Source organism: Calypte anna, chromosome 1 (assembly GCF_003957555.1).
Source record: "Calypte anna isolate BGI_N300 chromosome 1, bCalAnn1_v1.p, whole genome shotgun sequence".
Taxonomy (NCBI): Eukaryota; Metazoa; Chordata; class Aves; order Apodiformes; family Trochilidae; genus Calypte; species Calypte anna.
In genome coordinates, this window is record NC_044244.1 from 68,249,552 (window position 1) to 68,377,119 (window position 127,568).

Genomic DNA, 127,568 nt, shown 5'->3' on the forward strand with positions numbered 1-127,568 from the left:
CTAATTCTATGATTCTATGATTATCTTCATTTTTGTATCATTTGTATATGGTGATATTTACAACCTGATTATCTCTTACCATGTTACAGCCTAATTTCTGTGGTAGGTAAGTCTCTAAATACCTTTTACCTTCTATTCCCATTTTTATGCTAGAAAACAAAGGAAACAAGCAGCACAGAGCTTTTAGATTTTTTTTTCCAGGCAACACTATTAACATATGTTGCTTATCTTCTTGTTCTGACGTCAGAAAACAGGAAGATACAAATATGTTGCCCTATCACTGGTTTTGTACACAAGCTCGTCTAGGCTGAATGTTTCCAGTTCCAGCAAAAGCGTGCAGCAAATGAACCCACAAATGACCATGAATCTTGCAGAACCTAAGAAAGCATGCTCCCCAAATGTTAGCTTTATACAAGCAGACATTTGAAAATACCCTATTTAATGGAGCATTTATCATGAAAATATGGATCTTCTTTTGCAGGCCCCAGATAATGCCCACAACAGATTTAGATCTGCTTTCTTTTCCTTTAAAAGTGTCCTGATCTCCCAACAAAACTCGGTTATTAATGGCTCACCTTTGGGTTGAACCTTTTCATCTGTCTTGGTTGATGAGGTATTTTCTCTTTTTTCACCTAAATATTTTGTAATGTCTAACACTTCAGCTCTGGCAGCTGCTTTCATTATGCAAGTAAAAGATCTCTCTCATAAAAAGACACCTTTTTTTTCAAATCAGGTATGCATATGCTAAACTGGTTTTGAAATTTCCATTCTTCTGTGAGCTGGCCAACAAACTGCTGACCATTTGCCTTTCCCCCAGCAGTGGAGAAAGAGTGGTTGGTAACACACTCTTACTGTGACTGTATAAGCATTGTTCCTTAGGAAACAGCCTTAAAATAAAATAAATAATAATTTAAAAAAAAAACACTTTCTGGGTCACATGTTAAAGCTTTGCACAACTGGGGGTTTGAGATGTGTTAAATCTTACACACTGCACAGTACTATTCATTTGAATAGAACTAATCAAATTGCATAAAGCTAAGTGCTTGTTTAAATCCTCACATGACTGATCACTAATGTGCAGTATTTAAAATCTTGCCCAAAGAGAAAGGAACTGATTGTTTCATTTGAGCAGTCAACTTTCTATGATTAATTTCTACGATTAATTAATCATAGTAATTTAAATCACTGTTGTTGAAAATCTAAGCTGTATGACCTTGCTTCCTCAAGAGATTCTGCTTTTCCCCTGGAAATCTTTTGCACACTAAATGCCAAACCTTAAAATATTTTGTCTGAAAGTGACTCAAATTATATGTTTTGTGATGTACATTAAACAACGAAAACATAAATAAAAGCTCAGATTAATGATGGTTGCTGAATGATCCAAACCTAAGACCTCCTAGACTTGATCTTAAAACATATTACCCGACTATTTAAGTGGGTATAAAAGAATTGCCTCAACAGGGCTCAGTGCACAATGCTAGAATCCAAAACAGGGTTCAATGCTCTATCTTCTTCAGGAGTTTACCAAACTCTAAACCCCAAAAGCCGTGTGGTTTGTATTGCTGCATCTCATGGAAAGCCCAGGGTAACCCCTTGGGGAAAGGCACCATTTTGCTTTCTTTAAAAAGCAACGGATTATACTTGTGACGGGGATACCTAAAAGCTGCTAAGCTATGGTGTAACCATTACATGTTCCACAAGTAACCCAAGAAAAAGCCTCTCGCAGGCCGTCCACCCTCTCTGTTCTTCTCCCAAGAAGTCCTTCAAGCTGCTGTAACCCACCACAGAGCTCGGACAGCGAATGCCCTCCCTCTCCCCGCCCCCTTCTAACCATTTCCTTTCGAGCTGGGGCTGCGCTTCCTATTCCCAGGGTGCTGCCCCACTCACCAGAGGGGCGGACAGGAGGGCGGTGTCCCGGGCCCCATTCCTGGAATACGCACCCACGTTCCTCCCGCGGGGCGGCCGGGAGCCCCGTGTGGAGCTCCTGGGTAGCACCTAAGTTCCAGGTGACAGAAGGTGGCTTCTGGAGGGGGACAATGCCTACCCAGGGCTCACGGAGGCCAATTGGGCCCTATCTGGGAAGGGAAGGTGCGCATAGAATCATAGAATCAGCTGGGCTGGAAGGGACCTCAGAGATCATCAAGTCCAACCCTTGATCCACTACTGCTGCAGTTACCAGACCACAGCACTGAGTGCCACATCCAGTCTCTTTTTAAATATCTCCAGGGACGGAGATATTTAAAACCCCAGCAGTTTCCTCTCTGAAGAGTGAATCTGACAAAAAACTTGGCAGGGAACATCCTCTGCCATTGTTTTAAAGATCAGTCGTATCCAGCTGTAAGCACAGAAGCATAGAGTAGGAAAGGTGCTTCAGCAAGGCTGCTGGTTGACCAGAATTAGTTAAGAGAACGGATCCAGGAATTGTGTCATTTGAGAGGGACCAAATTTAATCATATAATCATAGAATTGGCTGGGTTGGAAGGGACCTCAGAGATCATCAAGTCCAACCTTTGATCCACTACCGCTGCAGTTCCCAGACCATGGCACTGAGTGCCACATCCAGGCTCTTTTTAAATATCTCCAGGGATGGAGAATCCACTACTTCCCTGGGCAGCCCATTCCAATGTCTGATCACCCTTTCAGTAAAGAAATTCTTTCCAATATCCAACCTAAACTTCCCCTGGCACAACTTAAGACCGTGTCCTCTTGTCTTGCTGAGAGTTGCCTGGGAAAAGAGACCAACCCCCCCCTGGCTACACCCTTCTTTCAGGGAGTTGTAGAGAGTGATGAGGTCTCCCCTGAGCCTCCTCTTCTCCAGACTGAACACCCCCAGCTCCCTCGGCCTCTCTTCATAGGATCTGTGCTTAAGTCCCCAAAACAGCTTTTACGCGAATAAAACACCGCGCAAAACGGGGATAGGGCCGGGACGGGATGAGCCTACAGCACCCTGGGGAGGTCAAGGCGCTCAGCGATCCTTAGGAGCCGGCCCAGCCCGCACCATTTCGCCTTCCCCAGCGCTTGCCAAACCTCTGCGGGCCGCCACAGAACGCGGGCCCGCACCTTTCTGCGGGCGGGAGAAGGGCAGGCGCAGCCCCGACACAAAGAGACAGAGAAACAGGGGACAGGCGAGGTGTCAGTGTGCTCTAGCCCGCCAGCAGCTCTCCCCAGCCCGGCCCCCAGGGCTCCGCTCGCCTCCCCCGAACCCAACACGGAACCGAACCCTCCCGCCTGCCGTAAAGCGCGGCCGAGGGTGGCGGTGTGGGCGGAGCGGCCCGGAGCGCTGTCGCACTGCCGGAACACGGCGTTGCGCTTTGCGGCGCCACCGCCCCTGATAAGAGGCTGGGAAACCCCGTTCGGCCTTTCCGCGGTGGCGCTGCCGAGGGGAGGGTGAGTGCCGGGCGGGCTCTGGGCTCCGTGGGGCCGCGATCGCGTTACGCGCCCATAGTCGCCCTAACGCCGCCCTCCTTTCTCTTGCAGGAGGAATCATGCCGGCCAAAGGCCCCCTGCAAAGCGTCCAGGTCTTCGGGCGAAAGGTGAGGCCGGGCGCCGCGGCCTGCTGCGGGCTCCTCCTTTGAAGCTGGGCCTCGCTTTGTGGGCCTTACGCGCTGGGCGTCCCTCGGCCCCTCCGCGGCGGCGGCAGCGGTGGTGCCGGCTTCTCGCCAGGGCTGTGAGGAGGTGCGGGGCGGCTGTGGCGAGGCCTGCGCGGCAGCTCCACGTGTTCGGCTCCTGGTCCTGGGGCCGTGCGAAGGGAGGGGAAAGGTTTGGGCTTGTGGGGAGTCGGCACAGGACATGATGTGGGGGAGAGAGAGTTCTGATCTCACGGGAGCGGCTGCTGCTGTCGTGGTCCTCGTTCATCATTTGCCAGTGTCCGAGAGCTGTGTTCTGAAGTGGTAGTAGGAAGGTAAAGTTCGCGGTGTTGGGATCCAGTGCCCAGAATAATTCTAGGTAACATTGGGAGCATACGAGCCAGAAAAACACTGTGTTGCAGGGTTGAGAGTGTTTCTTTACCTTGTAAATAAATAAATGTAAATATGTAGCGTTTATAAACTAAGTAGCTCTGTGAAGATGGTGCCTTAATGTTTTGAGTGACATACCTGGGAATGTAAGGAGTTTTGTTCAGTGTGAGGTGTTAGTATTGGGCATAAAGCTAAGATTTTTTAGATGCTGAAATTCAGTTCGTGTCGCTGCTGCAGAAGTTAAGTGCTGCACTAATAAATGTTTGGATTTTTAGAAAACAGCAACTGCTGTTGCTCACTGCAAGAGGGGAAATGGCCTCATTAAAGTGAATGGGAGACCTCTGGAAATGATTGAGCCCAGAACTCTGCAGTATAAGGTAAGCATTTATGCAGCCTCCCCTGCCACTCTTGGATATTGTACCATATCTGCTTTATGATGTTGAAGAATCGTTTGCCTTATTGACATTACTAAATTTTGTCTGTGAGTTAGCTGCTGTAATGAAAATTTAGGAAAGTCTTTATGATGATTGTGTTGGAAAGGGTAGAGTTCTTTTTCAAAATTGGTTTAATGTATCACATTAAGTTAGTGAACAGTGTTTTAAGCACCTTCCATGTTTTAAATTGAAATATGTGTCTTAAACACCTCCTTTTCTAAAGATTCTTTGGGACCATTTGAACACTGCTGAGAGAATCTAAAACTTGGATTAGCTGTCAGAGTGGTTCCAAAGAATGTTTATCAATATGGTGATAGGCACTTTATATATATATATAAATGTATTGGATATATAAAAATATATATATTAGAAGCAAAAATACATAAATATATATAAATAAATATATTGGATAGATAATATGGAAATGGCTGTATGGAAAAATAGTAGGGAAAACACACAGATTACTTCAGATATTCGTTTTGAATAACTTGATTTATTTTAGTGTAATGCGAAGTGATGTAATTGTGGAATTCTACATAAACTGTTCCATTGTTCCTAATTCTTGTGTACATATGCTTTGCTGTTAATATTATTGAAAATTAAAAAAAAAAAATACTCAAGACCTAAGCAAGTTCATTTTACAGCAGCACTAGTGTACCTGTTGCAGAGTTCTCTGACATCTGCTTAACTGGAGAGGGTGCTTTTAAGATACAGGCTTCATTTTTCAGGACATTCAATAGCTTCACTTCTTTTAAACCTGCTGCAAGCTCCAATTCTTGTTTTGTCTGATCATGAGTGATTTTTCTTTCTGCTTTTGTGTTGTTTGTCTGTTTTTCCAGCTGCTTGAACCTGTCCTCCTCCTGGGGAAGGAGCGGTTTGCTGGGGTGGACATCAGAGTCCGTGTAAAGGGTGGTGGCCACGTAGCACAGATCTATGGTATGGGCTTTTTTGGGGTCTCCAGAGTGGGCTGCAACAGGACAAGGAGCATTTAAGGGGCTTGAGTTTAGGATAATATCTTGTGCATCTCAGTGTTCTGTTTGTTTTTTCCAGTGCACAGATGTTTTCTGTAAGGCCTTGCCTTAATGTTTGTGTTGTACATGCAAAGCCTAACAGCTAGAGGAAGCTGAATGAAGTACAGGGATGAAATTTTGAGGAGATGTGAGGAAACAATCCTAATGTCTTCCAGTGTGACAGGACAGTTCTGTGTGCAGCTGAGCTCAAGGATTTTGTGAGGGGGGGGGGAAAAGGAATTTGTTATTAGAAATTATGCCTTTACTTTTAAATTTTTGTGTCGTTCAGAAGCATCTTTCAACTGACCTGCAGGACTAGGCAGTTTTTTCCTCTTTCAGAGAAGGTAGAGAGTGTACTCATATTACCTGTTTATAGAGCTACACTTGACAAATGATGGATTCTTTCTGCTCTTTCAGTTTGGATGTAGTTTACTGAAGTGGAGCTGAAGAGCAAGAGATGTATTTCAATCTAAAAGTTGATTACATTTGCTCTTCAGAAAATTCAGATTTTCATCAAAATCTTGATCATGATGTTCTGACAGATAACAGCCTAACAAACTCTTCAGTTACTCCTATACTCATGGTTTGAGTTCTGGTTACTGGGTTCCTATCCTACAGGCTGGTTTTATTGATGTATACTGGGAAAACTGTTTACACCATCTTGTCCCTTTTGCCTCCTTAGTTTTTATACTCATTGATATTCCATCTTTTTTTTTAAGAAGTGTGGGCATTTTAGAGATCAGTGTTTCTAAGGATTCAGGAAAATGGCTGCTTGTAGGTAGAAGAGGAACCTACCTTAGGAACAGGGAAGGAAGGTGATCAAGACTGTTCCTGTACAATTTCTTTGCGTGCTGGCAGCTGTCAGACCAATGCAGGAAGGGTTGGTGGCCTCTTAGCACAGATTTCTTCAGCTTTGCCAAAGTAAAAGGCACGTGGATTATGTGGGAGAGGAGATCTAAAAGGGAAAGGAGAATTTGGCAGAAAACAGGGCAGCAAGTTGCTTGCATAATTGACACTTTGTGTGTAAGTTTTAAATACATTTGTGATCTTAACTGATGCTTTATCTTTCTTTAACAGCTATACGGCAAGCTATTTCCAAAGCATTGGTGGCTTACTATCAAAAATGTAAGTTGTTTTGGTTGTTACATTAGCCTGAAGTGGCAGGTTGAAGGCAAAAGAATGTTCATGTGGATTTGGTCAATGTGAAACTTCTTAAATGAAAGAATTTTTATTTTTATTTTTTTAATAGATGTTGATGAAGCCTCAAAGAAAGAGATCAAGGATATTCTGATCCAGTATGACAGGACTCTGCTGGTTGCAGATCCTCGCCGTTGTGAGTCCAAGAAATTTGGAGGACCTGGTGCTCGTGCACGCTACCAGAAGTCTTACCGATAAAATTGTTCACAGTCATGTGACAGCAAATAAACATAAAGAGAATTTGATAAATTTCCTGTCTCTAAATGTTTTTCTGCCTGGGTAAATCGTTTTTTCAGTGTGTTAAGATTAACACGGAAAGTGGTCAGTATTAAAGTAGAATCAGAGGGCTATTGGCAGTTCTTTTTTTATCCCTTCATAGTAAGTAAATCTAGACAGGGAGGGTCTTGGGAATAAAAAGCTTCCTTCTGTGGATGATTGCCAACAGCACATTTTTTTGCTGCATTTAAATGCATCAGTGTAGCTGTTCATTAAAGCAGAGTTCAGTCTTTGCCTTTCTGGTAAATCTAAACAAACTGACCTTTTCCAGTGCCTGGCTGGCCACTTGTCCTGGTGTTAGGAATCACCATGAGTATTCCATGTTCTTCTCATGTGAAAATGTCTGTCTTGGCCTGCTCACAGTTTATGAGTGTGAATTTGAAGGCTTTAGAGAAGTGGGAAAAACCTGGAGCTGAAAATGTGACTTAATTTTCAGAGATCTGGCTAGAGTCTGTGGGTATCAAATACAAAAGTAAACATTGGAGAAGTTCCAGTTACTTCTGTTGAAAATTCCTTGTTTTTGTTCTGGAGGTGATCTCCCAGGGATGAAAAGAGTAAAGTTCAGAGTAAGATGTGGGATATGCCAGCAAGAGAAGGACTGATTCTAATAATGTTGGAAACTCTTAATTCTGTCCCTTGGAAGAGTTGCTAGTAATTGATTGAGGCCTTGGATGTGGGCTGACCCAACAGGCAATGATGCAGTCCTGGAATTTTGTTTCTGATGTTTGAAAACCAGTTTGGATAGGACTTGAAAGAAGCATTGAAGATGTAGCAATTGAGAGCCTACTTTCTGCTGGATGGCTCTCTAAGCCTGGTATTTTTGTGTCATTTATATACTTGTGTGCCCATACATGCAAGGATATACATGTATTGTTCAAGGAGCACCTCAATGCTTGACATTTTATTGGGCCTTCGGTTAACATGGTATTTCTTTCTCCTTTAAGGATCATTTCAGTGTACCTGGTCAGTGTAAAGTTAAACCATCTTCCTTTGTGAGTTGGGTTGGAGAATTGGAAGAAATAGTGTATTTTTGTTCATTTAGTCCGGTTTAGGAAAATAGGTGCTTGTGACATTTTTGTAAATGTTAATGTTTGTTCTGGTGTTTCTTTGCTTTTCAAGGCATCTTTGCTGAGGTGTTAAAATGTGCCACTTGAACAAATTCCTGGATAGGACTTCTTCATCCATCTGTCTTAGCTGTTGGTCTCTGCCACATAATGCTGCATTACATGATCTGAATAGAATACTCCCTTATTCATACCCTTCACACTCCCATTGGAGGGGACTATTGTATATTTTACCATCTATTTACGTGCCAGGATTTTTTTGGCTAATACTAAATGAATGATAAGTTCTGTTTATCACTCGCTGTCTCTTTGGCAAGATGTTGGCTTTGCTTTCCTCAGCGCCCCCTTTCTGCACCCTCACTTATGATCCATTTTTGGTCCAGAGAGTTCTTCAGATTTTATCCCTTGTAGCAGAATCCCCCACGAATTATCCTAGCTCTTGAGCTGCTGGGAACTGCTACATTCTTGCCTTCTAGCCTGGCTTTCTAAGGAAAAGATGCTATTCAGGGCTAGCTTTAAATCTGATTGCTTGAATTCCTATGAGTTTTTGTGAAAACTGGCATCTTGGTTGGTATTTATAAGCTTCAGCTGAGGAAAAGTAAGCTGTTTAGTTGTTGGGCTTGTGTGATGTCTGAAAAGCAAGGTCTGCCTTACTGATCAGGATAACGTATACTGGCACATCCCTACACTCTGCTGTGGTATGTACAACACTGACCCTTGCCCACCTGTGGGGATGGTCAAATGCAGGGAAAAAAAAAAATGACTGTGGCATGGCACTCAGGGAGGCAGGGAGAGATGCAGTACCTGATGCTAGTAACCTTAGGGGTGGATTTCAGAGTTGCAGGGAAATCTGATGTGTCAGGTTTTCTGCCCACTGAACAGCTTCTAACAACTGGGGATTTTTGGTTTGCTGTTCTTTTATGGGAAGGCTGAAAATAAAAATTGCATTGCTAGGAATATATTCAGAGATAGTATCTTGTGTGTCATTTCTTCAACCAAAAGGCTCTTAGCATAATAAAAATGCTTTCTGAACTGAAGTTTGATCCTATAAAAATGCCCCTGTAAAAATCTTCTAGAGTGATATCATTCTCACAGACTTAACTTTCTAAATGAGAAATGTTCGTGGAATCAAACTGGTGGCTTTAAGATTTTTGTTTGAAATGGCTACTTACTCATCACCCACTAGAGGGCCTAACTTCATTGGGGAAACTTAACTACCATGAAATTTGAAGGTTTACAGAGAAAACTTGTTTATAAAAATGTTTCCTGATGTCCTGGTTCTACAGGAGTGTCAGTCAAGCCCTTGTGACTGATCAGAGAAACAGAGAAATAGTTAACAGTTTGATCTTTAAGCCCCTAGTAAGCTTCCTGAGAAGCTGTGGAGGTGGTTCTTGGAAAAGAAGAAATGCCCAATATCTCATTGACCAGTTCTTTAATTAATTTCACTGATACTAATCCTTAGGAAGATAAGGAGAACACCTGCAAGTGTGGCCTGACTTGAATTCTTCATTGAAAATCCCAGTTTAATGAGGGCTGTAGTGTGAGTGCTGAGAAGTGTTGCATTTTGTTAATGGTCACAGTGAGCCCAATTCCAAACCAAGAAAAACTTTTACTTGTGGTATTGAAGGTGGTTATTTTCTCAACCATTTGTTTATAATGCTGATATACTGCATAACCCCTATATGTAATAAAGTCATCTCAGATGTTATGTGGTAAGATCTGGGGCAAACTGATTTTAAGTGTAATACGCAAATGTCAGACAATGACATTTTTACATTTTATATTAAAAAAATCTGTACCTTGAAAACAACACTACTTTTTAAGCCTGGAGCACTGTGTTTGTTTACTTTAAAAAACTTACTATTTTCTCTTGTACTTTTTCTGTTCAAATTTTTCAGAAGGTCCTGATCTGTGAGTATTCTACTTGTGTAGATAATATGTTGCTCCCTCGATATAATTTCATTCAATTTGGTATTTAAAATCTATTTCTTAATATAGTCCTCTGAGTTACAGTTCAGTGTACTTGGCTGAATAATTCTTTTTCCTTATTAGCTGACATCCTTCATGTGCTTGGGACTGTGCTGTTTCCTAGCCTGTCCTGAGCAGACCTAATGAAGCCTGCTGTTCTCAAAAGTCCCTTTGCAGCTGATGAGGCTTGTCCTGCTTTTTTTTAAACTTTAGAAGTTACCTGTTAAACACTACCATGCCCTAAATATTCCCTCAAATTTGCTATAGAAAAATTGTGAAGAAAAAACAAAAAAGAAAAAGGGTAGTTTTGATAGTTTCTCTTAAACAAAAAGCATTAATTTATATGAGTGGGTAGATTTATTTTTGAAGCTGCATATCAAACATGGAGTGAAATATGAAGGAACTGAGGAAGTGAGGAACTCCTCAAAGGAGCTTAAAAGACTTCCCAAACCAGACCTAGCTTGAAAGTACAGTAACATGGAGACCAGTGATGGAGTTTGGAAGCTCTAATGCTTGGGTTCATCTCTTGAGAGCAACATAAGGTAGAGTACTCCAAGAGTAGATTTATGAGAATATGAAAGATTGAGTAGTGTCTTCCACTTACTATAAGTTAGGTGCCTACATAATTGTTTACTGTCTGTGAGGGTGAGTACATGAGTGTGTTAATTTGGCTCAGGAGATCCCTTCTTGTGCTTCTTTTTTGCAGTCCGGAGTGGTTTTGTTCAACATGGAGCAGATGAAACTAAGCTGGGTGATGCAATCCATCTGCAGATAAGCGGCCAGTCCCTGCGGCCAGCTCGTAGCTAGTGAGAAACAAAAAGAAAGGAAAAACTCTTGTGAATGATATGAATGCCAGCTTCTGAGGTCCAACAGTCATAAAAAAGAATTCTTAAGAAATACTCTACAGGCAGGATAGTGGTGTAACAGCTTACAGTAAGTGTCCTTGGGCCACCAGTGATTTCAAACCTGCACGAATAGTGTTGGGTGCTCTGTGGACACAGGGTTTTGTTTTTGTGGCTGGAGGAGCTGTGTCTTCTCCTTTGCATTCTCTGGTTGTCCATCTGGGGAGCAAGGAAGACGAAGTGCTAGAAGAAATGGTGGTAGAACTTTTCACCTGAGAGAGGCCATCAACATCTAAATTTTATTTTGGTCCAAACCCATCTTCTGTAGTATGCTCAGAAGGTCTGACAAAGCACATCCTACAAAGAAATGGAGGGTTAGACAGAAGAGGCTTCACAAAATAAAATGACTAGGAGCAATTTCAATTAGCATCATATGTGTCTTCAAAATGTCACTTATTAATTATTCTGTTAATATTAGGGTAAAGCAGGTAAAATTTATCTATTTTAAAATATGAACACTTAATTTTTGTAAAATGATATTTTTATATTTTGCTGAAAATTAGAAACAAAACCAGTTGGCTTTGTTGAATTTTCTCCTTTTTGCTGATGCAAAAATTCCGTAACACATTTTATTAAAGATTAAATATCCTCTAGGATGTTTTCTTTTGTAATACAAGCAAATTATACACAAAAATATATCTAAAGTATTCTTGAAAATCCATCTGTTGTTTTTAATGGAAGTTCACCTCTCTCCTTTTAGAGCATATACGGAATATTAATATGTTAATCTCTAAACCCACCTGGTTATTTATTTTTGCAGTAGCATCATTGCTGGGTCTTACAAAAATATTTCCCTGTAATAAAGGGCAGCACTCATCACAAGCCTTGAAGCACACAAAGGTGTGTTGATGACTGAAGGAACTCTCAGACCATCACGATATGGCAGCATTTGTGTGTCATTGTCTGTTATGTTATAAAGGGCCAATTCAGTTCAACAGGAGAGCAGAACTTGCAGGTCTAGTGAACGTGTAACTAATACAGACTCTGCTGAGGAGTTACCTACCATGCATTGCTAATGAGAGACATGCAGCCAGAAAGTTGGATGCAGAGCTCCTGAAGCTGTATGTAGCTACCAGGCTTGATGCTTCATTTTCTTTTCCTTTTTTTTTTTTTGCATTACATTATTTCAAATAATGCTCCCAACTAACTTCTAAAGGATTTAGACACACTGGAGAACTACATAAGTCTAAGATGCCATTGTAGTCAAAGCCATTGATTTGGATACATTTCCCATCACTAAGTTATGCTGAAATGAACATTGTGGGAAAGCTAAGTTTAATGATACTGTGGAGTATATTCTTGCTTCATTCGCTGCTGTCCTCTCTGAAAGGTAAGAACTTTATTTAATTTTTGTGGTAATACTAACTTTTAAAAGGATTTTGCCAAATACTTTAATATTACAGCTCCTTGTTTATCTATCATTATAAAGTATGTTTTTGACCTGTGTTTTTTTAACACAGGTTAAGAAACTATATGTAACCACTCTCTGTCACAGGTGTAGGAGCTAAAATATAGCTCCTTTTTGAAAAAGAAACAAAACATCTACTTGGGTGTCAAATTGTTTCAAACCAAGCATTTGGGAATGGAATCTTAAGTTTCCTTCTTCTTTACCATTATTGCCAGATGAGTAAGCATCTAATGATTTTCAGTAGGGTATGATTTCAAATGAACAGAGTGCACCTGCAGTTTAATTTAGCATTTTTAGAGTGTTAGAGCAAATAATTGCTCTTCTGAAAATGATAATGTTTTCTGTCTAATGCAACTGTACCTTTTGAATTGTTTTCTTGCAGCAGCTATGAGGGTTTCTAAGGCAATATGAGAGAAAAGGATTTTGGTGTTTGTTTGTTTGTTTTTTCTTAGTTTATTTTTTTTTAAAGCATGGACTCTAGAGTGCCTGAAATTATTCCCAATTGAGTCTTTCAAGTAGCATTCAGAAAATTATTATAGGAAACCACCCTAAAATTTTGATTCTGGAAAGTGAGCACCTCTTGTATATTAACAATTTTGTTCTGAGCCTCTGAAGAACAATGAACTCTACTCTTTTTCATATATCAGAACTGAGGGTGTGGAAACTTGCAAGTGATAAGTATATTGGAGAATCAAACTCTAAGGAAGGAAAACATGTAGTGCTATATCACTTGGACTCAGAAAAAAAGTTTGTCTGAAGATGCTCTGGAAAACTTAAAATTAAAGAACATTAAAGAACAAAAATTGACAGTGTTGTTTAAACTTGACAAGCTGTTGTTTGCCAGGTGCAGAGTGAGGCTGTAGAAAAAGCATTTAACTTGATGGCTTTTTAATTTACAGGATCTTATTGCAAGATTTCTCTTTTGAGAAGAACTTCAAGGTAAGTTTTTATTCCTTATTTGTCAATTTCTACAAACAGAATGAGTAAGTCTGATGTGGTGCAAGCTAGAAGGTAAAATATAGCCTTGAATTAAGCACGTAAGATGTTATGTACATGTACGTTAGAGATAAAACACACTTTCAGAATGTTTACAACTCTTTCCAAAGAATTTATGTAAGAGGCATAAGTCTCCTGTTTGAAAAATAGACATCCTTATGAAAAATGATTCTTCCCCAGTCTCAAGAAAGTTTAGAGGAATAATGGAATGAAACCAGGATGAGATCATGATTTCATGACTGGAATAATGCATTAAAAAGGTATCCTTCTACAGTTTTAATTGCATGATAAAATCCTAAGTGTTAGTAGAAGCACATAGAAGTAAGTGCCATATGGCCTTAAAATAAACAAGTTTTAATGCAGAAGATTAAATCCAAACAACACCCAAACTAGGGAATGTTCCTGATCCCATTGAATTAAATGGGAACTATGCCATCAATTTCCATGAAAGCATCCAGTTGGACATAGCTTCTCATATCTAATGACCTCTAATACCTGTAGCAAACACATATGCAGGTCGAATGATATGCCATCTTGGACTGTTGATAAAACTAAATATGTTTTAGAGTTTGATGCCCTTGTTTCTAAATCACAAATTTAATTTTGCTACACCTGGAGAGTATTTTTTTGCTACTGAAAGGGCCATCGTAGTATTCAAGTAACACTCGGGGGAGCTTGCCACCACTCATATGCAGCATCAAGTAAATATGAAGCTGCTTTACAGTTTGTATCCTGTCCTGTAAGCTTATTTTGTATGTTGATGTCTCTCTCAAAACCTCCAGGTACCTCACTGTCCAAGCAGAGACCAGAGTGCTGCTCAGTTCTGTAAAATGAGATCATGAAAAGACAAAAAAGAAAAAAAGAAAAGTCACCTTTTTAAGCGTTAACCCAAGAAAGACTTCTTTGATAGAGTGATGGTAATCAGAGAGACTTCTCTCTGGGGAGCTGCTTATTCAGGTTGCTCTAGGGACCTTTGATAATACAAGATCCTTTTTGTTTTCTTCCAGAAATGAGTTTAATGCAAGCCGACAGAAAAGAGATCTTGTAACAGCCAAGGTAGGTTATACCTCCAAAAGTGGGTGGGAGGGAAGCCCTCCCCTTCTTTTCTGCTCCAGGCCTTTGCCATCCTTACAAAGGAGCTTTTGTGGGGAGAAGGGCCGCAGTGACAGGAGGACAGTGAGGAGGAGCAGTCATTCCTCTGACAAGTCTGTGCCCTTGTCCCCAGCTACAGCCTGTGGCCTCATTCACTCTCAGCACCGGGTGGGTGACCCAACCAGATGAGATGACTGACACACACCCTGGGATCATGATGCCCCTGTCTTTTGTGAGGGTGAGCAAAGAGCCCCAAAAAGCTGCTGGTGTTTGCTGAGAGGCCCCGTGGTGTCTCTGCCAGGCTTCCTCCCGCACCTGATGCGGTGGCTGCTCCCAGCCCACCACTGCTTCAGCACTGCATCCCAGCACTGCTGAGCTGAAATTTAATAGTGAGCAGGGGAATCTCACTCCCCTGGTGGTGCACATTGCAGTGGAAGGAGCCCATGGTTATACAGGTTATATACCTGTTTGCCTGGGGCCAAGTGGGAAGCCCAAGGTGGTCTCTCCATCCTCACGATCTTGTGAGGAGCCTGCAGCCAAACCACGCAAGCTTTTCTCCAAGTCCCTTTGGGATATGCATGGCTCCTGACCAAGTAGCAGCTGGGGTGACATCCTCTGCTAAGGTGAAAGGAGCCTCAGAGGGAAATGGGCACTTGGGACTCATAGCATCCCGTAAGGGCCTTCAGAAGGAAGGTGTTGTCTCAGCAAGGTTATCTAGCTCCTGCAAGTAACTCAAAGGTCAAAAGCTGCTTTCCTGAGGAGGATAGGTCAGGGGAGGTGGAAATGGCTGTGGTTGTGCAGGGAGGGAAAGGATCCTCCCTAGCTGCCGATGGGCAAGAGGTACCAGAAATGGATTTTATGCAGCGGCCTTCCAAGTGGTGATTTGAAGAAGTTGTTCTCAGGTTGATTTTAGAGAGATTGCGCTACTTGAATGCATTGCACAAAGTATTTCCAGCTGGAAAAGGGAAGTTGTTGTGTCACTGTACGAGGCATTAATGAGGCCTAACCTAACCTGTTCCTTGAGCAGTGCTGTTCATTTTGAGATCCACCAGTTCCAGCTCCAGATATAGGGAACTACTGGCAGCAGGAGGGAAGAAAGAAATTGAAGACTTTTTGAAAACTGAAGACTGATTGAAAACAAAGACTTAATATGTTTTGCTTAGTTGTGCAGCTGAAGGCTTGTGTATCTGTCTCTAGGGAGCTCAGAAGTGTAACTGTTTTCCCATAGAACATCAGAGAGGGAATAAATAAAAAACATAGGCAAGAACAGCTATTTCATTAAAAGAGCCAAGATTTGTAAAACAAAAAGATTTAAACTGTCCTTGACTAAATTTAAGAGAGATATATTAAACTACCCAGCACTTCACCCTGGTAAACTTTCCAATCAGACTAGTGGGGCCAAAAACCCTGGAGTGCTTTCTGTCTGGAATGGGATCAGTTCTAGGAAGGGATGATGCAACATGACAAGCTCTAGTATCAGAGTGCTGGGTCAGATCTAGGGCTTCCTCAGTGTTGTGTCCAATTCTGAAGCCCCTATTACAAGAAAAATTCTATGATACTTATAGTCTGATTCTCATAGTCTGATTCTCCCGGGTTCCTAAACAAGGCAGAAAGCAGATCAGGCAGGTCTGTCTCCTCTTTTGTGTGGCATGAACTGAAATGCAATGCTGAAGGATCTCGAGGAGGACATGAAATCTGCTGTAGCTGGAGTGGCCACAGTGGAATGATCAGGATAAGGCACAGATCATGAGTTATTGATCCCTCCTGCAGTGTCCACAACCATGCCATGTGCTGCCCAAGCCTCAGATGACTCTTCTGTATTAAAAGTCCCAATCAGCATCAGACTGTGAGGCCTCAGGCTCATATTGGCTTGTTAGTAAAGCAAAACCATCCTGATTTTCCTTTAATGTTTCTCTGACAGATTCAAACTGCCTCTTCTCAGTCACACCTTCATGGGACCTTGACACGGAGGCTGCCAGGAGGTCAGTACCATGCTCCTCATTTACAGGAGAAGAGGGGGCCCTGGAAACGCTGCCAATCCTACCAAGTCTTTTGTGTTACCCTGGCTTTGGGAAGCCCTCCTCGTTATGTCCCTACAAAACCCTCCCCTGTTTCATTTTCTCCGTGTTAAATCGGGGAAAATTCCTGTTAAAATTGTACTTTCAAAATAATGCCTTACAACCAAATCTGAAGAGCTAACTAAACCAATCCTTCATTTTTTTTTTAAAAAAAAGTTTAGTTCCATTGCAATTTTTATTTTCTGCCACGTTTTCTGACCTTGGCAGGGAATGTACATAGGCATGTAACTGGTTATGAAAAGGGGCAGACGTGCCCAGGCAATGAGCATTCACCTCCTCCTGGAGGATTTTAAGCATGGCACAAAGACCTAAAGCTGGTCCAAGTTAAAGAAGCTGTTTGGCAGAAAAGTTGATTGTGTGCAACTGAACTTTGGTAGCCTTCTTGGAAAATATGTATGCCTGGACAGGTGCTTTCTGCTGTGTTTTTCCATGTAAATGAATACATGAAATTTTACAGCTCACAATGCTAGCAACAAAGGAGTTTAACACTAGCAGAAAATAATTGCTTACTGTTCTGTATGGATTATTTTCTGCTTTGTCTACATTTTCAGAGTATCTGTGTATATTGGGAAACAATTTTTAAATGGAAGAAATTAAAAACTAAGCATGGAAAGGCATTTTCACTGTGAAGGATGATGGTTTTGATAACTGGTAATTTCTGTGTATGCTTTACTGTTAAGGTCCCATTTTGTTCCCATTTAATAACACTGTCAGCTTTTCCATGGCTTACTTGGGGGTGCAAAGCCCTTTTTATTTCATTTACTTCTTGCTTTTTGCAATGCTTTTTTGATCTCTGTCAGCAAGGTTTTAAGTGTTTGTGTTTAGTGTTTTAATCTTCCCCCCAAAAGGAAAGCAGCTATCTGCAGCCCCTCATGAAATTTTGCTTTTGGGTTACCTCTCTTCTCCACTGTTGGGAAACTATGATTTAGGCTCACCTCAACAAATGGTTTGTAGAAAGCACTAATGTCTTATCTTCCAAACAGACTATAAGACCCTTAAATGAAACTGCTTTTGTACCGATGACTAATTATAGCATAAAACAATCTATTCCCATGGAATCTGAAGTCTCTGACTCCAGTCACTCCTCAAGCAGAAATAACCTTTTAACTGACTATTTTTAGCAGGGGGGGGAGGACGGGGCGATTTATTTATAATTGGTTTTGACTATGTAAATGATGTATTCTGGTCTGTTCATAAGCTAAATGTAGGAGCTGAACACATGTATACGTTGTGCTGAATTTAGTCAATTAGAATAATCTGTGTCCTGTGTATTTTGAGATCAGCAGGACTGGGATTTGGTTTCTTTACATGGGAACTTGACCTTTTGTTTGCTGGGAGGAGGTTGACCTTTTGCTCCTTTGTTAGTTTACAAGTCTCAAACCAAATGAGAGAGAACTTTGCTGCTTTTGTAACCAAGGAACACAAAGGATAAAATTAAGTGAATGTTAAAAACTGGAGATCGAACTGGTGGTTAATTTTTTTAGCTAATATAACTATCGTTTAAAAATAAAGAGATATAATGTGGATCTCTCAGTCTGTTTGCAGAATACTGTGTCTACTAAAAGGCTGCTGTACTTGCTTACAGGTCTGTGTCCTCAGGAGTGCCTGAATGGGGCATCCTGCACAGAGGCAGGTGGCTGTGACTGCCAGTTATTTCAGGCCCAAGGAAGCAGGTGCCAAATTGGTAAGTTCTGGGCCAAAAGAGTCAACTTTCAGCATCAAGTGATCTTTAAGATGCAGGGCTTTTGGTTTTCTTTTAAACACTGTTAAAAGCATATTTGTGATTCTCCTGTAGTAGGACTGTCATTCCACTAGTGGCTAAGAGGATTCAAATGATATGTGTTAAGGGGTATAAATAGGGCAACACCAGGAATGCCTACGTTTTAGCACTTGGGCTTTGATGATACACAGATACCATAACAGATAGATTACTGTCTAGAAAGCCAGTAGCTAGCCAACATTTTCATAGTCAGCTGAACAATAGAAAATTCACTGTGATTTTCTAACAAACTTACTGCAAATAAAATTATCAACTATTTCAGTGCACTGGTTTCTGAAATCTGCTGTGTATAAGGATCAAGAAGAATAGACTTCTAGGGTCTGGAGTAGATCTAAATCATTTACCTATATTTATCATAGAATCATAGAACTGACTGGGTTGGAAGGGACCTCAGAGATCATTGAGTCCAACCCTTGATCCACTACCGCTGCAGTTACCAGACCATGGCACTGAGTGCCACATCCAGTCTCTTTTTAAATATCTCCAGGGACGGAGAATCCATTACTTCCCTGGGCAGCCCATTCCAATGCCTGATCACCCTCTCCGTAAAGAAATTCTTTCTAATATCCAACCTAAACTTCCCCTGGCACAACTTAAGACCATGCCCTCTTGTCCTGCTGAGAGTTGCCTGGGAAAAGAGACCAACCCCCCCCTGGCTACCCCCTCCTTTCAGGGAGTTGTAGAGAGTGATGAGGTCTCCTCAGAGCCTCCTCTTCTCCAGGCTGAACACCCCCAGCTCCCTCAGCCTCTCCTCATAGGGTCTGTGCTTGAGTCCCTTCACCAGCCTGGTTGCCCTCCTTTGGACCTGCTCCAGGACCTCAATCTCCTTCCTAAACTCCACTGAAGAAATAAAAAAATAACAACGATCACACACAACTACAACTGCAACTTAATGATTAAAATATATATATATACTAACTTTTTTTTTTTTAATATCTGGAGAAGTGGGGTTATCTTTGTCTTTGCTATGTATTTTCTTTATAAGCTCTTATTTCCTTTATTAGCTCCAACTTTTGTAGATGCCTGTGACACTTGCCAATTTTTGATTACCACGCTTGTTGTAAATTTGGTGTGTTCTCTCCAGTACCTAACACTGGTAAGGACCGAGATGGGATTTGCAAATCATGGGGGCAGTACCATTTTGAAACATTTGATGGCATCTACTACTACTTCCCAGGAAACTGCTCTTATATTTTTGCAAAAGACTGCAGTACTCCAGAACCCCAGTACACTGTTTGGGTAAGTATGTGAGCATACACTAGAAATAGCACATTGAGGATCCGTGTATTATTACAGGACTTACTTTTCATCATAATTAAAATAAGGGGAGAGGCAATAAATACATCAAACTGTTGTACTGCTTACTTAATTATAAAACTGTGCTGCTGGAAGATGTGTAAGCCTATGTGCAGTAACTCAAAACACTGATGAAATGATCATCAACAGAGTCAGTACATTAAAATAGGGATTCTCACTCCCCCTATCCCAAATAGGATCTCTGATCTCTCCTTTCTGAGTGCTAAAGTGGGTCTTAAAGTGGGTCAAAAGTGGAAACTTTTAACTGCCAAATTATAAAAAAAGAAAACCAAACAACAACTTGATTTGCTGTGTAAGGTGCCAATAGCTATCACCTGCCTGAGAGCTGGGCACCCAAGAGTCCCGGATGCCAATTCACAGCCATCAAGAAGCTATGGGGACCTGCCTCCGTGGCCCATGAAAAACTGTCCCCTCTGGGGATTTGTCTTCTAATTTTGGATTATCTATGTCATCTAGTGAAGAATAGCAGCTCAGAAACCTTCATCTTGACTTCTGTGTGTGGAATGAACTCTTTAGTATTTTCCTGAAATTGGTAAGTATAGTAACTTTGGGGTCAGGGAGAGTTCAAACCTATGATCTCATCATAGTTTGCTAAAAACTGAAAATGTTTACTCAGAAAAGTCATAGTTAACTTTGAAGAACTTCAGTCACTATAGGCTGCACTGTGGAGAGCCAAGAACCTTGCCAAATCCACACAATATGGACCTTCTGGCTTTAATAATTCAGGGAGAAAGAGGAGAAGAAAACACAAGAATTTGATTTTCCTTTACTGTGTTTCTGAATTGGGCCAGGTTTACATAGAAACCATTTGTCAATGCTAGTAACATTTGTATCTTTAATTATGATTACCTTTATGCATGTGAAAAACCTAATGCTTTTCCTGCTTTGTTTTTTTTTTCACTCAAAGACACTAACTAGTTTTTACTTCTGAGATTGTGTCAGTTTAGAAGTTTGAGTATGTGTTAGCACTTCATGTGTTCTCCAAGACATCTTTTCTACAAAGATGATAGCTCTAGTTGCTTTTACAGCTTCAATTACTACCCTGGCAAAATGTTTCTCTTTGACTAATCTATTAACTTCTCAGCACTGTCTGGTAATCTACAGTAAACTGGTAATGCAACTCCCATCCTCAGGGAGTGAGGGCACATACAGTCATAGGAGTCATATTTGAGCTATCTAAACTCTATTTACATTTTAATTTAGGTGATGATAGGGATCTATCATTCACCGCATGTTGCCCTGTCTCCTCAGTGGTTTCTAGAATCAGTTCATGTTTTAGAAGCACCACTGTCCAGGGCATCACACAGGTTTGGGTTGCTCAGCCTCACTGGGATTAATGAGAGCTGTTGAAGCTTTGTTAAAGCCCTTGGAGGAGGTGTATGTGCTTAAAATTCACTTAGACCACAGGAAGGTAATGAAAAACTGTAATAGTCAATTGGTCAGAGCATATACACAGAAATTTGCACACCTATATCCCCATCATCAGTCAGAGTAAATCTGATTGCATTAGATTTCAAGACTCAAGAGCACATCGTGGCCAACAAAAGCTGTGTGGTCTTTGGGGACAAGGACCTTCCTGCACCAGTTGTGCTCTGCCATGCCAAAGGCTGGGAATGCAAAGGAAGTCTGACTTCAAGGGTCGCCTCCTTTTTGCCAGACTATAAAAGAGTGCTGGCTTACCATGCCCCTTCCAAGGTTTGATTATACATTATTTTATAGCAGATCTGCTTCACTGCCATAAAAGTGTAGACGTGCTGAGGCAGAAGTTGCTTGATTTTAATTTTTTAAAACATGCACCTGAGATCTGTTTAACACCTCTATCTAACAGTGGGCAGACTTGGAAGTCACGTATTACCAGTATCTTCTGAGACACATAGTTTTGCAAATCTCTCTCTGCCTGACTGAAACTTGTATTTCCATTGCTGTGCTCAAACTAGAGAAGCTGATAAGTGATTCAAAACAAAACCCTGCTCACTGTTTTCACTGAAAAATTTCAACAGATCTTGAGTGGTTCAGGCAGGTGAGGTGTTCAGGTGGTGCCAGTTTCAGCTGGCATGGAGAACACTGGTATTATGCTGAGGTTTTGTATTGGTCTGTAGTTCCATCTTACAGATCAGTCCTCTAGAAACTGCAATAGGGGTGCTCCTCAGTGGAAATAACAAATTCTTACATTTGCAGTTACAGGCTTGCTCACTATAGTGTCTCTAAAGTTCATCTACACAAAACACCTGAGTATTTCATCCATTATTTAAACAACTGTCTTGTGATTCTTTGTCATACTAAACAGCTGCTGTATTTCTCAGTAGTATTGGGTAGCATGACCTTGTAGTTTTGCAAATCTTTGTAACTTTTTAATAGCTATATATAATATATATATCTATTATATATTTTTTATATTTATTTGTAAAGCTCTTTCAGTGCTTAGTGCATAGATATGTAAAATATCACATATGAGCTTATGAAAAATTGCATGAAACTCTTGAAAGCAAGCATTTATTCTTATTGTGTATATTTTTCTCCTGCAAGGTTCATAACAGTCCTCACTGTTATGGTTCAGTGTATACTTGTCAGAGGTCTGTGAGCTTATTTTTTGCAAGCCAAGAGGAAATAATTATTTCAGGACATGAAGTAAGAAAAAATGGAATCAGGTAAGTGTTCTAATGGTGGGTTTTAACATTTTATTGCAAAAAAGCTTGTTTGGAATTTGGGAAATTAGTGCTTTTCCTCCAGCCAGAGAAATTAGTTTTATATATTTCTTTAGTGGCCCCCTCTTCTGTATTAGGGCTGACAGAGCAGATGCAGTGGTGCTGATCTAATACCTGACTGAGGATGCAATACACTCACACTCCCTCTGTGTTACACATCTCAGCTGTAATCTAATGATTACCCATCCCTACTTTGTATAGAAAAAATCTGCACCAGACAATGTTAGCCAATCCTTGTTGCATTCTGATAACTTTGAACAAGACAATAATTCTTTATTCTTGGTAGCTATAATTAGTGTAAGATATAATATTTTTCTGGACAAGTCTGAATCAGTTTGGGGTAATAAATGTACAAAACATCTCTGAGGTACCTGAATCCCCAAATTTACCAAGTTTGGGTTTTTTTTAATAAGTAAAACAATGAGTGCAAGTCTATTGTAAGTCTATTGTTAGTATGTAAGTATGTATTTGTGAACTGCCTGATGAATTTCAAGGTGTTGTTAAGGTGTTCTTGTCATCTGTTTGGATGTTGTGCTCATAGCCATTAACATCTGAGTCTGATAGGTACAGTGATAATGTTCATTCCAGCAGAAGCCACTTGGGAAGATAAGTGTTGGATGTGTGCTGCAACAATGTTGTTCAGTGGTTTTCGGTTAAAGGAGGAAGACACACAGTGTTGTCATCAATATTATTTAATGTACTCTAAGTTCCCCCATTTGCAGATGTCTGACCCTTCTCTCTCCAGGAGGGCTGCTGGTGGTCATAGCATAACAAGCTCCCCATGCAGCACAGCAGGCTTATCAAGTCCTGTATTCCTCAACATGCCTGTGCTGGGCTTTGAAAATAAAGATTCATTGTTCTTTCAGCCTTATAATTGGTACAACTGATAGGTGTATACAGCAGGAAAGCATTCATTTTTTGATGGTTGTTATAGAGAAGTAAATAGCAGAAAAGACAAGAAAAACATGATGAAGAATTGGAGTGGCCATATATACTTAGGGAAAAGGGGTTAGTGAGTTAAAGGTGACATTTTCAGAGACTGATATTTTTCTAGCACTAAGTTCATCTCATCTGAGATTTTTTTGAAGCAGGCTGTTTATTTTTCCAGGTTATTGTTGCCTCAGACAGTTGGAAATGCTTTCCTTGAGAGACTGGCTGACTATATTCTGGTGAAGACTACCTTTGGTTTTTCTCTTGCTTGGGATGGAAACTCTGGTATTTATATTAAGCTGACAGAAGATCATAAAGGGAAACCTTGTGGCCTGTGTGGAAATTTTAATGGCAATAAATATGATGACCTAATACTGCAAAATAGTAAGTAAATAGCTTAGGAATACACCCTTACCTTGTGTGAACTGCTTCCATGTTCACTTTAGGTATAGGACTCTAAAAAGGCAGAGTCCTGTTTCAGTTTCTTCATAGAAAATAGAGTATCTGTTCTACTCTTCCTGATCATTAAGGATGCTAAGGGAAAAGGTCCTAGCTCAAGAAAATATTTGTATTTATGTTTAAGCCTTTTCTTACTCAGGAAAGCACTTGGGTTATGTTTATCTTAGTTGATGAAGGTGCCTTCAAATAGTAAATAAATAAGCAGATGCTTGTGGTTTTCTCTATGGTTACAGATGGATGGAGAAAGAGAGAAGAGCAAAAAAGATTTATGTTTGGAAAAAGGACCATCTCAAGTAATTTGATTGTATGAGCTCCATAAAAATGCTAGGTGAAATATGTACATTTCAAAGTCTTTGCCAGGGAGCTCCCTGTATCTCTTTCTTGGTATGATGTGTTTTGGGCCTACAACTACTACACTGTGGGATGAGGAGCTGCCCATTGCTGTGTCTGAGGAGGCAGAGATGAGCAGCTAAACTGGTAGAATATTCTGTTGTCAGTGTAGGGAATACTCTATAGGGACTTTCATCCTACTTGCAACTAATGTGGAAAAAAAAAAAAAAAAGAAAAAAGAGCAACCTTGTGAATACAAGGAACATTTTTCCCAGTCTCTGAGAAAGAGAGAGGACTGTGCTACTGTTACCATTAGCTGCTGAGAGAATCTGATCCCATGGCCCTGAATACTCTTAAATCACAGAAATTATCACATTGTAACTTTTTTCCCCATCTCTGTTTTTACTCAATTTTTTTTAATGGTTGATAATGGAGCTTCTTCACTTTTTAAGTGAAGTAAGACAGTCTATCTGTATTTCTATAGTTTTTAAAAATCTGCCCAAAGTAAATTTCTCATGCCTCTTCTCTCATGAGAGCAGCATGTTACGTGACTCATGCATTAGCTTCTGTAATATGTTTAATAATCAGTTGTCTGTAATAATGGAGAAAAACGGAGTTTGGGGGGGAGATAGTGAATTCACACCATTTCTAAAATATATTAATTTCAGTATATTTAAATGTATTATATTTAAATATACTATACTGTTATAAAGGACTTTTAGCTCTCGGCTTTCTTCATTTCTCCAAGTCCATTTTTTCAGTATCAGAATTTCTTCTGGCATTTTGCTTGAACAGAAATTATAGTATTACTGTAGTGTACAACTCAGAGTGCTAAGAATCATTTTAACCTTGAACCAGTTGTATAACAAGTTGCCTTGACTGTGCAAACATGAATGTCTGATATCTTCAGAAGAATAGACTGCTCATTTAAATTATTTCTAAGCTGCAACATGTTTCCAAGTCTTTCCAAATCTTATAAATGTTTGGGATAATGATTTATCTCTCACAACTAAACTGCTTCCCCCTAGAAGTGTAATGGAAACTCTCATATCTGTTCTGAGTCTTCCAGAGTCTGAATGCCCCAAATAAATGCATTGCTGAGAGGCATGTAATACTCCATTTTAAAGCACAGTTTAAAAATGAACTCTTTCTCTGTTTCTTTAACTTAATCTTTAGTATCAGCATTGTACTGCTTTAATATACAAGGTGGTATCCATGTATGGTACTATTTCAAGGACACTGATTTTATTTTCATAGAATCACAGAATCATAGAATTGGCTGAGTTGGAAGGGACCTCAGAGATCATCAAGGCCAACCCTTGAACCACCATTGTGGTTCCCAGCCCATGGCACTGAGTGCCACATCCAGTCTCTTTTTAAATATCTCCAGGGACGGAGAATCCACTACTTCCCTGGGCAGCCCATTCCAATGCCTGATCACTCTCTCTGTAAAGAAATTCTTTCTAATGTCCAACCTAAACTTCCCCTGGCACAACTTGAGACCATGCCCTCTTGTCTTGTTGAAAGTCTTCTGGGAAAAGAGACCAACCCCCCCCTGGCTACCCCCTCCTTTCAGGGAGTTGTAGAGAGTGATGAGGTCTCCCCTGAGCCTCCTCTTCTCCAGGCTGAACACCCCCAGCTCCCTCAGCCTCTCCTCATAGGGTCTGTGCTCGACTCCCTTCACCAGCCTGGTTGCCCTCCTTTGGACCTGCTCCAGGACCTCAATCTCCTTCCTAAACTGAGGGGCCCAGAACTGGACACAGTACTCGAGGTGTGGCCTCACCAGCGCTGAGTACAGGGGCAGAATCCCTTCCCTGGATCTGCTGGCGACGCTGTTCTGGATACAGGCCATTTTGTGGCATTTTTGAGGATTTTCAGAATTTTTTTCAAGCCATGTAAAATGTAAATAAAATATTTTTAATGTTTTTGCAGAGTTAAGTCATCAGGCTTACCTCTAGATCAAAACCCAGCTTTTTTGTTTGAGAAGAGTTTTCTGTATAAAGAATTACTACATCAGAGAAGGAGAAATATTTTAAGTCTCTCTGGTTTATAAGTAAAATAGACTAGTGGTTAGGATCTTATCTTTATTTGTGGACATCCAGGTACAAATATCTGATTTGTACTGCTGGGGGCTTTCCATATTGCAGAGTGTAAAACTTTGTACAGCTTGTGCTAGAAGAAGTTAAATTAAGTTTTGGATAGTACAGCTCTGTGAAAAAAAAATAGCCAATTTAATTTTAATATTCTTTTTTCTAAGCATACATAGATGCAGATAACTGTAGCCATATTGTATCAATGTGGATACAATACACCCTTTTAAACATACTTATGAATGGAAAATGTAATATTTATTTATTTATTTATTCTTGCTTTAAAAATATGTAAATTTTAGGTCTGTTTCTTTACTGCAAGCCTTCTTATAAGCTATGTAACCTTCTTAGCATGTTGCCATGACTTCCAGTCATACATCTCCTTCATTAATTCCCATACTCATGCTTTGAGGAGAGATGGGTATGTAGTGGTAAATTGTAGGGCTTTTCTGCAGCAAGGGAGAGAGATAATACTGGTAACTGACCTTTGTGAAACGTTATGGTAACCTTAAGTTGTCCTAAAGAAATGTATTTTTTTTCAAGTATTCAGTGCATTATGCTTGTCCTTATCTGTGGATTTATTGTAAAATTGTTAGTGACTGCACTTTTAAAAAACCCAACCAACACCTTATAGATATTTAATATTTTCATTTAAATGTAGCATAACATACTACCTGAAATTTAAAAAAAAAAAAAAAAAAGGCAGCTCTGCTCTGTAGATATCTATAACTTAAGTAACAACTGTGCTGAAAAGCCACCAGCAATTTCCAAGATGTCTTTTGTGTTGACATATTTTTCCTCTGGATGCTCTTCCAATGTTTTTATGCAGTAGATGAATATACAGAAGATATTGCAGAATTTGCAAATAGCTGGGCTGTGCAAACCTCAGATGATGAACCTTGTGTACCTACTGCCTCAAATTTTTCCAGTCCCTGCTCAGCTGAACCAGAATCTGCTGAGGTAAATGAATCATGTTATATATATATGAATCATGTTATATACATACAAATCACACACACACATATATATATATATATCATTCTATACACATACACATATATATTCTTAATCTTAACTTCCTAGTGACGGTAGAGAGTCTAGCAATACACACTATGGAAAGAAAACCTTAAATGCATTGAGACTTTGAGAAAGGGAAGGTTGAGATGAGAACTATTGCTAGGGAATGCATGGAGATCTTCAGTTGCTTACTTTAAAAATACAAAGGCTCAGACAGGATGTGCCAAGTGGCACAGGTTTGCTGGCAGAACTCTTTGTTGTTGTGTTAAATTTGGGTTCAGTTTCCAGTATTGGCATATCACATCTCATTATTTTGGAAATTGTGAAATGCTGCAGAAACAACACACTCAGCCCCTGCATTGACACAAAATCTTTTTTTTTGTTTGTTTTTGTCATTTCAATCTTTCATGTCTTTCATCTCAAATGGTTCAGGATGCATGCAATCAAGCCAGACTTGGCAGAGACAATAAATTTTAGGAAGAATTACGAAGGAGGCATAATAATAACTAGAAACTGTGATATTCTCAAATTGTAATGGGAATATAAAGGACCCTAGATTAGGGAAACAAAGCTAAAAGGAATTGTGCTTGTTCAGAATGGATTTGCTAATTGTTGTTTACTGATTCTCCTTAATGTGCAGGACATATTCTTCAAGTGCCAAATACTCCTACAGTTTCCTTTCCTCAGCTGTCATGAAAGCATAGATCCATATTCTTATATTTCTAGCTGTATGAATGATCTTTGCAGGTAAGACTGGAGTTCTTTTGTACTTATTTTTGATGCATGAAATAAATACTCTTTTATTTGAGACCAGAACTTAGCAGCATTGAGGGAAGTTAGAAGGAGCCAAGTTCAAAGTGAATGAGATGGAATTTCTTAGTGGGTGATTTAATGTGGAAGCAAAGGACACAAAACCCACCTAAAAAGAGATATTTTGATTGCTAAGTTTACATGAATTCAAGGAGTTACTAGATAAAAACATGGAAGAGAAATCCACTGAGAGTCACAAACAACAAAAGAGGAGCTGCTAATCACAAATGCCTGAAACCTGTATCTAGAGGTCCTAAATTAAAACTACATGGTGATGATACTAGGGGAAAATATCAATGATGCTGAAGGAGCTAGACCATTTTCTGACATAGCTGGACTGGTTTTATGAGCAACCACTATGATTCAAAATAGAATTTTTCAAATGTAGTTTTTTTTGTAAACTCAGAGTTGTCAAAAGAAATTCAGCTCTCTGTGGCTTTAGTGGAAGTTACACCTTCCCAGCTGCTGGTACTGTGTGCACCCTGCTATTTTTCCTTTAGCTCTCCAGACTCCTGTTCAGTTCTTGTTATTCAAGTTAAACTGGTGCTCCAGAGGGTAATTGAATAGATGGCTGAGTAGTATAGCACTTCATTTTTAGCAGGGTTTTAAAATGAAAAGTAATTGTCATATAAATAATATTTTTTTTACCAGATACTAGGATGGCCTTCCCAGAGTAGCATCAGTTTCATAAAAGCATACAGAAAGTATCAAAAGACTGAAAGTAAGAATCACCCAGTTCAATCCATCACAGCTTGTTAGTTAATTTCTGATGAGTTTTTAGGTTTTTACTTTACCATAAAGTCAAGATTGAGGAATTTGTGTTTGTAGGCAAATCTTCAAAGCATGCTTCCTGAAGTTTATGATCTGTACACTGATTTCCCTCAGAGATGAGATGAGTTGTCTCTGTATGGTCTCTTTGTAACTCAGGACCTTATTGTGACTTTCTCTATGCAAAAGAAGAATAATGAAAAGCAAATTTTCAGACAGGATATTGAATCAGTGTCATGGTGTTAAGACAGATCTGATTTTTTTGTCAACATGCATGTGTGTGTTGATATGAATTGCTCGAACCATAAAATCCCTGAAAGAAGTGTCTGTGCATTAGAACCTCATTAATTTAGGCTTATTTTGGTTATAAAAGAGACCTCTCTTCTTGTAGCTTAGTGTCAGTTCATGAAGTTTTTTGTGGGGTCATGGTATTTGCCAAGTATTCTTTCTATTAAGACCCATTTAATTGGATTAGATAAGGAGAGCTGGAGAGACTCTGATCACTGGAACAAAGAGTATAGTGGTGTTTGATTTGATAACAGATGCCTTGAAAGCAGAATACAAACACACTGTAATATATTCTTAAGGCCATTAGTTTTGGAAGTATGATCTTGTGTGCTGAACGACAAACTCAGCTGATCTGTCAGTCATGGTTCAAAGAGAAATCTCATGTTATGACCAGTTCATTTTGGCACTGAGTCCACATCAGTGAGTGATGGAAGTTGTTGGACTTAACCAGTAACAAAATGCTGGTGGTATTTCGCCTCATGTGACTTACATCAGCATAAAATATGACCTTACCTAAACACCAGTGAATGTCTCTTTACTTGATTTTGGCAAAAGTGTACTGTACAGCTACTGCTGTAGGGACTAAGGCAGAGATACTGTCTTTGCTCAAGGTCTCAGTGTAAATCTATAAGCCTGCCTACAGCATTCAGTGCATCATGCTTCTGAGTGCCAAGCACTTCAGCAAATGTCAGGATTCTACTCACCTAAGTTCAAGGACTGTCAGGCAATTGGAAACTTGAACTTGTTAGTTGGCCAAGAAGGTCTTTTATCAGTGTAGGTTATAGTTTCCACATCATGCAGGCGGAAGTGGGCCTGAGACCTGGATCTTGAGACTGCTGAGTTGTCCACTTGTATTCAAGACATAAGAAACGTTCATTTTTCTTTGTAATAAATTAGTGGTTTTCTTCATCGTGGTAATATTAGAATGAAATACCCTTTGGGGAGATCAAATTATTAAAGGCACAAAAAATTATTCAGAATAGCTCATTCCTTTTCATAGTATTTTTCATAATATTTTTCACCGTGTGCCATTATTACTGAGTGGTGTCAGCTCTATGTATCTTGTGTCATGTCCTGTGGCAGAGATTTGCAGATGGAATTTGAGTTTCTTGATTACTCTCTTGTTTTATCATTTCAGAGTGGATGATGATGAAACATACTGCAGGGCAGTGACAGAATATGCCAGAGCATGCTCTCACGCTGGGTCCCCTGTGCGGGACTGGAGGGATGACTTTCCTGCCTGTAGTAAGACTCTTTAATAAAGCATACAATGTGACCTTTGAGATACCCCATGTATTCATTTCAAATGATTGTATCTTGACAACATTTGTCACTAATAGGACTCAAACATGATACTGGAATAGAACAGCCAGCCCCACTGTTGCTGAGGAGCAATGACTTGCTAGAGGAATATTTTAATTCCACTGGGACCTGATCTGACTTAAATTTCTACAGATTATTTGAGACATCATGTGTGCTGATCATATTATAGGACAAAGAATGAGGATCTGTGGAGAACTGATGTTGCTCCTCTTCCCAGATGACTTTCCAGCATTAACACTGTTAATACAGCTTCTTCTAGTTCTCACTACCACCTATCAATTGCAGTTCATTTCCATGCACAAGACTTTGAACTATCTGAGATAGGAGCACATGTTCTTCTGTCACAGAAACTAGAAATTCTTTTGAAGGGCTGATGTAAGAATTTGGTAAAGAAAGACTTAAACAATGACAAGAGGTTCACCACAGTTCATCAGTTAAAACCTCTCCAGACAATATGTGGTTCCTGATCTGAATAATTATGTAGTGAAATGAGGCAACCAGGTGCCACTAATTGCCAGGTAGTGGGCATGAGCTTGTGTTAAGCCCACCTGTGCCTGATTAGGGCGGGCCCCCACTGCGCATGAGCAGGACCAGGGGGCCAATAAAAGGTAAGGCACAAACTCAGCTTACGCTGGAACTTACTATTTCGGCATGCTTGGCTTTAACTGCTTCTCTCAGCACCGCACTGCCTTCATTGCTCCACTAGAGCTCATCGCTGTCAGGGTGAGGCTTTGAGGAGTCTCAAACCCGCGGCCTACAGCGTTGCTCGGGTTTGTGTTACTGCGTGCTAGCTGGCTGTGCCACTCAAGCCTCACCTTGACGGCGAGCAGCCTGGCTAGCATGCAGTACACACAACCTGAGCAATGCCTGAGGCTGTGGGTTCGAGACTCCTACCTTTTATTGGTCCCCTAATCCTGCTCATGCACAGTTAGGGCCCACCCTAATCAGGCACAGGTGGGCTTAACACAAGCTCACGCCCACTGCCTGGCAATTAGTGGCACCTGGTTGCCTCATTTCACTACACTATTACTTGTACCAAAAGTGCTGCTCAACAGTTTGTTTGAGGGAGAGTTGTACTCCAGTGTGGAAATAGAAATTGCACTCATGCTCAATGTACGGGGTATTTTTTCTAGCTGAGAAGTGTGACGACAGCTTTGTACACCGGGACTGCATCAGCTGCTGCCCACCAACCTGCACATTTGAAAAGGATTGTCTTGGCAGCAACCTGCACTGCTTAGATGGCTGTTACTGTCCAGATGGCAAGTACTGTCAATTTCCTGTGAAAAAATATCTGTAAAGCTAATATCCAGTATCATAAAAAAGCTGTCTAAATAGACTGTGCTTCAAGTTAAAACCTGAAAATATGAATATTGTAAATTCTGCTATAGCGTTTATTATTCTCACTGTAGTTTTTCCTTCATGGTGTTCTAAATACATATCTAGAATAAAAAGATGTCTCAGAATGAAATATCAGTTAAAATCTGGAGTCATCCCTAATGCTTGCACACTATAAGATATTGCATAGGTTTAATCCACTTTATTTGAATTATTCCAAAGTTTGTTGAGGTTTTGTTTAGACAGAATTGTTCTTATGCACTGTAAAGGAAAAACTTCCCCATATCAGTCGTCGATAAAGACTGGACTATGAACAGGTCTGTTCTAGAAGGACTAATGATTACATCATCTCAAAATCTTTTTGTGTTTAAGTTGGTACAATTTTACATGCTTAAGGCAGACATTTAACATAAAAAATTATTTAGAGTGATAACTGCTTTGAGAGAGATTTGCTGTTTATCTCTCTGAGCTCTCTGCACTTGCTCAGTCCTCAGTTCAGACTGGTGGAAGCACCTTCTGGCAGATTCAGTCTAAGTCAGATAGAGGAAAAACAGTGACTTGGAGTTTGTTAATTTGTTTTTTTATCTCATTTATTAACTTCCTTCTCAATAGGTCTAATTATGGAAAATGGAACTTGTATCTCTCTGTCAAATTGTCCTTGTGGTTATCATGGAACTGCATTCCCTGTAGGCTCAAAAATTGAACAAGAATGTAGCAACTGGTATGTAAAAGCCTCACATCTGTGTTTCCTCTCTCTTTGATCGCTGCCCATACTTAGTGTAAAGAATAATTAGTGTCCATGTTCTACAGTGTAGGTCCTGTGTATCACTAAAATATGAAGGATGTTCTGTGGGAAAAGTTAATTCAAAACATATCAACTAGCTTAAAGCTGATCTTTTTGCTAAGGAGCTGAACACTAAACTTCTGTGTTTTGTTATTTTTCTTTTCAGTATTTGTACTGGTGGCATTTGGAACTGCACTGACCACGATTGCCCAGGTATCTGTATTTCATTCTTTTCCGTCCTCAGTGAACATAGGGGAGATAACCCTTTCAGAAGACAACAAACCCAAATATAATCCAAGGGGTTGGGATGCTAATTTGAGAAGAAAGATTAAGCAGATGAATATTTAGAGTAGGAGTGGGCCAACTGGGTTGAAGCTGTCAAATGCCTAACCAAATTCATCTTACCTAAGTCAATGTGTTACATCTGGCTCTCATTTTCTGTCTCCTGTTTATGGTCTATATTCTTTGGGGCAGGCTGCTTATTTCTACTGCCTGTTCCACTCACTTCTGGTTGCAATGGTAATGCAAATAAGAAAAGCATCATTCTCATTCTCTGTGTGCTGTATTTTCTCCCTTGCAAAAGCAGTTCATGTTTGGATAACAATCCTTACCTTTAAAGATTACATGTCTCTATAATGAGCTACACAGAGGAACATGCAGTAGTCAGGCAGTGAAACTGCCTTGAAAGTTCTTTATCTTTGACAAGATTATGCTGTGAAACTTGTTAGAATTATATATAAATTAAGGAGGTAATAAACAAAAAGGAGGTAATAAACAAAGCTTAACAGTTAGTAAGCAAAGCTTGACAGGGTAGATCCGTAGTGTAAAATAGCTGGAACTGAGTACCACTCCAGACATCTTATGTATGTTATGTGAGCATGTGGGTGGTTAATTGTGATTACTTTAGTCTGGTCCCAGGGACTGAATGCCTGTTAGTGGTGGGAGCAGGTTAGATGTGTTCCCACAGGGCAGTGGTTGCAGCTAAAATTAATTTAGGTTGTGGTCTGGCACTGCCCCAGGGTGTGAATGGAAGTGCAGTATGTGGGGATGTGCTGGAGACTTTCTTCAACAGTGCACTCCTGATCTGAACAGAAAACTGAATGTAGATGTATCCTGAGGACAGGTACCTGCGGCCTCATACCTGTGGTAACAGGCAGTGCCATAGTACCTACAGGTATAGGGAAAGAAGCTTGTCTTCTTTCACACTTTGCCATGCCAAAAATTTGATGAGGCACAGAAGACTCTAGAAAACTCCAGGGCTATAATAAAGAGAAAGCTCTGTTGTGTTTTAGATAACTTGTGACTCAAAGGAGTCTCGTCCTGGTAGAACCAAAAGATGCTGCACATCTGTGTGTGCAACATGAAATAGTATCTGATGGAAACAGGTGTACATAACATATTTTATTTCCAGAGTCCTCAATAGCTAGACAGATTAAAGTTAGCTTGGATTATGTACTTTGAAATGGGGAAAAAGTTTCTTTTTTTATCCATCTTCCATAATTTACAAAATAATGACGTATTCTTATGCAAGTGAACATTCTTGTTTACCCCTTTTCTCTCCAGCTGAGTGCTCCATCACAAGTAGCTCTCATTTCACAACATTTGATGGACGTCATTTTACTTTTCTTGGGATTTGCCAGTACATTTTGGTAAAAGGCACTGGGAAAAACAAATTCACAATCACTTTACAGAAAGCACCTTGTGGGCACGTAAGTCACATTTTTGTTAACATTAAATACAAATGTATCTATCCATGCTTCAGACAATCTTGTATAGGTTCTGCTGTAAACTGCCAGGTTATCTGTAACAGAAAATATGAACTTAAACCATTTGACATCTTTTGTAAGTGGTTATATTGCTACACGTTGTACTGCCCTTTGTACCTTTAGAGGGAGAAAGTCTAAAGGGTTATTAACCTATGCTCATGAAACAAGTATATACATCTTTGACTATGGTATGAACAGATGTCTTAGGCCTTAGAAAAACTCTTGCTGAGAAGACTGGAAGGGTTTAATGTGCTGTTTGAAAATATTTTGGCAGGAATTGAAAAGCAGGCTTCACAAATAGAGGTGCTTATTAAAAGTACTTATCTGTGATACTGGATTTAATGGCACTACTAGTTACCTAGGCTATCAGGAGAAGGGACTCTGAGGCTGTGACTCGGAGCTGCCAGTGTGCTGAGGGCTGGGATGTCTGAACTCATCAGTATGGAGTGATGCTGTGCTCTGAAGCTGCCCTAATATGGGGTTGTCTCCTGTGTCCCTTCCAAAGCTATGAGCTGGTGCTTCTGCTGTTTTCTGTATGCACCTCTTTCTCCTGCATGGGTGTTAAGACTCCTTCTTCTGCATATTGGGTGAGCTCAAGCATGAAATCATTGGTTAGATAGCCAAGAAAGGCAAGGATTCTATTGGAAATAACCTGTAGCACAGCTAGAGGCATCTTGTACCATTCCTAGGTGAAAACACACAGGGCCCTAGGACCATAAGATTCTTAGTTTAAACAGGTTATGTGTCACCTTATGTCAGGTATTCAGGTTCATAAATTCTACCTGGATGGCACTCCAAAATAAGGGATGTAAGTTAGTTTATAATATACCATCTTTTGATAGTCAGACATTTTTAAATTATTGTAGTGTAATTCTGGAGAGATTATATCCTTGTGTGATAGTGATCATGGCTACAGTTTAAGGTGAGAAGCACCTCTATGTGTACAGTAGTTTCTTTCTCCTGCATTGCTGCATCTGGGCTCTGATCATACCAGCTTGATATAGACTGGGTGGTACTCATTCTCACACAGTGGGTAGCCCAGCAGAGAGGAGTACCCAGGGTGGCCCTGCAAGAATGTCCTTTCAAACCCAATACAAGTATTTGGGGAGCTCTGTCCACTTATTACTAGACTTCCATAATAACTAAAATGCATTCTCCTTGTGACATGCATATGTAATGTTTTATTATGTTCTACGTACAATTTCAAGTGCTCTGTTTGATGCATTGAGGGGTAGTTTACAATGGAATTATGTGAAGACAGATGTGGTGTTTTCTTTCTATGCAACTGATTTTTCCTCTGTTTGCTTGTTTTTCCTTTGCATGGTAATACTGATGTCTTTGCCTGCTTCTAATGGTGAAACTTGTTTCTACTTAGAATTTTGACCACGCCTGCATTGAGTCTATAACACTAGTTCTTGAAGATGATATAAGCAAACAAGTAACTCTCACAAGATATGGACAGCTCCAAACTGGCTCTAACCAAATTTTTAACCTTAATGGTAAGAAGTGCATAGAGTAGAATTTTACCAGGGTTCACTGTCTTTCTTTTATATGTTCCAAGCCTTTTTAATAATATCTGTTTCTGAAAAATAAATTTCTTCAGACATGTAACTTAGATAACATACAATCATTTACTTTTCATAACCTTAATAATGGTTCTAGAAATGTGCTTTTCCAGCCTGTGAAATAGTCCTTCATTTTGCCTTTATTTCTTTGCATTTCTTGCAGAATACCTAGAAAATCTGCTCATTTTGTTTGTGTTTAGGGGGAGGAGGAAAGAAAAAGAAGGAAGGTGAAGAGAGGCTGGAAATAATCTTGATGGTGATGTTAAGGTCAAGGCTTATTAAAGATTTTTGGAATAAATGGCATGGAATAGAATCCATGTGCTCTACAGTATCTGCACTGCTTTCAGCACTGACTTAGGTTGTGATTTCAGGAAGGCTACTTCACCTTTTTATGAAAGGTAGTAAAATGAATCAGTCTTAAAAGAATTTTATAAAATTAAGCACTGAAGGTAGAAATATTGTTAAGTCTTCTATATTACAGTGACCAGTACTAAGTTGTTACTGGATTTTTAGTCTCTTTCTGAAAGACTTCCCCTTTCCCAGGCTCTGGTAAAAAAGTATTTAGGGAGTTCCATGCTGATGGTTGCAGCTATGCTTTTTTTTTTTCAGAATCTGTCCAGTCACAGTTCTGCTTTTGGAATTCACAGTTTTCTATGACAATGAGTTTTGTAAGTCAGTTATATTTGCAGTTATGCTGACAGTTCAGCTTCATAATTTCATAGATAATTTCATTATGTGCCTCTTGAATCAGCCTTGATTCCTTTTCTTGTCTCTTTCCATAGCCTGCAACAAATATAATTTATGGCAAATGTTTTGATGTCACATTCTTCGTAATTGTGTGTATCTAATTAGTCTCATCAGATAAGAGCATCTTTAAGCTCCCAAGAGCATTTTATCTACCTCTCCTCAGTTTATGCAGCTAAATGTGTATGTGTGCAGTTGTAGGGGCTGTTTGTGAGGGTAGATCTGCTTTAAACCTGCAGCTGCAAGTAGCCCAACATTGTGTAGCAAATGAATGCCGTGACTGTGAAATTTCTGTTTCCTCACATAATGGATTTGCTGGGAGAGAAAGCTGGGAATTTGATAGGGGTTTAGTTCACACACAGTCTAAGGAAGGAGTTATACTGATGTCAGATCAATAGTGGTAAGAGAGAATCTTCTATCTGAAGATTGAAGTACACTTCACAGACATCTGTTAATTAATCTTATAATGTCCTTAGAGACTAAGAAACAAGTAGTTTCTTGTCTTCTCATTGCCAGAGGAATGCTCCTTCATTTCTTTCTTATAATTAAAACCAAACCAAAACGAAAATGTGAGAGTGTTTTTTGGATAATGCCCAGGTACAGAAAGGAGAGAGTTTTTATGGTTGACAGTAGTTGTAATTGCTGATTTGTGTTGCTAATGATAAATAATAATGTAGTCTCATGAGTTCAGGTGGAGAATGGGTGAGATTATTTGACTGCAAGCAAGGTTGTGCACAGTTTCTGATTTTACTTTTGGTTTTCAGAATCTGTTTTGTTTAAGGGGTAAACCAGTGCAACCTGGAAGCTGGATTTCAGTGACTTTCTTTTCTTTTTCTTTGGCTATATGCAGGGGCTATTGAAATTCAGAATATATCTTCTCTCTTTGTTCAACTGAAAACTAGTTTTGGTTTGAAGATACTGTTTGCTAAAGATGGAGAGAGGATTTACGTGCAAGTTGATGTTGGCTGGAAGAGAAGAACATTAGGACTATGTGGAACATACAATGGGAATTTAAGAGATGATTTCCTGTAAGTTGCAGGTTGTACATTTAGATTGTGTTTAATAACAAAGGAAAAGTTCTGTTGAATGTAATTACCCCTGATTATTTCAGTTCATTAATATGCTTATACTTTATTAAACTAACAAATATAGAATATCTTCATTGAAATAGTAGTAAGTTTTCAAAATATGAAAATACAATAACAGCTTAATTTACTAAGATGTTTAGCTAAGTAGTTCTAGAAAATTACCAAATAGAATTTAGTGGATAATGTTATTGCTTGAATGCATTTTTTCCCCTTCTTCTTGCTCCCTTATCATCACAGCAAATACATGAGCCCTGACAAAAAGAATGAATGATAATATTAGTACCATCCTCACCTGATTTACTACTGCTTGGTTATTTTTTTTTTCTAATTCAAGTTTTAATGGAAAAAAATATAATTCTGTACATTCTGAAATTTAATTCTGAATTTGCTTCCTTTTTTACTTAATTTCCTCCAAAGTTTCTCAAGCTATAGTATCACAAAACTTTTCTAAGTATAAGAAGTTATTTTTAAATACTTGGGGAAAAAAGCATGAAAATGGAAACAATCCCCTCTAGAACACAGAAATTAGCTAATAAAATCTTTGATATTTCACTGACTGTACGTACTCGAATAAAGGCCAAATTCTCCTCCCATTAATGCTTCCTCCAACTGAGTCCAGAATACTTGAATTAAGTGTAAATGAGGGCAGATTTTGAGTGTAAGAATATTTCTGCATGAGTAAAATATTGAGGAAAAATCTTCATGTGTCTCTTCTTTTATAGCTCACAGATGGAAATTCTTTTGACACATTAAATATTCAAGTCTAAGGCTTTTTGACGTACTTGTATCCTCACCAATGTAGTTCATAAGGTCAGCAGGATACTTGCAGTGTCGCTATTTTCCTTTTCAGTTCTCCAGCAGGGATGATAGAAGGGACTCCCCAACTTCATGCTAATGCATGGAAGGTTTCCTCAGCTTGTTCTGTGCCTATCAATATTCCTGTGGTTGATCCCTGCAACGTTAATCAGCAAAATGGTATGTTTTCACATGGGAGTCTGAAATTAGCTGTATGTTACTTCTATGGGATTTTTTTTGCTTTCTCTGTGAAGGAGTTGCACATATTCTTATTTCAACTTAAGTTTTGCACATGTAATTTGATTTCTTTTTTTTTTTTTTGTTTTGGCACAGACCATTGTTCCCATACATTTAGCACATAAAATGAAGGAAGTCCTTCAAAAATACAAGCTAGTTGTCATTTAAAGCTGTCTTTGCTGGCCACGAGTCCTAAATTCTTCTGTCTCATATACATGGAGAGTGCTGGGCAGAACACTGCAGACCTGTAAATTGCAGCAGTTGAGGAATAGTGTGATGCACATTTGTAGAATGACAAAGAAACTACAGATGGCAGTATCTTGCTGAGACAGAGTTTGGATCAGAAGTCCTGTCTCTGTTTTTTTCCATGGATTAGAAGTTTCCTTACCTTCCATCTATGCTCTCTGTCACAAACCGATACAAACAGTCTGAGGTCTGTGGATCCATTCAGATTCCAGAGGGAAGATTCAGTTTTGACTAGCTGACGTGTCTATGTTTTGTGTTGAACTTTCACTGTCTCCTCATTTCCATGTTGCCATTCTTTTCAATTAGTGAAGACAATGGGCAGACAATAGTTGCCAATTCTGAAAGAATTTCGTCTTGTGTTTTTAATGTTTCAGACATAAGACCTCACTCAGGATGTGGGATTTGGCCATATTTAGAGTCTGTGGGAGCAAGCCTAAAATAACCATAAACCTTTAAGAATCTAGGGCATTCTAAGGCTTCTTATGCCTTCAGCATTGACTGTCTTCTAGAGCAGCACATCTCAGAGAAGTTAGTTCACTCCAAGATACTTTGTACCTCACCTTCAGTTCTGTGCTTTCTCAGTGATGGTGGAGTTGGACATAAATATAAAGTCATGACTACGTGACCTTCTGAGGTCCCTTCCAGCCTGAATTTTCTGGTGATAGTGTAATTATCACCGGAAAAAAACAGTCCCAGACTAAGTGGTCCTGCTCCACACTACCACCTGTGCTAAGCCAACACAAGTATTTTCTAGGTCTGTAATGGTCTTAATCTGATGAAACTGAAAAAGAAATGATTGTTCACTTATTTTGTGAGTTCAACTTAAGTTCACTCCTTGAACTTAGTTTGGTGAAAGATTCCAGAAATCCTGGAGTCAGTGTGTGTATCTGAGAATGAACAGGGAGGATGAAGGGACACTCTTTTGGCAGCAAAATTGGCTTAAACATGATCTACACTGGGGTATTCCCAAGATATTTTTCTATTTGTGGTGGTAGTGTGCTTCAGTAGTAGCAGGAGGATCCCTCGGTACTAGAAGGTATTTGGCCAGCCAGTTTGGGACTTTCATGCCCTCAAGCTCAATTTTGTAATGCTTCCTGAGTCCACATGCCAAGAAGTATGTGGTCATTGCCAATTTCAGAGCTAAATGAAACATGAAGTAGGAAAAACCTTATGACAAGGTTTGGAGGACTCTTCTAACTCTTTTGAAATATGTTATTTTTGCCACTGAAGTTTCCTGCCCTACTAGTGGAAGACATAACTGGTTTTATATAGTTATTTTTATCTTAAGTGGAGGTTACTGTTGAGGGAGTTGCTTCCGATATCAGTTTTAAACTACAGAACTTGACAGAAAGGCATTTTTAGAAGTTTTGGTTGCACGACTGGCGATGTTTGGTTTTAATACTCTGTGCTATTCATTTGACTGTGAGATTAAAGTGCTACCGGCTGAACCAGTGTCACTTCCTCTTAGTTGGGTATGCATCTCACTGTGATATCATCAATCAAGATGTTTTTGCTCCCTGCCATGCCTACATCAGCCCGGGATTGTACCACCAGCTGTGCCGCTTCGATGCCTGCAAATGTGGAAGCGGCTGCTTGTGCAACGCCCTGGCACACTACGCTTACGTCTGTGGCAAGCATGGGGTCCTTGTTGACTTCAGATCCCGTGTTCCTTACTGTGGTGAGTAACACTGGCAGAATGGAGTAGCTTTTAGAAATGTCTCAAAGGTGGACACATATAATTTAATCCGCAAAATACAGGGATTGGCTTTTTTTTAATTTTTTTTGGCTGAAAACTAGAACTGTGCCATGGGCGAATGGCATACTCCAAAGAGAAAGCCATTTATGTTGGGCATCTGAGCTGGGGACACTGAGCTGCCTCCCAAGGTGTGCCTGTCCCTTTCTGTTGGTTAGACAGATAATTTAAATTACTGAATTGGAGTCCGTGTCAGGGATTGGCAGAATCAGGGCTGTTCCCTAAGGAAAGGCAAGCTAGGCTGGCAGGGGCTTTCCAGGGTGGGCAGTAATTGCTAAGTAGGATATAGCAATGACTTATAACAAGGCATTTCTAAACTATAGGGTAATACCTCAACCTTGGCTGGACCATTTGTCCTCTCTTGGAAGCCTGAGTTACTAGGTTACACCACCCACATACACATGCATTTAGCATATAAAAGAATATATACCTATTGCTTATCAAATAGACAGTTCTAGCCAAGGATCTGTCTAACATACACCCACCTGAATCTGAACATTTCTAATTAAGAAATCAGTAAACAACCTTATTTTTCTCATGCATTTTAACTCAGCCCAGCACAGCAAAACTGTTTTGCTTTGCTAATTTATGCTCCCATGATATCCTACTCTGTTTTCTGTTTTTCATATTGTAACATTATGTTGTTCTCTTTTCTCTCTCCCTCCCTCTCCTCCAGCTGTGATGTGTCACAGTGGTATGCTTTATCATCAGTGCTCTTCTTTTTGTAAACACTCCTGTGCTTCACTTTCTATGGCAAATATCTGTGGTGATGACTGTGTAGAAGGATGTAATTGCCCTGATGGGAAATATTTTGAAGAGTCGGTCAACTTTTGTGTATCAATGTAAGTCATAAGAAAATAGCAAGGACAGTTTCTGATTTCCAACAAGATTTAAAGTAGTTTCTCTGCCATTTCCCTCAAGTTGCAGACTGACTAAACAGCATAAAAAGCAGTATGTGAAGGTTTTATATTCTTTTGTACTACACAATAGTGGGGCTTCATCTGCTACTGTGTGTTCAGCCATCTTCTGCTTTCTCCTCAGAGAAGAGTGGTGAAGCTTTTAACTCAGGGGAAGCATTTTCACATTAGCACCATCTTTTTAATGCTTAAGGACAAATAAGAAGGGATATACACAGTAGCAGTTCAGAAATTCAGGGATAGTATGGAGAGAGGTGGCTAGGAGTTTTTTTTCTGTCTCTCAGTGCAAATTCCTTCAGCTAAATGGAAGAAAATTGTCGCTGTAAGGAAATAGTTTTTGTACATTGCGTATCAGATTTTTACAGCTTGCCGACATGGGGAGTTACTGAGTTCAGGTTCTGAATTAAAAACTGGAAGGAATATTTATATGAATTTCAAGATTACACAGGGTTCTTGCTGTTCATTTCGTATGTTTTGGAAAGACCAGTAAAGTTCATACTGTAGGCAAAAGGCTGTTTCAGACTACTAAAGAGTGTGAGGTAATTTAGCATTCCCATAATTTTGCATGGTTTTCTGTTGCTGCTTCTATCCCATCTGGCTCTTATCACAGACAGAGTAATGGATTTAGCTATGATAATTCCTTTGTCCTATGATTTTGATAGTACTTTGAGAATTACGTGTTACCAGTCTACTCCCATAACTGGGAAGAAAACTCTCCTTTCTCTAAGACTAATAATGCACAGAAACAGCAAAAAAATAATATGGAGATTGAGGAAAATACTGGCTTTGTTGAAGATGGTAATTTTGCCACTGACTTCAATACAAAGTGACATCTTTTATGTTTTACCTTTAGAACTATATTGTAAATATAAAGATTGAGTTAATGAATTATAAGGGTTGCTTATTATAATAGCTTGATAAAGGGATTTTTTAAAATCCCATTTCATCTTGCTTTTGCATCTACATGCATAAATACTATTTTAACAGATCTGCCTGTCATTGTCATTACAAGGGCAAAGCCCTCCATCCTGGAGAAATCCTCCCTACACCAACAGGGACCTGGTAAGTTTGAGTGCCAAGAGTTTTATCTTCCATGTATCACAGTTTGGAAGCCTTGAGAATTTCTCTCTCATAGGATGAAGGTTTATTGTATCGAGAGTTTATTTTTGTTCTACACTTAGTAAAAGGGAGCCTAATATAAATTGGATTATGTATCAGCTTGTTTCAGCAACAGGTTATCTAGAAAATTCTGTAAGCCAGGGCCTAAAGAGTATCTCAAAACACAACATATAGAGATTGCAGTCCTGTCCTTAGACCTGTGGACATTACGATGGCAATATGAGGCTGGTTTTGGAAGAATAAACAATGTGCTTCTATTTTGGGAAGTGTTTCAAACAAAGGCTTGCAGGGAGCTTTATTTGTGTTATATTCTTAACTCATGATGGAATCTTGACCTCACTGGAACAAGTGAGAAAATCTCCAAAGTTTCCTAGTTAAACTTGTTCATTTTACAAGACAGGCTCTCAAACTGCTGATTCAAAATCACAATTGTGACTTGACTATCAACCTTCTTTATGAGGTCTTATGAGTCGATATAACTGGAGCCTGGTAACCATGTAGCTGAAGAGGTGCAAGTAGGGGCTTATTTTTTGTGCCATTGCTATGAATCTGCAATGCTCTGGGCTTTTTTGCATTTTTTTTTCTTAAGGAAAAGGGAAAATCACCTAGCTCTGTGTTACCACAGAGGCTGACAAGCCCAGCTTCTTTTTCATGTCAGCAAAAGTTAGGCAATTAAAGAGTACATAAGCACTTTTGTGGGTCTGGGCCCTCACTACAGATCAGCAGTTAGAAAACACCAACAAAATGTTGATCAGAACTCACATTTTTGGATTTTAAACCTCCTTCTCCTACTGATTTCTGTGGGATAAATTGAGTTAAGTTTTATTTTAAAATTTTTTTTAACATTGTGGCTATAAATAGTCTCCCCCTTGAATAAAGATGGGTTTACTTTTCTTTTCCAGTCAGTGTTTGAATGGAACAGTGAAATGTATTGAAACCACTACAGAAAATACAGGTAATTTATAGTCTTGTCCCATACTAAAGCTGTTCAGAGAAAGTTTTTGACTAGTCATTTGATTTTATCTTCTCATGTATTTTCATTATGAGATACTTAATGTCATGACACATACATAAAATAGCATTTTAGGAGCACAAGCTGTCTTGTTTTTTTCATTTACCAAGTCACTTGGGAAATTAAGTAAATAATTACATGTGAAGTGTAAGTCAATATTCTCTAATGGGAATATTTATAGTAGGCTCACTACCCCTGTTTAAGAAGCCTTAAGATCTTTATTTCTAGAAAGTAAATTTTTGATAAATTTCTAATAAAATTAGAAGATAGTACACTGAAAATCATGCCACTTTTAAAAATCCTGTCTACCTAAGGCATAATGACTCCATCTTTCAGAATGAGCAGTGTAACAGACCTAGGGTGCATAGATCTGATGCTTAATAATAGGTCTTTAGGTTTGGGGATTTTTTTTTTGGTTGGTTTGGTTTTACATTAAAACATATTAATTTTATATCTCTGTAATTCAAATGCAGCTGTAGGCTTTTATTCAGATTGCATTCTTTTGTGTACTGTAAATGTAGGCTAACCATGCATTAAAATAGATTGTGAACAAAAAAAAAACCAAAAAACAAACCAACAAGCAAAACCACAAAACCCACAAACAAACACCCCCCCCAGGAAACTTTTGGTGTAAAAGAGCAGTTATCTCATTTAACCTGCATTTTGCATTTGAAGTTCACATATGCCCTGAAGGAAAAATCTACTATGACTGCAGATCTCCTGTGCCTGGATTACCAGCAGCGGGTGCAAACTGTGGGATCTCTTGTGCCAACCTTGCCATGAACTTCTCCTGTGTCCCTTCACCACCCTGTGCAAGTGGCTGCATTTGCCCTCCTGGGTAAGCCTTAAGAGAGCAACCTGGAGCACCAGGCTTATAGATGTTTTTTACAGTTTAACTCTGCCTTTTTCTTTCTTTTTCTTGTTTAGATTCCAGTGGTATCACACCTCTAATTTTGAAGCTATTGTTCTATAAATTTCTGCAGGCATACAGAAACAATTAAAAGCTGCCACTCTTTCTTTTGTCCCTGAGAGCCCTTTTCTCCTTCCTCTGGCTGTGAGGCTCCATGCTATGATGCTTCTTCAGTTGGAGTCCCACAGTTTCTCCATCCTGAGGCCATGATTCTGCTATCCCATGAGATACCCACCTTGCTTTCAGTTCCAGTCTGATTAGCTGTTTTTTGGGACTCTCTGGATAGTAGATGATTTCCAGCACTTGCACAGTACAGCTTATTTGAGTATAGAAGGAAATGTGACAAAAATTGTAATGCAAATCAGTGTTACTGCTTTACTGCCCAAGTAATTGTCTTCCAGTATTGTTGCCCAGCCTGGGGTGTGGGGGTGGATCCTGCTCTCTTTCCCTTCATTCTCTCTGCTCTTCTGTACTCAAGCAGTTTTTGGCTTCTCAGCTCATATATTTGGATTTTTTATTCACCCAGAAGCAGTCTGCTGAGCTACTTTATTTACAGTCAAAAGTATAAAATCTAAAAGTATTTGTTGCAGTTTCTGTCAGGATCTATCACTCCCTTTGTTTTCATTCTCTCCCATGATACCTGCTGTGTGTGCTTTCACATTTGAAGAGTCAAATGTGTTGTGCAAAAGGTTGTGACCTTTTTTCTCAACATTTGATTTTATTTCATTACATGTGTATTAAATGGTCCAACAGTGCACAAATTTGAACATAAGGAGACTGCCACAATTCCTGTTCCAGCAGCTTATGATGACTGGTGAAGGACAGATTTCAGGCATAGCTATTTAAGAATTCATTGGTTGTTCATTTCCTTGTATTCTTTACTGCACTGTAACCTTTACCTTAACTGAGGACTTAGTTTTGAAGATGCTCTGGTTGGCCTAGTTTGTTCCCGAGCTGGATGCAATGGCATGAGCATTGCCTTTTTGGACCCTACTCCCAAGTTTTTCAGTTTAAAGCCTGCCTCACCAAGTTAGCCAGCCTGCTGACAAAAATTCTCCTTCCTCTTCTAGACAGGTTGATTCCATCTCTCCCTAACAGTCTATAGTCATCAAAGAAATCCCATTGTCATGTTGTTATCTGAAGATACTGTTCTTCACTTTGTTTCTCCTTTTTCACCTTGGATCTGCAGCTACTCATCGTTTCACTCAATTATCTAATGTTTTGGGTTGGAATTTTGAATTCTGCTGGAGACTGGCACCTTATTCTTGCATGCCAGGCATTTATGGTACTCACCTAGTAAAGCAGTTTGTGTGTGGTGTGGAAGTCCTTTCCATTAGAAGCTTGTGAAAGGATGGACTCTACTGTGCAAGAAATGTTCCTCTTAAAGTGTTTTACACTTTCTATGGTTAAAATTCTTGCATGACAGCTTGTAGTTCTTTTAATCAGTAATTAAAGAGGTAAAAAAGAATAAGCAACACTGAAAGTGCTTATGAAAGTTTTCTATGAAAATTAAATAGAATCACTCAAAATTTCATTAGGAAATGAGCTGAGAATGACAATAAATTCATCACCCAAAGATACTCTGAAAGTCGTCCCAGCACTGAGCTGGATATATAAGAGGATATCTTGAATTACAGAAGTACAGAAGTATAGAAAGGAACTTCATGGGGCTAAGTTGCTCTTCTGCCCTTAAGTAGCATCGCCAGGACCTATGTTACTCATGGCAGATATTTAAGATACCCAAGCCATGTGTTCTACTGCTTTCCTATCTTTAAAATTTTTTCCGAACACTTGACTCTTTTACTTAAAACCAAATAATCTTTGATGAACAACTAGTTATGCAGAGAAGAAATCTTTAATCTTTGTATTCCTTTTAACTTCAAGTAAAGTAATCTCAAGGTTGTACTTGGAAAATGCATCTCTCTACTCTCAACCCTGTGTTGCAATGACAACTGTAGGAATTCCTCCCCTAAAGAGCAGCACTGGAAGTGTCAGTTACAATTTGGTTTTTTAGATCAGTGTTGCTAAGAAGGAAATAAGGAGATAGTTTAAAAAAAAAAGAAATTAAAAAAGGGTTAACCATATCTCTGGATTACATACTCATGATGTGAGTAGATTTGCCACTTTTTGTATTAAATGCCACTCTCTTGTCTTAACCTTGTTAGCTGTTTCCACTTCCCAGAGGGAGGCAGATAACCTCCACCACCACCACTCTTCATAAACTGTGTTTCTTTTGTTTTGCTAACTCTGCAACAGGTGCTGCCATAGCCCATAGCTTAGTGTCCTGATTTCAGAGCAGAGGCTGCTTTCCTGAGACAGGGGGATCAGAGGGAAGGGCAGGCTCAGCAGTGTGTAACACATAGATAGATGCTCTGCAGTTTGCAGGGAGGAGTACCAACAATTATTTGTGCTTTTGCACAAGAGCTGCTGCCCTGCACCAACGTTCCCCATTCAAGGTAGAAGGAGAGATGCACCTGTGAGCTTTGTGAGGTCTCCATCTCTGCACAGCAGAAATCCTTTGACCCAGACAGCTTTTTTTGCCTCTGAAACGCTTATCCTTGGCTGGATGGCAGGCTGGTTGTCTTGGCAGGGTTTAGAATAATGCACTAGATATTCAGTTGCATTATAGAATCATAGAATCGACTGGGTTGGAAGGGACCTCGGATATCATCAAGTCCAACCCTTGATCCACTACCGCTGCAGTTCCCAGACCATGGCACTGAGTGCCACATCCAGTCTCTTTTTAAATATCTCCAGGGATGGAGAATCCACTACTTCCCTGGGCAGCCCATTCCAATGTCTGATCACCCTCTCCGTAAAGAAATTCTTTCTAATATACAACCTAAACCTCCCCTGGCACAACTTAAGTCCATGCCCTCTTGTCTTGTTGAAAGTCATCTGGCAAAAGAGACCAACGCCCCCCTGGCTACCTCCTCCTTTCAGGGAGTTGTAGAGAGTGATGAGGTCTCCTCTGAGCCTCCTCTTCTCCAGGCTGAACACCCCCATCTCCCTCAGCCTCTCCTCATAGGGTCTGTGCTCGAGTCCCTTCACCAGCCTGGTTGCCCTCCTTTGGACCTGCTCCAGCACCTCAATCTCCTTCCTAAACTGAGGGTCCCAGAACTGGACACAGTACTCGAGGTGTGGCCTCACCAGAGCTGAGTACAGGGGCAGAATCACTTCTTTGGACCTGCTGGCGACACTGTTCCTATCTACTTGTGAATTTATGATTTCATCTTAATAATTCTTTTTTTTTTTTTTTTTTTTGAAGGCTGGCTGAGCATAGAGGGAAATGTTACATTCCTGACAGTTGTCCGTGCACCTGGAAAGACAGAGAATTTCTGTCAGGAGAAGTGATAGCTACACCATGTTACACCTGGTGAGTGATGTGCAGTTCTATACAGAAAACACATTGAACACACTGAAAATCAAAAATGTATGTGGTTTTTTAATAGATAAGCTATGGCTTTTATTAGGCTTACTAATAGACTTGATAGAGTAGGCAGACTTCTGAGGCAGTGCTGCTTCTGATCTGGAAAGGAAATAGAAAATAATTGAAGAACCAGCCAAGAATAAGTGCTTGATTCCATAGGTATCAGTTAATGTCTGAAATAAAAGACATTTGGCATTTTGGAGAGTAGAATATCATGAAAGAAAATCAAGGAGAAAATAAAGAAACTGTAGGTATGATGGTTGTAAATAGTCTTGGGGAACTGGACTGTTTGCAATGTGAGTTGCCATTTACTACAAGCAACTGTGCAGAAAAAAGATAGGCAGTAAGAAAAAAAAACCAAAAACAACAAACCAAAATCATTAGAATTAGAAAATAAGCTAGTTCCCAGCATCTTTTTTAAGGCTTCCTACCTGAATCCTGCTAATTGAAAACTTTTTTATCCATTGTAATTTGATAGCCACAACAGCTACCTTTAGTTAAGCATATATAAAAATGGCAGTTTTTTATCAGGTTTTTATCAGGTTTTTATCAGTTAAAAACATCACTGGAACATCAACTGATCTTATACACTTACACAAGCAAAACCAGAGACTGTCAGTACTACCTTCGTACAAATTTATGTAAATAACTGAATATAGCTGATGGGGAAAATAACCCTGTAAAATATGAGCATTTATTTCTCATACTCATTGCATACTTTCTGGTGCCCTTTTGCATCCAATATGTGCAGTTTACATCTTGGAAAATCTATCAACACTACTTAAGAAAGACTGAAATATTGGTGTGCTATGACTGAGCATGTTGTGACACAGTGTCTTGACTGGAGGCAGTGATGGAAATATTTACATTAGTCATAAAAATGTTAAGATTTTGCATTTGATTATTATTAATTTGAATTTCATGTATGTACTGATGGCAAAATGCTCAGCAGTTTTCTGCCATAGAGCCACCAATTCCTTCCAAAGCAATCCAAAGAACAGCTCCCTGTTTCCAAGCGGGACTATTCTTCCTTTTGTGAATTTCTGCGTGACTTGAAATAAAGAGCCCAATAAAGTTTTTATTGAAAGTATAAAGCAAATTACCCTGCTGTGAAAAGACACTGATGGTTAATTTTCCTTACAGTGTTTGTCGAAGAGGGATATTCAATTGTACCAGTTACCCCTGTCCTGCTGTCTGCACTATTTATGGGGATCGGCATTATTACACCTTTGATGGACTGGAGTATGATTATGTCAGTGACTGCCAAGCTTACCTGCTCAAGGTAGGATTGTTCATACAGTTCCATGTGTCCTGTGAGAGGCCATGTGTTTTGAACATAAGGGGATGATCTGTACAAACATTGAGAAAGCAGGTCTGGAACAGTTGTGTGTGAAAATAAGACTGTAAATGACTTTTTGTTCTCACTCATTTGAAAATGTACATGGATGTGTCCTTGCGTATCTAGGTGGTCTAGAGAGTAATACAGACTATTTTTCCTGGCCTGTATCAGGAACAGCATGGCCAGCAGGTCCAGGGAAGGGATTCTGCCCCTGTACTCAGTGCTGGTGAGGCCACACCTCGAGTCCTGTGTCCAGTTCTGGGACCCTCAGTTTAGGAAGGAGATTGAGGTGCTGGAGCGGGTCCAAAGGAGAGCAACCAGGCTGGTGAAGGGACTCGAGCACAGACCCTATGAGGAGAGGCTGAGGGAGATGGGGCTGTTCAGCCTAAAGAAGAGGAGGCTCAGAGGAGACCTCATCGCTCTCTACAACTCCCTGAAAGGAGGAGGTAGCCAGGGAGGGGTTGGTCTCTTTTCCCAGGCAGCTCCCAGTAAGACAAGAGGGCATGGACTTAAGCTCTGCCAGGGGAGGTTTAGGTTGGATATTAGAAAGAATTTCTTTATGGAGAGAGTGATCAGGCATTGGAATGGGCTGCCCAGGGAAGTAGTGGATTCTCCATCCCTGGAGATATTTAAAAAGAGACTGGATGTGGCACTCAGTGCCATGGGCTGGGAACTGAGGCGGTAGTGGATCAAGGGTTGGACTTGATGATCTCTGAGGTCCCTTCCAACCCAGCCAATTCTATGATTCTATGATTCTGTTCTACCTTAAGCATGCTTTCATCACAATGAGCAAAAAATTACACTATAGAAACTGTTCCAGAACTAGGTATAATCTATAGATTTATTTAATAATTGTCTTGAAACTCAGCCTAAAAGAGGGTTAAGGAGGACTCTGAGGCTTCTAAGAATCCATTTTGAATGTGATCTGCATCAGATAGGGAGTGGAAGTATATAATAATATCAGACAATAGTTTCATAATTCAAACAGTGAAATCCTTCATTGAGGTCTGGCAACTACATGCTAATCTGCCACATAACACACATTTACAGTACATTGCTAGCATTTTTTGTTTAAAAATACCATTATTGACATATAGGAATATATTCTATTACTAACAACACTAATATTTGGTATCGTTGTTATTGGCTAAGAGTCTATCTTCTTGGTTACAGTAATGTGTTTAGAAGAACATTCATTTGCAGTCAACCCTAACACTAAGAAAACGCATAGTTTCTCAGCAAAGACTACTGCAAAGAGTTATTCCATGTATGCTTTAGTAATGTATTTGTAGCTGTGTTTGGTTCCAGATTTTTTTTTTAAGAGGGAATTTTGATAAAGATAGTAAAAATATCTCATAGCAAACTCATGGCATGTATCATAATGTCTCATAAAAGAGCTCTTACTCTTAGAAGTATGTGAACCTTTGCACAAACCTTCCTTCTTTAAGATACAAAAATAGGAGTTACTTTACCTGTAAAATTGTTGTACCTGCATGAGCAGGTGGAAAAGTGGGTTATCATTTCTTAATTCTTACAGCATACAGACAGAGAGGTGTGTAAGACATAAATCTGTGCTGCTTTTTCAAACTTGAAATGTTTTGCTTCTACAATCCAATGTCACCTGCCACTCTACCACATCAGAATGTACCTATTTGGAAACAAAAGCATGCGGAATATGTTTAGTCCCAGAATAAAGTTGGCAGCCACCTAGCTAAGGCATGTGGCACACTGCCAACAGACCTTTCTTCAAGTGAACGTGGTTACATAAATGATGAAAATACCTCCTATGTAAATCTGCTTTTCAGACTTGTCAGACTTCTTCAGTTTTTCCAACTATTTTTCCCCCAAACTTAGCTGATGTGAAAAAGTATGGCCCATTTTTTCTTTTCTCTTTAGTACACAGAAAATTTTCCTTACCTATATTAAAGGTCTGTTTATTACAAATTAGGCACTGCATATTTATCTCTGGAATAGAAGATTATTTGTGGATTCATTTTTGTCTGTGAAATGTTTAGATAAGTTTTAGGGGGGAAAAAAACCCACCCAAACCCCAAAAAACCAAAGGATGGGATCACATGGCAGATGCCCAAGAGCTTCAAGGGAACAAAACCACAGGAATTATGAACTATGTGATGTTGATGTGCAATTCAGGAATCAGAGAAAGGGAAGAAGATATAACAAAACTTTTTAAACAGAATTCATGGCTGATTTTGGCAGAAACAGACCAGTATGTCTGATTTCCATTTGAAGGAAATGTATAGAAATTATTATAAAGAGAAATTACATAATACAGGGGGAGAAGTTGAGGAAAGATTTTGTACTATAAATCAGTGCATGATGAATCTTCTGAGTTATTCTGTGAAGACAATAAATATGTGGATGATGGTGATCAAGCCAGCCAATTCTATGATTCTATAATATTAGATTAAAGACCTTCCAGGGACAGATTTCAGCATGTATTTTTAGATTAGTCTCTCATACAATTAGAGTGAAGATTATTTAGAAGATGAATTAGAAGTTAAGAAATAGAAGTAAATGGCCTTTTCTTAGAACGGAACAATCCCAGTGACATCCTGCAGGGATCCATGCTGAGACCTGCATTTAACATTTTCAGTAACATTCTTGAGAAGGTGGTCTTGAGCTTCAATGTGCTGATGGTAAAGACTCAGTAGACAGATGAAAAAAAAACCCAGGCCACTAAAAGGTTCAGATCTTATGGCAGAAAGCACTGCAGGATAAAATGGAGGATGAAATTCAACAATGAAATGCGCAGATCAGTGAACAGAAAAAGTAACTGTAACTATGCCACCACAAAGATAGGCACTGAATTAGCTACGACAAACAGGAATGGAATTTTATATGAGGAAATATATGAAATGTGTAACTGGCATCTTCCTAGGGACAGCCTTAGTGGTAATACAAAGTGTCATCCATTCTCCTATTCCACATATGCTTTTATTTGCATGTAAAGTTACAGTAGAGTTGAACCACATACTGATGTGGTTAAACTGCATTATAGGTGCAGTCATAGTAGCAAGATGAGGCTGCTCTTTTTTAAAATGTGTTTTATTGTTCCTAAGGCAGAGTTTCCATGGCTGTCTCTTTATAATCATTGTCCACTATGTTGCCTCCATCAGCAGTACCATTCTTAATAGTAGTATCAGAATAATACAGTCAGTTTACTTGGAGCTACTCTTTATTCAGGAGGCATATGAGAGAGCACTGCCTCTTACAGCCTTTTATCCAAGTAAACAACCCAGATGAAAAGTGGGAAAGCATATGTAGTTGCAGAAGTTTAAATACCTTGGCAGACACGGCTATGCAGGGCTGTCACCTAAACCATACTACATGTTCTGCAAACCAACCTACATGCAGTTTCATAGCTAAAATAATGGAGTCATAGACTGGGTTGGGAGGGACATTTAAAGATCAACTAGTCCCATCACCCTGCCATGGTGTATATGTGCTGTGTGCTTCATGTTCTCTGCCTGTAAGGTGCTACAGAACACCGTAGATCTGAGAGCTGTTAGCACATGCTCCATTAACTTAATGATGGTTCACAGTGTTGTTACGAGGCTGATTTTTATGTTGAAGGATAACATGTAAAAGGATCACCAGACACTTGAAATCAAAACAGCTGAAGTGGTTGTAATGGTATATATACAACACTGTAGTACCTTTGTTCTATCCCTTTTACTAATCTTTTTCCTGGGAGAAGTGGAATACTTTCTTTGAGATATCTTATATAACCTTAAAAGAGAGGTGTTTTAGCAGTGCAATAAGGCGTATCATAACTACAATAAATTCATTGGCATACTAGTTCTTTCTAGACATAGAACTGAGTCCAGGAATTGTAATCTGAATCCCATGTCCCTAGTGGCATGATAATGCACTGTTCCCATCCATGTTACCAGCCCTCCCTGTTTGTTTTGGCTGTTAGCCTCCCTAAATGTGATCTATCTGAAAAGCTCTTTAATTTGTCACTGGATTGGGCTGTACCAAACAAAGAAGTCATCCTTACCTTTCACTGCATTTTTAATAGGGACTTCTTGTGCTCTTATGGGAGCAAAGCAAGCATCAACTTTCAGTCAATTATGGAACTTCAAACTTTGTTTTCAACATCAGTATCATCTGTCAGGCCTTTTTGTTTAAGGTGACAGTAGGTGTATAAAAAAGCCCTTTATAAACACTTCAACAGATATATCCAGCGATCAGAAAATTACCAAAAAGATTTAATACAGCAGTCAAGAAAATTAGAGTGGTATTGTCTTATGAAATGATAAGTTAATACTTTAAAAGGGATTGGGAGTTACATCACACACTGAGAAGTCTCTGTATGGAAAACTGACATTCACAGGGAAGATATCAGTATTGGTTTCTAACATTTTAAAACCTCAGTAATTTCAAACGAAAGAAAAGAAAAATCTTAGCAGACCAACTCATTCAAGCGTTACCAGTGTAGATCATGTGAAAACTTCATTTTACCATATCTGGATACTTATGAATTTAAGCCAATTGATTTCTTAATTAAAAATATTTAAATAGCTTACTTCCATATTTTTGCTTATGTTCTGTCTTTGGTGAGGCTATATTCTTTCCCTGATAAAATGGTCTTGTACTTGTATTCTATTTCTTCCACTTTTCTGTTTCATAGATTTTTGCTTTAATAGTAAAATTGCTGTCTTTCTATCACATGTTGGCCTTTTCCTACCTTTGTGGTGGTTTTCCATCCTGCAGTTCAGTGTGTTTATTAAGGCTTGTAGGGTCAGAACTATTTGAGCCCCTCAGACTTGATTTTCAGACTTTCCCTTCACCTTCAGATTTCTCTGATTAGAGAGAGCCTCTAAAGCAAGAATTTGGAGTGACAGAATCAGAATATACTTACATGAGAGGAAGCTCGGTTGTAATGCTTATGTACCTTAAAAAAACCCAGCCATCAAGAAACACACAAGTTTTGGTTTATGATGCTTTTATTAGTGCTTCATACAGCAGCTGACTGATGCACTGATAGTCTCTTACCTGTTACTTGCTGATATATTTATCTTGCTGGTAAATTTGTTAAATGATGACTGGGCATAAGTTGGAGCAGTCTCACAGAAAGTAATAGTTCCTGTTACTCATTTGTCACATCTGAGGAGGCAGAAATAGCCTTTCTCCCAGTTCCCTTTATCAAATATCTGTCATTTTTGTGCAGCTTTTTTTCAACACCATTTGTGCCAGGTAGCCAGTGTGTAGATCCATGAATCTGGCAAACCTAGAGGATGAAATATTATTTTGCATGGTGTCTTCTGTATCCCATTTGTAAAATCAATTCATTCTGCTTGCTGTTGGACACCCTATGGAGGACTAAAACTGCAAGTTCATGATTAATCAACATTGTCAAGCTGCCTGTTCATACCAAAGACAAAGATTTCATTTTAATAGACCCTGAAGATTTTAATAGGAAACTAAATAATGATGAATTTAAAACACAAATGTTATAAACAGGAAACTTGACTCTAAAAGTAATTTTCATTTATTCAGGGAATAACACTGTAACATGGCATTCCAATCAAAAAGTGTTTTATTTCCTTAATTGACATATCTAATCCTTAGAGCCACATTCCAGCAAATGGTTCAGGAGTGTGATGTGCCAAAATACGTCCACCTAAAACACTTGTCAAATAATTTATAGTAACAGTAACTGTGTAGAAATAACAAACTCTTTCTTGACAATTTGCATGCAAATTTGTGCCCAGAAAAAGAGAGATGACATTTCATTGAAAATATTATTTACTGTGACTAGTTACCCTTATTTAATTGCAAAGAATAATTAGCTTTTCATCAGTCCCATGAAACCTTTCTCGATGCCTTCTTTTTTCTGGGTCCCTGGAAGCTCTGTATGAGTCAGTAGGGAGCTCTCTGTGGGAGACATCCCTTTCCATCCTTGTCTTTAGCTGGAAGCACAGTGCTCAGATAACATTGGCTTGTACCTGTTTTTCCATTTGTTCTACCTGTTCTGTGAGCAAAAGATTTGATTACAGTTGGCAATGGAGTTATATTCTGTTTCCATTTTCTCCAGATCAATGATTTCAGACTCAATTACCTCTACGTGCCTTTCTGTCTCTGCCACCTGATTCTCCAGACCATTAAATTATGCAGTGAATAAATCCATTTATTCCTCAACAAAGAGAAGTTTTCTTTCAATTTGTGCAGATTAGCATAGAGGGTTTCTAGGAAAGGCTTGGGGAGAAGTTTCTTGCCGTGAGAATGGCAATTTGGAGGTGGTGTGTGCATGGTGTGACTCAGAAGTTGGATCCTTTTTCTGAGGACCTTGCCATTTAACGACCACACAGCTTGAAGAAAGTGACCTTTTAACCCTGAATTTCTGTTTTTGGCTTAATGTTCAGTATTCAACAGCCCTTTGGCTATAATTACTCTAATATGTTATAATCTGATAACTACCTAAAAGGGCAGTTCACTGGAAGAATGACTTGCTGAGTTGGATGACCTCTGGTGGGTACAGCTTTGTAGGCTGTCAATGCCCATTTTCTACTGATACAGCAGTAAAAGATGGGCAAAACCCAGGATCATTTGCTGCTTTTGCAGGAAGCTCTAAGTTATTTTGACAGCAGGAAGATGAAAAACTTTTCATGTGTTTGCAGTGGGAGGATGCTCAAGGTAGTCACCTGCAGATGCACCTTAGCAATTTATGTCCTCTGATTCTAAACTAAGAGAACTAAGAATTAAGTGTACTCTGGTTTAGGCCAGGATATGAATATTTTTGCATCTGAATGCATAGAAGCCATAGTTCAGCAGTGTAAACAACCGCATTTAACATTCATTATATTCAAAAAAAATGAAAGCTTTGTGCAAGTTCCAGCTTTCCAGACCCTTTCATCATTTGCTGGAGCTCAGAGAAGGCAAATTTATCACCACTGTGTCTTGTCTTTTTTTACCCTGTTATGTTGTGCTTTATCATGACAATCAATAGTAATAAAATACTGACATCTATCACGCACTTATTAATAAAAAAATACTAATAGGTCTCATATAAATACTTGTTTAAAATTTTAAAACTAACACCACCAACTGTGCTGCTGATTTGTGATTCAGAATAGGTCATGTTGCAGAATGTGTCACTTGGAAGCAAATATTTGAATGTTCCCAAATCCTTAATCATCAGAATATCTCATTTTAATTAGAAAGGGATTGGAGTAATGTGACCTGTGCAAAAGCCAAATCTGATACACAAGCAGGCAAAGCTAAGAAAATGAAACAAAAGCAAACCTGTTTTAAATTATCTTTTCTTAATAATTTAATACAGTTCTCTTAAAATATAAAAAAGAAAAACCTTTCCAGTGAAATCCTATCCGATTAGTCAACTTTTTAAAAATTAAGAAACATTAACTTAGAACAGGACTTTCATAGAATCATAGAATTGGCTGGGTTGGAAGGGACCTCAGAGATCATCAAGTCCAACCCTTGATCCACTACTGCTGCAGTTACCAGACCATGGCACTGAGTGCCACATGATCTCTGAGGTCCCTTCCAACCCAGCCAATTCTATGATTCTATGATTCTATGAAATATCTCCAGGGATGGAGAATCCACTACTTCCCTGGGCAGCCCATTCCAATGTCTGATCACCCTCTCTGTAAAGAAATTCTTTCTAATATCTGACCTAAACCTCCCCTGGCACAACTTAAGTCCATGCCCTCTTGTCTTGCTGAGAGTTGCCTGGGAAAAGAGACCAACCCCTCCCTGGCTACCCCCTCCTTTCAGGGAGTTGTAGAGAGCGATGAGGTCTCCCCTGAGCCTCCTCTTCTCCAGGCTGAACACCCCCAGCTCCCTCAGCCTCTCCTCATAGGGTCTGTGCTTGAGTCCCTTCACCAGCCTGGTTGCCCTCCTTTGGACCCGCTCCAGGATCTCGATATCCTTCCTGAACTGGGGGGCCCAGAACTGGACACAGTACTCAAGGTGTGGCCTCACCAGCGCTGAGTACAGGGGCAGAATCACTTCCTTGGACCTGCTGGCGACGCTGTTTTTGATACAGGCCAGGATGCCATTGGCCTTCTTGGCCACCTGGGCACACTGCTGGCTCATGTTCAGCTTCCTGTCAATCCAGACTCCCAGGTTCCTTTCTGCCTGGCTGCTCTCCAACCACTCTGTCCCTTTGAAGTATATCAAGTAAAATACTCTCTGTCATACACTTTTCATTATTTGAAGTAGATTTAAAAAAAAAAAATTTGTATTCAAATCAAAAAATCATTGTTGGCAAAACTTTGCCAACAGCTCTATACTGCGATCTACAACAAGAAAAACCCCTACACATAGTAAGGAAAATATGATACAATTCATTTTTTTTCTTAATTTTTTTTCTTTTGCTTGCATGCATACACACAGATACTTGTAATACATCTTTCTCAGGAACTGTTGACAGCTTAATCTGTCTGAGCTGTATCCTTTTGGGAAGCTACTTCTAAGAAAAAAGAAAGGAGTTATTGTGGGTACATTATCAGACACCTGTCAGCTGAGGAGGGGCGGTATCTAGAACAGTCTCTCCCTCTGATCTCATGTCAGTGAATCCACTCTGTCATGTTACTCTCTTCCATTTCTACTCAGCTGTGCTACAGCACTAGAACTGTGTCGTATCTGATGGTTGTAAGGAAAGTTTGTTTGCCATATTTTAAGTGAAAATACTCAATCTGCAGCTCTACAGAAGATACTGAGGAAAAGAGAATTTATGTGCATGTGTGTGCGCCTGAGCGATTCAGCTCTTAGGATTTTAATTCCTAAATGTGGAATTTTAAAAAAATGCTTTTATAGAAATACATAACATCAGTGGAAACATAAATAGTATTACTACTGCTTTTCTCTCTTCTCTAAAAGGATGACCTACTATCTTTCCTCTCATGTTTCCCAACCTTGGATGTCTTCCCAAACGGAGCCAGTGTGTATCAGTGCCATCTGCTGACGCTAAGCAGTATTGCTCCAATGTTTGAATGGTTATGGGGAAAAAAACATTTGACAACACAAATTTCTACAGAATGCAAAAGCAGGGATTGAAGTCTCACAGAACGTATATATATAATTTGTAAATGATACAGAGGAAATTACCACACCAGCAAAAGGAAATAAGCCTTTCAATAGGAGATGCTTCTTGGTGTAAATTGTAATTGATGGGTTTTTACTGAGGTCAACCATCCTGTAATATGGCACAAGAAATGAACAGAGCAAGATCATGTCAGGTCCCAGGGTATTTCTCTGGTCTACAAACACACTTAAATATTTATGCATAAGTGCTCAGTAAATCTGGGATGCTTTACTTCTCCTAGGATCAAGTTCAGTAGAAGTAATAAAACAAACCAAACCAAAAAAGTGGGAAGTCATCGTATTAAGAATGGGGAAAAATGACTCTTTACACTGAAAGTTAGGGAGATACTAAGGAAACTTGCAAAGAAGATGAATGCAGCCCATTTAAATTGTCTGCATTTTGACTATGTAAGCACACTGCAGAGTGGTGTTATTGGTCGATAGCAAAAGAAAATTTCTAATGGGATACAAAGTTTTTAACAAAAAGAAACCCTACCATTCCCAAGCACTTAAAAAAAAAAAAAAAAAGAGCAGACCTCTGCTTTTTCAGCTAGGAAGAAATATGGAAAAAAGCACAGTGTAGAAAAAGAATGTTCTGAGAAGCAGGACTAACAATGAGCTTTTGACTGACTGCCCAGAGCTGTGACTCTGTCTTCTCTGTTGCTTGGCAACCCCATGTTATCACAAAGAAACTGATATTAAGTTGGAACAGGCTGGATATGGTAATTTACGTGGGAAGATACTCTTGCAGTGGGAAAAACTATTTTATTTCTAGTTTCTGTCAGCATAAGTAGGTTTCACATGATGAACTGTAGTACATCCCCTGCTGGGTGCATTTTACCTAAAAAGGTAAAGAGCAAATCTGCCTTGGAAAGAGACAGTGAAGAGGAAAAAAAAAAAAAAGAGGAAAAAAATAAAGGGAAAAAAGAAGAAATCTAACAGAATCCCCCACCTTTGTATACGTTAGACCTGCTCCTTGTGTCTACACAGTTATTTATTCCAGCAGTGGTGACAAAAGCTTGCTTTCATACCTGTGTGGATCCAGCACAGATCAGAGAGATAGAACTCCACCATTACAGTCCCTAAAAGCTGTTGAAATTTACCCAGCACCATACGATCTTCTACAAACATTAACAAATGATCCTCATTTTATATAAGTAGTCACTTTTCTTTCTTTTGTGTTGCCAGTAGCCAAGGGCGAAGTTTATATCACACTTTATTTCTTCCCTGATAAAAGAAGCAGCTGCACATGTTGCAGTTATAGAATAACATGAAGACTGTGATAGAAACTGTCATTCAACTTTGAATTTGACTGCTACTGTGTGGCTGGGAAAGGATTTGAGTTTTATTGAGAGTATGTGAGAATGGCAAGGGTGTGTATGTAAAGGAAATCTTATTGTGAAAGCCTTGAGCCAGAAAAGCTCCATAACTCATAGTAGTGTTTTTGTATTTGGGTTTAGGTCTAAGATTTAATTAGAAGGAGAGAAAGCACGGAAGACTCAGGATTTAATGCAAACCCCTATTTCTTAAATGTCTGATTTACTCATAGATCTACTGAACCACCACTGCTGTCTCTCTGCATTTCCATCCTGCATCATTTCTTGTTATTTAATGCCAACATGCAGTCCTACAAGTAAGGAAGTACTTCACATGTCTTCAGGACACTCTGTTCTGGCTTTGGTCAGCAAAACACTCCCCGTCTCCGGGCTTCTCTGTACTGCAGAGTTAACTTGAAGTATAACTCAACTTTTGCCCTTGGCTCAAATCCCAACCATACACAAAAACTTCTGACTTGAGTATCTTGATGCTGCTCAGCTGAAGGGAGTGGCTTGGGCTGTCAGAAGGCACAAGCAGCAGCCTCAGTTAGCATAGCTAATACAGCTACTTGCTCCAAGAACTTGACTTCATTGCCAAAAAAGGTGTATTTTTACTGTGGGATAATTAGCTTGAATTAATTCTCCTTATTTTAAACATATATTTCAAATAAAACCTGCCATCTCTTTTCTTACAGTGAAGACATTGCTTTCCTATTAACTCAGTGTCCCCTTTTGCTGAGGCTAAGCTAACTGAAGAGGAATGAATTCTGCCATGAAAACAGCTCACCACGTCCTAGGCATTAAATAAACCCATAAACTGCAAACAAAGTCCTTTTCTGAACTGACTCAGAGTGGGGAGGTAGCTTCCTTGCTCAGTTTTCACTGGACTTGCATTTAATGTATCAGCTCGCATCCTCTCTACCAAACTAATGAGTTTGTCTTCTTTTTAATTTACCACTTCTCCTCCAATAAATCAAAAAATGCTCTGGGCTTTTATCTGACTTGGAGGGGAATAATTACTGGACAGACTCCAACAGTAAGCCTGGCTTAATTAAAACACAGTATATTTCCCAAAAAGGTAGTGACCAATTTTTATTCTGAGTGCAACACCGAAGAGATGAACTTCGCTTTACCCTGAAGCTTTCAGTGCTTTTAAACTGAGTTCCTCTGCACAAATCACAAAAAACCCCTGGTTTCCTACACCCCCTTACCACACTAGAAGCTAGTGACTAATCTCCTCACATTTACTGTTGCCTTCCAAGCTAGTTGCTAACACTTACCACCTGTTCCTTAAGCCTTGGCATTAGAGCACCCTAAAGCTTCCAGGCAGTCTCCCACATCTTGTGCTCATTGCATTTATTCACGCTTGCTGCAGGGTGTTTTCCCTGCCAAGCAGCAGCACCCTGTAGCTTGCAGGCTCTGCTAGACTAAGGATGGGAAAACTGTAGCACTTCTTCTTTCCACCAGTTAGAGTTGGGGGGGGTTGGGTGTTTTTGTTTTTATTGAAATTGTTCTTAGAACAGATTTGTCGCTATGATTTTATTAAGGGGAAAAAAAAAAGTTGCTTCCTGTAGCATCTGTGTATTTCCTGTTTGCAGTTTTCCTCACTGGTTAGGAAAAACCGCTGATACATTTTTGTATTCTTGAATTCTGGCAAGCACAGAACAAATAAGGGTACAAATGGGAGACAGCAGTAATTAGAGTGTGCTCAGCATCTTTCAGAGGTGCCCCAGCCAAGGGAGGTAGCACAGCTTGAGGTGTGGGCTCAAACCAAGGCAAGGGATGTCTCCTCCCATTGTGTCCATGTGGAGCTCTCCAAGAGCATTGCTGGAAGCCAAGAGGAGTTCCCAGGACCTGGGAACTGCTGAAAGCCAATATTCCCATCTTGTTCACAGTGCCCATTAGCACCTGCAATTAGTTTCAGATAGTCATAGCCTCAGAGAGCATTTAAAGGAGGGGGTGAGTAAAAAGAGAAGTTCAAATATCTGTTTCCAGCACTACCGAAATGTCTCATAAAAGAGTGGATGACTGAGGTGAGATATATAGTTTAACACCTCCAAGATTTTTAAGTCATATTTTTCTAATATTTGTAATGACTGTGGGGATGAATTTGATAAAAAATTAAACTGGGTTCAGAAACAGCTATTGGCTTATATTAATGTTATGAAGCCTCAAGTATTTTATATATTCATGGCTTCTTGCTGCTTTGTTGACTTGTGAAGTTTGGTACAGAAAATAATTGAAAGACAAATTAAAGTAAGAAATAATCAGAGTAGCTCAACTATTTTTGTTGGTGGTAGAATTATGAACTGTACAATACAGCTGGTCTCCATTGTTCCAGTCCCAATCCTAGCATGGGGAATTAAAGGGTTTGTGTGTGTTTCTTTTAAGGTACAGAAGAATCACAGCAGTAGATGAATAAGCAAACATGCTGAAAGAAGGTGCAAAAGTGATTTTATGTGCTGAGAAAGCAAAATTAATTTACAGACTAGAGAAACAATTGCTATGGGGTTGGGAAGGAAGTAAATTTGAATTTTGGGTATTAAACCACAAAGAAATCAAAAGATGACAGTAGACAAATGTACTAAATGTTAAAGAAAAAAAATATAAAAATATCAGCAGAAACCCTTGCCCCCCTCCAATAATATTGAGTGTGACTCATGGTGCTGTGAATTTTGATGGATGGTGGCAGAGAAATTGCTCTATCTACTACTGACACATGGTAGGGTTCTTGGGTTTAAAAATATGAAAACATCTTGATCTCAAGTAACTTGTTTTAAAAATAAAGCTTTTTATAGCATGCATCAATTTTGACAGCCATACTGTGCAGTAAATATTGGATTCTATGTGTAAGCACATTTTAAAAGTCAAAACCAGATTCTCACATTAGGGATAAGCTGATCCTCTGAGTTTCTGGAATGGCTTTGTGTTTAATTCCAAAATTTGAGCTTTGAATTTAAAAATGTGCTACCTTTTTTTTTGTAGCTTTCTAAAATTTCATTTCACAGATGTATAAGTACTAAGTTATAGATATTTTTTGGGATGGTAAGCCTGGAATTTGCAGGAGTGAAACGCAATTGAATCTACAAGTAAAATGATTTCTTCTTGATATTGCAGAGCACAGATTACTCAAATATATCTATAATTGCTCAGAACAAGAAGTGCTTTGACAATGATATTGTTTGCTCGAAGAATGTTTTCATCACTGTTGGAGACACTGAGATTAATTTTAGTGAACTTTCTGAGAAGCAGGTTAGTTCTTTTCTTTCCTTTTTGAGTTGCTCCTTAAGATAAGCATTGTAAAGTTACAACTCTAAAGGCAAATGTTTTGGGAAAACGTCTCTCAGTCTGCATTAACATAGTACAACTGCCTAGGTCTGGATAAAGAAGCAGGTCCCATGAAAAATCTTACATTTTCATTGGGTTTTTTCAAGTTCTTCCTACAGGGAAGGTGACTCAAAAGCCTCTTGCAGCCAAAACATATTGGCATGTATTTCTTTCTTTCCACTTGGTTTTTACAGGGATACCAAAGTAAAAAAAAAAATCAAAGCAACCTTGAATGATTGGAAAGACAAAATATCAAATGTCTAGTAATATCCAGTAATATTATTGATGCAACTATGTGGCAAAGTATTCTTCAGTATAGGGTTTGTTATTAACTGGCTGTATAGAATTAGTTTATTAGTAGAATTACTTTATTAGATCTTAATAAGCATTCATTTGTGTCAGCAGACTTTAAGGGCACAGGAAAACAAATCTAACTATCAGCTTTGGAAGGCTGGATATTATACTGTGATACACTTTCCAGAACAAGACATTACAGTTCTGTGGGATAAGAAGACAATGATGCATGTTAAAGTTGGACCTCGATGGAAGGTGAGCTAAAATAAAAACCTGAGACTTTGTGTAGCTCTCTGTGTTGCTAATGTGTTCTCCTACCAAACAACTGTGATTTGTTTTTCCTTCATGAATCACTTTCCCAGTGACATAGCTGTTTATCACAATGTTCAGGGGATAGCATTTCCCAGGCAAGAAAATGTGGAGAGTGTGATTTAATGGATGGACACCTGAAGAGAAGGGGTGATGGTTCCTACATGCAAGATTACTCTTGTAGTCTTTTTACTCATCACAATCTTGCAGAAAAGTAATGTTTAATCTCTGATTCAAAGTTACTTTGGGAACGGGAAGGGAGGGTTAGTTTTGAGTTACACAGCTCACTGCGTGTTTTTGTACATGCTGAAGCCAATGGAAAAGAAGCTTCTTTGTCTGCCAACATGAAAACCAACAGGTTTGTAGCACAGATTGGATTAGAGTGATGATGGAACTGCACCCTGAGTTGTGGTAGAGTATGCTGAGGTGAACAGATAGAGTCACATCTTGGGTTTAATCAAGACAAGGAAAATATCTAGACAAAGACTGACTTTCAATACTGTGCCAGGTTTCAGCCATGATGCAGGGAAGAAGGTTTCTCTTCTGTGAGGATGAGGGGCAATGGTTTCAGACTGAAAGGTGATAGACTCAGATTGGATATGAGGAAGAAATTATTTCCTATGAGGGTGGTGAGGCACTAGAACAGGTTGCCCAGGGGAGTTGTGGCTGCCCCTGCCCTGGAAGTGTTCAGGCCATGTTGGAGGGGGCTTTGAGCAACCTGGTCTAAATCTTGGTTTTGAATAACATTCAGGTTTCATGCAGGGACACAAATCCTTCAAGTTCTTTCTGTTTCCATGGACTGTTTTGTATAGAGGCTTCAGTTCAGTAAGATAAGGTCTGCAGCAGACCTTAAGGAAAAGGAATTCACTAGAGTGAGCCCCAACGCCCTAGAAATCCAACTCTACATTTCACTGCTGTGCAGGATTTTCTCTGTGTATGTATATATATATATATACACCCATGTATGTGTGCTGTTACAAATGTTCTTGCTATTGTGAGATAAAATTAGAGACAGAAGGCTTTAATGGCAACAAATAGCCAGGCTTCACAATCATGAGGTAGTTTACCTGAACTTTTACCTTTTGAAATTGATATTCTACTAAGCTTTCAGAAAAAATTATGACTAGATTTCAGTACCTATTTACATGTAGACTGTAAGAACAAGTTCTGGAAAACAGGAAGAAAAATGAAAAAATAAATTTCAATTACAGGTTATTTGCTATACTGAACTGTAAGCAAAACAGAGCGTCAGATATTTTCAAAGTCAGAGTTGAATTAATCTTTTTCAGTTTTAGAATATTTTATTCCACGTCTTTTTTACTGATTATTGACTGTCTGTATATCTAAATAAAAATAATCCTTCTTCACTTTTAGGGTAAATTGGCAGGTTTGTGTGGAAATTTTGACAAATATACTTCAAATGATCTGACTACATCAAACAACATGGAAGTGAGGAATGCCCAGGTGTTTGGAGACAGCTGGGTATTAGGACAGGTAAGTACCATGGCCAGTAAAAATTTAGAAAAAAGGGATGATAATTTTAATTTATAAATGAACACATTAAAGGCACATGTTATACAGAGATTTTCTAAACTCATGCTCAGTGTGAAAGAGGAGATTTTAATTTTTATGTCTATAGATGTGAAATGTGTTAATAATGTCCTTTGTCATAGCAAACACATACTGAATGTGTCTATAGGGAGAAATATATTTTTCCCTATAGAAGATTATCACTGCTGTCTGGATTTCATATTTCTACCAATTTTGATACATTGCTTTTGATATTCTAGATTCAGCCCAATTTTAAAAGCAGTTATAATTTCTCTGATGTTGGAGGCACCATGGTATTAAAATTAAATAGGACCAGGCTTCCCTGCTCCACCAAGCCAGTATGGTTTTGGATAAACTCATGTTTTCTGAACTGAGTGTAATTTTGTAATTTTCTGTTCATTTGTTTTTCCTCTTGAATAGCGACTTAAAGAGAGGGAGTTTTATCTCAGCCATTTCTGAATTATCATGATGATCTTTGGCTCTCTTTTATAGGCTGCTCTCTTCCTACTGCTGCTTCTTTATTTAAACTTGCAGGTCTAAATCCATCCATAGTGTGAGTCCATTTAAAGTCACTTCACCCAGCAGGGATGGATTTGGACCGTGCATTTGTTTGTGATGTTACAGTTGGTTGCTCTGGTAATGATTATAATGTGTCACAAAGAAAACATTTTGCCTTTTTGCACTGAGCAGACAGCAGGAACGTTTTATTACTTTAGAACAAAACACAAGGGTTGGTTTTTCTGCAAATGCTTTCTGTTATAACCACAAATCAGGGAAATAGTAAGATGAAGTTAGCATTTAAACTTTCTTTTTGTTTCCTCAGTATGCAGATATTGAATTATATGCTACTCTAGTGTACCTGAGCCCATGGTAAACACAAAACTGTATAAAATGTTTCTGATGTTTGTCTTTCTTTTTAAGTGCAAGAGCCCAAATGAAACACTAAGACCATGTGAGGTACATCAGAGCAAGTTCCCCTATGCCAAAAAGGAATGCTCCATTTTATACAGTGACATTTTCGCACCTTGTCGCAATGTGGTAAGTTTATTAAATACCCAAGATGTGTTCTCATGTAGGAAGATACTAAAATTCCAGTAATTAATCTCTTCTTCCCATTCTCCTCCATCTGAGTGCTGTGGAGGATACAGAATCCTGAAAGTATCTTATCTCTGTGTAGGGGGGCTATGTTTGTGCAGAGCCCCTTGTTCCTTTCAAGTGTGGAACCTAAACATCACAGTGATAACTGGGAGCCGTGAGTGATTGAATAACCAAGGTTCTATTCCCTTTGGGCTTTATTTATATCTTTTATTTATATATGTAACTGATTTTTTAAGGCTTTAGTATATATTGCAGCATTCTAAAATAAGCATTTGTGTAATGTGCTTGGAGCTTATCTCAGATGCTTTTATTTTGTTAGCTGTTCTGCTCACTGTAGAAAGAAATATGAGCACGATTAGTAGTTCTAATTGACTGACAGCTTATCATCAGCTTTTTATAAAAACTCAGATATGGTGGCATCGTTTTCCCAATACCTAGCTGAGCCTGGGATATAACTAAGAGGAATGTCCTTAAATTCAGTATAGACAAGATGGGGGGCAACAATAGATTGTGTGGGAACATTTTATTCCATTCTAGTCCTCCCTTTATCAACAGGAGACATGCTCTGTACATCTTACCTTATTGCAGATTTTAGCCTCCTAAAGTTATTTAGTTATCAAAGGTGCTTCTTTACACCTGTGCAATCAAGAACCACTACAAAATTTTGCCTCAGTCTCTGATTTTCTTTATGACTATTGTTACTAAATGAGATCATTAGATGTCCCAGCTGAACCTCCTGATTTTCAGGACTGAAGTTTGATATCAACAGAGTTAGGAACCTCCCCCTGACGAGGAGGTGGCAGTAGCTTAACCCAAGAGATTTACTAATGTTGACTTTAGTTACTCTGCAAAGAATTTTTGAGCATGTGCCTGAGAACATAGTGATGAGTGTATTTTCAAAGTGGAAAGTAATAAATAAAAATGGAACTTTAGAGAGTTTCTAAGGAGCTGTATTATAACTCATAAAGCAAGATGTTTTCCGTTGAACATTAATTTTCTGTATCTTTTCCATCTTGTGATTAAACTTTGCAAACATTATGCCAAAAATTAGCCTAATTATTTAAAAAAATGCATGTCAGTTGCCAAAAATGTTGTTTAATTACCAGTCAAGTATTTTTACATGCACATATCCATCTATGGGAGAGCCTTTAAAGCAAATACCTTCCAGGGGTTTTTACAAACTATTAATCAGTATATGAAAATACAGCTCTTACAAATGTAACATAAAGTGATTTCCTATCAAGGATATCTGCAGCTGCAGATATCTGGCTTCAGGGGTGGGGAAGTGGGTGCCAAGGAAAAAGCCCAACAGACTGACACTGGCAACACAGAAGGAACAGAAAGCTCAGATGTGGGTTTCAGGATATGTTTAGAGCAGGACTCTTATTGTTTCTTCTCCTGTGAAGGTGGTAGGAGTTCCTGTAGTGCTCCTGCCTCTGGCACTGGTGGCCTCAGAGTTCATCTGGGGCTGGAAAACCCCATTTTTAGGGAGACAAAACCTTGTGTCTCTGCCTGGCAGCAACTGATGAATTGCAGTTGCCCAGCTAAGAGGTGAACTCAGTGGGAGCTGAGGAGCCTCGACACTCACAGGAAAAAAGCTCTGCTTCATAATTCTTGAATTCAGCTGGAGCTTTGACCATAGGATCTCAGTTGGTCACAACACTGACCCATGGTTCCTGAGAAGCTATTAAAGCCATTTTCAGTGGAGCTAATGCTGGTGCCCCTACCCTAGTGGTGTGCTTGTTTTCAAAATAAGAAAAAGAATGAAAGCAAAATGTCATCCCTTTCCACTGAAGGCAGAAAAACAGTCTTCATTTCCCTGCCAGTTTCTTGCATCATCCAGCTGAGAAGTTGTCTCCTTGTTAGGTAAGTGCTGCTTTATTACTGTTATGCATTTCTGTAATATGACATGTGGCATTTGAGTCCTCTACAACTGAACTAGACCAGTGGCTAAAAACGAGTCTAAACCAAAAAAAAAACACATTACTTTAAACATTGTGCATGCTGAGTAAGATCACTGTTTGGGAAACATTACTCAGTGTTACAGAAAAAGTTGACTTAAAACCCAAAACCATGTACAACCCCAAAATAATGTGTCAGGATTTTAGAGCGAGGAAGTGGATTTCTGATCTGTGTAAGGTTTGAGGGCAAAGGATATTAAAATCTTGCTAAGTGCAGAAATATTTTTTATGAAAAATGTCACCAGCCTGTTCAAGTTTTCTGTACCTGACCGAAATCCCCTCTACAAGTTATTGCTTTAATTAAGAACTGCTTCTTGTATTTTGTATTTTGTTGTTCATGCAAAACTGACAGGATGACTATAGGTGGCAGTGTTTGCCTTATAAAAATACGGAACTGCCAGCTTCAGTTTCCATTCCAGGACTGATGAGTGTGTGGACAGCAAATGTATGAACATGTTTGTTAAAAGCCACTGAAAGAAAATTTCTCCGTAGTGTAGGTACAAGCTGATCATCCAAAGTGTACTTTTTTTGGTGTGGGAAGGTACCCAGACCACACAAAATGCCTGGTTTTTTTTTTTTTGTTTGCTTGGTTTTTTGTTTGTTTGTTTTTGGTTTTTTTTTGTATTAAAGTCTCTCAGCCAGTCCAGAGGTAGAACTCCTGCAGAAAATGGTGCACCAGGAGTTTGTACAGCTCATGAAATTAAGCCCCCCCTGTGTCATACCCTTATTTTTTCTTTTTTTTCTTTATTTTTTTCCTTCCAGATCGATGTGACCTCTTTTGTCAAGAACTGTCACACGGATACATGCAACTGCAATCTGGGTGGGGACTGTGAGTGCTTGTGTACCAGTATTGCAGCTTATGCCCACAAATGCTGCCAGCAAGGAGCAGTGATTCACTGGCGATCCCCTTCCCTCTGTGGTATGTACCTGGGCTGCCTTTGCACTAGAGCTTGCCTTTGAGGCATCTTTGGCTTTTTGCTGCCCAGTAATACTAATTTGACAAAAGCAGGTGGATAATAAATGTATTTATCCATATTTTTCTAGCTGTCTGTGTGAACTGTTAGTCTTGAACACCCAAATATACTTTCTTACTGAAGAGGCCCAGTTGTACTCAGGGCGTGCCAGAGCGGAGTGCTGGAAAGGCACCGATACACCAGATGTGGGGTACATCCAGTGTTCTATGAAGGGCTACAAAGTGATTCCCTCCACTCTACTTTTCATGAACAGTGAGAAGGGTTCTCTTGGCACATCTGTTTAAATACACATGTATGTCACTGAATAAAAGCCTAAGGAAATGAAGGCACTGACTCAAATACATTATGGAGCATGAAACTTCCTCAGCTGAAAGAGAATTTTACATTTTTTAGAATGCAGATATCCATAGATTCTGTTAGTACTTTGTAATAATAGTGTGCTTTTTAAGAATGTTCTTGTTTTTTCTTTCAGCTTATGACTGTGAATATTACAATCGAGGTATGTAGTATTTCATATTACTATCTTTGATTCACTCTCATATTTATGTACCTTGCTGAGTACACTTGGTCTTTATGTTTTCTAGCATACCCCAGTATCTATGGGCTAGAAACACAGCCATACTCTCTTGATCCAAAATGGAATCAATTTTTATAAAGTATTTAGTTAATTCCCCACATCGACCTCTGTAGGGCTTCTTTGATGTACTATTCTATCATCTTTCGTCCTGTATGATGCTATTTTAAGATACTTATCTCTCTTCCTCTCCTTCTGCCCCTCTCCCAATTTGTTTCTTTTTAAAAAGCAAATACCACAGACAAACTTTTCTTATATCAGTTCTCTTAGACTAACCCTGAAAGGAAATAGTTTGACAATTTCTGTCTTTCACAGGTTAGAATGACTTTGTGTGTGTGTGTGTGTGTGTGCACACTCCAGATTTGGGTACGTGAGTTTCATGAGCTCAGCAAGTTAGGAAAGCAAGTCCCTGTGTTCCTTTTTGCTTTAAGCCCAGGGACAGTGGTGGCACAGAAACAAACCCTGTAGCTGTAAGCAAAATAACATCTGTAATCTCAGGTGAAACAACACAAGTAAAAATCCTTCATAACTTGTGTTAAAAACCTGTCAACTGGAGCAGTGCTGGAGGCTCCCTCTTTCCCCTTCTCCCCATTCCTTAGGGTAGGATTGCATTGTCACAATCCCTCAAGCTCACTGGACCTTCAAATCCATCAGAAAGGAGAGGTCACTTCTATGAGCAGCTTGGAGTATTCTGTGTCATTTTGCAACATATCCCTGGCTATTTGATATCATCATGTCCCTATACTGACTTTTTCTTCACTCCTGCTATGGATATCTGAAATACAATTTCATGCATTACTTGAGGTTTGTCCTATATAAACACAGACAATCCTACATTACTGAGGAATTCATATACTGATGCATTAGCCTGCATCTTAAGAGGGTTATGCGTGGTAATTACCATTTGTATTTCCACCTCACTGAACTAATTGCCTTTGCAACAGGGAATTTCAAGTCTTTTTCTCCAAAAATGAGTAGTGTGGATATAATGCATCTCTGATGCCAAATTGAGACTTATCATAATAAATTATTTTTGCAAAAAAACCCCTCATCTTAAATATTTTACAAACATTTCTCACACTTCAATCATCTTCTAAATTTAATTCTGAAGTGGCTTGCTTTGTTTCACTTTTTGTTCTTACATTTACATGTAAAAGATATTGCTGGGGTCAGTTAAAAATGCAACTGAAATAATTGATGGACTTTTTAATTTGACTTTGTGTGAGTTTAACACTGTTTCTGGTTTTAATGGGTGAGGGTTAATGGCCTATCTACATTGAATGATCTTAGTATTCCCTAATGTTTCAATTAATAACCTCATCATTTTCAGTATGGGGATGGATTAATATACCAGTCATAGGGAGAAGCTCTAGAAGAATGCTTAATACTGTAAATTTCAGAACTCAGACCTATATTTTGAAACTGGTTGGTTTCAGGAGCACAAGTCTAACCTACATCGTGCTCTAAAGAACAGTTTATTAGAATGAGATTTATGTATTTATTGAATTAATGAAATCATAGAATCATAGCATTTTCAGGGTTGAAATGGACCTTTAAAATCATCTAGTTCCACTCCCCCTGCCATGGGCAGAGACACCTCCCACTAGATCAGGTTGCTCAGAGCTTTGTCCAGCCTGACCTTAAAAACTTCCAGGGATGGGGCAACCACCCTAAGCAACCTGTTCAGTGTCTCACCACCCTCGTGGTGAAGGTATTAATTGGATAAGCTAACTTTCTGTGGTATCCTCTCTTACATTTGGATAGTGTGCATGTATTTTGTAGGCAATAAGATACTAAAAAAGAAGGGGGAAACTTGAAATAAATGCAGTTATATGAATGTGACTTTTGTCATCATACAGCAATTTATTTTTTTTTTTCTGCTCCAAGGAGCCTGGTCCATTAAAGCAGTAGCTGGTAGATCCTGGTAGATAGAGCTGACTTTGCATAATTTCCTCACAATAGGGAAATTTGTTTTATTTAAAAAGCATTACAGTGTATTTGTACTGCTTTTGGCTGGGGTAGAGTTATTTTTCTTCATAGTAGCTTGCATGGGGTTATGTTTTGTATGCATGATAAAAACAGGGTTGATAACTTAGGGGGCTCTATGGTGCCTAGGTGCCTGCTGGGGTTAAAGTCAAGAAGGGCATAAGGCTGATTTCCACCACCAAGTGACAGCAAAACACCTTTTGGAGGTGGCTCCTCTGATTCTTACTTGTTCTGCATGACACTTGAATCTTTATGGGAACTTTAGCAATTCCAGTTCAGTGGTGCTTTTACTCAGGTCATAGGCAAAATGTTTGCCAATGTGTGGGGATAAACAAGCAATTATTTAGAACAAGGAGTGTTTTTATTGCCTCACCACTGCTTTAAAAGTGATCACTGCTGTCTGAGTGTGAGCCAGCAGTGTGCCCAGGTGGCCAAGAAGGCCAATGGCATCCTGGCCTGTGTCAGGAACAGTGTGGCCAGCAGGTCCAGGGAAGGGATTCTGCCCCTGTACTCAGCGCTGGTGAGGCCACAGCTTGAGTCCTTTGTCCAGTTCTGGGCCCCTCAGTCCAGGAAGGAGATTGAGGTGCTGGAGCAGGTCCAGAGAAGAGCAAGGAAGCTGCTGAAGTGTTTGGAGAATGTCTTACAAGGAGCAGCTGAGGGAGCTGGGGTTGTTGAGCCTAGAGAAGAGGATGCTGAAGGAAGACTCTACAACTAGGTGACAGGAGGCTGTAAGGAAGTGGGGCTTGGTCTGCTCAGTGAAGTTGGGACTGATAGGACAAGAGATAATGGGCTCAAGTCGTGTACGGGGAGGTTTAGGTGGGATGTTAGCAAGAATTTCTTCACTGAAAGAGTTGTCAGACACTGGAAGAGGCTGCCCCAGGCAGCGGTGGAGTCACCAACCCTGGAGGTATTTGAGTTCATAGACACAGGGCTTTGGGGTAATGGCTTGGTTAAGGTCTTGTCAGGGTTAGGTGCATAATAAATGCAGCAGTAGGGGAGCAGAAGCAAGTAATTTGTGGGAGAGGATGACCTATTAAACGATATTTCTGCCAAAAATAACATATAATTTCTGCCTTATAATTTGAAATATGGGATGGTTTCTTTTTTGGGGGGGAGGAGGAGCTGCCTTGTAGCTCTTAGAGTAGGTTCAGTGTCTGTTTGGGGTATAATATTAAAGTTACTCTCTTCCAAAGAATAGGAATAAGGACATGTAAAAGACTAAATACTATAAAAAAGCAGCCCAGAATGCTTTCTTGTACGGATCATTTTGTGAGGTTAAGCTACCTGCACTTTTTTGTGCTCACTTTTTATCTGTTGTATTCTGGGCAGGAAGCAATGACTAAGGGAGTACATTGAACAGATAGACACAGACCTACTCCAGCATAATACCTTGAGGCATTGAGCTGTAATTCCAAATTTATTTGATTCCAGGTATGGTGAAATATTTAAGACAAAGTATTATGTCAACTAAGACTTAATTTTTTAATGTTATGCATGGAAAATATTTTTTTTTCTATTTGATTTTTCTTCCCCTTAGGTCTTGGTGAAGGACCCTATATTTTGGCAAGTTCTGGAGAGAATGGCACAATTATAGGAGCTAATGTATCCAGTAGAAAGATATTCCCCCTGCCAAGAACTGGAGCATGTGGAAATGTATTTTTCAGTTTCATGATAACTCCAGGTCTTTTCAAAGACAAAGACTTATGTAAGTATTATCAACAATTTTGCTAGTGGCAATACAAATTTTTCAAATTATATTAATGATTTTGCTGAATGTTCTGTATCTGCTAAAATAATGTAGGTATTTTTAATTATTGGGGAAAAGTAAGGACAAAATACTGGGGTTTTTTTTGTTTTAAATTTCCTTTTTTATTATTAGAAAACTTTGCTGCCAGCGTAAGAGGTGACTTTTCAGAGATTGTTTTAGAAATATTACAAAATACAAGTCGATAGGATTCCTTGTTTTAAAAAAATATTAGTAGTAGTTTGTATAACTGGAAACTGGAATGTTTTGCATATTTATCTAGCAAAAGTTAACTGAAGGTAAATCAAGTATATTTTTGTCTTCTATAAAATCACTTCTACTTTATCTTTTCTTCTTTCTTGTGACTTTCAGTGGACTGTAAAATATGCATTTTAGAACAACCATACTGTCTCCTGATAGGTAGTTGTTACTATGCTGTATCTCCATACAAGGTAGATGAAAGTTTCTTAGCTGAACAGCAATCCCTAAGCTCTATATTTCCTTATCAGAGACTGATCCACACTATACAACTGAACATAAATACATTTAAGTGTTTTTTTCTATATATATTTTCTTTTCTTCACATGTATTGGGTTTGTGTCAAATAAGTCAAAACAGATTTTGTCATTTTTTTCTCATAAAATTTAATTTGTTGAAAAAGTCCCAAACCCTTAAAAATCAACATAAAAATGGGTGTCTTCATAGTAAAATTTGAAACTATATTCAGAAACAGTTGAAAATTTTGCAGTGGAGAAATCAGGTTTTTAGATAGAATTTGAAATTAAAAAGTAAGTAGAACAGAAAGATTTATTCAGTCTTCTGAATTCTCTAACCAATTTAAAATGGAAGTAAAATCATTATATCTGCAGTACACAGCTCTCCTATTGGTGAGGAATGAGATAGTATTTATCTAGGGTAAAGAGTCTCTAGGATTTTGTTAAAGTTGAAGACCAAATCTGATATCAGCCTTCTAAGTTTTTAAATTTTCAAGGAATTTTCTTCACTTTAGATTTCTGTTATGGATAAAGCAAATAGAGGGTCGAGTCTTTCATTTGGCCATAGGTTTTCTATTGTGCTCCTACATGTAACAGTGTCAGAAAAAGCCTGGCCTCAAGGTAAACTCAAGCATGTGCTTACAATATTTGTGTGCTGTTATTTATGAATGAAATGTTGGTGCAGCTGAACTGTCAGGCATTTGTCTAAATTTGAAAAAAAAAATTCCAAATTTGAGCAAGTCCCATTTTGAGACTGTTATAACTTCAAAGGCTGGGAGCAGGAGGCTGAATGCAACTTTGATCTTTCTGACTGGCTCTCTGGTGACTCTGGTTTATCACATAAACATTTCTAATTATTTTTGTTAATTAAAACTGAGGTATCTTTTTGTGAAAAGCAGTTGTTTAAAAGGAGCTACAAAGTAGCAAATATGTTGATTTTCATCTTACTTTTAAGCTCTTTTCTGTGAAAAACTTACTATATAATAGTATTTATTTTTTTTCTTCTGTGGAAGTGCTCTCTCTCGTTTCCCTTGAATCTGCTGAAAGACCAAACTACTTTCTGTATGTACATGACAATGACACTCTTGGGCTGGAACAGTGGCAGGCAAGTGCTTCCTTCCAGAGACGAGCCACCTTCTTCCACCACCAGGACCTTTGGAGCCCAGGGCTCAGTGCATTCGAACTCCATAGCAAAAAAGGCTTTTTCATCATTCTCACCCCATCAGCTGTTAAACTGGCAAAGTATGATGATTCAGAAGAATTCAAACATTTGAGTAGCTTTAGTATTGAAGGTAAATGTTGTGTGATCCCCAGGGAAAAGTATGGGGTTTTTCTGCTTGCCTACAGCTCACTTGTCTTTCACATCTTTATACTTTTTAATCCTAGTTTTAGTCACTATCTGTCTTTTTCTTCTACTCTTCCTCCAAATGCTATAATTTTCTAATTTTTGCAGGTACAATGACCACTTTATCTTTGAACTACACTTTTATTGCTTTTAAAAATTAATGTGGGATGTCACAAAAAGATGCATGTTAATGTCTTGTGAGTGAAATGAATGGGGTAATAACTACGTTGCTTTTGCAACCAGCAGTACCTCCGCTACGTTTAACTGATTTTTAAGATTTCTAAACAGAATATATTTTAAAAGTATGTGTTTGCAAAAAGATGTAAACATCATTAAAAGATGTTTAAAGATGTATTAAAAGATGTTTACAAAAGATCTGTTTCCATCTTTGAAGAAGCTTCTGTGTCTTCTAGCTTGATTGATTTTAAAATACCTAAACTTGGCGCTGAACGAAGCATCTTACCTCCTTGAAGTTCCCAAGAATTTCTGTACATGGTTTTCATTTTTTTCATTATTGTGAAAATTGTAATGTACATTATAGAGAAGAACATAAATTTATAACTGATTGACTACACAACCAATATACTCTTTCCCTCTTTCTCAGAACTCAGAGCGTCTGTGCCTTATAGAAAGATGTGTGAATGGCGATATGAATCCTGTGCTAATCCTTGTGTAAAAACATGTAGTGATCCTGAAGGAGCAGCCTGTAAATTCCTTCCTCCGTAAGTAAAATTAAGCTTATGTTGTTGCCCTATTTTTTTTCTGTATGTATGCATAACATATGCTTTCTGACAATTCCTGCAGCTGCAATATCCATTCATTTTCGCTCATCCAGATTTCTGTGCCACCTTTGTGAGCAACTCACAAGGCACGTGAAAACATTTGCAACAAGTCTCTGGTTTCCCATGGTATGTATTCCTGCAATCTTTCAACATAGGAGTTAGAAGGTTTGTATTTAGCCCAGAGAAATACCTTCTGATAGTGGTTATGTAGAAGTCTATTCAATAAAATGAAAGTTATTTCCTTCTGTGGATTTACATTCACATCATAAACTGGCATCCCATGATACTGTAAATGACCACATTTTCCTGGTGTATGACAGAGATCAAAAACTGCAGGAATAGTAAAGGTGGACTATGTCCTCTCCTGTAAAAGGAGGATACCTCTTATATGCTGAGAGGTATTCTTTGGAATGATCTGAGGGATTTTACATGGCTCTTATTTTCTTGTCACTTAATAGCAAGACTTACTGTCTCCACAGTTTTCCCTTGGCATCTATGGAACCACAAAAACTAAAAGGAAAAATGGCCAAAAACTATAAGCACAAAATCTGGCAGTAAATAAATTGTATTTTAAATTCTGACCTGCCTCACTAGGCATATGTAGTTTATGATTAATAATATTACTAATATTAGTAACTCTCTGCTTGTATACCTACATTTTTCCATATGGGCACATTGGTTGTTAATGGCAATATTTTCTTATTAAAAATCCCTCCAATATGAAATAAATAAGGGAATATTTTGACTCTGTCTGCACTCTCCTATGATGAAAGTGGACAAGAATGAGACTTTTTATGGAGTCAGTCTTAATATTTTAATGTCTCAAATGAACGTATCTGTCTCAAACAGCTGTCTTGTAGAGTTCCTTCCTTGTCTTATGGAAAACTTTCCTGCTCAGGGATCTGAACTTCCACTTGTTTGTGGAAGCAGAATGGCCCAAAGCTGCAGGGTTTGTCAGCCCATCAATCAGCAAAGCACTGATTATTAGCAGTTTAGGAATGGAATTGTGCTATTCCATGGCTTTTTGACATAAAAAATGTCTCAAAATGCTGTGTTCTCCATTACACTGGAGAGTTCTTGAAACTGTGGTGGAGAAGACATGAAAATGTGTCATTTTGCCAAAGGAAAGTAATTTAAAATTAATTTATATTTCTTCTCTGGCTTTAGAACTAACTACAATTTTTCAGTGGAGGTTTAGATTGGATATTAGAAAAAAAATTCTTTATGGAAAGCATGGTCAGGAATTGGAACAGGCTGCCCAGGGAAGTGGGGGAGTCACAACCCCTGGACGTGTTCCAAAAACATGTGGATGTAGGACTTGAGGATATAGTTTAGTTGACAGGGTGTTGGGTTGATGTTTGGATCTTAGAGGTCTTTTCTATGATTCTGTTTAACAGGGTTGAAGGATGTTTGCCATACTGTCCTAAAAACATGATCCTTGATGAGGTCACACTTAAATGTGTTTTTCCAGAAGACTGTAAGTCTATTTTATTATATTGGTCTAATCTTATAAATCACTCTAGAGATCCCAGGAATGGTTGTAATCAAATGTACATTGCTGGTTTTTTAATTAAATGTTTTACAAAAATATCTTTCTGTTGAAGAATATTTCTCCAGGGCATAGATTACAATCCCATTCATCCAAAACACATCTCCTACATCCAAACAAGCCATTAATAAAATTGAATTCTTTCATTTTTTTAATAGTGTGTTAAAGTTAACCTTTGGTGATGGTGTTATACTCATCACAACTGTATTTGTCCATCTATTGTTAGTTTACTTTGTATGTATATGGAAGACATACTGCTGTGGTGAAAATTTCAGACTTTTCAGCTGATAATCCATCACTAACAAATTCAGTGCATCTACTTCATAACTTCTGGTGTGTGAAGATACTGTGTTATTTGCTTATTTGAGGGACACAGAATTCTTTTAACGTGATAGTTACATTTTAATACTGTCTCTAATTTTATTGAAGAAGTTTTGAATTAAATACATTATTCTTTAAGTTTGCCTAGCACAAAGCTATCTCATATGTACCAAAGAGATATTTATTCCAAATATTCTCTATTTTACTATCTTGGGTTTACTGGATTTTTCATGGAATTCTTTTGTTTCTTCAAAACTACTCTGCAAAAATTAATGTTTTCGTAAACAATAACTTAGCTACTTAATTTGTACAAAAAAGATTAGAAAATTCTTGAGTCAGTTTAGTTCCTCAAAGTCATCAGGCAGCCTGGAACCAGTGGCAAGTTATCTTCTCAGGAAAATAATGCACTGGTTTGCTAATATTTAAATGGAACTTGAATAGAGATAGATGTTGCTCTTTTGCTCTCCCAGTAATCTATAAAGGACAGTGAAACATGCACTTTTCCTTTTAGGCATACCTGTGACACCTACAGAATCAGATACCATGGAAAGATTTCTTCAGACATCTCCTCCATTTGTTACTTCAGGGACTGAATCAACTCATACCGGTGTGACAGCCAAAATAACCATGAAAAACACAACCTTAAGGGGAATTAATGTATTGTCACAGTTCATTACAGACTTTTCTTCATTGGAAGCATCTAATGCAGCCCCCTATTCAACATTTTCCATACCAAGTAGAGTGGAGCCTTCTGACGTACTTCACAGCACAGCCAGCCCTACAGTCCTTTCCAAATTCATCTCTTCAACAGGTTTTCCAACTGCTCTTCAGGCTTCAGCAGTCACATTACATACTGCCAGTTCTCCTACATTACCCATTACAATAGCAACTCCAACAACCCTGCTCATTGCAAGTCCTATTCCAACAACATTCTGCATTATTAACCCCCACTTCCCTAATGGTAGTTCCATTTCCAGTTGAAATCTCAGCCACTCAGCTGGTAACTGTTCCCCCTACCTCAACATCGACAACTTTAACCTCCAATCCATCTTTTGTCACTTCTGAGCTGCCTGCAGGGGCTGGGAAGAGTAGGAGTCCTTCACACACATCATAAGGGAGCAGCAGTATTTGATGAAGCATCTTTTTCTGCTTTGCTGGCTGACAGAACAACTTTCACAAGACCCATATTTCTTCTAGGTTCACTGTTGTCACAAAGCACATCTACTTCTCCTGTATCTGCATTGTCTGTTAGAACTAGATCCGGCACTGGTCAAGCTGCCATTCACCAAACACTCATTTCTGCACTGATTTAAACTGCTTCTCAAATTCCTATGACTACTAGATTTTCTAGTTTTGAGAAAAGTTTTCCTCAATTAGTGACAGTTTCATATTTTGAAACAGCAGAACCCATATCTAAAACTTCTCTGATATCATTACATGCAAGCTCTTTAGCTAGTTTTTCTCCAAAGCCATTTTTTATCTCCAGTGGAAATTTCATTGACTGTACCCGAGCAGACACATCCATTAGTTAAAGGCAGTATTTCTGTGTCTTCACCTCAAGTTGTTTCTCAAATCCCTATAAACACTTCTTGGAGTCCTTCTGTAACACATGTAGTATCTCTACCAGTGCACTTTCTGAAGCCCAAAGCTATGGCAAATGTCACTGTTGCCTCCAAAATTCTTTCTGAATTCTTTCTGAAGTACCTTATGCTGCTTCCACTCTTTCAGTCAATCCAACAATCTTTGATATGCCCATAAGAATTAAAGCCTCAACAGAAAACAAATATATGATACACAGTGATTCCCCTTCAGTGCCGTCCATTTCTAAAAAGCCAATGAAATCCATTTTATCTACTATTTTCCTTCTTAGGACATTGGTATTACCTCTAAATTCTATATTAATAACTACTTCAGAAATTACAGAATACCCAAGCAGTCCACATATAAAGAATTGAGAACTGACCCTGTGGTCCAAAATCAGGCATTTTAATTCCTAAAGATCCTTCTCTTACAAGGTCATAATCTTTATTTACAATCTTGTTATCAACATCAGTACCATCTTAGGTGACGTTTTGTACTAAACATTCTTTATTCATTCCCGTAATCAGTAGGACATCATTAACACAAAATATAACTGCTACCCAAATATCAGTTTTATCTCTGAATATACGAGGAACCTCAAAAAGTCCATTTTGTAGACTTTTGAACTTCTGCAGATTTTTCTACGTTCATTTTGAACATAAGCCCTTCAACTAGCCTTTCACCAGCTCTAAAAACATCCATTTAATGCTTTCTTACTAATGCCTACAACTCCTGAAACCACTTTAGAAAGCCAATCCAGTAGGGTCTCTGTGTCTTCACCTCCCTCCTAAGACCACTTGTATCTCTACTGTTTCTCTAGGAAAGCAGAGTTCTTCTGTAAGTTCCTCAGAAGAAGATGGAACAGTATCAGCTCTATCAGCTGGAATCATCACTCAGTCCTCTACACCAATGATCATGAACACAACAGTGAGAGCACCTTATATTTCTGCAAAAATACCACCTAGCTCTTCAGCCAATTTTTTAGTTGCTTCTGGCACTCCCGTAGCCTCTAGCATTCCTACAAAAACCACTGATTCTTTTGTTGCCAATTTGGAGTTTTATATGGCTTCAACTTCAGTTCCCACCACCATAGAAACACCCATGCATGTTTCACAAAAATCTTTATTTACATCTGCCGTGACACAAGCTTCACAGAGGACTAAAGAAACTCCAGAAGCTATCATCATAAAAACTAGTACCAAGCCATTATTATCACAGATGAAGAGTACCTCATCTACAGCTTCAAAAGTTAAATACACAACCTCATTTGAAGCAGATGTGAATATTTTAGAAAGTGGTCAGTCTTCACATGAGCAAAATGTTACCAAGATAAAGTCAACCACAACCAAGAAATCTTCCCTGCCTTATTTCACAGTATCTACAGTTCAGAGTTTATATTTTTCAAGAAACGTAACCTCAGTAAAAAATCTCTCTCTTGCAGGAGTCCTGGATGTAACAACATCAGATTGGTCCAAAATCCCAGTACAGAAACCCACTAAACCTTATTTCAGTTTAACAGAGCCCACAGAACTTCAGACCAGAACTCATTTATCTCATTCTAGCGGTGGAACAGCTCTGCCTTTCTCTTCAAAGCCTGTGGAAACACAAACTCCACAGAGAAGGACAGAAACAACAGCTATAGCTGATAAGGCTTCTTTTGGTACAGTGGCACATACAGTGATGTCTACACCTTCTGAATGTGTGGTATGATCCATTTTACTTGCCCCTGTCTCTTAAAAAATATATTGCTTTTCAGTCCACTCTGTAATGTTATGAAGTGGAACACCAGAGATTTTCAGTATCTCCTATTTTTGTTCTTATTTGTACATTTTAAAATACTCATAAAACTTCTCAGAGGACTGTTGTATCACTGCTCCTATACCACTCTAGTGTATTCTGTGATTTGGATTCTGCTCTGGGAAAAAATGGCTTTTAAAGCTATGTGCCAACTTTAGATAGTAAAAAATTACTTCTGAGGTGCAGAAAAAGCCATAATCCATAGACTGTGTTTCTCTATAACCTCACCCTGTTGGGTTTTTTCCCATTTGTTTCTTTGAGTTTCAGGTGATGGGAAGGTATGATTCTATATTTCTTGAAATGCTTTAGATTAGTACTGAATGTAACACGTGGCCTCACTGAATAATGTTTTATATAGAATCTTCCACCAAAACTAGATGAAACAGGAAGGGTGTGGGTGAATCAAGGGGCATCATTGTCACCTCTTATAACCCCACAAAAGCAAGTAATTCCCAAATAACTGATGAGGGGTCACCTAGATATGCTGATTCTGTCTGAGAGCATTGCAGTGAACAAGTGATTGCTTTGACTTCATAAGGGAAATGAATGCAAAGTTGATTCTGGTTGGGTTTTTTTCCTTATGACAGCCAAGATACCTTGAACCTGTGGACAAATGTAGCCAGTATATTTGTGTTAATATGAGATGGATGTTATACAATCTTTCAAAGAACTGCCCTAAAGACCTGCAGAAGCCGTACTGTGGTTTTCGAGGAATGCCAGTGCAAGTTAACACTGATAGTTGTTGCCCAGAATGGGAATGTCCCTGTAAGTTATTGTTTTAATTTTAAGTACAACATAGAACCTTGATCTGCAAACTTCAAGAAATAAATGAAATCTTTATTACAGTGGGGATATGAGGCTGAGTACTGGAATGACTATAAAAGCACTCATCACCAGCAAAACCAGAACGAAACACACAGAAAGTTTTGGTATCTTTGAATGAACATTTAAGAGAGTAAAAATATTTTGTTTTGAAAGAAAACATTAAAATAAAATCTGCAATGTGAACATCAATGTTTCCCAGCTGAGACTTTTCAGAATTTCTATCAGTAGAAATGTTGAAAGTTCAACATTTTGTGAAGAAAACAAATCAAATACCGTTAGTTTATCAAAGAGAGAACCCCCAGATTTCAGTGAGCTCTAACTGTAGTTTTTACTTAGAAACTGCAGAAACTGGGGGATGAATGTGTGCCAAAAGAAGAGAAGTCATATTAAAAACGTTGCAGCATTGCTGCTCTTTTAAATATTTGTCTCAAGGTAGGAAAGATTAGTCTCTTATTATTAGTATCTCAAAAATATGTATATTTTAATGCATACATATTATGTCACAGTGAACGGATTAATTGACCTTGTCAGTACAAGCTTGAGCATAGGAGGTTCCACAGAAATATGGGGAAAAGCTTTCACTGTGAGGGTGCCAGAGCACTGAGCAGGCTGCCCAGGGAGGTTGTGGAGTCTCCTTCCCTGGAGACATTCAAAGCCCCCCTGGATGTGTTCCTGTGTGACCTCCTGTAGGTGACCCTGCTCTGGCAGGGGGGTTGGACTTGATGATCTTTTGAGGTCCCTAACATTCTGTGATTTCTGTGACTTAAGGGAAAATTTTCACCAATATGAACTTTCTCCCTAATAAGGACACATTGCAGTAGGTTAAGGTATTTCCACTGAGTAACGTAGGATACTTGCTTCTGCTTATGGCTCAATATGCTGTACACAGAGCAAGGTCATCAATATATAAATAAACTTATTTCTTAGAAATTTTTTAGAAATGCCCTGTAGTTGGCTGTATGGTAACATCATTAAATGTCAGTTCTTTTTTAGGTCAGTGTTCTGTACTGTCTGAACTGAGCGTTATAACTTTTGATGGAAACAACATAGCCCTCTGTAATATGGCTTCCTACATTTTAGTCAAGTTACCAGGAGAAACTATTGTTGCTCACATTGAAAAATGTCCTGCTAATCAGGTAAGATTCTTGTGTTTCTGCAATAATTGTAATAGTTTGTTGAATTTTTGTGTTGTAGGTGTGAAATTCTGCAAAGAAGTATTTCTAAAACTTTTCACATAAATCCATGCCTATTGACAAATGGCAAGTTACTTAATTTTCAAAGAGCATGATTAATCGTGCTGTCTAGATAAAAAAAAATAAAAATGTTGTATTATAAATACATTTAAATTTAGATTCTTTGTAAATTATCAGGGGTGACATGACTTTTGAGTCTGCATGTCTTCTTTCAGGCTCTCCATGCACAAACCATAAGGCCTGGAATTTATACTTTACAATAAAGTCAAAATACTAAAATATTTTATATAGTCACAAAAGTCTTCTGCAGTCTTTTAAGAAGGTATTAACAAGTTTACAATTAATGTAATGAGCTGTTCATTGTAGTTGTCTACAGAGGGGAGCCAGCCACTTTGTTTTTAGATTGACAGCTTAGGTCAAGTCAGTCTCATCCTTAGAGTGTATACGTAGGTTTCCTTTGCATTGTACATACTCCTTGGTTGTATTTCCATCTTTGCCTTACAGATAAACAAATTCCCAATGAGGAACTTCATCAGGCTTCTTTCCTTGACCTCTTTATTTGATCTTTTACCTACTCTCACTGAGCAACTGTACGCTTGATTTTTAAGTCCTGAATCTTTTACAGTTTTAGAGGTTTTCTTTTAAGTTGCTCTCTGCTTTGTTTCTTGGCTGCAGTCTAAAGGTACAAATGCAGCTCATGTAGGCAGAAGTCTGCAGCTGTAATTCTCTGAGAAATATTTTTTTAAAGGGCTTTACAGCATATGCTGAATCTTACCACGCTGGTGATGTGTTGCTGTCAATGTTAAAGCTGTTTAGTTAAAAGTCAGCTGAGGGATGGCATATATGAGCTGCAATCTTGTGCAGAAAGAGGCCTTGGTAAAGTAGAAGTTTTATCAGACTTAGAGCAGGGGATTTTATTTAAATGACTGTTGTATTTCTATGTATTTTTAACTCAGCTTGTTCAGATCATAGTGTTATCTTTTCTGAATTATTTTCCATGTAAACTCTTTTGATTTGAATCTTTGACACTTAAATCAAGTTTATAAAAATAGCTCATAGAAAGGTGCATTGCATTATCTGGGAAATGTGTACTTTCTATTATTTACAATAATGTATTAAGCTGATTGTAGAAGAACTACAAACACAAAGGAAACTGCCACCCTATTTTTGCCAAATAAGAATGCTACTGATTGTCATTACCCTTCTAATCTATTTTTTAATGTTTTCCAGAGTGCAAATTCAATAAGAAAACTAGTGAGTACTTTTTTATTTTACTAACTATAAAATACATTAACATAACACATATTGGAAAGATTCCCTATAGCACTGATATAGAGTTAGAAAAACAATAGTAACTAAACTTTTTTGTCAATTTTCTTTCAAGGTTCCCCCTGCAAGCACTTCAGGGCTCTGTTTTAAGAAATTAAATGTGACAGCACACACATATAAATTACTTATCAACCGTTTAGCAAGAAAAGTAAGTAAATATCACTAATATATATTGTGTGTACACTTAAAAGGTAGGTGGAGAACTATTCTGTTGTAGAATGCTATAGCTTGGATTTATAATGAATGTACTAATAGGATCAAGATTACTTTTGCAGTTCAGGCTCCCAGTACTTCATAGTGTGCTAGGGGCAAAAAAGTATACATTTCTGATACTATACTTCATTTATATGTCATTATCCAAAATGACACTTCAAAGTTCTTTCAAGATTTTAAAGAAGCTGCAAAAACATTTATATTTGAGATATATTTCCAGAAAATCTAGGACTGAACAGAAATGTTCCACAATGTGATAAATACTTAAGGTGCTTTTCCTGCTAGTCAATAGCTCTTCAGAACTGAGAACATTGAATAGCTGGAATGAATTTTTGTTCTATTTTATCATATGATGTGTGATAAGTAAGATGTGTTGCTTCCTTAATTAAATAATATTTCCGTATCATTATTTTTTTTCCTCATGCCTACTTCATTCCCAGTTATAAGAAGTGGCAGTGATGGGAAGCCCTATGATTTAAGCACTGTGACTATTTCTGTAAATAGCAGAGGCTTTAAAAAATATCTTGCTATATAATGTAAAGCCATCTAAAATACATCCTCACAATCTGGTTTATCCCTGAATAAATGTATTTGGTTTCTTTTAGGTAGTAGTGGATTCTGTGATTCCATCATTACCCTTTTCAAAAGAAGGACTGAGTATTCAGGATACTGGTGCAATGTATGTCATCAATACCCCAACTGGTATTAGCATCAGGTGGGCCCATGTCACAGGCATCATAGATATACAGTATGCATTACACTCCAACGCATCGGTGAAGACAGAAGGGCTTTGTGGTGAGGCTATGGTGGCAATTTTTTTTCTTCTTTAACCATTTCCTATGTAAAATGTACATCTCTCTTTTGTGTCTGTGGCCTGCTGTCACTATAGCTTTCCTTGTGACCCTCACAAAAAATGTGACCCTCATAAACAATTTATGACAATCCTGTTTGAGATGGGCTTATGAAATTGTATTAGCTAATAATTAAAAAAAAAATCAGTAATTCCATTTCAAAGCACTGCTTGATAATAAAGTGGCTTGCAGAGCAAGTAGTGATCAGTAAGGAAAAGTGTAAGCAGGTATTTTAGAGTTACTTTAAAACTTTAACTATGTTAACTTTATGTCATAAGTGTTCATTTTCTGGGGCATTGTAATTTTACAGAATCTAATCAATATTGAACAGGAAAATGAACTCTTATAATCTTTTAAACTGCTTTTAGTTTTAAAAGCAAACAAAGCAATTCAGGTATGGTTTAAATATATATAAGTAAATCAAGCGTTTAAATCTATTGCTATGTTCTGCTTGTAAAAAAGGTGAGTTCTGGATTCAGTGAGAGAAGGCAAATGTTGGCACTGGCATGTACCTTATCTTTTCCCAGTGTCATGCCATTTTCTCTATGCATGCTGAAAAACATACAGATGAGGTCAGTGTAGGAAGCATATATATATGTATATATATATCAAAGCACAGTTACACTTTCTGCCACAAAAAGACAGAGAGAGGAAGACTATGCAGACAAATCCAGCCTCTGCTGTGAAGTGTTGTTATTTTCCAGTAAATTGTAAAGCTTCCATTAATGCCTCTTGACTATTATGTCATTTTTCTCTCTCTTCTGGGATTTTCATAACCTTTCCCTCTCACACAGAAAAAAATTGTGGGACCACGAGCTATATTGGCTTTTCATTAAAGCTTTTTTGATTCTGCAGTTCTCTAGTATGGCTCTACAAATCCTACTGCCACCACAGACTGTCATGGCATTAGGATGGCAGCAAGAAGATGAAGCATTAAGAATCTTAGAAAGCAGTGCTACTGCCAAATGCTTCTTATCATACAACGTGCATAACATAATCTGGGTTTCTTCATGCCACCTGAGAGAATACCAGCTTGTCATCATGGGCTAGCCCAAATCTAACAAAGGACCCTGGAGAGTGCCAGGATGCTGGGAGCCCAGAGGCAAAGACTTAGGGTGTGGTTAGCAATGCAGAAGGAAAGTGGAGAAAAAAAAAAAAAAAGAAGAATATAGGCATTTTGTCTAATCAGTCCCTCGGATGCAAAATGCTATTATGAAGATTAACATTTTGGCATTAATGACCTGCTATGTGCTTCCAGGAATTATATTTTTCATTAATGAATTACCTTAATACATACATTGATGCATTCAGGTAGCCAATAGATGTTATGGGCTTGGGTGGGGTATTTTTTCAGTGGTTCCATGATAATAGATTGAGTAAGAAAAATATTTTCTTCAGGTAAATCAGTTTGTTCATCAACAGTTTCCTTTCATAAATTCTTGCATTTAGACATTCAATTTAGTTTCAATACAGTGTCAAGTCATCAGTGATAATGATGTGAAAGTCATGTACATTTGCTCCCATGGAGATGATTGCTGTTCAGTAGAATGAGATCAGAATATGGTGCCATGTCTGTGAGTTTGCTACATGGAACAGCACCTTTTGGTAGCAGCTTTTTTCAAAAGTTAATTGTTGGGAAAAGTAGAATGACTTCCATTTTATGATCTGCTAGTTTTGCTAAGCTCTTGAGCTGACAACTAAAATCACAAGCAGAAAGGTGAAGCTACAGTGGAAGTACAGCTGCTTTCTAAGTCTCACAGATGAGCCTGATACAAGATTAATCTTACCTTTCCAAGTGCACTTTTCTTTCTGTAAGGAAGTAATGTGGCATGTTTTATTGTGCTTTGAATGTGATGCCCTGTCTCCAGGGGTGTGCAATGGAGATCCTACTGATGACCTGAAAATGCAAAACAGGACCGTAATTACAAACATGGAGGAAATTGAATTGTTCATTAAGAGTTGGGAAATTGAGAAATCACTTGATGTAACAACCAGGAGGCCAGTAAGAAACTGTACTGAAGATAACTGCACATATTGTATGGAACTGCTAAACAGAAGCATTTTCATCCCTTGTCACAAGAAAGTAAGTATGAGGATCAGAGAATTCCAGGTGCAAATTAAATGAAAGATGTATGGTTAAGAAAAGAGTGAGATATATATGCACATTGTTTATATTTTGCTTCTTTTCATCATCTGACAACTGCATGGGTGGCTTTAATACATCTGTCATGATAGTTTTCATACATTTGCCATGTTGTCCATTATAAAGGGACATCCATGTAGATTTATGTGCTATTATGCTGCTTCTTAAATAATTTAGTAAGCAAAGCTCAAAGGGGAGACACCAGATCATATCAACACAAATGCATTCCAAAAGACTTACTTTCAAGAAGTGCTTGACGTGGGTCACTGAAAAGAAAGCCTTGTGCTTCTGCTGCCAAAAACATCAACTCATGCAGATTAAGAGACTAATCTAACTAAAGAAACATTTAGTTAAACAAATTTGGCCATAGTCAATATCTGAGTTGACAATTTGGTAGCATTCGTTCCATAAATCCTTATAATTTTTTTCCTGGACACTGTTTTCTAATGGGTATATTGCTGTAGCATGCAGGCTACCACTAGAGGTAGACAGTGTAGCACAGCTGCTTTCTAGAACACAAGATGTGGAAGCCCCAAATCTCTGAGGTCTGACTTAAATTTCCCGCTTAATTAAAAACAAAAGGGATTAATTAATCTAGTGGCACTTTCTGTATCAGAGATATATGTGTCTATATTCCTGATTCATTTCACTTGCCTGTCTTTCCACCCCTGGTTTGTGTTGTGTTATTCTTTGGTTTCCATCATAGCCCAAAACTGTTAAAGTCATTGCAAGCAGCTGAGCCCCTTCATTCAAGCTCCCAAGACCTCTCACCTCAGTTTCCCCAGGTAGAAAAAAATTGAGGGAGTTCTTCTGAAAGGAAGTGGTTACAGAGAGCTTTTTTTTTTTTTTTTTTTTTTTTTTTAATTGTCCAAAGCATTTGACACTGTCCTACATGACATCCTTGTCTCTAAGATGGTGAGACATGTATTTGATGGGTGGACTACTCAGTGGATAAGGAGATGACTAGAAGGTTGCACTCAAAGAGTGCAAATACCCCAATATCCATCTGGAGAACAGTGGCAAGTGGAGTTCCTCAGGGGTCTGTTCTGGGTCCAATGCTGTTTGCCATCTTTGTCAGTGACAATGGCGTTGAGTGCACCCTCAGCAACTTTGCCAATGCCTCCAAGCTGTGCAGTGGGTTCACTTGAGGAAAGGAATGCCATCCAGGGGGACATTAACAGGCTTGAGAAATGGGACAGTGCAAAATGCATGAGGTTCAGAGTGCCCAAGTGCAAGGTCCTGCATCTGGGTCAGACCATTCCCAGGCACAATTACAAGCTGAGTACAGAGTGGATTGAAAGTAGCACTGAAGAGAAGGACTCAGGGGTGTTGACTGACAAGAAGTGCACTCATGCAGCTCAGGCCAACCATATTCTAGGGTGCATCAAGAGGAGCATGGTCAGCAGGTCAGGAGAGGTGATTCTCCCCCTTCTACTCTGCTCTTGTGAGACTCCACCTAGAATGCAGCACCCAGTTCTGGTGTCCCCACCATAACAAGGACATAGACCTGCTGGAATGAGTCCAGAGGAGGGCCAGAAAGATAATCCAGAGGTTAGAGCACCTCTGCTATGTGGACAGGCTGAGGGATCTGGGATTATTCTGCCTAAAGAAGACTCCAGGGAGACTTTATAGGTGCCTTCCAGTACCTAAAGGAAACCTACAGGAATGATGGAAAGGGACTTTCAGAAGAGTGTCCAGTGACAGAAAAACAGGAAATGATTTTAAACTGAAGGAGAACAGGTTTAGACTGGATCTTAGAAGTTTTTTAGTACAAGGGAGGTGAGACTCTGGAACAGATTGGTCAGAGAAGCTGTGGATGCCCTCCCTGGAGGTGTTCAAGGCTAGGCTGGATGAGGCTTTTTGAGAGGTCTCTCTGCCCAGGGCAGGGAGGTTGGAGTAGATGATCTCTAAGGCCCCTTCCAACCTAAGCCATTCTATGATTCTATGAAGTATTAATAGATATTTGCTACAGAAAGTTAATGGGAGGTAGCAGTGGTAAGCAGTTTGGAATCATGAAGGGAGAATAGCACCAATGGCTATCAGGATGCTTTTCATAGTTGTTCTGACATATCTCATTTAAAAATAATTAAAAGGCATTGGAAATTCAGAATTTCTGCTTCACGTATGTTTCCAGAACTTTCATAGTCTCAGATACAAAGGAATTGCATTTTTTCCTGTTCATAGCACAACCTGACATAGCATCAAAATTGCCAAGCACTTGGTTCATACACACGATGCTGGCAGAGACAGATCAGATGGAGCATACTGTGTGCTTCACAGGCATAAAGCAACTGGAGAAGGATACATAGCAGAACCATCAGTGTAATGAACTTTGTGGTGAAGCCAGCAACTGCTTGAAGATTTGCTGAAACCATGAGGAAAGATGGGCTGCAGCACAGCAGTGAACAGGCAGAATGAAACAACATCTAGCTTTACCCACCTTGTTATTTATCCTATATACTATATATATATAGTTTATAGTATACATATACTATATATTCTCTATATAAAGGCTATTGGGTTCTATAGACACAGAAAAAGAGCACTTCATAATAATTCCTTTGCAGCAAGTATTCATGGATTAAGATGAGATTGTTAACTTTTAGCTAACAGGACTATACTGCAAAAGTTCTTGTAAGTAGTGTGACAGTTTCATTAAAACCGTGTTCTGTGCATGCTAGTGAGCATAAAAAATTCTAGCAGTTTAAATTTTGCTGAATGAGTGTTCTGGAAAAAAATGGCATTTTTCACTTCAGACACTGCTTGTGATTTTTTTCCCTTGCAGCTGTATTATGTCATGCAATTAGTGATTTAGTTTAAATACAGAAATTTCTTCTGTTAAGTCACAATTACAATATGTTCATAGGTGTCACCACAGGAGTTTTGTGAGAAGATGTGGATCAACAGCACTTATTTTTGGAATTATGAGTGTGATGCACTTTCTGTATATGTGGCTTTATGTAACAAACACAACATCTGCATTAAATGGAGGACACCTGATTACTGTTGTAAGCAGATTGCCATGTACTACACCCCAATGTGTTCATATACTGCTGTAGTGTTTAGTGATGAGTTAAAAATATATTTCTTCCTACTGTTACTGTAAGTACCATCTCATTCTATCACAGCATTAGTAAATCAGGGTAAGAGTTCTTAAGATGTTAAAGTGTCATGAATCATTTTTAGTCTTGATTGAATGAGTTGCTTACCTAGAGTTAAAAATATAAATGTGTGTTTTATATGATAAAATCACTTTTTCTGTTTGTTCAATGAAAGGCTGAAAGAGTAACAGCAGCACTCAGTGTCCTGTTTTTATGATTTCCAGCATTGACTTGTCCTGAGGGCAAGGAATACCAGCCTTGTGTGAAACCTTGTGAAGCCAAGACATGCTTGAATAAATGGTTCTATGAAGATTCTCCCTGTTCCTACTTAAGAGAAGACTGTCTGTGTAAAAATGGCACTATTCTGCATAGAACAGACTCTGACCTCTGTATACCAGAAGAAAAATGTAGTAAGTGCAGCAGGACAGAATAGTTTTGCAGATACACTGATACTAACTGCAGCTCAGTTTTGTGTCACGCCTCAGAAAGTGTAAGTGTGATACTTCTCCATTCAGCAGAGCCTGGCTTCATCTTGAGCTACAGCAGTGTGTGCTTCAGCTCACTTGGATTCAAAGCCCTGTGCTGAGATACTTCTGTTGAGGAAAAATGATGGTCATTCTTGCCCAGCTCCCAGGCTTTCTTCCTTGCACATTCTTTCCCTTGCGCTCAGTATTTATTTTCACCCACAGCAAAGCATTTGTTCATTTGTCCATGTTAAGGTCGTCATCTGTTCTTGGATTGCTTGACTGTAATGCTCCACAGCTCTCTTATTTTAGGCAATAATCTTAAATAATTCATAGTTGCTTGCAGGATATCTTTACAATCTTCCTGTAGAAATGACATAATATTTTTTCCCCCCAGCATGTACAGATAACAAAGGACAACCCCGTTCCCCTGGGGAGATCTGGAATGAGTCCAGGAGAGGCTGCTGCATGTACAGCTGTTCAGAAAATGGAAGCATTGTTGCTATAGAACCTGAGTGCACTGAGGATCCTCCAACAGTCTGTGAAAGAGAAGAGGAAGTTATTGTCCATGTCATGGAAGAGGAAGCTTGCTGCCCAAGGAAAGTTTGTGGTAAGTATTGCACTTGTTTTCAGTGACAGAAATACAAGGTAAGTGCTTGACATTCACTTGTAGATGACAATCGTTAAACAGGGTTCATGGTAACATTTTTCAGATGTGATTTTTAGGTACTTGTGGCTGGTTGGGCCAGCGAAACAGGCTTTTCTTTGTATGAACTCACAGAGTAAATTTTAATTTTTTTCCCCATAGAAATATGCTAGTGAAACAGAACTTCTGTTGAAAATTAATTTCTGAGCTCTTAGGTGGTATTTCAAAAGAAATTGATAAATACTTGATGACAGAAAAACCTTGGTATTTAGGGTAGTTCTATTCTTACTAGCGCTTTGGTGCCCAGAGCAGTATTCTCTGACCTACTTCAGTATTCAGTAAGCTGCTTGCTCAGTTCTAGTATTCTGTATAGCCATGGTTGCTAGAGAAAGGAGGAAGCTTGTTACTCTGAAAATGTTAAGCAAAAGATACTTATTTCATCATAACATCCTCAAGGAAAATGAGAAACAATGATCCATCTGCTCTGGTACTTTTGCTCATTAGTTTGACACCTGCAACCAGCATCATATTGTCAATTAGTTTAGGAGTATCTTTGCTGAGACATTTTAGCTAGCTTCATGTGCAGGAAGCAGAGCAAGTAAATACCTCCTTTAAGATGGTTATTGATGTCTTTGCACAATGCCACATGAATGGAGTTATACCAGCCTTGGGCTGAGCTTGGAGCTCTGCATGATGGCATGGAGTGCACTTTAAGCTGACTTGAGCTGTGTATCTCTATACTAGATGGTATCTTGAGCTATTGCATTTGTATCTGTTCAAGTATGTAAAAACTGTTTTTTTTTTCCCACAGAATGTAACATGTCATTATGTGACACCATTATTCCAACATGCAAACCCAGTGAAAAATTAGTGGTAGGCTACCACCCTCTTTCCTGCTGCCCACAGTACCGATGTGGTAAGGGAAATAAAAAAAACACATTTATTTTCCACACTTGTATTATGTGTGAGAAAATTCACCTTTCAAGTTGTTTTTATTGTTTTATTATTTAATTTAATTGTTGGGTTATTTAAATAGCACCAGCAAATGTATTCTTTTTCACACTGTAGAATTTTTTTTTGTGTTTGTGTTTTGTGTTGCTTCTGACTTACAGTCAATTTGATGTATTATGTTTTACTGAACAGATGAAGCTTATATTTCATCATTTTATATTGTTTCTGTATCTCTTTTTAAGACAATGATTTTTTTCATATCCTACAGAATGTGATCCTTCACTTTGTTTCAATGCTTCCCAACTGGACTGCAGAGAAGATCAATTTATTGTAGAAGCAAAACAGGAAGATCCCTGTTGTTTCTCTTATCTCTGTGGTAAAAACCCTCTAATATTTTTATGGATAATTAAATAATGCTTAAGTATTTATAAAACCCCAGTCTATAGTTCTAAACCTATGTCACAGCTTAGCAGTTTGGGCAGACCACAAACCTAAGGACAGAATTACTCTCTATTCTGCCCCCCCACCACAAAGGGAAGATAAAAGGGGAATAAAGACCGGAGACTTTAAGTTGGAAACTGAAAACAACTGGATACAGATTTACTAACACAGGGGAAAGGTAATAACATAAGGGATAAAGTAATAAGGAATACAGACATATACAAATATATATATTGATATATATACACAACCAGATAGATAAGGGCTCTGACGAGCACACGGGGAGCTGGTGGTAAAGGAGCACAGGGGACCAGCAGCACAGCCAGCAGCGAGTGGAAAGAAGAGGAGCTGCCGAGATTCCTGATCTTTACAGAGTATGGGCAGGAAATGGGAGGGAATAGATCCCTCCCTTTGTGTTCCACCCCTCTCAGAGTCTGAAAGCCCTCCTTTAGTTTCTCCTCTTCAAACGACAACCTTATAACTTCATGCAGGACTTGGTGAGGTCAGTGTGATTTCACACAGGTCAGGCTGAGCATGGTTTTTGAGATCTTTTCCTTATAACATCATTTTGAACACCATACTTAAACTTTGTTACATTTTTGTATTTGTATGTCAATGCATAAAATCTCTGTCATTCAAGTAACAAAGTATGACTTGTTATCTAATGTATTAAATAGAATGCACGTGCTAATTTTTCAGTATTTAAAACTTTGTAAATATCTGATTTTTTTTATATAATTCAGTTTGTGAATCCTGTATTGAGCCTGTTCCTTTATGTAATGATGGGGAAATTCTCACTGTAGACCTCAGTACTGTACATTACTGTTGTCCTCGTTACTACTGCGGTGAGTCTGACTGCTGTCGGTGCAATACATTTACTACAACATGTCAAATTTAGTAAAAGTCACAATATGCATGTGTGTAGCTTTTTTTGGTTCAGCATTAGGATGGGCTTCAGGTAGAGATTAAGAAATCTAAATGAGAATCTCTGCATTTGAGTTAGGATCAGAGTTCTTCGTTTACTGGGCAGTGGTCGAACCATCCCCGTCGATAGAGTCTGGAGAGGTTATATAGCTCCCCAGCCAGCATATACCTACTATCACGGTGATCTAAATACCTATATGTTAATGTGGAACTGAATCTCATCCTTGGAGTATAAATATACAGGTGTTTTGTATATTAAAACAGCTTGTTGTAATAAAGCAGCTTCCATGTTGGTTTTCCTCTGCTGTGCCATTCATTACTCCCTAGGCATTTTTCCTCCTTTAAGAGGAAGGAGTAGGGCCAAAGGCTTCAAATATTGCTGGGTTGATTATTCAAACAATGAGCCACCAGAAGCAGAACATTTGCAGTGTAATGTGCTCTCTTTGGTAGCCTCATAAAACACTGGAATTATGCTATGTGTTCTTAAATAATGTCTACAAGTGTAACTTATATTAGAATTAATTTACATTAACTCTTGAACTAAATGCAGCCTTTGAACAATTTCAATTAAATTGTCTTTATGGTTGGAGCTTAGTGATTTTTATTTCAGGTGGTTCCTTATTTTGGTCCTTTCCTTTTCCTAGCATCTGCACCCAGATGAAAGATTCTTCAAAGGCATTTGGCATTCTTTTTGACAAATTCTGGCAGGTAGAAAGTTAGATTTTAGTATGTGGTCTTTTTTCAGGGTCCCAAGCAAGCCACTTCTGGTAAGGCAGGCAGGTATTTAATTTCTAGAATCATCCCAGGGGACAGTTGCTCCCTGACAGTTTGCTTACAGAAATGTGTTTCAGAGCACATTTTTAGCAGAGTGAAAAAAATCCTCCATGTTTTCCAAAAGCTGTGATTTTAGTTTGGTACTGGTTATCAGCTTGTGTGACTCTGAAGTAGGAAGAGTATTAAATGATTCCTTTCTGATGTTTTCTGTAAATTTAAATGTGTTCTGAGGCAACAAAAAGCACTTTTGAAAATCTTTATTTTTCAGTTCCAAATATAATTCAGATGGTTAAGAAACACAATAAGAATTTATTTAACATGTTGTTGTTTTAAACATAGTTTATCAAGAGAAATATAAGCTGGAAAATTCAAAATAAATTTAAGTAAATTCTCTAACGTATCTTTTTCCTCCACCTAGTTTGTGATGAAAATCTTTGTTCTGAACCCCCTCTGAATTGCACAGATGACATGATCCTTGTGAAGGAAAAAATACCTGGGCAGTGTTGTCCAGAATGGCACTGTGGTAATTACTGCTTTTTTCCTTAGTCACTGTTTTTAACAAATACTAACAATCAGTCAGCTGACTAATACAGTTCTCTTTTTCTCTTCTCAGAATGTAGCTGTGAAAATGCCACCATGTTGACCTGTAAATTGGTAAGCATGGTCCTTCAGATTATTTTTATGAATGGGGTTTAGCCCTCTTACTCTTCCCCTTCTATATGTTTCAATTATTTGTAAAGGGTGGTAAGGCTGCGCAAGGGCAGGCTGGGACTCTGTGTCCCAGTCCCCAGGTGGATCATGTATAGAATCATAGAATTGGCTGGGTTGGAAGGGACCTCAGAGATCATCGAGTCCAACCCTTTTACCACCGTTGCGGTTGCTAGACTATGGCACTGAGTGCCACATGTAACTGCATCAAGTTTGTGCACAGCTTTGTCAATTGCTCCCTGGGAAATTTCACTTTGTCTGTCAAAAGAAAGAAAGCAACTCTAATATTATTCTCTTCAATGTTGACTAAAAACAATATGCTAAGAAGTTTTCCCACTTAAATAATTCCCAATTTTTTTAACAGTTAATGAGGAATGAACTTTATGATCACATGCATCATCTGGAGAATTGTGTCATTTTTTTTAATCATTTTGACTTTTGATTAAAATGATAAAATCTAGCTGATATGGGAAGACAAATATTTTGCTTCTCACATACTTTCTCATAATGGGGGCTGTGATCTGGAAAATAATGATGATTGAATGTTCAAACTCCCTTTGTTACCATAGTGACAGGAATATTTTCCCTATCATATGCCTATAGTTTGTCCTTCTCTTCCTTTTATGCATAATATAAAGTGCATAATATTAACGTGCATAATATACAGTCTAAACAGGGGGTACAAATTTGAATAGCTTTCGCCTGTCTTTTTGAAGACAACCCAGAGAAGACACCCTTTTGCTAATACATTTATTATTGAAATAACTTTGTGTCTCAGGAAATATTGATGTTTAGGGACTCTGCTATTTATATGCATTCCTAAAGAAAATTAACTGCTTTGTTCCTCTTTAAAGAGATAAATGGATTGAATAACTCTGAATATGCTCCCATTCCTTGAGTACTTTTCACTTTTTCTCATTTATGAAAGGAGGAGTGGAAGTGATGAAAGTAATATTTTACATTTTTAGAGAAAAATAATCTTTTTTAGCACTACACTTAATTGTGTATGACTTTGCAAACTCTTCTATCTTTTTATACTCAGGGAGAAGTTAAAAAAATAGATAATAGTGTTTCCAGCACTTGTGGATGCGTTCACTACTTTTGTGGTAATGTTTTCTTATTCCCAACTGTTTTGGTTTAGTTTTTAGTAAAAAGGTCATGCAAAGAAGATGGAAGTAGGACCATAATAACCTCAAGTGTAAAAACTCTTTCATGTTTTTTTTTTTGGAGTCTGCCCAGTTATGGGATTATGCTCTCCACTCTGTATGTGATGCTGTGTCCTGCAGGGCTTGGCACTGGTGTAAAGCTGCCTATGCTTTTAGGGTCAGGCAAAGTCTCTCTGGTGAGAGGCAGATAGGTAGCAGGTTGTGAACCATAGCTGAGTGTGAGCAGAGTGATTGCCTCTAGTCCACTGGTGAGTACACATTAGACAACATCTCACCTGAGCAGCAGACTTGTTCAGCCAGCATGAGGGCAGGCACCTGCTCTTAAAAACAGATCTGTGTTGTTCTCACTCACTTTGCAACCCCACGTAGACTAGATTTCATCTGTACTGTGCATGGGGGATGCTGCAATCCTGACTGCAGCCCAGGCTAAACTGCCTCCAGGAGCAATGCACACATTTACAGTACAGCTTGAGCATATTATTATCACACAGGTAACTGTAGACATGCAATTTAAATTGACAGAAGGCATTTTGTGATGTGCAAAATTATTTACATAGTGCACTTAGACCAATGATAAATATTACAACTCTTTAAGAACAATAGATTTACTTCTTTAACTTCATTGTAGGAACACTCAACTTTTGGCAGTTGTTTCACATTTTGTAGAATATTCTTAAGCTGGTTTATACCTCCTCACCCCCTTGTTTGGTAATTAAAACCCTTAACTAATCAACTCTGAAAGTTAGAATAATTCACAGAGCATAGAACTTTGCATTACTTTTGTCTTCATAGTGATTTTGTTAATTTGTTTGATTATTATATTTTTTTTTCCCTCTGGTAACATTTATTTCTTTTGGTGTTAGAGAAGGATGATGTGTGCATCTTCCAAGATGTCACAGTACTGAATCCTGGGCAGTCAGTGATTCAGTACTTGGATGGAGACCTTTGTTACACTGTCCAGTGTTTACAAGAAAAAGATAATAACACCGGATACCATGCCATGCATTTTACAATGGTGAACTGTTCTCAGCAATGTGAAGCTGTGAGTATTCTTAAAATACAGGAATGAGTGCAACAACACAATTAGGATAGAAGTCAAAGTGAAGATTTTTGCTAGTCCTGTTTGCTCAGCTAGAACTTGAGAATTTAACAGTGATGATGTCTCCAGGGTAATTTTGAGAGGCAATTCCTAGCAGCATACATAAATATATTCATCTATCAATATTTTGTTTCTCTTGGAATTCTTTTAATTTTTTTTTTTTTTAATATATTCCAGCATCAAATATATATCCCTTCCTCCAGTCACCATACTTGCTGTGGTAGCTGTCAAAATGTGTCCTGCTCTTTTCATACTGAGAATGGAACACTAACTGTGTATGAGGTAAGTGCCGAGAGAGAGAGAGAGAGAGAAAATAACTGTAAGGATACAATAAACAGGTGTCTGACAGTCACTTCTTAGTTCATGTTGTGAGCCTTGCTTCATACCTCCTTACTGTTGGTTACACACTTAGGGACTATATATATCATATCATAGGAGAAATGTATGTTTATTTAAAGACCAGCTGTTTCACACAAGGTTAATACTTTATTTCATTCTATTGGTTTTAATTTTTTCTACAAAGATATGCACATAATTATTTACTCAAGGCACTCCAAGTGCAGGGTGCAGTTCTTGTCTCTCTGAGTCATACACTGTGATTTATGTGAATTGGGAGCTTCTGAGCCCACATCAGGACTCCCACGTCCCCCTTTTCCCAGGGCAACTCTTCTCCTCATTCTGGTTTATACAGAAAGGAACTGTGCAAATTAAAGCATCAGGGTTCAGGATCCTGATGGCATATTCCAGTATCCAAATATAAGGACATTCAGGCACGGCTACAACTTGGTTCATGCTTTCCATTGCTTTCAGAGCAAAAGAAACTATCAGACTGTTCTTTTCTGCCACAGAGGCTTTTTTTTTTTGCACTAGGGCATGCAGGCTGAGCAGTGTGATGGAGAGTAGGGACATGGCTCCAAGGAGGAGCCGCCAGAGCAGTCAGAGGGTGGTCTTTCCCTTTGCCACAGCTGGGTGGTTTGCAACAAACTTTCCATCATTACAGTAGGTGCTACAACATGAGGGCAGCACTTGTGTAGCATTTGAGGTTAGAGAGATAAACTGAAATGTTTTTGTCTTTCCTGACAACGGTTTTGTCTTATGTATTCAGGAAGGAAGCACCTGGAGCTCCAACTGCACCAACTACAAGTGTGTAAAGACTGCTCTGGGGGCTATCATCCTGGAATCAAGTGTTGTCTGCCCCCCTTTTAATGACACTGATTGTACAAAGGTTTGTACTTTGAGTGAGGTAAGTGACAGTAACTGATTGAACCTTGGTTTACACTTGAGAATGGATGCATACATCATGCACTTTCTTTACACTGAAGAAGTGGTAAGTAAAAACATCTAAGTGAGCGATTTATAGTCTTCTTTTCTATGTGCCTGTTTAGTTTTTGACTGACAAATTATCTGTGAGAAGTATGAAAGGCTTTTTGGATATTAATGATAGCTGGTTTTAAAGTATTGTGGAATTTGAGTTATGCACAACAATCAAAAGTGTTGATTGCTATCTCTTACTTTAGGTTGGAATAACACTTTGCCAAGTTTGCAATACACATACATTAAATAAATTGGCTCAAGCAACTCAGAAATGCTGAATATAAAAGTGGCCTACATTAGAAATTCCTTAAATTGTGCAAAGATTATAAAGATGACAGAAAATATATACATCTTTTAAATTAAACTTTGTATAACATTAAAAAAATAGCTATCATACATGAAAGTGTATCTACTAATGTAATGTATCTAAAATGTAAATTTGACACAGCCATATAATCTGGTTTGAAGATTGTGAATACCTCCCGTACATTACATAGTTGTTTACAATTTAATTCTAAGTTTAACACATCTCTAACTTTTTAATGCTGCTTATAATTTTTGCACTTGCAGTGCACCATATATTTATTGTAAGCTACAATTGGGGGGAAACATGGTTACCAAAGACGAGGAAAAGGCTGAGGTATTTAACACCTTCTTTACCTCAGTTTTCAACAGTCAGACAGGGTGTCCTGAGGACAGCTGCTTCTGGGGCTTGTAGAAAGAAATAAGAAGCTGAACAGCCTCCCTGTAATCCAGGAGGGAAGAGTTTGTGACCTGTTGAGCCACTTGGATCCTCACAAGTCCATGGGACCAGATGGGATCCACTTGAGGGTGATGAGGGAGCTGGGGAAGAGCTCCCCAAGCCGCTCTCCATCATTTACCAACAGTCCTGGATCACTGGGGAGGTCCCAGGTGATTGGAAGTTGGGGAATGTCACAGCAATCTACAGAAAGGGACAGAAGGAGGACCCAGGAAACTCCAGGCCTGTCAGCCTGACCTCAGTGCCTGGCAGGGCTATGGAGCAGATCATCCTGGGGGCAATCACACAGCACCTACAGGATGGACATGGGATCAGACCCAGCCAGCACGGGGTTAGGAAGGGCAGGTCCTGTCTGACCAACCTGATCTCCTTTTATGCTCAGGTGACCCACCTGAGGGATGAGGGAAGGGCTGTGGATGGAGTCTGCCTGGACTTCAGCAAAGCCTTTGACATCGTCTCCCACAGCATTCTCCTGGAAAAGCTGTCAGCCCAGGGCTCAGACAGGAGCACCCTGTGCTGGGTTAGGAACTGGCTGGAGGGCCGGGCCCAGAGAGTGGTGCTGAACGGTGCTGATCCAATTGGTGACTGCTCAACAGTGGTGTCCCCCAGGGATCAGTGCTGGGCCCAGTTCTGTTTAATATCTTCATTGATGATTTAGATGAGGGGACTGAGTCCATCATTAGCAAATTCACAGATGACACCAAGTTGGGGAGCAGTGTGGATCAGCTGGAAGGCAGGAGGGCTCTGCAGAGGGACCTGGACAGACTGGAGAGTTGGGCTGATTCCAATGGGATGAGATTTAACACGGCCAAGTGCCGGGTCCTGCACTTTGGCCACAACAACCCCATGGGGAGCTCCAGGCTGGGGACAGAGTGGCTGAGAGCAGCCAGGCAGAAAGGGACCTGGGAGTCTGGATTGACAGGAAGCTGAACGTGAGCCAGCAGTGTGCCCAGGTAGCCAAGATGGCCAATGGCATCCTGGCCTGTATCAGGAACAGCGTGGCCAGCAGGTCCAGGGAAGGGATTCTGCCCCTGTACTCAGCACTGGTGAGGCCCCAGCTTGAGTCCTGTGTCCAGTTCTGGGCCTCTCAGTTCAGGAAGGAGATTGAGGTGTTGGAGCAGGTCCAGAGAAGAGCAAGGAGGCTGTGAAGGGATCCAGCACAAGCGCTGTGAGGAAGGGCTGAGGTAGCTGAGGGTGTTCAGCCTGGAGAAGAGGAGGCTCAGGGGAGACCTCATCACTCTCTACAACTCCCTGAAAGGAGGGGGTAGCCAGGGGGGGTCAGTCTCTTCTCCCAGGCAGCTGTCAGTAAGACAAGAGGGCATGGACTTAAGCTCTGCCAGGGGAGGTTTAGGTTGGATATGAGGAAGAATTTTTTTACCGAGAGGTTGATCAGGCATTGGAATGGGCTGCCCAGGGAGGTGGTGGATTCTCCATCCCTGGAGGTTTTTAAGAGAGACTGATGTGGCACTCAGTGCCATGGTCTGGGAACCACAGTGACAGTGGATCAAGGGTTGGACTTGATGATCTCAGAGTTCCTTTTCTACCTGGCTGATTCTGTGATTCTGTGTGAAATAATACTGGAATAAATATACATGTATAAATGTATAGGGTAATTAACATTTCTGCCTTGACTACAGATGACAAGTTTAGCATAAGTCCTACTTAGCCATAGCATGTATTTTAAAAAGTCCTCATTACTTCTGACCCTGAAGAAGACATTCTATCTATAATTAATACCTGTTCTACTTTGACTTCATGCTTGAGTTTCTTCATTGGAATCCTTTTGTCACCATCTATTATGATCTTTCCTTAGTAATACAGGTTCCAATTTTAAAGACTGGAGCCCTAAAATTAAATTCCTTAATCAGTCTGACCTGTTTTTCAGAGATACTGAATGTAGACTTGAATGAGAAGCTGAGGAGAAAATTCTTCTGAAAGGCAGCTCAGGATAGTTTAGGAATATCTATTTAAGAGGCTAACTAAGTACTAATTTGAGAAGTTCTTGAACAACTTAGTAATTTTTTCTGTAACAAGGTAAGAAATACACACTAGTATGAAAAGATGGAAGCTTAAAAATTTATTTTATCTGTCGTTTCCATGCAAGAGCTATTTATTTTCAGTTGTGTGCTGTATATGCAGTTCTGGCCTAGGCACTAAACTTGTGGGCTTGTGTTTCTTTCTTGTACCCATTCTGATGGGTTCTGACAGCCCCTCTGTCTCCCTCTCTCTCCCTCTCATGCTCTCTCTTTGAAAAGGATGTTTTCTTCACTTTCCTACTTTTTTACTTTCTAGCTAACAGGCAACTTTAGCAGAAATTAATAACAAAGACCATAACTGAGAAAAAGAACTGAGCATAGTAACAACAGAGCACTGAACAGGCTGCCCAGGGGGGTTGTGGAGTCTCCTTCCCTGCAGACATTCAAAGCCCCCCTGGACACGTTCCTGTGTGACCTCCTGTAGGTGACCCTGCTTTGGCAGGGGAGTGGACTGGATGATCTTTTGAGGTCCCTTCCAGTCCCTACCTTTCTGTAATTCTGTGAATGGTTCTGAAATTTTGCAGTTAATGTCTATACACATACATGTATCTAATGTTGTGAAGAGCTACTCAATAGGCATTTTCTCCTTGGCATACCATCACTGTAAATACTTTCACATCATCGGCAAAGTTGCATACATGGATTTTTTTAATTAGCCTAGTGGTTCACAGTGGTGGTAAAACAGATGGTAGGGGCTCATATGAAAAGGAGACTAGATCAGATCAGTGACAAGTTCATTTTTGATGTCAAAAGCTGTAAAGAATTTGTGAACCAAACCTTCAGGTGATACATAACTGTGTAATTCCCCTGATTTCAGTGATTCTGTTTTTCATTAGCTTAACATCTTTAAAATGTGGAATATCTTGAAATACCATTGACCTTTGCAGTGGGCACAGTCTTTTTTGATATATTCTCCTTTTATTTTTCTAGAATGGAGGAATTGTGCAGATGTTTAATGATGGCTGCTGCAAGACCTGTAAGTGATGAAGGCTGCAATATGTGATAGTTTGCCTTTGGTTTTGGAGGGCTTGTGTTTTAACCTCAGTTGCTGGGACATAAAGAAGGAAAAAGCATGCAGTCTCCCTCAAATCACATAAAATTGTTTTAGTTACCTAACTACTTGTGTTAAAAGGTCTTGCTTCATTTGGCTGCTGTCTTGGTGACTTATAAGGTTATTGTTCTGGAGTATAACCAAATCTCTCCAAATATAGCTTGTGGAAGATGAAAAGTTATCTAGATTGAGATGATGACAACTTTCTGTTGTTAAACCATTGTATAAATGATTTTCACCATAAAAGATAAGGATTTCCACCCCTAAAATTGACTCCTAATTCAATGACATTGAATTCAATGACATTCTCCAAACTTACTGATGTATTCTGTATCAAGAATATATATTTTCAAGGGCCAAAACCCCCAGGAATTTAAAAAATTTTAAATCTGAAATGAGGAAAAGTTATAGTATAATGAAGTTAGCAACCCTTATGTAAAAGTTACTTTTTAACAGCTGGGCATACATTCACATTTTCTGAGTGTGTAACTTCAAAGTATGATGAATTATGATGCAAGCTTATAGAATGGTTTCATAATTTATGCACTTTCAAGTTGATTGAGAGAAAATTTATTTTCTCTGCAGTTTTTACTAGGAAAGATTTTATTACTAAGGTATATAATTATGTATATATAAAAATAAAACACTTTTGTGTAAAACTGTGTAAAGCAACAACCTGCTGAATGTCACAGAAAGACTCTTTTTTGGCCTCTTTTGTGTTCAATATTAGAGTTAAAACATAGAAGTAAATTATTCTTTGGATATTTTTTCACAAACCTTTACTTAATAAAATTGAATAGCAACTCACAAAGTCCTAACCATATATTGCATAGCTATTAAATAAAATTCAGAAGTGCAATGTATTGTAAATAATTGGCCATATATGGCTATATAAAGGAAAATATTCATATTTATCAAATACAGAACAATATACAAGCTTCCAAGTTATGCAAAGCTTTGAAAGTGAACTGCAAATTTTGTTTTGTTTTATCCAAAACATAGAAATTAAAAGCAATTTTAATAGAGCAGAATTCTTTTTTGTCGAATGAGAATCAGCATAGAAAAGTAACACACCAGGAGTGTGCTAAGATCTTGCTAATCAATATTTTTTAATCTTGGAAATTATTGAATTGCATTTCTCCTCCCCCTCAAATCAGGTTGGCTTCATTGAGAAATTAGTCTAAAGATTTAATAGCTACTGTTTTCCTGTTGATCAGAAAGGTTGATAATTTTGGCCCTATTCTGGGGTCTCCGGAAAGGCATTGTTATACTTCAGAAATTCTTGCTGAGGTGGCTGCTAAAAAACCAGATGTTGTTCATACAATCATAAGCTTTTTTTTTTCTTTCTTTCTTTCTTTCTTTCTTTTTTTTTTTTTTTTTTTTTTTTTTCCCCTCCCCAACTAAAAGCATGTTCCCTGTGGTGAAAGAGTTAAAACCAATACTTTAATAAATAGAGCTTGCAACACTTTGGGGTTTTAATGGGAGCAAATAATCTTTCTGAAAAAGGTTGATTCAATGCATGCCAACTGAATGCATATATTTAATTCTTACCTTGCCATAGAGAGACTCATTGCAAAAGTTTGGTTTACAAGGAAGAACCATTCCAGTTTTATATTAACTGGGAGTAATAAAGTTTAGGCCATCTTTAGTGAGACTTGAAGAAGTTGCAGAGTTTCTAAATTGGGAAGACTAACAGGAAAGTTCATAATCTTTTGCTAAAAGAAAAATTACAGTTGGCAGTGTAAGAATTAATGACATGTTATTTATTAAAAAAATGTTTTTATTTAATGAGAAACTTATATTCCTAATGATTCTGCCAGGTTCTGGATTGGGTCTATTATCCTTTGCCATTAGTCCAGTAGTGCCTACTGGTAGTATTAATTGTGAACCAGGTATTATTTTTAATAATGTGTTTCCTTTTATAATTTATAATTGTAGTAAGCATTGCTTGATATATGCATATAGCTGTTATCACTACTAAATATCACAATCAGTTAATGGTACTGAGAGATGCTGATTCCTGTCAGCCTCCCAGATCAGAGGTTTTCTAAAGCCCAGTTAGGGTTCACTGCTCAGCACCTGTCAGAATTTGGTTCATCTACTTATGGGATATGCTGCTGATGCTTCCTCCTCCTGTTCATTTCTGCAATTTGTTTTAATACTTGAACTTACTGTACAGGGTAGTTGTAAATAAAAAATGTTACTAAAAAAATATCATCATCCTGAATACTGTTAATACGAGATTCTGATTGCAGGACTCTCACTTTAGTGACTGAACCATTTTCCCCTTAAAATAGTGCCAGAATGTGCATTATAGCCCAGTTTTAGATTTATGCTGTATTTCTCCCTTGTCAGAAATAATGTGTTTTATGATGTTATAAAATGTTGGGGGTGTGTGTATGGACATATAATTACAACCATGCATTAATAAATACTCCTTGCACTAGAAATTACAGATTGTTTCAGAACTGTTGCATTGTGATCATAAATCTTTGCTTTTAAGGATAGGTAAGTCACAGAAACTCCTTAATCAGGTAAGGAGTGAGTAAAAAAAGCACATCTGACACTGAATTCTTACCTTGACAAGTGAAGGCAGGAGAGAGAGGAGCAGGGTGTAGCAGCAGTTTTCATTAGACATTGGCACCTCATATACTGGAATGTCATATATCTATCTCTAGGACCTTTGTATCCTGTATATTAGGACCTTTGTATCCTATCTTGTGAGTGCAAAGATTGCATACTCATGCTAGCAAGCACTTTCTAATGGAAATATCACAGGGCTTTCTACATGTTGCTGAGGAAGGAAAATCAAGATGCTGCGAGCTAACAGCTTTGATCCTACAGCGATCTGCTAGTTCAGTATCAGAATCTTTAGTGCTGCAATGCATAGATTAAAATGCAACTGTACTCTACAGCCAGCCTAATTTTTAAATACCCACTGGAGCTGTGGTTGCAAAATATCTTGGTTGGGCACAGCTCATTTATATTATAAAAGTGACCACATGCTTCTGGGGAACAGAGAAGTTGTTCTTTTTATGGACACCTATCCATGACAACACATGCTGAAGGTGGAGAAACTTTTCTGAGTAGTGTTTATTATTTCATATGCTGGATGTCCAGTGGCTGCATAGCAAAACTAAGGAGCTGATTTTGATGGGGAGTGAAATAGGAGTTCTAAATAACTGCTGCTTCACAGAGAGTAACAAAAGTCTGATGTGGAGTGCAGCCTGAAATTGCACATAAAATTGTTTCAGTGTTATGATTTTAATTATGCTAAAGATGACTTTGCATAATACAGCTTTATTTTTCAAATGAAAGAAAAAAGCTCCTATTCATATCTCCCAGAATGCACTTAAAATGCAGGAGTTCCCTAACCCTAGACCTGGATGTTGTCTCAGTGCTCCATGTTTCAGTTCTGGTTATAAAACCTTGATCAGATTTACCAACTATACGCTGTTGCTTTCAAAGCTTCCTCAAAGAACATCTTTCTCAAGAATATATTTAAATTATTTAGTTCTATTTAACTTTTAAGCATTCAAAATATTGTTCAGAAAACTTTCAAAACACAGAATCAAAATATAATTTACATTCAGTATTCCTGTTAAACCGTAATTAATTAATTACTACCTCAAATTACTTAAGACGACTTTTTTCTATTTGCTTGTATTTGTATTGCCATTTTTTAAAAATCATATTAATATTTAATATCAATCTCCATAGCTTAATGAGCCACTTGACGCCTCATATGTGCCAGCTATAAAACCAATAACTGTACACAGGAAGCATTTATTACTATTTAAGATTTTTTTTCTAATACATTATTTAGTTATGGAGGTAATACTTTCAGTGTGTACATTAATCTAAAAAAGTATTTAAAAAATTATTTAATAGTTTTAATTTTTAGTAGAAATACAGTAAAGAAAATTTATTGATTCCATATGAATTTTCTGTATTTTACCAGGCAAAAAAGAAGAAAGGATTTGCCAGAAAATGACAATAAGGACAACCATAAGAAAAAATGACTGTATAAGTCACAGTCCGGTAAGCATAAAAGACCTGTGTTTGATGCTGGGCCTAGAGCATAACAAATTGAGTATTAAGAAGTGGGTTATAAGCAACAAAAAAATGCCACTATCTTTCTCAAAAGCAGACCTTTGACCCTAGGAATGTTACCTTACTCTTAAGTGGAGTAAAATTGGCTGCTCCTATGTCTGAAAGACTGAGCACTCCTACATGTAAAAACATTTGGCTTCACATGAAATGGTTTAACAAGTCCAAGTGCTGGTTCCTGCATTTTGGTCACAACAACCACAGGCAAAGCTCCAGGCTTGGGGAGGAGTGGCTGGAAAGCTGCCTGGTGGAAAAGGACCTGGGGGTGCTGGTTGACACCTGGTATGGATATGGCCCATTTGTTCACAGACAGTTTGGAAGAGAGAGAATCAAAGCACCTTCCATGTCTCATATGCCTCACTTGCATAATAAGAAATAAAATTTAAAACTATCACAAAAAAAGTCATAACACAACTAAGGATTTGATTTTGGTATCCACAGCACAATAGTTTGTTTGTGGCTAATCATGGTTAGAACAAATGAATCTTAGAAGATAAAATACTTTTTAAAAGCTCTTCTACATCTAAAATTTGCTTTTAATCACAAAGAAGTTTGACATACAATTTCTTTATAACAAAACTTCAGTTTTTCTTTTACTCATAGATAAATGTGGCTTCTTGTGATGGAAAATGCCCATCTGCAACAATTTTCAATGTCAATATCGACAGCCACTTGAGATTCTGCAAATGTTGTCGAGAAACTGGGACACGTAATCTGACTGTGCCACTACGCTGCTCAGGAAATGGCACTGAAATCCTGTATGTCATTCAAGAGCCTATAGACTGCTCATGCCAATGGAACTGAACGTTACTGATCCCTCAATTATGTTTTATAATGTAACATTTCACAGATTTAGTAAAGATGATGCCATTCCATATTCTTTAGATTTTCTTTCTAAATATAGGCATGTGTAGAAAGAAAAATATACATCCATTTGAACACAGTCTAATTTACTCATCATTTATTTCTACTCAGTGGCTTTCCAATGAGCTGCTGAACTTAAATCTGTGTTTCCAGTGTTTCAAATTTTTTGATTACTTGGGGTTCTTTTCTTTTACTTAGAAACTTCCAGTTGAGAACCATCACCGCTCCTGTGTAAGTGGCAAAGAAGCGTATTAGGGTTTTGAGAATGACTGAATTAATTTATTAAAATGTTAGTGGGTTCAACTGAAACATTCTTTATCTTGATGAAAAGCCTATGTTTTGTCTATTAAGCTGTTGGCAATGACTGGACTCCACTTAGTCAGTGAGAAAGACCATAACTGTGGTCTGTATATACCTGTCGTATATATTCAGAGCATATAGTAGAATCATGGTAATGTCTTCAAACATATTGTCAATATGAAACATGACTAGGCAAAGGCTGAAGAGTTCATGCTTTTGTGCCTTTTTTAGAAGTTCATAAAAGCTTTTTCTGACATGAAGGATTCTATTCTACTGGTTTAAAAATTAAAGAATAAGCCATTGTATTATCAATAAAATATGAAACAATGCTTCATTTGCACATTATTATATGTATGGCAGATATTTCTAATTGTTGTAAACACAGCCTAGAACCAAAATATTTTTTGTTATTACCGTTGGAATTTAGGGCAAGGGGAAAAGGATTTAAACTGAAGAACAGGTTTTAATTGGATATTAGTAACAATTCTTTAGTATGAGGCTGGTGACACTCTGGAACAGACTGCCCAGAGAACTTGTGGATGCCCCTTCCCTGGAAGTGTTCAAGGCTAGGCTGGATGAGACCTTGGGCAACCTTGCCTAGATGAGAGGCATCCCTGCCCATGGGAGTAGATAATCTCTAAGGTCCCTTCCAACCAAACCCATTCTATAATTTGTGTAGAGATACTTTTCATGCAGGCCAGAATTGAAAAATAAGTCATAGCTATAGTCATAAAGTTTGTTTACTCACACAGCAGATTAACAGGACTACTTTTAAAAGAAAAATACATCCTGAGAGCCTTTTAATTTATTAACATAGAGATAGGAATCTCATATTTGCAAGAGAGCTTGGCCCAAAACTTCTTAATGAATTTAGCATATGATAAATTACTTCGGGAAGCTCCTACAAGGCAACATTTCTCCATATAATGACTGAACACTTGATGTGTTTTGGTTGAACAGCTGTGCTTTTTATAAGCAATGTGCTTTTTTATAGATTTAGAACTGTTTTTGTAATTAAAGAGAAATTAATAAACATTCTTTTGCAGACTGATAATAAAAGTGTTGATGCAATTAATTGACTTGTGCCACTAAAGATGAACGATACTGCAAAATCTTGGAAAAACCTGCAAAATTCAAAGCAGTTATGCTTAAAATTAACTTCATGATAATCTGTAATAGGAAAAATGGTATTGAAATATCTTTTTCCCACTTACCTATTTTGGATTTTTAAGTGCTTCAGTAGGAACTGTTACAGGATCCTCTCTGAAGCCTACAGCAAAATCTTACATCTTCAGTGGAGCTGGATATGGTTTAAGATTGCCTTTCATTTTACAAATACACATCAAATTCGGGCTGCTTTGCCCTGGTCAGAAAATGAACGTTAATTAAAGCTTGTGAACCATTTTCTGGACAGCCATCCACCTCTGCTACCTCCATGAAGATGACAAAGGCTTAATGTGATATCTTATACATAGTGTGAACTAGTCCTTGCAGGTCTTACAAAGTACAGAAGGTTTAATGAGCCTGAAGTGTGGCACGTCTGTTCTGCTTCCAATATTTTCTCCATCTGTAGCTTAAATACAAATGTAGATGCAGTCCATGGTTCTGTCTTGGTTTCCTCACCTCTCTTCAACTCTTGGTTCCTGCCTCAACCCCCGGCCTCTAATTGTGTGTAACTTTGCTTGCACAGGCATCTTTTGAGCTGGATTGGAAGGGTGAACCAATTCAAACCTAACCTAATTAAATACCAACATTAATTAGTCTGTTTATTATTGCTTAAAAGAGCTTTAGCACCCACAGTGCTCCCTCCCTTCCACCCCCCCTCAAACTAAGACTCAGATGATTTCTACTCCCATAAAAGAAAGGCTGGGAATGCATTCCTCTCCCAAACTCCCACACTGCCACTGGAAAATACAAGGAACCAAGGAGAAGCTTTGTCATGACTGAGTTCATGCCTCAAGCTGCAGCCCTGCCATGCCCTGGCATATTCCCTGCTGGCTGCACCTCTTCTTTATTCCTACATTTCTGCTGCTAGGGATTAATGTAAATATATATACATAGAATCAGATTGCAAATGGAATATATCTCTACAAAATAGCATGGTTTTATATTATTTGTAATATTTGGCTGTTATTATTCCATTACTTTATTACCTTGTACTTTGTTAAGATTGACTTTTGCCTCAATATGCACTTAGAATTGGATGCACAGCTTGTAAGATTGGGTTTACACCACTTATTGTGTGTTTACATTAATAAAATCCAAGACCTAGAGTATGGCTATACAGACAGCTAATATTCTCATTTTTAGCTCTTTCAATCTGCATACTAAAAATCAAAAGTAAAACAATACATTTGCATCATTTATTACTTTTCAGCACTGCAGACAGACAAGTACATGAACATGTGTATTGGTGGAAAAGCTATTTGCACTGAAATCTTTGTTAGTAGATTGAGAGGAGGATCAGGCCTAAAGTATGTTGTCTGAATATAGTTACCAGCCACATAATATATTAAAAGGTGTGGTCATTTGCAAGAACACACTCCAGGGTTAGAAATGGTCCCTGTGCTGTTCACGGTGCTTAAGAAACTGCAGAATACTGCTTCAGATGTGACTGCTTTCCCCTTTCTTTTTTCTCCATTTTTCCTAACACAAATTCAATTCCTTTTGCTTGACCTTCTGCACTGCTGATAACCTCAGTTAGCAGAGCCTAGGTTTAGTTATTTTTTAATTACACATTGGTTCTGTATAGTTCTCTTCATCTCTTTATCTGCCATCTCTCCTCTTATAGGAATTCTAAGGACCAATCTAATTTCCAAATATTACAGAGGTTCATCTTTCTGTAAAAACTTACTGCCAAACAAATACCTAGACACCAATCAGGCATGCTGTGGAAGCAGGAGACATAGACTTAATCTAATTTTCTCAAGTTCTTCTCCACCCAGTCCTTTTCCAGAGACTGCCTTGAGGTTATGCTGCTATTCATGTATGCCACAAAAAAATCTCGCAGTTGTGTGTTTTGATATAGGGGACAAAATATAAATGAGTTGTCATACAGCCATGGAAATATAGTGATCATGGAGAGGCAGCATGAATGCCAGAACAGCAGAAAAAATGTACATCTACAGTGGGATACTGGTATCATATTTCCTAGATTATATTGAATTTCCCACTTCCAACCATTCTGGGGAATGCATTTAAAAAACCCCAACATTCACAATATGAATGTAAAGGATTTTTGAGGGACAGACTTCAGCACTTACTATTAATGTAAAAGAGAAAAAGCCTTTATTGAGGAAAAGGTCATAGTCAAGAAGGTCTTTATGTAACACTGTGTACTAATTTTTCTCCAACCTTTCCTTAAATGCCATGTGGAATATGCAATATGCCTACAGAATAAGGACACTTGAAAAATTGTCTACCCTTTATCATGAAGAGGTCACTATGGTTTAGGGTAGAAGGGTAGATTCTGATCTGAAGAATAATGAACTTTAGCAACTGAAACTACAGATCATGGATGAGTTCTTGTCAGCCACTTACTGAGCACTTTAGAATTGCCTTTTTTTGCTTAGTTTGAAAAATAATTCTACAAATAGACTAATGAGGTTGTTGTATGCCCATGGAAATCGTTGGTAAAAGATTCCCTAACACAACAGTTTTAAGGATCTCATTGAAGGACTCTGAAAAAATGTCTTACACATGTAGTTTCTATTTTCACAAGTAGATTTTGCGTGAAGAAAGGGGGAATTGCTTTTGTATTGATGTTGCGTTCTGGAGAACACCCATAGTTAATAGATGTTAAAGCTTAACTACTAGAAATGCTGAGTAAAAGGAAATTGGTTTTGTTTTGGGGAGTGTGCTCTTGATTATGGTGGAATGTGTGACACAGACTTAATTTAATTAGGTTGAAAAAGAGAGGCCTCCTTTTGGTGTCTTAAAAATCATCCCATTAATAAGGACTCTCTATGGGCTCCGTGATGTCATTTCCACACACAAAGCACTCAGGAAAAAAATTAGTGTTGTTTCCTTTGTAAAACAGGTGAATATGCAGGAGCTACCTCGTGGGACTTGCAGCTAAACCAGCATTCAGGTGATGATGTGTAGTGAAATGAGGCAGCCAGGTGGCACTAATTGCCAGGCAGTGGGCATGAGCTTGTGTTAAGCCCACCTGTGCCTGATTAGTGTGGGCCCCCACTGCGCACGAGCAGGACCAGGGGGCCAATAAAAGGTGAGGCTCAAACTCACAGGCTCAGCTCACACTGGAACTCACAACCTCGGCATGCTTGGCTTTAAGTGCTGCTTTCAGCACCGCATTACCTTTATTGCTCCGCTAGAGCTCATCGCCGTCAGGGTGAGGCTTTAAGGAGTCTCGAACCCACGGCCTACAGCATTGCTCAGGTTTGTGTTACTGTGTGCTTAGCCGACTGTGCCACTCAAGCCTTACCCTGCTGGTGATGAGCTCTAGTGGAGCAATGAAGGTAGTGCAGTGCTGAGAGAAGCAGTTAAAGCCAAGCATGCCGAGATTGTGAGCTCCAGTGTGAGCTGAGCCTGTGAGTTTGAGCCTCACCTGTTATTGGCCCCCTGGTCCTGCTCATGCGCAGTTGGGGCCCGCCCTAATCAGGCACAGGTGGGCTTAACACAAGCTCCTGCTCACTCCCTGGCAATTAGTGGCACCTGGTTGCCTCATTTCACTACAACGATGCACCCGTGTGCGCTCTGTGTTTCCAACGGGGAGACAAACCCCGTGTTTCCTCAGTTCAGGGGTCCCACTGCAGGAGCTTTTACTCCCTCTGTCTTTGAGCTGCTGAGGGGCAATGCCAGCTGGTTCTGAAGTCCGTGTATGCAAGCACCGAGATAAAAATACCGTGCTTGGAGACAGGCAGAGCTTAATGCAGTGAGGGAGGAGGCAGAGGCCAGGCAGGGACAGTCTGGGAGGGCTGGGGCCCGGAGCATTCGGTTCCTCTGCCATGCAGGAACATCCCAGGGCATCTGTGGACATGGGAACTCAAATCCTGTGCCAGGCAGGGACAGTCCAGAGCAGGTGAGACTTGATAAAGAAATCTGTGTAATGGTGGAGCTGTTTAAAGAAGTCTTGTTTTTACTCTGGTAGCCCCTAGTTATCACTCACTGACTTCTAACTGCATTTAGACAAGGAAAAGGGCATCAATTATTAAAGCTATGAGTGGATATATTGCACTGCTATACTAAAAGAATGTGTTCATTTGTGATTCGGTCCAGGTGGGAAAAATACTGTCTCTGCATACTGAGTTACTGAATAATCAGCTAAAGATCTTTACAGTTCTACTGACACAAGCAGCTGTTTGTATCAGGATGGAAATGATAATAAATAGTAGATTTTTTTCTTGCACAAATAATATAATTTCATGTTTTATTAATGGGAGGGTTTTTTTCAGTGATAGTATATTTTAAAGTCAAATTATTTGTAGGCCTGAAATTGAATTTAAAATCATAACACCAGAACTGAGACATGAGCATGTTGTTGATTTGATAAACCTGGACCTTTTTGTGTTTTAACTTGCTTTAAAGGATTTTGAAAATGTTTCTGCTTGGATTTAGAACAAACAAAAAAAGACATTAAAATCTTGGAAATTTTTGTGAAATGGAAAATCTGGTTCTTGCCCAGTTTGCTCCAATTCCTCATTTAGAATCTGGTCTTTTTCAAAACCTGAGTTCATTAAGTTTCTTTGTCCTGTGTCTTCAATGATGTCATGTTTTTCTGCAGAATATTCTTGATCTCTGCCACAGCCACCCAGGTCTGGCCTTGAATTTTATTGAGGCTGTCAGCCTCTTCAAGTCATTCAAGTGGAGCTGTCTCTGTCCGATGGGATTTCAGTTCTAGGCAAAAGAAATGAGGCAGTCGGACTTCCAGTTTTTGTACAGTCTTAACTACTAAATCCACTTCATTTCTCAGTGACAAGGCAAAAGAGAAAACCTTGCTTTGTTTCCTCACTTGTCCCAGACCTGCAGTGATGTTTTGGAAGAGGGTAAATAAAAAATGTTTCATGGGAGAAAAATAAGAAAATTAAACTGTGGTGAGACACTGGCACAGGTTTCCTAGAGACGTTGTGGATGCCCCCTCCCTTGCCAGCCTGGTCAGGTTGAGCAAGCCTGGTCGTGTGGAAGGTGCTCCTGCTCATGCAGATAGGTTGGATTCTAGATTCTTTAAGATCCCTTCCAACCTAAACCATTCCATGATTTTATGAAAAGGAGGGAATAAAAGGAAAATGGAGGAAGAAGACAATGCAGGAATGTAAAAACGTATGCTAACATGGCTACCACTGAAGAACTTGTATTTTATGATCATAGTAAGGTCTGTTGTACCCAAGCAGACTGCAACATCTGGAGCGGGTCCAAAGGAGGGCAACCAGGCTGGTGAAGGGACTCGAGCACAGACCCTGTGAGGAGAGGCTGAGGGAGCTGGGGCTGTTCAGCCTGGAGAAGAGGAGGCTCTGAGGAGACCTCATCACTCTCTGCAACTCCCTGAAAGGAGGGGGTAGCCAGGGGGGGGTTGGTCTCTTTTCCCAGATGACTTTCAACAAGACAAGAGGGCACGGTCTTAGGTTGTGCCAGGGAAGGTTTAGGTTGGATATTAGAAAGAATTTCTTTACGGAGAGGATGATCAGGCATTGGAATGGGCTGCTCACTGAAGTGCCATAGTCTAGCAACCGCAAGGGTGGTTAAAGGCTTGGACTTGATGATCTCTGAGGTCCCTTCCAACCCAGCCAATTCTATGATTCTATGATCTGTTAGTTATGTGTCCTGGTTTGATCCTGGCTAATGACATAGGACCACGCAGCTGCTCACTCCCCTCCCCCATTATGGGATGGGGAGGAGGAAATCCACCCAGAACCTTTGGGTCAAGACAAGGGCTGCGAGGGTTCCACTCGTCAGCTATGCTCTAGGGCAAAACAGGCTTGGCTTGGGGAAAAATTAATTTATCATTAATCAAATCAAATCAGGGCAAGGAGAAAACTCCCTTCTTCCCGAGAGCAGAGCACTTTGTTCCCAGTCTCTCTACCTCCTCCCCCCAGTGGCACAGGTGACAGGTAGTGGGGTTTACAGTCTGGATGTCACAGGTTGTTCTCTGCCACTCCTTCCAGTTCAGGGAGGATTCCTCACAGTGTTTCCCTACTCCAACGTGGTTTCCCTCCCACAGCAGAAAGTCCTTCACCAACCCCTCCAACGTGAGTCCCTCTGGCCAGGCACAGTCCCTCAGGAGCAAACTGCTCCAGTGCAGACATCCCACAGAGCCAGGGACTGCTTGGGGAACAGTCCCCTCCATGGCTGCAGCTCCATAAAATCTGATCCGGGATCCTCCCCAGGCTGCAGGTCCAGAGTTGCTCCGTTGGGATTCCTCACAGGCGGCAGGTCCACAACACCTGCTCTGCCATGATCCTTTGGGCTCTGCTCCACCGTGATTCTCCATGGGAGCAGGGGCCAGGCTGCTGCCTCACCATGGGATTGGAGCAAAATCTCTTCAGGCACCTTCTCCCTCCTCTTCCTCACCAGCCTTGGTCTCTCTGCCCCGACATTGCTCTCCTCTGGTGTAGTTCTCTCTCTCCACGTGTTGCTGTTTCTCGCCTCCCTCTCTCCTCTGCCCTGATATTAACAACCCTGTATCTCCCCTTCTTGAATGTGTTAATCACAGAGAAGAAAGTCTTTTTTGTTTTGCACTGATGGTGTCAGGCAGATCCAGGCATTTTGGAGCAGGGAGAGCTATCCCAGACATTTACATGAGCCATCCTTGGGGAAGGAGACCCCTTCCCTGCCACCAAAAATGGCACCTCATCCATCCAGAACATTATGAAGAAGATGGATTGTTTTAATATAAAAAGAAATTAGGATCTTCAAATTCTGACTTGAAACCCATAATTTGTTATTATTTTATGTCTCCCTTGTGAAACTACTGTCATGCTGAAGCCTAGGATCATTATTTATAAATAAACAGTATTACCTTTGACTACAGAGATTTAGTGAACAATGGAAAAAACTGCCACCCTCATCTATATTAATTTTGTTTAACAAATCAGCAAGACCACAATGCACCTTTTAGGCCCTCTGCAAGGTCAGAATCTTACCTTTCCCAAGATGCCTGAAGTAAATACAGATACTAAAACAAAACAAATTAAAAAGAGACACTGATACATACACAACTGAGTAGGATGTACAGGGCAAACCAGCTGCTACAGGTATGGGAACCCACAGAGCAGATTAAGATAGAGCTTGCAAAGAAAAACACAAGAGTCAGAACTAGCACTCCAGAAGGCTGGAAAACTACAAGAAGCTGCCTGGCAGGGTGTAAAGGTGTCAGCACGTTGTGCTCTGCAGTGTTCATGATGGCTATAAAAATTACAGAATACTCAGTAGCTTCAGAAAAAGAAAAAAAGAAGAAAAAATAGTGGTTCAACTATGGAAGCTGGATTGCTTCAATTCAATTTTATACAGTTGTTTAAAATTGTTTATAGAGGGTAATTATGAATTAAAAGTTACTTAGAAGTTATAGTTAGTTCATTTAACTTAAATAACTGTCTTTGCTTATTACGTATTATAGCAATGTAACTTCTGTTACACAATCAATCCCTCAGAGTTTGTATCAGTGATACCTTATGACATCATGAATGTGTTTTGAAAAAGAAAAAATAAAAATTAAAGCAGCTCAGCTTTTAAATGTTCCTTGTTTATTATGTGATTTTTTCCCCCCCCCGTTTCCTTCCCCTTTTGTTCACACCAGTCTTTCTTCACCTTTATGTTATGCACAATTCCTGACTTGCTAGACCACATGTATTTTTTTAAATTCATTCCTTCTTGCACTTTTTTTGGTAAAATTCAGTGTCTACATAATGAAAATTTATTTTAACAAAACAGATAGCAAAATTAGTCAATTATGAGAAAGAGTAACTTCTGTTGCTTAATATTTAAAGTTGAGGTCCTTGACAGATACACAAGCAGTACTTTTTATATTTAACACTTAAAAGCCTATTAGAAGCTAGAAAAGCAATGAAAAAATTTAGAATATACAGCTGCTCAGTGACTGAAGGACTCTTTTCATGGCATTTCATGCTAAAACAGTTTAGTGACTGAGAAGTAGTTTAGAAAATATCTTTAAGGAGTTGTCCACAGGAAAAGAATGGAAGATTGTCTAATATCCTGAAAAATAATTCCTGAAAGTCAAGTTACAGCTTATGTAAGACACTATGCATCCCCTATATCTTCAGATCACCTTTGCCTGAAGAACATAGTCATGATGGCAGTCACTGTAAAGTGCCTTTGTTCCTTCTCTTGCCATAGTCTGGGTGACAGAAAGTTCCAAATTTTATGTTGTCTGGTAAGATTAAGCCTGCCTTATTTTCTATAAGTTCTAAACAAAGCTCTAATTAAAAACTGTATCCCTTATTTCATGATTCAAACCTCTTCTGGACATGTGAAAAATAAGGTACAAGGAACTGAAGAGTAAGATTCTGTCTCAAGGCAGAGTTAATATATTACATGGTAGTATAAAAAAACCCAACACAATAAATTATATGACTGTTGCTCATTTTTATGGTACATACATATGGTGGCACTGACTTTTATTTATTCTCTAATGAATTTTGAAGTAATTTATGAATAAATTTATCAACTTATTAAGCTTTAAATCTCAAATAGCTCAGTGGAAAAGTTTAATTTGGGGAAGGTCAGTGCACAGGGAATTACATTGAATTCTTTGCTTCAAATCCAGCCAAATGTTGATGTCACCCTAAGATTTTGTCTGAAAATAGTTCTGGTTCAGTAGCCTTCTGGAAATAAATCAGTGGTCCTACTATTATGTATTCCTGTCTACTCTTTGTTTACAGATGCTTGCACTTGTACTTTGGTGGGTCCTCTGTGCAGGGAGTTTGGTAAGATGAATCAGAAATCTTGCTCCAAAAAGGTAAATGAGGAAGTGTTACAGTAAATCCAACAGGCAGACAATGTCAGTGTCAGTTTCTCCTAGGGCTACTCTGTGTGTTTTAACAGTTGGGATACTCACTAGCGAGGAAACTGGTGTCAAACTGGGGAGCAACTGTGTGGGTTCTGAGACCAACTCTATTCCTAAGCAGTCTGATTCAAGCCTTTTCATGTAAAATCTTGGAAAAAAAATGCCTGTTTAGTCTAGCTAGTTAGAAGGACACAACACAGTTGCTTTGATTTGAGTTGTTCCTTTCCCAGAGCCGTAACCTGAAACCCTATAATGACCAACTGGAAAGTATTTTCTCAAAGCAGATTAGAGTCAGTACTCCGGGGAGCAACTCTTATTTTGCTGCCGTTTATTTATAAAGCCTCAAAGACATAACTATTACATGTATTAAGAGTTGAGGAACACCTGCTCCTACTGAATTCAAGACGTATCCATATGAAGATGTGTCCAGGCGTGCTGCTGGAGAGCGAACCCCAACAGGGGTTTAACGGGGCGGCACCATCTCACAGCGCTCTGCGCAGCCCCCGCCGCTCGCCCCGGCGCACTCCGTTTGCCTTCCAATGTTTCCTTTTGAGAAGGACACATCTCACCCACAAAATACACATCTCATCCACACACACCTTCTTCCTTCGCGGTGCGGGGCTCTCGGTAGCCCGGCGAGGGGCGGTGTGGGTTCGGTGTGTGCCGCAGCCGCTTCCCCAGCCGTGCGGCGGGCATAGCGAGCTCTGGAGAGGGGAGCTGCTCCTCTGGAAGCAGGGAATAAGCGACAAGTTTAGGGTTTGAACACCACTGATGTTCCCGCACGGCGCTGCCCACAACATAGCAGAAAACCTCGTTTTCTCCTGCTCGTTTCCGCCGCCGGGAATGGAGCGTGTGGCAGAGAAAGCAAGGAGGGAGGGAGGGAGGGAGGGAGGGAGGGAAGCATCCAGAGCCGGAGCGAGGGCCCCGTCCATCCATAGGGAGCGTCCCTCCCTTCACGGGGGGTGCCATGGATCAGTAGATGTGTTGCCAGGGGCCTCCTCTCCCCCTTGCGTGGCTCTGTCCTTCCCGCTCCTCCAGGAGGGGAGCATCGGGAGGGGCTGCCCGGAAATGGCGGCGGCTGCCGAGGTGCGGGGGCTGCGGGTGTGGAGGGGTCTGTGGCTTCCTGAGGGGGGTAAAAGGTTTCACCTGTGGACTGAGTGCTGTGGTTATTCACCAGGAATTGAAGAAGTCCTCGAATAAGTAAGTTGTGCGTGAGTTAGGAAGTCTATAGGCTCTGCTTCTATCTTGGCAATAGGATTTTGTATTTTCTGTGAGCAGTCTTAAGAGTTGATTGTGGAGTTCCTGCTGATATATTAGTGTGCCCCTGTCTTTTGATGAGGAAATTGAATGAAGTCGGCAAAAACTTAGATTTTTTTTTTTTTTTTTTTTTTTTTTTTTTTTTTTTTTTTTTTGTAATGTTTATACCACTTGGACATTCTAGCAGGACATCTCAGTGGATACTACAGATGTGCTTGGTACTTCCTCAGAGAAGTGTTTTAAGGCTTATTTTGAGCACTGACAAAAGGCTGTGTCCTAGAAATGTGTACGGTGAAAAATGGAGTCTCTTGAGGAAAGTGCAAGGAGTTACACCTATTTCGATTAATTTAGACCCAGTAATTGCTAGTAAAAACACTAGTTTACACTCAGGGTTTTTTAAAATATCTAATGTAAACAACAGTCACTTCCAGAGTTCAGTGAAGTTACAGGCTGGCCTTCTGCTGAGCTCAGGAAGCTTTCTATGAGACCTTGGAAGAGGCAGGGCCAGAGAAAATACACAAATCTCGGAGGCACCATTGGCTGCTGCTGTGTCTGTATCAAGTATAAATACATGTATTTTTCCCTCCCTGTTTCTTAGGTATTCTGGTGTTTTGGAGCTGTTGTGACTCAGACACATAAGAAACACTGTATCATCTCTCTATGGATCAAGAAATTCTTCTCCTGCTTTTATTAAAATGTTTATTAAGGGTAAGAAAAATATTTCTGTACTTGAAGGTGGATAGGTAACTGAGTGTTGAAAATTCATGGTTTGTGAGTTGAACTGCTTTTTTTTTTATGTCCTAGCAGTCACAGGGAGCTCTGGGTTATTGCTACTATTACTAGTCTTCCACTTAAATTTTGGAGACTCTTTTGAGATCCTTAAGCTTCATTGCATGCTTCTTTAGTGTGGTTCCCTAGAAGAAGTAAGGAATTTCATAGCTCATATGAAATTGCCACCTTTTGGACACTGCAGATGTATACATGGTAATGCTGAAAATTGAGGGTCATTCTGGGACCCAGGGGTATACGCTGTCTCTGTATATAGGAAATATACTTCTGCAAGCAGTATTTTACATTCTGATCCAAAACTGCTATTTATGGGTTAGTCCTTTGTGTTTTATTTGACTGAAAGAAGCACATGCATGGGAAGCATGTCTGTATTTCTGCTTAATTTTCTAGTACATTTTGCAATCACCGTGTGTGTATTTATCTATTTTTAGCTTTACTATGCCTAGGCTTTATTTTAGGTTTAGCTTTACATCCATTGCAGCAAAGATAATTTCAGAGCTCTGTCAATTACTGGTACAAATACCACTCCCTTCCTTTTTAGAAGAGCTGTCTGTTTGGAGTGGTAAAGTGCAGTGGTACCCAGACCTGTAGTATATTCCTTGAGAATACCCAGACAGCATCTGGTTGTGCTGGCCATTTTTGATTTTGAGAGCAAGTGTTTTTTGTGGGAGTCACCAGATGGCCATCTGTGAGATGCCTCAGTCTGGGAGTTTCCTGACTGTTGTGAAGCAGCTGATAGTGCCTGGGCCTTAAGAATGAAATAAAAGCTTCAGGGAGTTCACCTCCCATGGTGGCAAAAAGCATTTCCTTGGAGAAGACTGCAAGAAAAGCATAATACAAGAGTTACCTGTATTGTCTCAGTTTCCCCCTGTTAGCAGCTTAAGGACTTTAAGAGATGGATGTAATTGCAGTACATTTTGTGAGCTTCAGTGTAGTTCTCTTCTGTGAACTTGTCCTCTGAAGCCCATCAAAATTATGAGTATGTTTTAAGCTGTGTCAGATAAACTACTTATTTTATGAAGAGCTGCCTCTTTGTTTGCTTTGTATCTGGAGCATTCCAGCTATGTTTCATCTTTCACAGTGCCTGCATTGAAGAGAAAATGAGAAATCAATCTCTGCTCACTTCTTCTGACTAAAGATTTTACTGTTGCGTTTCCCCTCAAGTGCCAGTATTTCAGACTGAAAAGCTCACTTGAGTCTTAATGTTGAGAAGAAGTCATTAGCAGAAGTCGGTGTTGTTTAGGTCTCCTGGCTCGTATGTAGCTGGCCTGAAGATAAATTTGATCTGTAGGTCTTAGTTTTCAATTTAATACTTTTTTTTTTTTTTTTAATTGCTGCTGTCTCTGGAAAAGAGTGTAAAAAGTACTGATAAGGTGCTGGAAACAAAAGGGACCTTCTAAATCCTTCTTGTCAGGTGTAAGTGTGGTAAAATTTCTGTATACACTTGGAAATTCAGTTCTGGTATTTAGGTCTAGAAGGATGTATTTATGTATAGTAAACCAGCATGCAACATTGCTGATGGTGGAGAACTATAAAAAATTACTTCAGTTATTAGCAAATTCACATTTTAAAAATTATCTTTAAAAGTAGATTATCTTTCCATTTGGATTGTCTGGACTAGATTGTTTTCAGGGAACACAAAGCAGCTATATATCCATCCATTAAAGCCTTGTACTTTTCCTGGAAAAGTGTTCCTTAAAACACTGTAGTGTATATCATCAATGTTAGTCTGGTATATCAATTCAGGGGCTTCCAAGAGGTGATATGTACCCTCTTATGAAGGGTTTATAGAATTTAAAGGTTTTAGGAACTTTATAAACTTCATATGCTTTAAAAAATGTGATCTAGACTCTGAACACTAGATCTGGGTAGATTATAGTTCTTTTCATTTGTCATTCGTTACAAGAAGATACCTTAAACCAAACTGAGTTCTAGGCTATGTTGTATTAAAAATACAAGAACTGAGTGGGTTTGGTATTAATGTGTGAGGTTTTTTAGTTTTTTTTTTGTTTGTTTGTTTGTTTGTTTGTTTTTGGCTTTTTTCTGTTTGTGTGTCTTAGATTGATTTACAGGGCAACACAAAGTAATATAAATACTAAATAAAAATATTATCTTGTACTAGGTTCTCTCTTTTTTTTTTTTTAACAGTTTGAGTTTATTGCTAAGTGATGGCATTTATTTGTCATTCCAATTCATAAAGAAAATAATAATGGAACTTAAAAGACAGAGCTGTATTCTTGATCAATGTTGTATTATAGGGATTGGCACCACGTGCCCCAGTTTCCCTGATTTTTAGAGGTGTAATTCAGGTTTATATCCTGTGAGAGAGAAGCAATGTGTACATTTTTGGTTCCAAATGAAATTTAAACACTGAAGGAAACTGCTTCTCTAAAGATCTGAGCCAAAGTCTTTCAAAGTCAGGTAGAGTTCAAGTTATCAAATAGGTAAAGTGAAAAATACAGAACACTTGTGACTAGAATGAGTCAATCTCTGTAAGAAGTTGTAACACTGAATGAAGTTTATACTGGATGTCCAAACTGGATTGGTAGGGAGATGTTTAATAATTAAATTATTTCTTTATCTCTGGAATGTTGCTTTTTCTTATTCTGAGATACTTGGAAGCTGTGAAAGCGATGCCATTGAGGTCTTTATGGTGTAACATAAGAACAGGACTGAGACCTCCAGTTCCTGGCTGACTGCTTACTGTGATTGCAGTATGTACTTTACAACTGAAATCTCTGACCTCGTTCTTAAAGTGATGACATTTCTACTTTCCTAGTAGGATGTGTCTGGGTCAGCCAACATGGTTTGGCCTCCTCTGGAAAGAGAAGCAGAACCTATACCTGCAGAAATTGTGAAAAATTAGGGAGCCTCTGTGTGTCACACAGTGGGGCTGTAATGCTGGTCCACATGAAAACTGTTGCTAGCTGACAAGTTCAATGTAAAAGGAGTAAAAATTTGATAGAACGTAATTATGTAGTTTGAGGCACATTTTCTGCATTTTCTACTAAGTTGCATTAATGTGTGTTCCTGTTACAGGGTTCAAAAACTCTGGAATGTGACCAAGTGAAAAAGCCTGCTAGAGTAGTTTTGATGGAGTGGACTGAATTGCCCAAAGGAGAAGATGCAGACTATTGGATCATAACGTACCAGCAAGAAGATGCTTTCAGTCAACAAGTAAATTTTGTCAATCTAATCAATAAGTAGTTCCAAATATATTTAAGCTGTAGGTACCAGTAGTTAATAGCACTATGTGCTTGCTTGTTTAAAAAACACAATCTGAAAGAGCAAATGAAGAAAAAGTTTGAAAAAATTGTACTGAGTTCTGTAATTCATGTCATTTCTCTGTACTCTGTAAGAGTGCTATTAAAGCCAGTGGGACTTAAAAGACCCTTGGGTATCCAAGGTTGGATAAGCATAGATAGGCTTGTGTTCAGAGTTAACACTATGCAAGCTTTTCAAGGTCCTGGGGTTTGAGGGAGGGGTCTGACTTCTACTGGAGGGGCATAGACACGACCATCAGATCTCTCTGGGAAGGCATTGTTCTTATTTTGAGCACAGGGTGTTCTGGAACTGATAATTTTAATATGAAGATCATAGAATCATAGAATTGGCTGGAGACTTGTGGGGATCCAAGCACTGTGTCCTTCAGGATTACAGGGGGGCTGTTTAGATTCCTGTCACCTTCTATAAGCTCCAGAAGCCATCTGTCTTCAGGGTAACCTGTCTTTCTGTTGAAAACTGAGATAAAGAAGGTGTTAAATACCTCAGCCTTTTCTTCATCTTTGACAACTATATTCCCACCCGTGTCCAGTAAAGGATGGATGTTTTCCTTGCCCCTTCTTTTGCTGCTGATGTATCTGTAGAAGGACTTTTTGTTATCCTTCACAGAGGTGGCGAGATTCTGTTCACATTGTGCCTTTGTCTCTCTGATTTTCTTTCTACATGACTTAACAATATTCCTTAATTCCTCCTCAGTAGTTAGCCCTTTTTTCCATAATTGGTAGGCCCTCTTCTTAACTCTAATTTCTTTCGGAGTCTCTCTGTTCAGATGTTCATTAGTAGTTTGATTTCTGAAAGGTTTTGTTTTAAATGCACTGGTTATTTTGCAGTTTAACTGCTGCCTTAAGTTGGACATGCTGCAAGATAGCAACCCTTTTGTAAGCTTCATAGGTAACTCATGAGCTGTATTTTTTATTCTGTTCACTACATCCAAAAATTCTTTTAACTTGCAGAATGTGAAAAACATTTCTAAAGGTGAACAGAATCGTGTCAGCACTGAAATTCTGCTTGAGGAAAATAAGAAGTATAATATTACAATAGAATCTCTAAAAAATGGACACATCATAAGTGTAAAATCATTTAAGACACGTAAGTAGGGTAGCACAAAAATATTTTGGTACTGTAATAGTTGGTCTAATAGAGAAGATTAAAGAAATAAGAGTTGAAATCCTGAGCTTACATATTTAGAAATTTTGCAGTTGTGTATTTCAGCCATGGAGAGTAGTAGGAATAATTTTATATAACTCATTTTGTTAGTGTGACAGTTGTGCAGTATGGGACTGATGGAAGATTGAAAAATGTTACAGACTTTGCTATACTACAGTACGTCTAGAAGAAGCTGTTTATAGTAGAGGACCACTGAGAAAGTTATTTAAAACCTGTCAGTTTCATATTAACATAGGGTTGTGATTATTTGTCTTGTAGAGATTAACTATATTGGTTAAATATTAAATATTTTTGTTTCCACATTATGATAGCCTCTCTTTAAAAAGTATCTTGAAGATGTTAGTATTGTGGTTAGGTGGGGCAGACTTTTAGTATAAGAATTTGTGAGTCTATACATTGAACTTAAAAAAGCATGATATATATCTGTAAATCTGTTCAGGACCACAAGTCCCACTGATTACTAGATTTAACGAGATGTTAGACTTTATTAATTGCTTTAAAATGTTTATAACATTACTATTTTATACATGTTCAATACTAGCAGTGGAATACAGTCTAGGATCTGAAGATAAACAACATCAGTGGGAAAAATACATAGTAAATTGAAAACATTGCAGCAGTCAGTGACTCTGCTGAATGTATTTTTTGCAAATTATAGGCCACAATTCATGGTTATGCTACTTATGTGTTGCTGTACTTTGCATATCTTACTTAACTGATGTTCTACCAAAGTATGTACTTTTACAGATAAACACTACTTAAATTCTGCACCTGTTATTTCTGAATTGCTTCAGACATAAGTTTACATACCATGACAATAAGAAAAAAACATTACTTTCTTAATTGCTCAGTAAGGAATTTTCTGTTTTCATACTACCTTTCTCTACTGTGTATATCTTTCATCACTTCTTAAAAGAAAAGAAAGCAATTAATGCAATAAGACTTTCACCTAATTTTTCTGTTGTGGTAAAGACAATATTTTTTTTCTTGATCTACTAGGTGGAGTTTCAGAAAATGACATCAAAACTTTTGTGACAGCTACTACAGTGTCTTTTAATTGGAGTTCAGCAATCAAAGACTTTGCAGTTTCAGTTTCACTGAATGATGCTTCTCAGATTATAAAAAACCCCAGTGGATTCTTCGTATGGAGAAATTTGACACCTGCCACCTTATATACATTTAAGTTTATATTTGAACAATTACATTTGAAATCTATAAACGTGTCTCAATCACTGGATGTTCAAGCTGAAACAGGTATACTTTTTCTAGAAGAGTGAAGAATAAATTGCACAGAAGCCTATGTTCCATTTTACAATTTTTAATAGATCTGGATTGTTTAATTTATAGAAAAGCTGAAACAAATTCATTGTTAATGACAGGCTATTGCTAATTAGTATTGCTTAGTTTTTCTAGGAGCAAGAATTCAAATTTGTGTATACAAATATTTTAAGCTCCATTTTTTGTGGTCTGAAAATTTAGTTGAGGGAATGTTCAAGATTAGCATTGGAATTATTTGATTGTGTGGTTTGTATTTGTCATATGGTTGCAATGAAAAGGCAGGGAAAATTCTGAATTTGCTAAGGATTTGGAACACCTTTTTTCCAGCATGCAGAGTGTTGGTTTTGTACTGCTGAGTGGCTAACCTAGCTATGCTTTTTAGTTTGAAGTGCTTTCAAGGAGGCAGGATGCTGAGGATTATATAGCTTGATCATGCATGCATCTTCATTCTTTTAACTGTGGTACTCTGAGAATGCAACTTAAAATCTTTAAAATTACAAGCACAAAAGAAAGGGTTATGTAGGCTCAAATTCAAGGAAAGAATGATTTTCCTGAACTCAAGTAACTATTTTTGAAAATTATTTTTTAAACTTCAATTTTAAAATGTAAAAAAATGAAATATCTGATGCTAAGCTTTATGAATGGTGGTTTTGCTACAAGAAAAAAAATTTTTTTTTTTTTTTTAATTCAGTGGGTTGTAGTTGAATCTTTTAAAAGGGAATCAGTCATATTTTTAAAAACACTCAGGATTTGGAAAGAGAATTGATTAATAATTACTGATTTTTTTTTGGGGGGGGGGGAGGTTGCAACATTAATTAATACCATCATCATAAAAATGTGTGTGTGGCCATTAAGGAATGTAAAACTGTGCTGCTGGTGTAAGTGGTACAGAATATGTTTAAAATCCTGTCCTTGTACACCAATAGGCACCTGTTCTCAAGGCTGGGTGGCATTCCAAAACTCCTGCTATCAAATGGGTGTGGAGAGCAAACCATGGAAGGTGGCACAACAAATCTGTGAAAGATCTTCACCGGGGGCCCATCTCCTTAACATAGGGAGTGAAGGAGAACATGGTTTTATTTTGTCTTATCTCCGGACAATGAGTCAAATAATCATGTTATGGACGGGTCTTAGTGACCTAAAGGTCAGTCTGTTTTACCTTCTTAGCTTTTATATATACAGAAGCAGGGCAGTTCTGAAATCCAGAGATGAATTCTTTGAAATAAAAAATGCTATG

General features: G+C 38.7%; 2 protein-coding genes across 2 annotated transcripts; both read left to right on the plus strand.

The window, feature by feature from the left end:
• The first annotated feature begins 3,308 nt into the window (after positions 1-3,308).
• On the plus strand, positions 3,309-6,846 carry RPS16 (ribosomal protein S16). The gene is made up of 6 exons (XM_030468838.1): positions 3,309-3,387; positions 3,478-3,533; positions 4,232-4,333; positions 5,230-5,326; positions 6,478-6,525; positions 6,650-6,846. The coding sequence occupies exons 2-6, from the start codon at positions 3,486-3,488 to the stop codon at positions 6,793-6,795; spliced, it is 441 nt and encodes a 146-aa protein (XP_030324698.1). The 5' UTR covers positions 3,309-3,387; positions 3,478-3,485; the 3' UTR covers positions 6,796-6,846.
• Positions 6,847-12,085: 5,239 nt separating this feature from the next.
• On the plus strand, positions 12,086-108,219 carry OTOGL (otogelin like). Its single transcript, XM_030449521.1, has 59 exons — positions 12,086-12,137; positions 13,115-13,154; positions 14,219-14,267; positions 16,225-16,285; positions 17,967-18,065; positions 19,246-19,400; positions 22,005-22,126; positions 23,292-23,497; positions 26,825-26,952; positions 27,650-27,756; positions 30,014-30,120; positions 31,332-31,457; positions 32,146-32,254; positions 32,484-32,530; positions 33,881-34,026; positions 35,459-35,582; positions 37,243-37,420; positions 38,331-38,455; positions 40,227-40,436; positions 41,188-41,353; positions 42,416-42,490; positions 43,450-43,502; positions 44,235-44,397; positions 47,738-47,845; positions 49,043-49,181; positions 62,747-62,881; positions 63,017-63,022; positions 63,362-63,505; positions 64,934-65,053; positions 66,032-66,148; positions 68,932-69,088; positions 69,616-69,642; positions 73,241-73,408; positions 74,955-75,233; positions 75,891-76,008; positions 77,466-77,545; positions 78,450-78,899; positions 80,340-81,223; positions 81,904-82,081; positions 83,135-83,277; positions 84,565-84,588; positions 84,719-84,811; positions 85,482-85,671; positions 87,596-87,810; positions 90,737-90,878; positions 91,196-91,381; positions 91,833-92,045; positions 92,893-92,997; positions 93,301-93,408; positions 94,217-94,318; positions 95,590-95,694; positions 95,785-95,825; positions 96,922-96,985; positions 97,909-98,087; positions 98,322-98,426; positions 99,250-99,369; positions 103,185-103,230; positions 107,267-107,346; positions 108,019-108,219. Exons 1-59 carry the CDS (start codon positions 12,086-12,088, stop codon positions 108,217-108,219), a joined length of 8,220 nt encoding a protein of 2,739 aa, XP_030305381.1.
• The last annotated feature ends 19,349 nt before the right edge of the window (positions 108,220-127,568 follow it).

What these genes read in the sequence shown, in the direction of transcription:
- OTOGL (XM_030449521.1), top strand. Translation starts at nt 12,086, where the DNA reads ATGATACTGTGGAGTATATTCTTGCTTCATTCGCTGCTGTCCTCTCTG. An exon ending in GAACAAGAATGTAGCAACTG is followed by an intron (nt 32,255 to 32,483) that starts GTATGTAAAAGC and finishes TTTTCTTTTCAG; the next exon opens with TATTTGTACTGGTGGCATTT. An exon ending in GTCAACTTTTGTGTATCAAT is followed by an intron (nt 41,354 to 42,415) that starts GTAAGTCATAAG and finishes CTATTTTAACAG; the next exon opens with ATCTGCCTGTCATTGTCATT.
- RPS16 (XM_030468838.1), top strand. Translation starts at nt 3,486, where the DNA reads ATGCCGGCCAAAGGCCCCCTGCAAAGCGTCCAGGTCTTCGGGCGAAAG. An exon ending in CCAGAACTCTGCAGTATAAG is followed by an intron (nt 4,334 to 5,229) that starts GTAAGCATTTAT and finishes CTGTTTTTCCAG; the next exon opens with CTGCTTGAACCTGTCCTCCT. An exon ending in GGTGGCTTACTATCAAAAAT is followed by an intron (nt 6,526 to 6,649) that starts GTAAGTTGTTTT and finishes TTTTTTTAATAG; the next exon opens with ATGTTGATGAAGCCTCAAAG.